The sequence below is a fragment of the Cololabis saira genome, chromosome 3 (genome assembly GCF_033807715.1).
Source record: "Cololabis saira isolate AMF1-May2022 chromosome 3, fColSai1.1, whole genome shotgun sequence".
Classification (NCBI taxonomy): Eukaryota; Metazoa; Chordata; class Actinopteri; order Beloniformes; family Belonidae; genus Cololabis; species Cololabis saira.
In genome coordinates, this window is record NC_084589.1 from 11,798,760 (window position 1) to 11,921,583 (window position 122,824).

The 122,824-nt window shown below is 40.8% G+C and overlaps 5 protein-coding genes and 1 long non-coding RNA gene across 7 annotated transcripts; 1 reads left to right on the top strand and 5 right to left on the bottom strand.

Moving 5' to 3' along the window:
- Positions 1–28,225: 28,225 nt before the first annotated feature.
- faxcb (failed axon connections homolog, metaxin like GST domain containing b) lies at positions 28,226–58,376 on the bottom strand. Of its 2 annotated transcripts, XM_061716084.1 has the most exons (7): positions 58,239–58,376; positions 53,678–53,799; positions 46,110–46,245; positions 44,052–44,248; positions 36,842–37,059; positions 34,660–34,776; positions 28,226–31,548 (listed from the first exon to the last, which is right to left on the bottom strand). In XM_061716084.1, exons 1-7 carry the CDS (start codon positions 58,272–58,274, stop codon positions 31,226–31,228), a joined length of 1,149 nt encoding a protein of 382 aa, XP_061572068.1. In that variant the 5' UTR covers positions 58,275–58,376; the 3' UTR covers positions 28,226–31,225. The 2 variants fall into 2 exon arrangements, with proteins under 2 accessions (XP_061572068.1, XP_061572058.1); XM_061716074.1 differs by lacking the exon at positions 58,239–58,376 and having other exon boundaries at positions 53,678–53,937.
- Positions 58,377–59,125: 749 nt separating this feature from the next.
- On the bottom strand, positions 59,126–68,763 carry coq3 (coenzyme Q3 methyltransferase). Its single transcript, XM_061718209.1, has 6 exons — positions 68,536–68,763; positions 65,931–66,068; positions 63,953–64,052; positions 61,796–62,053; positions 60,368–60,527; positions 59,126–59,488 (listed from the first exon to the last, which is right to left on the bottom strand). Exons 1-6 carry the CDS (start codon positions 68,703–68,705, stop codon positions 59,316–59,318), a joined length of 999 nt encoding a protein of 332 aa, XP_061574193.1. The 5' UTR covers positions 68,706–68,763; the 3' UTR covers positions 59,126–59,315.
- A 5,024-nt stretch (positions 68,764–73,787) lies between these two features.
- On the bottom strand, positions 73,788–74,930 carry LOC133440879 (uncharacterized). The gene is made up of 3 exons (XR_009782371.1): positions 74,676–74,930; positions 74,296–74,432; positions 73,788–74,049 (listed from the first exon to the last, which is right to left on the bottom strand). It is a non-coding gene; the product is annotated as an uncharacterized LOC133440879 (long non-coding RNA).
- Positions 74,931–81,071: 6,141 nt separating this feature from the next.
- LOC133440588 (tubulin beta chain-like) lies at positions 81,072–85,415 on the top strand. Its single transcript, XM_061717905.1, has 2 exons — positions 81,072–81,155; positions 84,969–85,415. The coding sequence occupies exons 1-2, from the start codon at positions 81,072–81,074 to the stop codon at positions 85,413–85,415; spliced, it is 531 nt and encodes a 176-aa protein (XP_061573889.1).
- A 4,092-nt stretch (positions 85,416–89,507) lies between these two features.
- LOC133440589 (uncharacterized) lies at positions 89,508–91,911 on the bottom strand. Its single transcript, XM_061717906.1, has 4 exons — positions 91,789–91,911; positions 90,537–90,803; positions 90,166–90,293; positions 89,508–89,825 (listed from the first exon to the last, which is right to left on the bottom strand). Exons 1-4 carry the CDS (start codon positions 91,853–91,855, stop codon positions 89,508–89,510), a joined length of 780 nt encoding a protein of 259 aa, XP_061573890.1. The 5' UTR covers positions 91,856–91,911.
- Positions 91,912–99,316: 7,405 nt separating this feature from the next.
- On the bottom strand, positions 99,317–114,388 carry pnisr (PNN-interacting serine/arginine-rich protein). The gene is made up of 12 exons (XM_061716132.1): positions 114,319–114,388; positions 113,675–113,779; positions 110,526–110,846; positions 108,032–108,267; positions 107,461–107,623; positions 105,962–106,152; positions 105,644–105,781; positions 104,812–104,911; positions 104,151–104,204; positions 103,594–103,788; positions 100,023–101,112; positions 99,317–99,661 (listed from the first exon to the last, which is right to left on the bottom strand). Exons 2-12 carry the CDS (start codon positions 113,760–113,762, stop codon positions 99,628–99,630), a joined length of 2,610 nt encoding a protein of 869 aa, XP_061572116.1. The 5' UTR covers positions 113,763–113,779; positions 114,319–114,388; the 3' UTR covers positions 99,317–99,627.
- Between the last annotated feature and the right edge of the window lie 8,436 nt (positions 114,389–122,824).

Consider the following 122,824-nt stretch of genomic DNA (forward strand, 5'->3'; position numbering starts at 1 on the left):
GCGACCCGCACCTTACGTGGAAATGCGGTATTGTTTTGCTATTAAAACATGATTTGTAAGGTGAATTTGCAACACTTAGGGGTAAATCCACAAAGAACAGATTGCGCCCGCAAATAGCGCTGTGAATTGCGCTGCATTAGCGCCCGCAATTTGCCCCGCTTTAAGGTCCTATTCACAAAAGATTTTGCTCTAATGATATACCGGCGCAAACACGCCCATAACGTTTTGCGGCTGAGTGCAATTTGCCCTTGTCTGTGAGCGGAGCTGTTTCAAGTGTTCTCCATATTTCTGCACACACATTGGTCCACAATGAAAACTGCAGAAATAAAAAATAAAGCGAGTGAAAATAAAACGCCGTGAGGCGCAAGGGCGCAAATTCCACTGGGAACAGGGGGGACATGCCCCCCCACTTTTCAAACTCATGTTTTAGTCCCCCCCCAGCTTTTTTACAGTTTAAGAACTAACGGTAGGCTCAGCCTGTATTATAAATCATCAGGACACTGCGAAGAGCCCCGCTCCCCCTCCTCCCTCCTCCCTCCGTGCTGCTCAAGGATGATTTATGGTTCCGCGTTAAATCGACGCAGAGCACTGTACGGGCTGGCGCACCGTACAGTGCGCGTCGCCGCGTACCATACGGCGTAGTCTCTGCGTCGATTTAACGCGGACCATTATTTAAGCATAATTAGGCTTAACTAGTGTGTGCGTATGTGACAGACGCGCATGGGACGATTGTGAAATACGGAATAAACTGTTTTATATGAATTCTAATTCCCAATTACGTAACAATTCCGTATTTCAAGGGACGGGTGGCAGCCCACCCGTCCAGCTGCTGCATCTCCAGCAGCAGCTGAGAGTCCTGACTGACGCTGAGCTTCACAGGGACACGATCAGCGCTATTTTATTATAAGTCCGATATATGTTGTGATATGTGATGACATTATTAAGCTGTTAAACACACACATTCTAGATTTATATGTTTTATATGGTGGAATTGTTTGTAATAAAGCAGCCCCTTACTGTACATGGATGAATCCTGAGCTCCTGTTATTTTTATTTTTAAATCCGAGATAAGTCCACAACCCCACTTGATCCGACTGTGTACAGTCATGTCTGACTATAGATTTCACCCTTAATATCATTCAGTATCACACAGGCTTGAATGACATTGAGAGAGAGAGAAACAGAGACAGACGGGGAATGAGGAGTTTGCGCGCAGTTTAATACACGCTTCTGAAAAACGGTATTTGCACCACTATTTTTGCGTGTGGCAAATAGCCCTGGCCTTTATGAATTAGGCGCTTTTTGCAATGAGGCTTATTTGCATAGAAAGGGGGCAGTTTTGCGCCGAATGTATGAATATTACCTAATTTGCATGCATGCAAATGGCACAGGCGCAGACTGCCACTATTTGCTTGGCAGCGCAGTTTGTGGAGCAATTCACCCTTTGCGGGTGCTTTGTGAATTAGACGCTCTCTTTTTGTCTCATTTGCACCGGTTTAGCGGCCGCAAAAGCCGCGCAATCCTTTTGTGGATTTGGCCCTAAACTACAAATAATAGTTTTTGACGTGACATCAGAGATTGCGCATGCTCTCTGCAAAAGGATGAGGCAAATCGGGTCGCAGCTGCTTCAACTGTGCGGTACCTCACGAGAATTTCAAACATGCTGGATTTTCTTGCGACCTCACGATTTGTGATCGGGAGCTCGTCGTGAGGTGTTAATCTCTTGTCGTTACCCCACGTACACTGCACGAGGCACGAGCAACGATTGGGTAGAAATCGGGCCCGATCAAAAAAAAGTCGCACGACTGGAAAATCGGCTCAAAACGAGCCGATAATCGCACAGTGTATGCCCGGCTTAAGAGACTTACAAGTGGAAGCCTCCACAATTACCTGGATTACTCCTGACCAGGTGATGAGCAGCACAGGTGCACCATAGGGGACTGTACTCTCCCCATTCCTCTTCACATTGTACACCTCAGACTTACAGTACAAGTCAGAGTCCTATCATTTTCAGAAATACTCAGATGGCTCTGCAATTGTCGGGTCAGTGATGGACAAGAGACTGAGTAGAGAGAACTGGTGGACCGTTTTGTGGCATGGGCAAAACAGTCAACGAGCACTCGACTCATCCAGGGTTCTTTAACTCTAGTCCTCAAGGTCAAATGTCCTGCATGTTTTAGATGCTTCCCGGCTCTAACACACCTGATTCAAATTAATGATCATCCTCAGCATTTCATCAAGGTCTGCACAAGTCTATTAATGACACAGTCATTTGTGTCAGGGTGTCCTGAAGCAAAGAAACATCTAAAACATGCAGGACACCGGACCTCAAGGACCAGAATTGAAGATCTCTGATCTAATCCTAAATGTGAACAGAACAAAGGAGATGATTGTAGATTTTAAGAGATCCAGGATTAAGTCGAACAGTTTTTAACATCATGGGAGAAGTGGATGTGGTGGAGGAGTAAAAAATACCTTGGTGTTCACCTGGAAAACAGACTGGATTGGAGATACAACACTGATGCTGTTTATAAGAAGGAACAGAGCAGACTACGTCTTATTGCCCACAGCAATGATCCTCTACAATAAATCTTTGAATAGACTGAAATTATGAAAACTACTTCAATGATTAATTTCCCTTTAAGGATTAATAAAGTATTTTGGAATAAATTGAAGTGAATATTGACACAAAAGAATAAAATCCAGCTGTGTAGTCTAAACTTGACTACATGTATATGTGACTTACAAATTGTACACTTAGAAGAGCAGATGATACAGTACCTTTAACTTTGACTTTTGTATTCCAGATAGAGGAAGTACAACAGTTGAAGAGGACATGTCACAGTCATGGTGTTTTATGATAACTTGATGGTTTGGGAAATATTTATATTTTTCCAGAATATTGGTTTCATAATGTTATGTTGTTTTTTTGTTGTTTTTGTGTTTACATTTATGCAAGTGTAAATTGGCAATTAACCATAATTGCAGCTACAAAATAGATATCACTTTAGATGCTGCATTTCCTGTTTGAACAATCCAGATGATGTAAATAGATAATGAATCTGTGAACAAAACATGCCGTCTCTTCTTCAGCTTTTGCCATTTCAACCTGCTGGCTATTTTTATCAACATATGTTTGAAAATGTTCAATTAACTAATTAAACATAGTACAAAAGGTGTGGAAATTAGTGTTTGATAGATTATTTCTTTGTTGTAATAATGTTTCTTGGCAATACATCTTACACTGTTGGAAAGCCTGTTTACTTCTGTTTTAAATGGTGCCACATTTGTGAGGAACATGTATTTGTGGGATGAGCAGCAGAGCTGAGTATGTTGATACATTTGCCAAAATCTTTTCTACCATTGCAGAACAACCTATTTTGCCATTGACTCTTGTTTGGTGTTTGGATGATTGAAGCTTGAAGATACACGTTTGTCAATTTAACAGTTTATCAATTTAACAAACAGGAGCCTCAGTAGCGTGTGGAAGAACCAAACCACAGCAGTGGATCCCATCCTTCAACCAGCATTTATCACTAATCAGCCAACGTGGTTGTGTTGGTGACTCTGGCACAAAAAGGAAGCTGATCCCAAAAGTGTTCAGTATGGTTGAGGTCAGGACTGCTGGCAGACCAGTCCATCCTCTCCACTCCCAAATTCTGGCGGTGTCTCTGGTAAACCTGCTCTGTGGGGGCGAGGGTTGTCATCTTGGAGGATGGAGTTGGGTCCCAGACTGTGGAGATATGAAATTACTACTGGTTGCAGATCTCATCTGGATATATCTGTATTGAAATTGCCTCCAATGATGAGGAACCTAATTTTTCCAGTGAGGGAGACGTCCCCCCACCCCACACCATCACACTACCTCCACCAAAAGATGTTACTCTATCAGTGCAGGAATCAGCATTGCATTGTCTGCGTCTTCTCCACACTTTGACCCTACGATCCAGATGCTGTAGGCTGAATCTGGACTCATGGCTGAACATAACCTTCCTCCACATGTTCAGGTTCCAGTGCACGTGTTGCTGACACCAGCACAAATGGACCTGATGGTGAAGTGCAGTCATGGCAGGCCTCCTGGCAGCAATATGAGACCGCAGTTTTTATGGTGCAGGCTGTTCAGGATTGTCTGGGTAGAGCGCTGTCGGCCTTATCGTCCTGCAAACCTTGACTATAAATCTGTAGAAAACAGCCAACGGTACCTGAGTGCCTGATTGGTAGCAACTGGGGGTACCAGAGGCTCAAAACAAGAGTCATTAGCAACAACAAAATAAGCCCATTTGCAGGGAAGATTTGGCACTCATACTCAGCTCTGCCGCTCCTCCAAATGCATGCTCCTTACAAATGTGGCTCCATTGAAAAGGGAAATAAAGAGGCTTTCCAACGGTATAAGTTACACCAAAGAAATAATCTACCAAACACAAATTGCCTTACTTTTTGTGCTAAGTTTAATTAGTTAAATGCATATTTAACAAATGCATTTAAGTATGTATATTTAAGTTTATTTTAATTCTAGCTTAAACACAACAAAACTCATGTGAATTTGACTAGAGTAAAATGATGCAAATCAATCTTTTTCATCATTTCTGATAACTGAATTCAAGATAAAGGGAAGAGGATGTACATCAGTTTCATTAATGGTCTCAATGAATTAAAAAAGGGAAAATAAAACTAAGCACTGTTGCACCTGATGAACTTAATACAGAGCAGAGCTGGTGCAACTAGCAGGTGTGATGCCAAGTGTAAATATACTGATGATACTGAACTCGTACTTTGTTTCGACCTTGTAAACTTGATCTATGATGGCAAAGAAGAAGTTAAAGAAAATCTTCCCACTGAAAAATGATTCTCTTATTTAGCTTCTATAAACTAAATGCGTTCAATGGTAATACTGAAGAAGATGTAGGACCAGTCTTTGCTGTGATTAATGATTTATTTGATAAAACTCTAACTCCTGTAAATGCTGTGTGCGTGTGTGAGACAAATTATATTACAAAATGCTATTGTGATCACATGGACCGTTCATTTGTTATATTAAACTCTCTGTTTCTCTCTCTCACACACACACACACATGCTGATAATTAGGAGCTTGACAAATCACATACAGGGTGGTGGTCACAGGCTGCCTGGAATTTCCATCAATGACTTGTCCAATCACTTTTGCAGTGCACTGAAGTTGTATTGTTAAAACCAGGAGAGCCCATCACTCCACACACCTACACACAACCCATCACAAGTCTAGCTCTCATTAACAGGCATCCATTGTGGGTGACAGGAGGAGGTAATTACCTTTAAGCTCCTGATGACAATGCTTTGGCTATTATAGACATAACCGAAAGATTTTTTTAGAGATGAAAAGTGATTCATTGCAACAAAATCAGTCTGTGTTTTGTGGAAAACATGTCTGTGACTTACAGCCAAGATCCCTTGTTTGTATTATGAAATAGTTCCTATGTTAATAGCTTTATTTTGGTGTGAGTCTATTATATCTGCCGCTGCTGCTTGAGCATGTTTCTACAGTATCAGATAACTCTTGCAGCATGTAGTGTTTGTTAGCATACCCTGTACCAGCTTTTCATCATCTGTCTTGTTTGATCTCCATCTAAAACGGGTCCATGCAGCTAAGACCTTTACACAGAAGCACATCAGAGAAAGAGAATAAAAACACACACACACACACACACACACACTTGCATCGAGTATATAAACAGAATCCAGACAGATTGAGAGTTAACAAGACAGTATAATGTGAACAGGGGGCTGCTGGGCTTGCTCTGTGATTGACAGGCCGAGCTGCTGTCACCTCCTCCAGGCCAGCATCAGTGAGCAGCAGCCCCGCTACTGTCAAAGCTCTGTTCTGGTCCACTGTGCCACCCATACATATGCACATGGCCGGGTACACACAAATGCAAATGAAGATGGACACACAAGAGTGCCTGCACACACTCACACACTCACTCACACACACACACACACACACACAAAAGCACAATCTATTTTTTTCTTTCTCACGTGCACATCCTCTCACTGATACACCCCCTGTCCCTCTGCTATGCCCCAGCTGGCAAAAGCCAGTCAAATAACAAGTCCACTTCTATCCGTGCTTTTTGCATAGAAGCAGAAAAGCTGGTTGTTGCTTGTCAGGAGCAGTATGTTTGTGTATTTTCTCTCAACTGCAGCATGGCCAGCCCACACGTCTCTTGAGGATGTGAGAATATCCAGGCATGCCTGCTCATCCTTGTTTAGACTGAAGGGACTGATGGGCAGCCTTGCACTTTTCCTAACCTTTTATTTTAATGCACAGCAAAGGAATAAGAGCACCGTTTCTGAGGGGTTTGAAAGCATGGCTTCACATGGTATTGTGCAACTTTATACACCGTAGGACTTGGCCGACACTGAGGAGTTGTAAAAGTTTGTGGTTTATAAATGGATCTTTGTAGGGCACAGTCTGGGGTCATTTCCTCTCAGACGGGTCTGTTTTTAGCTTATTCGTAAACATGACTTCAGATGCACATACTTGTAGGAATATAAATACATATGAAAAGAGTTGTTTAGCAATGCTGAGAGTCACAACGCTGAAACAACAGCTTCTGTGTGCGCATGTGCTGAGGTATAGACTAATATCACTCCTAGTTTAGTGGGTTAACAAGGTCAAACTATAATCAACACAAAACATACATTTAAAACAAGATCTGGTGGTTGCACATGATGGCAAATGAGCTCATTCAGCCTAAAATAAGATCATAAATGAAACAAAACAACACAAATATCAATAAAAATCACGTCCTGTAGATGATTCTGGAGGTGGGTGAAAACAGCCGACACCATAAACTGCCATTTTACTTGTCTGCAGCAGAGAGAAGTCCGTTTAGACCGGAATCCTTTTTTTTTTCTCTCTCAGTAATATCAGCGGTTTTGAAGAGAGAGCCAGACTTGGAGTTGATCCTTCAATAAAGAGAAACTGACCCCGAATGCTGTGACGTTGACCCCCTTTTGTCACAACTATTGATCCAGCAGCAGTATGTTGGATAAGTCAAGAGACAGTCGTGTTTAAGAAGTACAATAAGACGGTTTATGACCAAGCAAGCTAACTATGGTCCAAGCTCGCCACTGGCATGAAAAGAAAAAAAAAAAACTGCCTGACTATACTGTATCTTCAAAGTACATCCCAGGGGGATTGTTGTTTTTTTCACAAAGTGGTCAAGTCTCCACATTCAACTGTGTCTGTGTTTTAATGAAATTGTCAAATGTCTTGCTGTTTTTGTTTTTTTTGTTTCAGTATGGCCCCATGGGGATAAAAAAGGTTCCCCGTCTCTGAGATGGAGAATTAAATGATCCCCAGTTTTAGTCAGGACCAACGTGGCTGACAACTCACACACATCTTGGATCCTGCGCAAAACTGGACATTTTCAAACAAAATCAAGGCTTTTAAAACCATTTAAAGCCTACATTTGATTGGAGACGGCACAAAGACAACAAGTTACAAATAAACATTTTGTAATTCTGCTTGAAAACATAAAATAATAAAAAAAAAAAAAACATGCTCATTTTGATGAAGTGATGTCAGTAACACATTTCAGAAAAGATGGGGCAGGATGCGTTTGCTCCCATTGCTTCATCGCTCAACCTGCAGATGTGTTTGGGGATCATTGGCTCAAAAGATGGCCACAGTATATAAACAATATGTTTATATTAATTATTTTTAAAAAAGCATTATAGGTTAAATTATATATTAAAATGCATATATATGCTTTAGGTTTTACCAAACTTGGTATTAACCATTAATATATATGCAGACAAAAAAAAAGATGGACACAGACCCTGTGATGTCACATAATGTTTTGTGAATTGGAGTATTAATGGAATTTATGGGATTTATTCATTTATTTATTTTCAGAAAGATGACCAAAACACTGAGGAAGAAGAATAGGTGAATTGAGACAAAAACACTAAATCCATTGTGGGAGAAATGATCATAAATAACGAGGAGCTCATCAAAGTCCTTTTGCATCATGTCAAAATGAATGGATACGACAGACTGCTGGAGTTCAGTGTTAATCAACGATAATTTAGCAGTGGAATTGATAGTTTTTCCCAGTCACTATCAACAATACTGCAAGACCCCATAAGATGCCTCATAATAGATAACTCCTTCCATCGTTTGTGAGAGTTGAGGGCATCAGTTTCTGTACTCTAGAAATGTAAATCTTTTTCCGTTTTCAACAGTTTGAGGCTCCTTTTTTCACTTATTTATTTCTTAAAGCTCGAAGTTATTTATCAGCTATGCAGTCACATTGTTTTGCTGAACAAAAGCCCAAAAAAGATCCTCATGCATATGTTATTCTGTTTTAATGACATCTCCATAAATGTGAACGTTACCTTTACCACAGCACCAAATCCCCCCCCCTCCCGACCTGTCCAGGGTGCACCCCTGGCCCTGGCTGTGCAGTGACAGCTGGGATACGCACCAGCAGACCCCCACAACCCTCGTAACCCTGAATAAGAAGAAGCCAGTGCAGATAATGAATGGATCGCGCTTGTAAAAGCATTTACAGTTTGCTCCCACTCCATCATGAACCGCTAAAACAAATGCAGGTTCTGTAACAAGGTCAAAGGCTGAAAACAGGCCAGATCATTTTCCTCCAAATACATTTTTGTATCGCTTTTCTTTTTCTTTTCAGGTTTCTTAAGTAACCTCAGTCTTACACCCCCGTCATATTTACAAGTAACGTTAATAAATAATTCGGTTAGCACTGGCGATGTGTGGTGTTTGTGTGGGCAGGCTGATGATAACCCACACACCAACCTCGCAATATTATCCACTACTGCCTGTGACTGACACTATGCACCAAAAATATTGACAGTGATCATGATTTTGACTCATGATATTCTCCACCACCAGGTTTTCACACAGATCTGACTTCCTGTCAGGGTCTAGTTGTCCTATCACAATCTGTCTCTAATAATTTCACTCACCGAGGCATTTGGAATATTTTCAACTGATTGCAAAACTTCTCCAGCTTTTTAGTCTTAATGACAGAATCTGCAAATATAATTACTGCTCCAAGAAAAACCCAGCCGAGATAGAGGAGAGAAGCTGTCATCTGCTATTGTTTCCAGTCCGTGTCCTCCAACTGAACTTCACCAACCGACAGTTTAATTGGTTTCAGGGAATCAAGTGTGAAGAGGAGTCATGACCTTGATCTTTCTTTCTGATAAATGAAATTTTCCCCCCAACTATACATGCAAATATGCAGGCTATGTGTGTCAGAGTGTTGAGAGGGAGGTAAACAGATACAGATTGTCTCGTTTTATTGTGTGTTTAGTGGCTGATTAGAGGCCTAATTAAATACAGTGTTAGTGAGCTCAGAGGCAAACAGAGGATACACTGACCCTGCGACTTTTAATGCACCCTGGGGATCATCTGAACAAAGAGAGTAGATACACAGAGGCTGATAGCGAACATGCATTCAGAGACTCGGAACAAACAAGCATCATCAGACCTTTATCACTGTAACCTTTCCTTTATATACTTTTTACTTTGCATGATAAATATTAATAGGAGGACAGCAGGAAACTTAGCAAAACTAAACATTGGATGGAAGGTAATGGTAACTGAGTTAAGGCTGGTGGGTTTTAGCCATTGGCTGTGGAAAAAATGACTGTACAACCCGTCCATCACATCACCCACAGGTTTTTTCTGTTTCCTGGTACTGTGCGCCGCCATGTTTCAAGACTGGGATGAAAACAAAATCAAAATTAGTGAAGGTTTTAAGCTTCCTTAGACTATAGCAGAGCGGCGGAGTTGCCAGCGAAGGTCTGCAGCGATTGTGTGAAACAATTTTCACAGGTAAATGCTGCGTTTAGCAATGCTGGATTAGCTGCCGACTGCTCAGCTCATCTTTGTGGTGTAATGATGACTAATGGCTGGTGATGGCTAGACCATTAACAGTCTACACTCTGAATTATACAAGAATGTTTTGCTATAAAAAAAAACAACTCTCCGTGTGTTCCTGCTTCCTGGATTGGCAGTGGATGTCGTCACCCCCCCCTACCCACCCCCCCAAAAAAAAAAAATCACTGGGTTTGTATGTGTATATTTATGTATGTGTATGCATATGTATGCGTATATATATGTATATATATTAAATATAGTAATAATGCACATATATATACCTTTGGTTTCTACCTTCATGGTATCAATCATTAATATGTGTGCAGACAAGGTATATATTAAAAAAAATAAAATAAAAAATAAAAAAAAACAACTCCCCCCTTACAATTGTCATGGACGTAAAGTTTAGCTATGGATACCAAAATAATTTTCTGAAGCAGATTGTAAATGTCAGTTTTAACCTGGAGATCAGCAGAGATTGACTTCGGGCCACCCCCCATTTGACCGTTTTTGAATCAACTGGGTCGAGCAGAATCTGCTCCTCCCAATATCGTGTCCCAACAGGCCTAAAAAACTTTATACAGATGACATCAGCATTATTGCAATGTACAATTAGTGAATTACAAGAGAAATGTCTAAGGTAAAAATCTTAATAAAGCATAAAGCATCTGAGTATTTGCAGAAATAAGAAACAAACACAGCATTAATCTGTGTTGTGACTTCTTTGACTTGCACTCTCACTTTCCTGAAAACATTAAATCATTTAAACTTTTATTGGCATGGAACCACGGAAAAAAAAATCAATAATTGTTGGGTCTGTTAACAACCCAGAAATCGAAATGTGACCCTGACCTCAGCCTGGTGTTTGGATGTCAGAGGCAAACACGTAAGAATAGCACCACTTTAATATGTGCTCTGCCTTCAAAGCTTGTTATATTACCCAGTGTGAAAGATCTCCATCTGAGAAATGCTGCCAAACGTGCACAGAAGTGGAAGCATTGAATGGAAATCTTTGAGTAAAGTGCAGATGCCTCAAAAAACAGCGCTTGAATACATGTGGACCTCCAGTTTTCAATGATCCTGTACTACGTTTGAAGACCTGATGGACTCTTAAATTAATGAATAACAGACTCTGTACTCTTATTTCTAGAAAAACACATCTGATTATTTCTAATTTTTTAATGCTTCCAGAAGCTTGAATTTAAAAGAAAAACAACAGATGACATGAAAATATCTTTGAAATGATCACCAGGTAATTGATGACTCTAAATTGCCCATAGGCAGGTGTGAGTGAACTGGCGATCTGTCCATCCCTGCCGTTCACCAGAAAAGCGCCGGGACTCCCTCCAGCAGACCCTCAAACCCTGAAAAGCAGGGCGGGACTAGCACGACACCACATTTATGTCACTGCATCCCAGCGAGTACCAAACAGACCGTTAACTCTGTGGTGTAACAGCCGTACAGTTGAAGAGAACTACATCCCAATCAGATATAACTTTCATTTTACCTGAGGGTGCTTTTGCAAAATTAATCAGAGATGCAGCCAACAAATACGTGGCTGTGCTTCAGGGGGTAGAGCAGGTCAGAGTGCTGCTGGATCGGCTGTATGGAGAGGAAATATACAATAAGAAGTGCACTGTGAATGTTTGTGTGAGCGAGAAGAACATTGCAAAGCACTTTGAAGAAGCTAGATGAGGTTAAAAGGGTGCTGTATGAGTGCAGACAAGTTAACATTTGTAATAACAATATAACATGCAGCAATTCTACAAATATTAACAGAAAAATATCAGTGGTTTAATGAAATATGGAATGGTTTATGAGAGAAGGAACAACATGAAGTTTAATTAATGGAAAATGGAAATAAAGACCATTTCAAAGCAAGACAAAAAGATAGTTCAGTTGGTTCAACAGGAGAACATCTCCATGCAGATATGACCCGCATTTAAATCCACGGTAATCTTTTCACTAGACAATATAACGTCCATATAAATGTGTGGCGGCATGGGAGCCAGTAATCAGCGGCAGAGGCAGCGAACGTGAGTACCTGCAGTGTTATCTGGTGTCAGAGCCACTATCAGTAATTTAGGACAAGAGACAAAATTGTTCAAAATGACCCAAAATATCCCTGCGGCGGACAAACCGTTCATTTCCACTTGGCTCATGTTCCTCGTGAGGCCTGTGAGGGCTATTTCTCATGCAAAACTCCCCTCTGCTCCTGCAAACCCCCCCCCCCATCCCCATTTTATTCCAACCCTGTCATCCCCTCTCCACCCCATTGGCGCCAACAATACTACTCTCGCCGCACCGCCCTGCTCTCAACAGGCTTCTGTGGAATTTATTCAAATATTTTGACATTTCGCCTCCCCTCACTTCCCGAGCAGAAATGATTTGTGACAGCTGGAGATGGGCTCGGTCAGAGGAGCTTCCTCTAACACCCTGCCTTCCTTTTTTCCCCCCACGTCCTTCTTTGTAGAAGGGCAGATTTTTCTCTTTCGACTCCCATCTTTTTTTCATCCACCTTATTTACTGCTGCTCCTCCTGTCAGCTGGTGCAGGCCTTGAAAGCTTTGCCGCTATCTATTTTTTTTATGATTCCACAGTGTGATAGACAAACTGGGTGATATTCCTCTATTTGTTGACATTTTGTGTTTGCCGCCTTGTTTGTTCCTTTTGCTCAGTGCCCACCTACTGCTTGATACTGGGCTGACACCATGTATTGGCAACACAGAGGGTAATCCTCCTCTGCAACACCTTTCATCTGACTCCTCTGAGGATATAGTGCAACAAAATCCTTCCTTGTTTTGCTTTCAAAGGAACATCAATTACAAGATCACTTTTATGCAGCGTGATCACCTGCTGAAAGCGGCACACACGGGACAGTGGGTGAAACTTACCAGTGGCTACAAGGTGACTTATTCCCCATATGCATTTGAATGGGCGATAAACTGATAGAGCATCAAAATAAGGCGCGGCGTATCATGCAATGCTGCCCATGACAGCAGAGTGCAGACTGCAGCGCAGTGCACTGACAACAAAGACCCGATTTGAATAATGCTGCTCATTAGTTGGGGGACAGGGCCTTTTCTGTTGCCGCCTGTCCCTGGTCACTTTGCAGCGCTGCGATAGACAAACACGCACTCTCTCAACACCAAGGTTGTCATTCATCACTGCGCTGAGAGAAAGGTATGCGACACCCAAGATAAATGTATATTTCCTTTTTTTCCCTGCTTCTCTTTCCAGTGATTAGATATTTCCCTTTGAGCAGCATCACAGTATCTGTATGGGGAGAATAAAGTGCTGCCAGCTCTCTGGTACAGTCCGTTTGTCTGATTGAAGACAAGCTATTGAAGGGAGATCTGAGAACCCCGTAGTGGAAATCAGCTGAAGTATCAGGATATTAACGAATAATGAACTCACTGACTAATCAATCAAGAAATACTAAACAGGACGTCAGAACAGAGCGTAGTAAAAGAAGAATGATGCTCAGGTCTCTCACATCACACCGCCAGTCTAAAAGGTGGATTTTTGTTCCTTGAATTGTCACCTTCAAAGAAACGCCACACCGATATTAACGCTCGTCTTACTTCTAACAGTCTATTTTTTGGTTGCAGCTGTCTTGGATTTTTTTTTTTTCTTCTATTTTTGAACCAATTTTGGGTTCATTCTTGGTCGGTGAGCTTGTTCTCCGTGCCAGTACAACTTACTGGTGTTGCCGCGACAACTACTGTCAGGGCAGCTCTGTTTGTGTCTGCTGGCCTACAAGACTGCTCATGCCCACTGAGCATGCATGAGACGTGTGCACGTAGACGACCACAGAGACAGCCAGAAAATCCAGCTGACTGCGAGAAAAGCTGCTAAATCATTTCAGACCAAGCAAAATTATTGTTTTTTTAATTTGTTCATTGTTTAAGCTTGTTTTTTTATAGTGCCCAAATCTCCAAAGATGGCAGATTCTCTCTCATATTGATCTCAGAACACCGTCTCTCCTCCAGTCTCCAAAATGTCATCTCATTCACTGGGTGTTCATGTGTTTGAAGCCTCATATACTGTGTATATATGTGTGTCTGAAGTGATTATCATCTCCAAAACCGTAGCAGAGCACAACATCGTCACTTGTTGTGGGGACGCCTAAGCCTGAAAATATGTTCAGAGTCATTCAGACTTGCAGTTTCTGCGATGTCACCGACTCCACCACCAAACTGACTCCCCATCTTTATTTCCTGTCAATGTCACTTTGTGCTGCATTTGCCGTACCCCAGCCGGCGATCGCACAAAGCTGTAATACCAGTTTTAAAAGAGGCACATCCCAGTTAGTAGCTCCGCTCCCTAAAACCACCTGCTTTAGAACAGATGAGGTTGAAAAGGACTCTTTAGTACTGAACCCCCTTCATTTTCACCCCACTTGCCATTTCAACGAGATCTCAGAAAAATATGTCAATTTAAAAAAAAAAAAGGGTTAAAACACGTCTTTACATTACAGTATGTATTTAAAGTGCTGTGAACACTTCAACATTTTGGGGAATGCATTCATTTGCTTTCTTGGCTAGAATTTGATGAGAAGATTGATTTTCTATTTTCTATCTGATCACTTTAGTTATCAAAAAGACAAGAAATAGCTGGCACAGCTCTGTCCAAAGGGATCGAAATCCTTTTAAAGGTGTTGTTAAGTCACCAGTGTAAATGTATCTCCAGACAGAGCAAGGCTTCCAGCTGTTTCCCCGTTTAAAGGGAAAAGACAAGCTTAACCTACAGTAACTGCCGCTTGTCGCTTCATGTTAGTCAAAATAATGTTAAACTTCTTTTGTATGACCATTTTATATGTTGACCCATTAAACATGTATGTAAAGGCATTGTTCAAAACAAAAGTATTAGTACTAAATTTTGTTAGAAATACTAAAAGTATTAGTATTTCTAACTAATTTCTGCTGAAATGAGTTAGAATTTAATTCTTTGTCCAAATAAAAATTGCAAAATGAACATAATAATTTGATTTGGTCAAAATACGGGAACATCATAATTGTCTGAACAGACCTGAGGAAAATCCAACTGTAGCTCGACAAATATAATCAGTCATCTGGCAAGGACAACTGCAGCTAATAAGTGTGTAACATGATAGAAAGGAAAATTAGTTCATAGCTGTCAACTTCTTGATGAAGAGGCAATCAAAATCAAAGTGAACGATTCCGTGAGGACGACTGTGTTTTGGAATTCAAACGGCCAATACTTCAATATGACAAATCAGCCGGTGTTGTGCACGTTGATTGATTCTGTCCATGAAAACCTAATAGATTTAGCCCTCTGTGAATTTGGCTCTCATTAACCTCGCAGCGTTTTCATAACAGAATGTATTGCAGCCATTTTATCCACCACTCAAAGGCAATTCAGTGGGTGATAAATCCTTTGGCTTATCTGGCTGCAGGTGACAGCGCAGCAGAGCGCCGCGTCTGATGGGGGCACGAACACACACGGAAACACACAGGGATGCATGCACACATATATTCACGTCCCAGCAAACACACACCCTCACATTTTCCCCAGGGGGGGTTGCCGTTGTGGAAAGAAAGAAAAAAAAAACCTTGCGATTCAACCAGAACTCAAGACACACTCCTCGACCCAAGCGGCCAGCTGCAGAAAAATCTTCTTCTCAGCTCCTGAAAGAGAAGAGGAAGAAGAAGGAGGAGGAAAAAAGGAGAAAAAAAAGCCCAGAATTCAATTACACAGTTGAAACCCACTCCTTGCCCTCGGGGAGTGATATCAGCACCATTTAAAAGTCTGATTACTCACAAAACCAATAACATTTTGACTCCTTGGTAATGGACCAGTAGATTAGAAAATTTAGATTACATTTAACTGCCTGTAGATTCTCATTAAAACGCCACCAACTAGTTAGAAACAATAGGTAATTAAGAGTGTAATGAAGCGCAGTGGCGCTAGCACACATCAGCTTTATGCTACTCTTGTGGGACCCAGCCTTACTCTGCACTTATCCTGCAGCAAAGCCATACCACTGCCTCATTTGGGCAATCTGACATATTTAATTAGATTAATGAATTTCGGTGGCGTCTCCACGGGGTTGGTTGTTCTCCTCGTGGTGACAGTATAACAACAGATTATATATTGGGGGAGGCCTGCGAGCTCCAGGCAGTCCGGTGCAGGCTGGTTCCCCAGACAGAGGTGCACATGTGTGACAGTTTGGGTGGAACTTGTCTCAGGTTTACTCGTGCTAAATAGTTGAATGCAAATAATCACGAGCGAGCGTGCTGCACGAGTAAGCACAAACTCTTATCCAAAACTCCAGATTTGATTCAGCAGAGTGAGGCCTATTGCATTAAACATGAATCATTGTGACACTGCGAGAACACAAACAGCGGCAAGACGGCTCGTGGTGATGAATGGGTTGGTGCCCATCTTCAGCTTTGAGGTAGTGTCTCCGGCTCTGGCCAGCTGTAAGTAAATACTTCAGTTCAAACACCAAAGGAAATGAATGGAGGTACGGCTGCTGCAAAGCTAACGTGTTTGAATCTCTTCCAGCCTCCTCCAGCAGTCACACGCAGTTTTCCCAGTTGGTGAAATGTGAATGAACCTGGAAATACATGTAACACAACATACTCTTCTGATAAGTTTATGATCACCATGATGCTTTGATGTTTTACAGACCGGCTAATGGCTTCAGCCGCTCCAGCTCTTTAAATAAGTTAGAACAGAGGGTTTAGGGGGTTTTCTGGTGGTTATAATTAGTTCTAACTACGAAGTTTTGAAAAAGTTTAAATTGGTGTAACGTGGTGCAAGTGGAGTTGACGGCACTCCTCCAGCGTGACGCGTTTGCTTCCCTCAGCAGCATTTGGGTGTCACAGGCCTGCGTTATCTGGCTCTCACTCAAACCAGTTTGCTGGTGGAGACAGATGATAATAACGATCAGTTTCCACAAGCAGGTCGCCGCTCAGCGCTTCGCTCAGTATTTCAGATGATCGGATTTTATCCCCTGCCAAAAATATTTGCATAAATGAAGGATTCTTCGGCTCAGTTTAGACTGAAGTGACGCATGCTTCCTGATGTTTTCCTTCTCTTTCAGGACGTCATAATCTTTCTCTGCGTTAAGAGCGGAGCCAAAGGCAAAACTGTGTGGGACTTTTGCTGCTCGTTTGATTGTATGTCCATTTGTAATCATGATTACACACAGACACACACACACACACACACACACACACACACAAAAAAGAGATAAATAATTATATTTTTCTGATGACTGGGACCATTTGTATTCAAATTCTGTATCGAATCTGGCAGAGTGTCTGACCCATTTGTTTTGCAGTGTAAAACGGTGAAGCAGGGTGACCTGGAACAGGGTTGCCATTTCTTCAGGTTTGTTTCTGGTTCAAATCCCAGTATGGGTCTTTCTGTGTGGATCTTTCATGTTCTCTTCATGCTTGTGTCAGTTTTCCCCAGCTTCCTCCCAAAGTCCAAAGACATGTATGTGAGGTTCAGTGGTGGTTCTGAATGGCCCCAGGAGTGAGTGTGGGTGGTTGTTTGTCTGCATGTGGCCCTGCCATGGACTGACAACCCGTCCCTGCCTTTTGCAGGGATAGAGCTGGGATAGGCTCCAGCAGATCCCGTGATCCTAAATAGGAATAAGCAGATACAAATAAGTCTATATCAGGGGTCGGCAACCCAAAATGTCGAAAGAGCTGTATTGGTCCAAAAACACAAAAAACAAATATGTCTGGAGACGCAAAAAATGTAAAGTCTTGTATCAGCCTTAGAATGAAGGCAACACATGCTGCATGTGTCTATATTAGTTATAACTGGGGGGAGATTCTTTTTTCATTATGCACTTTGAGAAAAAAGTCGAAATGTCGAGAAAAAAATCGAAATCTCGAGAAAAAAGTTAAAATGTCGAGATTAATATTGAAGTACAATCTCAAGAAAAAAGTCGAAATGTTGAGAAAAAAGTCGAAATGATAAAGAAAAAAGTAAAAATGTTGAGAAAAAAGTCGAAATGTCGAGATTAAAAAGGAAAGGAAAAAAGAAGAAAAAAAGAGAAAAAAAGGAAAAAAGAAGAAAAAAGAAAAAAAGGAAAAAAAGAAAAAAAAAACTAAAAAGGGGTCAAACATTTTTGAAAAAGCTCCAGGAGCCACCAGGGCGGCGCTAAAGAGCCGCATGCGGCTCTAGAGCCACGGGCTGCCGACCCCTGGTCTATACCAAAGAAAATATGCTGTCGGTTATTTTTCACATAACCCAGTTGATCCAGCATATTTCTGTGCATTAAAGAGGTGTTTTCCCTCAGGCCACACTGCCCTGCATGGTTCAAATGCAGGGCACACCTGATTGGATCATCATCAGCTTGTCATCAAGCAGAGCAAGATCTAAAACATGCAGGGTAGAGTGCCCTGAGGAACTGAGTTGGGAAACACTGCCTTAAAGCTTGATTGTGGTCGTTTGGAGTCACTACCTACTCAAAACTCTACAAATGTAGTACTTTCTTTAAGGGTGACCTTGGTCTCAAAATATGACAGACGTCCTTGTTACTTGCAAGATATAGTGACGTCACCGAACCAACTCAAAGTAGAATTATTCAGCGTTTGCGTCTTTATCTCCACCATCATGCTGGATTTCCAGAGTGGACGTAGATTCTATTACTTGCCAGAGCTACCACATCTTCTATTTCCTTTGTTATTAACTTCACACATCCAAAGGAAAACATATGCTACGTCTAGACGTAGACAACGTAGCCATAACACAATCTTCAATCTGTAACTAATATTATTACCCATTATATTTAGTTTTATTAGTGCAAACACCTTTGCTATAGGAGATAGTATTGGACCAGGCATGTTTTATTTAATTTTTTCTTCTTTTTGATAGCAATTACAGGTAAATATTTACCACCAATGAAATAAGCATTTTGTCTGAAAAAAAGAAACCATAAGATATCAATGTGAAGACATGATGAACACAATACAACTAAGAAGCATGTACACTCGAGTCCCACACAACTGGAAACAAAGAAACTGGTGATCACTTTAACGATGTAAAATACAGATTGAAGATTTCAGCCAATACCAATATCCAATAAATTCTTCTGCTCAGCTGATGCTATAACTATAAGTTCGTTTTTTTACTATATATTATAAATGTCAAATATAAGGTAATATCATTTTTAATTATAATAATTTAAATGAAACCTTTATTAATTCCGGAGTCTGTGCAGCCAGGAGGATAAAGAAATCTTCCGCCACAATAAAAGGAGAAACAGCAGTCCTGCCTCTTCAAATAAGGAGCTACAGTATCTCACAACAAGTACTACTTGTGGATGCACTTAGGATGGTTCATATCAAAGTGACGAGTGGTTGAAACAAAAATCTACTGTGACTGCAGCATTTTAGTCTTCACAAACCATCAGGCCAGCGGTCAGTTGCTGTGTGTTTCTAAAAAAAGAAAAAATAAGGAAAAGAAAAAAAAACGACAGCAAAAGAAACAGATAATCAGATAAAAACATTTCACATGATCTCAGTAAATCACATGCAGGTCAAACCACACAATTACAACACAAACGGCGAGTTTGACAGAAGTCAAAATGATTCATGTGCTAATAACAAAATACATAATAGTATTTTATGAATAAAGAAAAATATATATTCTACTTTGAGTGTGTGAGGATGAGCGGCATTTGTAGTTTAAGTTAAATGCAGTGACAAAAAACTTAAATTAAAATAAATGAGTGAATAAAGTGCATCCATTACTTGGTGGTTTATAGTTCAGCATTTTGTTTTTAAATGTCTTTTTGATTTCTGCAGAAAATGCTGAAGTTGTCTTCTGAACAGGAACGTCAGCGCTAAGTGTTATTGTTTTTAGCGTTAGCGCTGCTAGCTGCAGACCTCTGTCTCTGATATTTAAGAGGTAATTCAGATCAAATTTAAGGCACTAATTACAGAAACAATGTGCTGAGTAAGAGGTTAGGAGATCTGTTTTCTTGCCACCGTGACTGGTTTTGAATGTGGGTGTTTTTGAAGTGGCGGCTGCTCTGTTCTTGTACAAAAACCACAAAAACAATCTCACACCAGATCATTATGGCGGGCCGATCCGGTGTTCTGCCAATTTCTGCTCCTTTGCCAAAAAATGCTACCTAAGGGTTTTCTACCTTTGTAGAGCTACACTTTTACTGTGTTTTACTCCCCAGCCCAATTCCTTTTCCCCCAAGTGGTCCTTGTCGCTTGCCAGGCCGTTATTGTAAATAAGAATGTTGTTAATGACCTGCCTGCAAAGGCCAATGACTGAATGAAAATCAAATAAAGCCATAGATTTGGGTTTTTTTTTCTCTTTATCGTATAATGTTCAAAAAGTGTAATGCAATTCATGTCATGGGTAGTGTATTTTGAAAGATCAAATACTCAACATCCCATATTATCAATTTTACATCGTGCAAGAAATGATGCAAACTTTGAAAATCGACTGTGTGCATACGCAGGACCACAAAGTAGCATTTCTCGGCAGGTAGCAAGGATTGGCAGAACACCGGCCCACTTTCATTCATGAGTGTTATCTCAGAACGGGGTTGCACAAAGTTTTAACCTCCATTTCAAATGAGGAAAAGCCCATGATAGAGGGGCTGCAGTTGGAGTTAAACATCTGACCTCAGCCCCTGAAACCAGCGGCTGCCAACGGACCAGCTAAGACATGGGAGCTGCTAAAATCCATCATAATTTGACAAAAGAAGGTCTCCTGACATTTTATGAAGAACTAAGGAAACAGTTTCAACTTTTGAAAATGGATGAATAAATACAATTCATGTTAGTGTATTCCTCTTTAATGACAATGTTCTCTGACTGTCAGACCTACAGTTTAAACATCTGTCCTGCACCCAGGCTTTTCTGACGGGTCAGAATACACCCTGCGTTTCTCAAGGGGGATCCACGATAAACAGGATGAAAACAAAAAGCAAAGAAGACTAAATTCTGAAGCAGTGCACGGTAAGAGAAATATCATGTGTTATTTTGAACATAAAATGATGCACTCAGTCTAGCAGACCTTCAAAACGACATGAACTTGTAAAAAGAGCATAATTCAGGCTGCTTAAAATATTTACTTTGTCCATGAGTGCACATAAAACAACCCCAAGACACAGACTTTCACAGTTGTGTTCTCTGCTGGTCGTGACATCATGATTTGGCAGTAGTTTCCTCTGCTGGTAGCACAGTGCCCTCTATAGGGCTCCAGCCCCCTCCGCTCTGACATAATCCTCAGCACATTTGACTCCAACATCCTACCCAGCTGTTTCCACACCACTCTCCAGACCTATAGCTCATCAGAGAGATTTACATTTTGCTTACAAGCTTTTCAGCAACGCTGTCCGACGCCGAGCGTCTTCAGAGTCGAGTGTAAATGAGCTTAAACTTTTACGAGGATTTTGTTGGCAGAAAACAGATGCTTCACAACCTGAGAGTAGAGACGCAGACTGTACGTGAATCACAAGGGAACGTGTCTGTAAAATGCATACACCACTCACGCACGCACGCACGTCCAGCCCGGCGGAGTGCTTGTGCCTGTAAACACTTGAGTAACTGAGCCAGAATCAAACACTCGTGCTCGGTGAAAGGAGTCACGGAGGAGGAGGAAGAGGAGCGAGGAGGAGAGCAGATGGCCCTGTGCAGATAGACTCAGACACAGGGAGCGAGGTGTGTTCTCTGAAGGGTGAGGGCTTTTATTGTTGTGGATGTGAAGGCCGCTCTGTTACACCGCGTACCAGGGGTCCCTGAAGAGCTGGGGTCTTTTGGTGTTGAAGCCCCCCCCCCCTTCCCCTGCTCAGTCCTCATCCCCCGGACCTGGCCTATTGTGATCTCTGTTTTTTAATTTCTCAAACGCAATCAAGTGTGACACAAACTGTTTACCTAGCGTGTCTGTCACAAGCAAGAAGAGAAAAGAAGGGGAGAGGAAAAACAGCCTCACAAGCCAGGAAATCGGCAGAAAATAATCCTCCATAATACCAGAGAGTTTAAAGAGGCTTTGCCAACACCTCCCGAATCCCCCTCCACCTCACTTTCCTCTTATGAAAAAAGGGAGCGGGAGATAAAGAGGAAAAAATAAAAAGCCAGGAAAAAGCACACCAGAAGAAAGCTGTTAAATTTGCCCCTCGGTCTCATTTGGGATTGCTGATTATTGTTTTTAGAGCACAACAATTGGGGTATTAAGGCATAAGCGGCTGGAGATAACATCCACAGGAGGGCAAGGGAGGGAACGGGGAGGAAAGAGGAGAAGTGCACGGGAGAGACAGATAATGGGCTGACAGAAGGGGAGCTATGATAGGGTCTGGTCCATGGCTGCGTCGCCGTCTCTGAGCGACAACACGCCGCGGCATCAGGAGACACACACACCCGGTGCTTCTCCAAGGATCTGGAAAAATTGAAGGCAAAAGTTTCAAATACCCAACAATTTAAGAACCAACTGAGAGCATAAATGTAAACAAAAGCTCCCACATTTATGTTAAACACACATTTGAGCAGCTGTGGCAGTTAACGGAAATATACGAGTGTTGATGGGAATGAACTGAAACATTTGCTAAAGTAGAGGTTAACATAGCTGAAACAATTATTTAATGCATATTCAGTTGAGTTTCTGGCCTGTGCACTCCTCCACCACATGCACATCATTTCCACAAGCCTGCATCACTGAAGCCATTCCAATCCAGGGAATACAACCAGCAACCTATATGTTGGTATATTTAGCAGGTTAAATCTGATCCAGGGTATTAAAGTTTAATTAACACTTACAGAAATGTGTATATACAGTAATTAGCCAATAAATCAGATAAATGTAAGCTGATTAATTACATTACCAGAGGTGTCAAAAGTATTCACATTCATTACTCAGGTAGAAGTATAGATACTAGACTTTAAAAATACTCCTGTAGAAGTTGAAGTAACAACTCAAGTTTTTTACTCAAGTAAAAGTATAAAAGTATTGGTTTCAAAACTACTTAAAGTATAAAAGTAAAAGTAATGTAAGGGGGAAAAAAGCCATTAAGGACAAAAGCCATTGAAAATGAATGCATCTTAGTATAATGTAAATATATTAAAGAACCATATAAGTGTACTATTGAGCATTAACATGTGTTTCAGAGAGCAGACTCGTACAAACCAATAAGGTGTCGGAATGGTATTATGTTTATACTTCTCATCCAACCACAACCAAATTCACTCAATCCAGATGGCGCAATTTAACTGGATAGTTTTTTTTTTAAAGGCCGAAAAGAAATAGAGTAACGAGGCTGTTTTTAAAATGTAAGGAGTAAAAAGTACAGATAGTTATGTGAAAATGTAAGGAGTAAAAGTAAAAAGTCGTCTGAAAAATAATTACTCCAGTGAAGTATAGATAACCTACATTTCTACTTAAGTAAGGTAACGAAGTATTTGTACTTTGTTAATTGACACCTCTGTACATTACAATATATAAAACAAAGTAATACCAAGGAAAGACATCAGGTGTGATCTTAGAGGAGCAAACATTGCTGCATATCAAGCTTGCGTAATTTATAAGGCCATTTTTAAACATGGTGAATCTACAGTGATGGACTCACAACACAGAATATTTTACACAAACACCCTAACACCCTTTTTTTTTATCGTAGCCACAGGGTCATATGATAAAGTATTGTAGCGTCAAATGTCAGACCATGCATCCAAACACGAAAACATGACTGAAATTGGGTATACATTAGGACAATAATCACCAGACAATGGCTGAAAAAGTAATGAATCTGTGGGCTGTGATTGCTTTGTCAGTTTAAATGCTGCCATCTGACCTTATGGAGATCTGCACATCAATTCATGCCCAGAAATGTCTGAGCTGGAATAACATAAAGAAGATTAACATGAGTGACTGATAAAACCATTCAGAAAAAGATGACTTCAAGTTCTTCCAGCCAAATGTGGTTCTACGAGTTCCTGAATCATGTCTACTTATTTATAATGCAGTAATTCTGCATTTTTAGTCTTATTCAATAAATAATGATACAGTTATGTATGTCTGGTTGTTCCACTGAGGTTGAATTGACCGATTCTTAGTACCAGGTTAAAAAAAAAAAACACTCCACGTGCATAACTTCTAAATGAAGGGCTGGAACCACTGCACACAGGAGCTGAAGGGGTTTGGAAACGACTTGAAAACCAAACTGTGTCTGCCACCTGAATTTGCAGGGTGGGTTTATTCAAAACAAGGGGAGCGGAAAAACTTTTATCTGTAAAGGTCACGATGGAGCGCAGCAGAAGGAGTAATGAGACTGCAGAGGTACAAATGGTCTCCTCCATTTGAAGCTTGGAAGTCAGACTTGAAATGATTGCCGGGTATAAGAGCACCGCGCTTCTTCAATCACGCACCCACTCTGGCAGTTGTAATTTAGAACAAATAAAGACGTCTTTTTGTGCAGTCATCCACGGCGGCGGAGTCTGGATGTAATGAACACCTCTGCGATGATTTGGGATCTTTGTGAATACAAAATTGGCAGACTCAGTGGTATTGTTAGGAATCAGACATAAAGAAAAGCAACAAAAATGCTATTAGGAATACACAAGCAAATGCAACAGCAGATATTTACCTGCACTTTTACTGAAGTCTCATCAGTCCCCGTCTCATCAGAGTTTGAAGCATCAGCTTTGGCACAGTTGGGGGAAAAAAAATCTCTCGCACAACATGATCCGTTTGGTTGGAGCAAATACTCTCGGGAGTCTTTGTACATAAGAACACACATATAATATTGGAAGGGTATAAATACACTAAAAAGCAGGTTAGGGCTTTTGCCACGCAGGATCAAGGAGAGCAGCATGGCAGACACACACACACACACACACACACACACACACACACACACACACACACTAGCTTTCATCCTGCGAACGAGGATGCCGGCCAAAGTCATCTGGAAGCTTCCACATGCCAATGAATAAATAAAGCTGTAATTAGCAAAGAAAACAGCGTCACCTGTTGGTGTCCCACCCCTGTGAACTCAGACTATTATAGGGAGCTGTGGGACACACCTGAGCCTGCACCGGCTTTGTGTGAAAGAGTTGGCACACAGGAATGATGTGCATGTGTGTGTGTGTACACGAGAAAGTTTTTTTTTTTTTGTCCTGTGGGCCACCCGTGTAACCGTAGAGTGTCTGCTGCACTTCCATTCGTTAAAAAGGCTTCCTGAGCATATGTGTTGCTGCCGTGAGGGGTGTGTGTGTGTGGGTCTGCGTGCGTGAAAGGGTGCAAGCGCATGTCCTGGGGTCCACCTGGCAGCGGCGAGCAGATTCAGGGGCCCGAGCAGCTGGCCTGGGGGCTGGCGATGGTGTTTCTGTGCAGGGGGCGGGGGTCTTCCATGGCGCCCGTCCCACCAGACCCGGGCAGTCGGAGGCAGATGGACAGTCTACGACCACTGCCAGAAGGCCAGAGGGGCTACAGGGGCCAGGGGGAGACGGCCAGCCAGGACCAGCCCAGCTCCAGCACAGAGAGAAAGAAAGAAAGTCACACAAACACACAGAAATCATTAAAAATGCATGTGAAGAGTTATTTTGTGAGCAAAAGGAAATGAGCAAATAGTTTGAAATGTTGACATGATGACATTTACAAAGTAAATGTTTTGTTTTGCAGGTAGAGCTGTAATCAGATTGTTCCTCCTCTAAATGGCGGTGCGTGCCACTTAGGGATGGGCGGTATGGACTAAAAAATGTATCACGATAATTTCTGGCATTTATCCCAATAACGATTAAAAAAATACCAATTCAACTCCACCTTTTTAACTATAAATCTATCTCGCTCTCAGATCCGCCATGTTTGTTACACAAAAACGTCATCAACGGGAATTTATCCTTCTTTCTTTCTTTTTGCCTCTTTTGCCTCATTTCTTTCTTTCAGGCTCCTTCCTTCCTTCCTTCCTTCCTTCCTTCCTTCCTTCCTTCCTTCCTTCCTTCCTTCCTTCCTTCCTTCCTTCCTTCCTTCCTTCCTTCCTTCCTTCCTTCCTTCCTTCCTTCCTTCCTTCCTTCCTTTTTTCTCTTTTTTTTCCTTTTTTTTCTTTTTTTTTTCCTTTTTTCTTTTCCTTTTTTTCTTCTTTTTTTCCTTTTTTTTCTCTTTTTTCTTCTTCTTTTTTTTCCCTTCCTTCCTCCCTTCCTTCCTTCCTTCCTTCCTTCCTTCCTTCCTTCCTTCCTTCCTTCCTTCCTTCCTTCCTTCCTTCCTTCCTTCCTTCCTTCCTTCCTTCCTTCCTTCCTTCCTTCCTTCCTTCCTTCCTTCCTTCCTTCCTTCCTTCCTTCCTTCCTTCCTTCCTTCCTTCCTTCCTTCCTTCCTTCCTTCCTTCCTTCCTTCCTTCCGCGTGGATTTAACACAGAACCATAAATCACCTTTACACAAAAACGTCATCAACGGGAATTTATCGTTTTTACCGCGAGATGACAAATTCTTATCGTGGGGAATTTTTTTGACGGTTTATCGTGAACGGTAAAATATCGCCCATCCCTAGTGCCACTGCTTTACAGCCCAAACGTAGCCATTAATGTCTCGTGGTGGATAAGTGGCAGGACAGCAGAGAGACTGGAGAAATGCACATTTATTTATGTCTGACACTTGTGAGTCAACACAAGTCTCTTAAACCCTCTGCAGCTGATTCAAACACACCAGAGACAAAGAGCGCGGCCCAAAAACACCACACAGAGGGCCGTTTTAAACCTTGACAGGGTGATTTGAAAGGAATACGTTAAGTGTAGGATTGACAGGGAGCTTGTTCCGAGCATGTGATATATATGTTGGTGATGTGGGAGGCAGCCACCGGCTCCTGTAGTCCAGAGCCACAGATGCTTCACCGCTTTGCGTCGACTCTGTAATTTGTTTGCTCTAATTTGTTTTGCCGTGCCAGGGGAGTTCCGATTTTAATTTTGCTCTGTGTGTGTTTACCCGTCTTTGTGGATCGCTGATCTGTTAAGCATAGAGAGGGAGAGGCAGTCGGAGAGGAGGGTGGGCTGCTCGCAGAGCCAAATTAAAAAAAGGAGCAGTGCAGATTGTTTTAAGCTCTGGCAGCCCCTCCAGGCCCAAAGGCCTCACTCACAGCCTGCACCTGCTCGGTCCCGGGGGAGCCCGGCTTCTGAACCGTGGCCCTCGCTTCTCCTGCTTGAGCCCCTTCCAGCCCAGACGCCTCATCCCCTCCACTTCTTTCTATTCCTGCTCTTCAACTTCCATTTCCTAAATTCCCTTTCCTCATCCCTCCTTGCCTTTTTGCTCCTGGTTACTCTTCTCCGTCTCAAAACCGCCTCCCAAGTTACCTCCATCCACCTCCAGCTCCTCTCCTCTCCTCTGCTCTGCTGCCGTCTCACCCCGAGCAGCTGGCAGACTCTTTTTAATCATCCCCTTCTGCACCTGAATGATTGTGACTCGTTAGTCTGAGGGAGAACACACATCCGTGCACATCAAATACAGTCGGAGATTTGACAACACAATACAGTAAAACCACAGCATGTGGCTCCAGTGGCGTCAATTCAGTCAAAGCTACGGTATGGCAAGGTTAAGAGTCACAGAACTTAACTAGAGTATCAATCAACATGTCCAGCAAATACTCATCACAGAAGTCTGCTATGTAGCTTATCTGTGTGGTCAAGAAAATTGGAACTTTTTCAAATGCAGTCTCACTCACTGCAAAAACTCAAAATTTTACCAGGAATATTTGTCTTATTTCTAGTTAAAATGTCTCATTTTTAGTCAAAAAATCTCATTACACTTAAAACAAGAGTCATCACCAGAAAAATAACTTGTTATTTGACCATTTTCACCTGTTTCAAGTAAATTTTCACTTGAAATAAGTAGAAAAATCTGCCAGTGGAACAAGATTTATCTTCTCATTACAAGCAAAAAAATCTTGTTCCAATGGCAGATTTTTCCACTTATTTTAAGTGAAAATCTACTTGAAACAGGTGAAAATGGTTGTTTTTGAGTCTTGTCTTAAATGTAATGAGATTTTTTTTTACTAGAAATGAGACATTTTAACTAGAAATAAGACAAATATTCTTGTTAACTTAAGTTTTTGCAGTGTATAATAACTAGTGAAATCGACCATGTTGTTCTGATTTGCATTTGTAGTTATTCTATATGTATTAAGTAATAGAATAATCAATACAAATAGACACAGACTAATTCCATAAATGTATTCAAAAAACAAACATTTACATTTTCCCTTGAAGCCGAGGTGTGGCGGCTGCCATACCTTCATACCCAATTGACGCCCCGCCCCTGTGTGGCTCAATGAAATACGGCCATGACACACGCTTGTGTCACGGGAGGAAATTCGAGGCTGCAGATCAAAGTCATGACGACATGTTCAAAACTGTCACAGATATTCTTTATTGAAATAGTCCAGTGGGTCCACCTTTAGGACTGCACAGCCGTAGGTAGTTTGATCAGTCAGTCAGCTCTACACACAATATGGTACAATGTTGCACAATATTTACATCACACCAGCTGTAATGCTATGACGCGGGGTCCAACAACGAAACATCTAATTTCAATATGGCTTGATTAAAGCAGTCCAACTGTACCGTCTCCGGGGCTCTGGCCGGATTAAGTCACTGAGGAGCGGACACATCTCGGGCCGGGGCGGGTCAGACCACGGGATGAAACGATAGGGGAACAGTTTTTTGGCAGTACCAAACATGGCCCTTTGGTCACTAACTCGCTTATTCAGGATTTAGTCTTTTTTGAATTGCTTTGTGCCCCCAAAATGCCAAACGTTAAATCTGCTGTTAACTGAAACGGTCCACAGACATGCAAACTACTGTCCTGTGCAGGTTTTAAGATGATCACTTCTACTTGAATACAATGGAGCAAATCTGAACTTTGTTTCTTAAAGCTGCTGTTTTCTGACAACTTCATATGCTGTAGCCACTGAGCTGAGGTTCAATGTTAATTTGTTTCTGGTTTCGTCTCCAGCTACGGAGGGGGATCTTTGGTGGCTCCACTGGTTTAATTTACTGATTTAATCTGATTCATCTGTTGCTACGTAGTTGGTGTTCAGGGCATTCTTAGATCTGCTGTCCTGACGGAGCTGCCCGCTGCTTCTGTGAATGATACTAACGAGATCAGTGACAATGAAACAAAACGAAGGCTGCGTGCGTAAAAACCAAAACAATGTGCACTGATGCTAAAACACTCAGTAGATCTAGGAATATTGCAAAGTTAATTTCAGCCTCATTCATACTTCCACGTTACACTGTCATTGTAAATACAGAAGCATTGAAAAATGCTCCTTTAAATCACTTTACAGAAACTTCTCTTCCCAGAAGACAAATAGTCCCTTTTTACCTGTCCTGTGATTATCTGTTAAAATGAAGAATTTGCCTTGTTTGAAATAAGAATCTTAACACACATCTTCAATCACTCACTTCTTTTGTAATAATTGATTTTTCTTTTTTCTTTTTTTCGACAGCTCCCCTGCAAACTGTGTTTCTCTACCGGCTAATATGTTCCCAATTACCCCGAGCAGCAGGAAATGGTCTGAGATTTGCAGCAGGATCTGCGTATGGGTGTTACAAAAGGAAATCTCATTCATGTTTTCTGTGTTGAGGAGAGCAGAAAGTCTAGAAACAGATCTAGCTAATTAACAAAACTCCCTGTATAGTTAGATCCCACTACATCTGAGAAATGCTGTTTGAAATCGTAGGTTGTGTAACTACTGCGACTTATCACTTTAAAAGGTAAGTCAAATCTCTACAATCCATATGTACTATAATTATTTATACAGCCACCACATTTCCATTACGAGCACTTCCAGCAGGCTAAATGCGACAGTTCCCCAGACACTTTGGTCAATGTTTCCACTCAAGATTTCTCATCTAGATATATGCAGCTCCTTCTGATTTGGTATTCTGACTCAGTCTACAAAGACCTTTTCATCGACTGCCTTCTTGATGACATTCACACCCAGTAACATTCAGATACACATGTGACATCAGCAGCATGGTCCCCTCGCAGCAGTTTCATATGAGAACACGTAGTGTCCCTGTGTTACATGTGTTTCTGTCTCGTCTGGCTTCCCCCTCTGAAGTAAGGTGAAAATAAATTTCCACTAGTGCAAAAATATCATCTCTCTCTGAGAGCAATAAGAAAACAAAGATTAACAAAAAAATATATATTTGACACATAGGTTCACATAGAAAGAATAACAATCAAATGGCACTGATAATGAATAATATCTCAACAAAATCTGTTGTAGAGCGGTTTCACCATTTTTTTTAAATACTCTGAGCGCTAAGGCAGATTTGTTGCTGTGCTCAGTTCCAGTACGTAAGTACGCATGCACACTCATACAAGACCTTAGCAATCCATGACAGCTCACCAATCAATGGACACTGTTATGTCGAGAATGAAAAATAAATAATATGAATGAAACTCAAACGTAATTTTACAGAATGAGGACATCAGGCTGACCGCTGGCCCCATCTAGTGGTGGAGATCAGGAACTGCAGCTTGTCTATAGCGTCCCAAAAGTGCTGAAAATGATTATCAAAAACGAAGCAAAAAAAAAAAAAAAAGACAAAGTGCAAACAGATAATTACTCACGGGAGAGACATAAAGATGACTGGTAAATGAAACAGGCACTAATCCTCCTGCGCTCCATTCAGTAGACCTCCGTGTGGATTTTAGTTGTTACCTGATGGAGTCACAGACAACTTTTTCTGTTGCAAATTCCTTCCACACAAACAGCGGCATAAAGGAAACGACATAAGTATCAATGAAGGACGTGAACTGGGACTCAATGTCACCTGTGTTTACTATTCAGCACACGGAGGGCAAACATCAGAGGCAGCAGCTGTTCCGTTTAGTCACGTGATCAATCTCCCCTTGTTTGGATGCTTTTATGTGTTATGTCACATGGCAGAAGGGTGATTAGTTGGATCATTTCATAGCAAGTGAAGTGCCACCTGTCTTGTCTACAACACATCTTCCAATCCTTCGCTGCCCTTTTCATGAAATCACACATTTACGTCTTCTACAATATCTGTATCTGAGGACGAGATAAATAAGGCAAAGAGGAACCGCCGCGGGGACAGTTCTGACAACACAGGAGGGGACAGACCGTACAGTAGCATGTGTATTGTTATGAGGTTCAGTTTGCATCCTCTGCATATAAACACCCAGTCCCTCTGTTAGGAAGTTGTAACATGCTGGGTATTGACGGTGGAGAAGCTGGAACAGTTTCTCCAGATGTACAAGCTGTCGTCTGGACGGGTTGTTCCAGCCAGATTTAATCAGGAAAAAACCACACGGCAGCCCGGGGACGTTGACTATCCTGCTCGTCTTAATGGGTCAGCCAGACGTGAATCAAACCTCGAGATCTGGCATGGCGTCCTCTTTGAGCTGAGTGTCATTGTCAGAGCCCGTGCCGACGTCCGAGTCGAAGAGCGAGTGGTCGGAGTCGGGGCTGGGAGTGTGCGAGTGGCCGGCAGAGTGGCTGCTGCTGTCACAGTCCTCCAGCGTGTCAGTCCTGGAGAACAGGCCAAAGTCAAGCTGGCCTGCGCCGGAGCCGCCGCCGCTGCTGCTCTCGCTGTCGCCGTCGTAATAAACATCGTCCACCTCCACGAACCACTCGGGCCAGAACCTCCTCCGCATCCGCTCGCAGAACATGGCCAGGTTGATCAGCTCTCCTGTGGGGACATCAGTCACAGTGAATCCACGTGTAGGAACTGGCAGAGATGCAGTGAAAACCAGCAGAGATGATACAAAGTGTGTAAGAGAAATGTGGGTCTGATACGGTTCATCTTTATTCTCGTCGGCTCTTTAGGCCTGTGTTGAAAAAATCGATTTCCCAATTCTAAATCGATTCTCATATCAATTCCTAAAAATCGATTCATACGTCTAAAGATCGATTATTTTTTTATTTTTTTTTTTTTGTATCTATTTATTTTTTTCATCATTACATTACAACTTTTGGTTATTTTTTTGTTTATCCCCAAAAATGTAATGTTTTGTTGGACACGAGAATAACTGGTGCCATGTTTTTGCCTTTAAATATGTTTAAAGGTATGAAAACATTAAAGTGTTAGGTTATAATTGCATAAATTGTCTATATTTCCTTACTTTATATACTGTCTTGAGGTTACATTTGCAAAAAATGCTCAAAAATTAAAAACCAAAATAGACCGAAAATGGAACAAATAAAAACGGAATGTGGGAAAAAATAAAACCGATTTCATCCGTCTCTGTTTGCTGCCCTGGATCTGTTTGGTAATTCTGACCCACGATGTTTCTGAAAACAGTTCTAACAGCATTCTGGGAGGTGATTGGTCCTTACAACGTCATTAGCTGCCAATACTTGCTGTTTAATCTCAATATAATACTAGTGTTAATATGTTGCAGAACTACAGTCATATAATTCATGCAACAACTCAAAAAACAGTTTTAATAAGACAAACCCAAATCAATATCGGAATCGAATCGAATCAAATCTTGATAATCGATTCTGAATCGAATCGATTCCTGACATTTGAATCGATCCCCCAGCCCTACGGCTCTTCGATCAAAAATTAACTTCTCACATACAGAATCCTCTGACCAGCGTGTCTGTGTCTGAAAAGATAAAAGAGCTCAGTGTGTCATCTAACCACGCCGCACAAGCAGCTCTCCTGTAAACTGTAGAGCATTACTGCCATCTAGCGGCAAACATGATAAATAAATACACAAATAAGGATAATTACTGTGCTGTAGTCCAGACTACAGGCCTTAAACTACCCAAGATTTACAGCACAGCTTTTGTGTAAGTTAGTTTTATTGACTGTAGTACTATCCATAAATGCTTACACAACACATCTTAACACACCATTGCAAAACAACACAAAATTCAGTTTGAAGTCTAACATTTACCTATTTTTATTTCCTTTTTAAGTCCATTTGTTTTAACAGCTTTAAAGGTCAACAGGTATATTCTGGTCTCATATACTGCCACGGTCTAAAAGTGTTTTTCAAGAACATAAAAAAAATAATTTACAAAAGTTCAGATATTTAAATGATTCTGCGAAGAAATCAAGGAACAGAAGGAAAACCAATTTGTTAGAAACAAGACAATCTGTTATAGTTTTGAGACAAGAGGGGAAGGTCTACAGAGCAATAGGTAAAACTAAAACTCAATGTAGCTGCAGCTCAGAAACACCCCCTCTGAAAGCTGAATGGGCACACAGTGGATGCTGTCTGCATGAAAACACGACGCCTCACTGCTCCTCAGCTGAGAACTTACTGACACATGTCTGACTCCAGCACGAGCATCAGTGGAGCAGAGACGCCTCACGGTAGCAACCTGGAGCCCTTCAATAAGAAGGAAGGGGACTAAGGATTGTCTTTATCTAACTAATAATCACTGGAAGAGAGCCTCATGGAAGAGAGCCCCATGTAACATCTGAGGGTAAGTGATGGTTTGGTAGTGTTTTGCATAGGGCTAGGGATCGATTCAAATGTCAAGAATCGATTCGATTCCGATTCTTAAGATTCAGAATCGATTATCAAGATTTGATTCGATTCGATTCCGATATTGATTTGGGTTAGTGTTATTAAAACTGTTTTTTGAACTATTGTCAGCTAATGATGCTGTAAGGACCAATCAGCTCCCAGAATGCTGATAGAACTGCTTTCAGAAACATCATGTGGGTCAGAATTACCAAACAGATCCAGGGGGGAAACAGAGACGGATGAAATCGGTTTTATTTTTTCCGACATTCCGTTTTTATTTGTTCCATTCGGTCTATTTTGGTTTTTAATTTTTGAGCATTTGGTTTTTATCATTTTTTGCAAATGTAACCCCAAGACAGTATATAAAGTAATGAAATATAGACAATTTATGCAATTATAACCTAACACTTTAATGTTTTCATACCTTTAAACATATTTAAAGGCAAAAACATGGCACCAGTTATTCTCGTGTCCAACAAAACATTCCTTTTTGGGGATAAACAAAAAAATAACGAAAAGTTGTAATGTAATGATGAAAAAAAAAATACATAAATAAATAAAAAAAAAAAAATAATAAATGAATGAATAAAAAAAAAAATCGATCTTTAGACATATGAATCGATTTTTAGGAATTAATATGAGAATCGATTTAGAATTGGGAAATCGATTTTTTCAACACAGGCCTAGTTTTGCATGTGGGCAAAGTTGGTGATATTAAATGATCATACATATCAATTTGCCTTGTAGTGCAATACTATACCTTTACAAACTTGACTGATATATATATTCTTTCTTCTTTTCTTTCAGCGCTCTGTTCTTCGTGTGTGTGATTTTTTATTTTTGGGTTGTTTTGGTTTTTTGCAAAATAAATCTCTTTGATTCACTGTGACCGGAAAAAGCCGGAAGCTAAACAAAGTATCAACTAGCGCTCTCACCGCGGCGAAACAGAGTGACGGAGAAGTCCGAAGGCGTGACGGCAACGGCGTAGGCTCTGCGTTGGCTTAAATCAGGCTTTAGGCTGCAACTAAAAGTAACACTTCACTTTGACTTGCACTGCTTCTTTCAGGTAGATGTTTTTGCATAAACTGTCAGTTTTGAATGTTAGTAAACCAAAGCTGTGCTGAAAGACATGAATCATCAAGGCTGTATTTGTGTTGTGGAGGGAACTGTGTGCTCCTGGCAGCTACGCCTACACACTGGGGCCACAGGTTGATAGCTCACATTATAAATAAATACCAGCACATGGGCGTCATGTTTAGTGTCACAAACAGAATATTTTATAGTTGGTCTCTCCTGAGTGTGGAACGGACACTGACCTTTAATAAGTTGCTCTGGCCGGGTCCCAGGTAGAGTCCACATGGCTTGAGCGAGGTGCCCAAACACAGTTGCGTCTAATGTAGACATCTTGGAGCCCATAAAGTATTTCTTATCACCTGTAGAACAGAGAGCAGATTTAAAGATTAATGGGATTTTTATTATTTTCCAAAACCCACATCCATTCATGCACTTTACAAATATAAAGCACGTCTCAGTTACGTTTAGTTATTTCAGCTTTTCTGCTAAGTCGTTAATTATCTTTGGTGGTGAGCTGGTTTGCAGGTTTATCAAACTGTTTCTCGCTGCCTATTCAAGATCACTGCACTTTGTATTGTTGTACCTTCCTAGATATGTTCCACCAAAACACAGAAATTGAGCTACTTTCTAAGTCAAATTGTTGATAATGGCATATCTTTTTATCTGATTGTGTTTTCAGATAGGTGGAACTACTGAACAATCTTCCAGAAACTCCAGGACAGAAACACCTCACAATGTCTCATACACGTCTATACTAATATTGTTGTTCCATTTTAAATCTTGCAACGGACCTTAATTATCCAGAGTAGTATATTGAGGCAGAATATCAACTATTTCTATGAGCTTCAGTGCTCCATCATAAACCACACTTCGGTGTAAACTAATTTTACCTTGAATCTGGAAAACAACAGCAACAGATTTCAGATAGAGACATCTGACACTTGTGAAGCAGACGATGAAAGCAGGAGCCATATGGCTGGAGAGTACTGATGCTTTTACTTGTGGTCATTTGTTAAAATGACACAAACAGATCAATGCATTAGCTTAGATCAATAGCTCTTTTGTGTCCTCCACCTGACTCTTCATTTCCATCTTGGTGCTCTCATATTGAATCCCTTTGCCCAGCAATCAGAGCCATCTGTATTTTCATTCTTGTCTTGTCTCTATTGTTTGCCACAATTCTATAATATCAATGTGGTTTGATAATACACCACTCACGCATTATATAAGAGAAACTCTCGCTCAGACCGGCATAAATTACTTGATTTAATTTATAGGCTGCCACTGAAATGTAATTCTAGGTTTGAAAATACTCCACCAGACTACCTTTTACCAGGGATCTGAGATAATCAGGTGCTTCTGGTAAATAATTCTATGAATGGATAAATGGCCTGGCTCAGTTAAAGGTTTAATAACAGAGTTAGGACACTTTTTTGCTTTAAAAAGGTTTGGTTTCAATATGATAAGTTGCATTACTATCCATCCATCCATTTTCTATACCTGTTTAATTGTGTACAGGGTTACAGGGGTCTGCTGGAGTCTATCCCAGCTCATCACAGACGAGAGGCAGGTCCACCCTGGACAGTTCACCAGTCCATCGCATATAGAAACAACCATGCATGCTTGCACTCACACCTACGGGCAATTTAGAATTGTCAGTCAACCTAACATGGATGTTTTGGACTGTGGGAGGAAGCCGGAGTACCTAAAGAAAATAGGCCTGTGTTGAAAAAATCGATTCTTTTCGATTATTTTCGATTCTAAATCGATTCTTATATTAATTACTAAAAATCGATTCTTATGTCTAAAGATCGATTTTTATTTTATTTTTTTCCCATCATTACATTTTCGCCCAGTGAACTTTAATCCCAGTAGTTGGACATACAGTTTGTCATGACACTTCTGAAAAATGCCAGGTGCTTCATGGCAATATGTGTATGTGGTGACAGAATAAATTAGATAAGCTAAAATGATTTGTTTACTGCATGAACTGTTGCAATTTCTTTCTTTTTTTGCACTTTAAATGGATATTGAAAGGCCTGTTTGAGTTATTTATTTCTTAGTTATTTCACAATAATTATTGTGAAATTATTATTTCACTAGTTATTTTACAGTCATATAATTCAGGCAACAGCTCAAAAAACATTTTAGATAACACTAACTCAAATCAATATCGGATCGGATAGAATTCTTAAAATCGATTCTGAATCTTAAGAATCGGAATCGAATCGATTCTTAACATTTGAATGGATACCCAGCCCTAAAAGAAAACATGCAAGCTCCGCACAGAAAGACTCCTGCTGGACCCGGGAGCTGAACCAGGAACCTTGTTGCTGAGGCAACAGTGCTGACCACAGAGCCACTGACCGGGCTGCCAGGCAGCATTACTACTGTAATGGGCATAACATGAGACACTGTTCCTACCTAGCAACGTGGCCAGCGTCCTCATATCCTTCTCCATCAGGGCGTAGACCTCCTCCTTAGAGAAGCGTCCAATGCCGTGGCCGTACATCTCCCTGCGCACCATGCTGCCGTTCAGGTGGCTCAGCAGCCACTTCAGCGTGTCGCTCAGAGGACCGCTCATGGCCAGCAGCTTCTGAGTTTCCTCCAGGTTATCCACCCACTGGCAGTAGGCTATCGTCCTAAAGTAAGACACAAAGCAGACAATTCTCTGTTAGCATGTCACTGGTTGGAATAAGCACAAAGTGCAACACTGTTTAATAGGGTTCCCCATCAGGATTTTTTAGCTCCCGATCACTTGAGTTTGAGTATCTGCCGATCCCGATTTTTCCCGATCCGATTACTTTTTTTGGCTCCTGATACATTTCCGATACTTTTTCCCGATCAGATACATTTTGGCAATGAATTTAAAAAAAAAAGAAAACAAAAAAGAGGACTAAAACTAAATTACCCCAAGTTTCTTTTATTGTCCATTGGAGAACAACAAAGACATATATTTCAACAAAGCTTATCAGCTCTGGTGCCACAAAATGTAAAAACATGAAATTGTAAACTAAAACAAAAAGTGCAGAATAGTGCAATAACAAAAATAAATACATTTAACTTCAAAAGAGGTAGTTCAATGACATCCAGTCAAACTCACAAACACAAGAAAATTAAAATACTTTTTGGCTTAACCTTAGTGCAACATTCTGAATGGCATGAAATGAATAGCAGCAGCTTAATGCAACATGAACATATATAAAATTTCACAATTCAAACATATAAACCATGTGTAAAAAGATTTAATATTAAAAACATTAATAACTAGGTATGTCCCGATACTTTTAAACTAACATTGTGTGTCTGATGTACCTGATCATATTTGCTTATAGTAAGATTAAAGAAATGTTTTTGAAAAAGAGTCAGGTTTTTTTTCCTTTCATGATAGTTCAGAATAAGTCGAGTCAGTTTCTGCAAGGACAATCTGAACCTGTGTTTCCCAACCCTGGTCCTCGAGTGGCACTGTTTTGGATGTTTCTCTGCTTCAACACACCCTGATACACACGGCTGTGTCATTAACAGACTTGTGCAGACCTTGATTAAATGCTGAGGATGATCATTAATTAGAATGAGGTGTGTTGAAACAGGGAAACATCTTAAACATGCAGGACATGGGTACTTGAGGACCAGGGTTGGGAAACACTGCGTTAGACGACTGAGCAATCCTCAACAACACTGGGATCTTGGGAGCCGCGTCAACAACCACTGTCCGTGGTGCTGATCCTGGAGACCATGTGACTGATAAGGCAAGGCATGGCAAATTTATTTATATAGCACAATTCAACACAAGGTAATTCAAAGTGCTTTACATTGACATTAAAAGCGGCAAGACACAATAACAAATAGGTAAGAATAAGAAAAGAAGTAAAATAATAAAAAGCACAAGCTGTTATAAAAAAATAAATAAATAAATAAAAAAAATAAATAAGGGCAGTAGAGTACAGCAGGTTTAATTTAAGAGTACACTTCGGTAAACAGTAATGTTTTTATCCTGATTTAAAGGATCTACAGTTGGAGCAGACCTCAGGTCTACAGGAAGTTTGTTCCACCGGTGAGGAGCAGAATAACTGAACGCTGCCTCACCTTGCTTGGTTCTGGTTCTTGGGAACCACATCAAACCAGATCCAGATGAACCTCAGGGGTCTGGGAGCTTCATAGGAACTAACAGATCCAGCATGTATTTTGGTCCAAGACCATTCAGTGCTTTGTAGACCAGCAGTAAGATTTTAAACTCTGATAAGCGATAAGCCTCATCAGACTCAAAAAAACATCGCACATCTGCAGTGTCCAGAATTATCGCTTAAGTGACTATTCCATTGTGGTTTTCTTTTAACAAGTGTGAGGAAAAAAATAGTAAAACAAAAAAAAGTAAAATAAACAAAATAATGTTTAGATAATTTTGTGATATGCAATCACTGTGAAATTGCTACTACAGACAAAAACTTTTTTGTTTTTACATTGATCTCCCCCCAGCCTGAAATGCCAGGGCTGATAAAAATTTAAGCTAACAATAATAGCTGTAGCCCATTTGCTTTTATAGTTCGACACACATTAGCCAGCATGTAGCTGGATCATTTCTCCACTTGAATCCATTGGTAAAGATAATAACAGTTTTGGTGGGTTACAATTACTCTCATATTCTCATATTTTTGACCGTATAGAAACGTAATTCTTGCCATTGTAAGAATGAGATGTACCTGCTGTACTCTACTGCCCTTACTTTTTAACAACTGGTGCTTTTTATTATTTTACCTCTTTTCTTATCATTTTATTTCATTTGTTATTTACTGTTTAATTGTGTCTTGCCGCTTTTAATGTTGATGTAAAGCACTTTGAATGACCTTGTGTTGAATTGTGCTATACTAATAAACTTGCCTTGCTTTGCCTTGCCTCATATGAAGCTTAAAGTGCTAACAGAAATCTTCATTCCACCTAAAGCATTCCTGCCTAGATCAGACTTCAGGAAGCTCAGCAGCTGTGTGTCTGTAGCCGTCAGGGTTATTTTGTGCCCACTGTGACAAACATTTTCTTCTGTGTTGATACTGGCAATGATTCACTGTTTACGTGGGAACCTGAATTTAACATGTGTGGTTCAAAAAGATAAGAAAATGTATTTCTGGCCCAAAGGGAAGTTTTGTGAATCACTGTGAATTTGTGTCCACCATATGTTCAACAAGATGGTCAGCTCTTGTAATGTATTAAAAATGTCTTTTAAAAAATATCCAAAAGCTTTATGTGCATTGACAACCTGATTCTAATCAGTGAAAGTGCACCACAGTTTATGTCCAACCGACCATCCGTCTGACACAATCCTCTCTGCTCGCTGCCAGGACACGTCATATATTCAGCTGTTATGCAAGAGTGAAGGAGTTCCTGTTTCTCAGGCAGACATAGGTTACAAGAGAAGAGGTAACGAGATAGCCACCACACCACAGAAAGACCAAAAAACATCCACCACACGCTGCTTTGCACTGAATCCTTTGAGAAAAGCATGGCATAAAATAATGAAATCTTAAAAGCACCTTTTATAACTCACTTTGGGAAAATTTGAATAAAAATTACTAAGCAGGTCCACAATCTTGTTGTCAAGCAGAAAGTTGTCTTAAAGCAAAGATTTAACAAGTCTTGTTAAGCCCATCTCTCAAAGTCACTTGGCCTGCTGATCTGCATCTGTGGATAATAAAGGTCTACAAATAAAATTAAAAAAAAAAGATTTCCATAGCTTAATCTCTTTAAGAAACAAAAAAAACAAGATATTTGATACCCTAATTTTGTTGTCCAAGCTCTCTGTTGATTTCTTTCCCCAGACAAGCTTCCTGTGCTTATAGACACTAACAAGATTATGCTCTTCTCCCTCTAACACCCACTCTCTTGCACCAGGATTTTCCCACTCAGTTTATCTGAAACCCTACACGTCTGATGTCTTCCTTCTCGGGGCAGCGCATCATCTGTGGCGGGATTGTAAAAACAGCCCGCCATTCCGACTGAAGTACTTTGCACGCTGCTGCTCACATTATGGAAACTGTTTAAAGTCTCTGTGATACATCTGGAGCGGTGACTGTCCACGGGCCACACACCACTGCCTGCCATGTAAACTCATGTCCCAAGAAGATAAACTAAACTGGTCAAGCTGCAAACTAATGAACAGAGAATGTCGTAGGGTTTAATGTACATTTTGAACATTTAATAAGCCAGATTTATTACAAATTAACTACAAAAAATGACTTGAGAGGTAGCCATAGAAAGGCTAAAGAAATGGGTGTCAAACGAAAGTAAGAAATAATATCGCCCATGGATGAAAAACAGCAACAGCAGTTGTGTTTAGACCCGACTTTGGTTGATAAATACTTCTCTGTGAACTATTCAGGACAAATACGGCTTACAGTATACTCATTAAACTGACTGAAACGTGCAGCTTTAAGAGGATTTATTGTTAATATAACAAAAGGTTTTCTTCTCTTTTTTTTTACAGCAACAGTAAGAATACACAGACAAGCATCTTAGCTCATACGGGATGTGCCATAAGATGTTTATTCTCCTGTATATTTTTTAATAGCAAGAAAGGTAACCCGGTGTGTGTTTGATATGCAAGTGTCGCTTGCTGCTTCCCTGTGTCTCACCACACAAAGAGCAACAAGCACAGTGCCCTTCTTTCGCATAAATAATTCAATCAATAGGTCTAAACACGGCAGGATAAGCAGCAGAGAAAGGAGACGACGGGAAAGAGAATGCATGTGAGTTACAGCAATGCCCTCTGCTGAAATTCCCCTGCCTATGAAATTCACTTGTGCAGTGTGTTTACATCACACTGCACAAGTGAAACAATGGCTTTAGACATATCCATTCTCTTAAGTCACTCTCCTTCCTTACTGTTTCTGATTTTATTTAAGGACTTAGAGCCAAGAAAGCAACTCCTGACATTATTGAACCAAAGAGGACAAAAGGCTACATGACACTGGATCAGCCGGGGTTAGATCAGAGCACATGACAGGCCTGGATGGTGGAAGATGGACAGAGCTTTTAGGTAATGGAAAACACTCTCATTCTGTGTGTGTGTATGTGTGTGTGTGTTTCCGGGCAGCAGTAGCAGCAGCAGCAGCAGCATGTCTATCCCAGTGGTACTGGAGTGACTCACCACTGCGAAGGATGGTGAGGATGAAGAGAGTTTCAGCACAGACGGGAAAGCAGCTTGGTAAATGTTTTTGTAAAATTAGAATCCTGCTCAATGAACACATCCAGTAACCGAGGCCATATGAATATTATATAATGATAATTTCCCTCTGATCTGGCTCTGGGATGCCACAAATTTGGACTACTCACAGAAACTGACATTTTCAAACTAAGGTTGCCCATAACGACGCTACAGGTTTGTGTCAAGTCAGAGGATTTGAGCTGGTTGTTACATCAGACACCCAAAAGTTTGATTTAAGAATAGAATTTATGTTGTTTTCTTTGTCAAATGTCAAAATTCACATAAGAACTTTTCTAATAATCTTACTGACACACAGCGAACAAAATTAAAGATAAATAAACGAAATATTTAAAGGCTCTGTCATACCTTAACGAATTAGCAGGCGTATGCTGCCGTATAACATTTTTTTCTAAAACGTTAGATTTTTTTTTTTCTTCCAATTTTGGGTGTATGCATGGCATTTACATAACTAATACGCAATGTATTAGTATCTTTCATAGAACGTTTCAATAAAGGTACAGATTACTCACATCAACAAATGCGTTGTGTGTTACCAGTGTTCACTACTTACGCCCAACGATACTCTAGACTTTCCAGAGCCGATGTGTCAGCCTCTCGCTGATGATCACCCATCGTAGTTATAAAAATGCTCCCGCTCGAAGTCGCAGTATCAACATCATCAACCTCATGCCGAAAACATCAAAGACACTGTAAAGAAGTCTCCTGGCAAGAAGTATCCATCATCCCCCCAGGTTTGCCCTCTGATGGAGATGATGCAGCTGCCTCCGCCTCCTCTCAGCCAAGTTCACCATAAGCTGGTCGGACATGCCAAACTTCCCAACTGCAGCACCGGGGAGCCACGCTTTGCTCCAGGGATAAGCAGCACCGGTGTTTAAAAATACCCTCACAAATAGAAAACAGCAGCTGGTAAAAAAGACCCGTCACTGGTAGGCCTGTGTTGAAAAAATCGATTTCCCAATTCTAAATCGATTCTCATATTAATTCCTAAAAATCGATTCATATGTCTAAAGATCGATTTTTTTTATTTTTTTTTTATTTATTTATGTTTTTTTTTTTCATCATTACATTACAACTTTTGGTTATTTTTTTGTTTATCCCCAAAAAAGGAATGTTTTGTTGGACACGAGAATAACTGGTGCCATGTTTTTGCCTTTAAATATGTTTAAAGGTATGAAAACATTAAAGTGTTAGGTTATAATTGCATAAATTGTCTATATTTCATTACTTTATATACTGTCTTGGGATTACATTTGCATAAAATGATAAAAACCAAATGCTCAAAAATTAAAAACCAAAATAGACCGAATGGAACAAATAAAAATGCAATGTGGGAAAAAATAAAACCGATTTCATCCGTCTCTGTTTCCTCCCTGGATCTGTTTGGTAATTCTGACCCACGATGTTTCTGAAAGCAGTTCTATCAGCATTCTGGGAGCTGATTGGTCCTTACAGCATCATTAGCTGCCAATACTTGCTGTTTAATCTCAATATAATGCTAGTATTAATATTTTGCATAACTACAGTCATATAATTCATGCAACAGCTCAAAAAACAGTTTTAATAACACTAACCCAAATCAATATCGGAATCAAATCGAATCGGATCGAATCAAATCTTGATAATCGATTCTGAATCTTAAGAATCGGAATCAAATCGATTCTTGACATTTGAATGGATCCCCAGCCCTAGTCACTGGTCCAGCTTGAACTAATACTGTTCAAACCTTCCCGGTCAGCTTCTCTACACATCTGTACAGTACCGCGCCATCACTCGTGTCCACACACATCTCATACACGTACACACCAAGCTCAGCCTGTTAAAGGGACCATGACGCTCTTATGACAAGGTGATGCTGATGCTGGAGGACAGCGGGTACGTATTTTCATCTCGGCGTTGCTGGATCCTCCATCTCTCGGATGGACATCTGCTTACCATAGCAGCATAACTTATGGCTCCCATATGCAGGATGTATGAGCTATACCCTGGCACAAGCCAAGAAATGTTGTGCATGCACAACATTTTTCGATGACCTCACCGTACTACGACCTATGCCAGCATGCTTCATCTTGCTCTTGACTTATGGAAAACCTACCCAGAACTTGTTTCACATATGCCAGTTTATTCACCAAAAGCTGGCTAAATCGTTGAGTCCTTAAGACTCAACAGTCCCTTATTGAGCTTATTTTTCACTTCAGATGTTGTTTTGGCCAGCCATTAAAATGTATACATCCGTATGAATCAACATATTAACTTTCATATAAATTTATATTATATTATGGATTAAATAACACTCATTTATTTTCAAAATCATCACTAAAATGTTGATGTTAATAATAATTTAAAGAACCTGGAATTTCAGACCTTTTAATTGTGTAACCATTGTGTGGTTCCCTCATGATTATAATAACCAGCCCTTACCAGTAGAGGTGCTCCTCCACCATCTTGGTGACGGCCCGGGACACGGCTCTCTCCTGCGGGGTGAGGTTCTTGTTCAGGTTCACCCCCAGCTTCTCCTCCAGGAAATCCACGATGAATTCTGATCCCGACACCTGCTCATAGTTGTACTCCATCCACGGCATCTTTCCCTGCGGTGACAGCTTCCCGTCAAAGTAGTTCTGCAGAGGAAAAGGATTTCCCGTGAGTTTTGGTCAGATGTTTTATTTTACAAATTAAACAAAGAATCAAATTGATGTGTTAATCTTTTCCTGCTGAGATTGTTAAAGGAGCTGTATGTAAGAGCAATAATAAAACGAATCATAAAATGACCCCGATATGTCAACAGACATTTAAAAATCATGTTCATTTCAAATACTTATGTCACTGACAACAGCACTCAAGCCAGGATATTCCAGTTTAAAAAGAGGAGTTGCAGCCCTCAACTGATGTTTATGTTGTCATTTTTTGTTTTGGCCTGAAGCTCCACCCTCCACCTATCTCCCAATCACCAAGTCAGTATTGTTTCTGAAGCTCCACCCTCCACCTATCTCCCAATCACCAAGTCTGTATTGTTTCTGAAGCTCCACCCTCCACCTATCTCCCAATCACCAAGTCAGTATTGTTTCTGAAGATCCACCCTCCACCTATCTCCCAATCACCAAGTCAGTATTGTTTCTGAAGCTCCACCCTCCACCTATCTCCCAATTACCAAGTCAGTATTGTTTCTGAAGCTCCACCCTCCACCTATCTCCCAATCACCAAGTCAGTATTGTTTCGGCATCCGGGTTGTCAGCTCGGCTCTAATTATGGCAGCCATGGCAGCCTACGTTCCTGCTGCATTCTGCAGCCTACCTGGCAACCTCTGGTCGGGGGGAGGAGGGGGAGGGTACACGCCGCTCAACAATATTTTGAAAGTGACTGCAGTACCAGTTTTGGCCATTTCTTACAGACGGCTCCTTTAATTACAAACCACACCATAAATTAAAATACAGCAAATTTAGAACCCTGCTGCCTTGATTTTGGGCTTTTCATTCTTAAATTATTTTTTGTAAAACAGGAAAAATACAATTCTACCTTTTACCTTCTCTGAATGAATAACTGTAAGAAAAAAAACCCTAAAGACATAATAAAAATACTCTAACTGGACTTACAGTCTGCAAAAAAGTACAAGTTGAAGATTTCTGCTGATGATGATGAAAACTGATGCACGCTTTTTGGCTTTTGTTTTATTTTCAGGGTTAAAGATAATTTGCACCTTCCTTGTCACTATGTTATATTAACCTCAGAATATAGTCCCCAAAAATCCACTTGAATCCCAATTTGGAAGGCATCAAGATATGAATACATTCAAATGCCACTAATTTCCTCACATACAGTCATCAGGGAACATCAACTGCCTTTCTTAAAGGGGACCTATTATGAAAAACACGTTTTCTCTTGCTTTAACATATATAAAGTGGTCTCCCCTCAGCCTGCCAACTCAGAGAAGGAGGAAAGCAACCAAATTCTGCAGTGTCTGTACAGCCGCCCGGATGAGCCGTCCAGTGTGATGTGGCCTCTACGAGCTGTTCAGATTCTGCTCCTGTTGTTACGTAACGACAGGAGCGATGCGTGAAACCACGGCCACAACTAACTCTGCCGGCCGGAGCTTCCGCCATTTTTTGTAGCGGTGTATCGCGTCAGGCAGCCAATCAGCACAGAGCCTCATTATCATAGCCCCGCCCACTCAGAATCCCGCATAGATAATGAGGTTAGAGACCGGGAAGATAAAGACATGGCTCAAAGGCTGAATTTCTAATTTATTTTGCAAAAACAATCAAAAGCTTGTTTTTAAGATATTCAAGGCCTGTTTAAAATAGGTATTAGATGCCATAATAGGTCCCCTTTGAGAGTAGTTTTAACAATATACTGTACTTTTTTATGTATCTGTCAGGTAAATGAGTAACACTTGAGGAGATAAAGTACCAACTAACAGTATTTTAAGCTTCACTGGCACCAAGATGAAAAAGGAAAACCGTTATGTTTCCGTGCTGTTGTCACCTGGTAAGGCAGATCCACCATGCGCAGGTACGTCTCTATCTTGAGGCAGAATGGGGAGAGGCTGGGAACGCCATTCTTTGGTCTTGAGAACTGATGGAGGATGATGGCATCTTGAGAGTCCAGTTCCTGCTCTTTTCTACACAGACAGCACAAATGAAGAAGAGAAAATATTCAATAAATCAGTCGATAAGTCATTTTGCTCTGTTAGCTATTATTTCCATCCAACCTAGGGCTGGGCGATATGGACCAAAAGTCATATCTCGATATTTTCTAGCTGAATGGCGATACTCGATATATATCTCGATATTTTTTCTGTGCCTTAATTGGGGTTTCCCCCAAAGCATTATAGCATAGCATCTCTGTTAGCATCTCTGTTAGCATCTCTGTTAGCTTCATTTTTGTCTGAGGCCAACCCTTAAAAAAACAGTCAGTTTTAATACAAAGCCTCGTACCAAATGTCACACAGGTACCTTTGTTAACAGAGGTCTGCACAATATCAAAATGTATAAAACAAATGAAATAAAAATAAACTGCCTGCATATATAGAATAAAAATGCTTCTTGAATAAAATAAAACAAATATCCCTTTCCTGCATAACAATTAAATTAAAATACACTGTACAATTAATACAATGTAGATAGTAACAGGCAGACTTTTCCACTGAGGTTGATAGTTGTGCAAATAACAAAACATTTGTGCAAATCTCAAATAAAACATTCAAGTCAATTTGTCACAAAATAAGCTATATCAAAATCATTAAAAAAAATCGATTTAAATCGATATAAACGATATTGTCTCGTACCATATCGTGTTTGAAAATATATCGATATATATTAAAATCTCGATATATCGCCCAGCCCTAATCCAACCATATAAATTGTGTGAGAAATATTTGTTAATATTGAATATTTATCCAATATAAGGATGTAAAAACACACTCCTGAAAGTAATTTATCATAATCCACTAAACTTTTAACATTCTGTGTTCCTTGGTGTTTCACTGTAGATTCTGCAGGGATAACAGTACGTTTGGATGTTTTTAAATCCTGCTAACTTCAGTATGTGTAGACATCCGCAGAAGCAAAATGAAAAAGGAGACAACACTGATGGTAATAAAGACAGCAGCCCTATTTTCCCCTGAAAAGCTGAACTGTAAACTTGTCTGGCTGAGAGCGATGGGTGTTACTGCTTGTTTTCTAGGTCAGCTGGTGCTGGGTGATGAACCAGCACAACATCTAAACAGACAACAACATCTGCAGCTCAGTTCCAAAGTCTAACAAACCTTCCTGCAGGTCACAGTGGTTCAGAGAAGGTAATGAAAACACAGTGGTCCGACAGCAAGTCCCATCCCTGCGGTTAGTTTTTTTTCTCCCACAAATAGAACACAACAACATATACTTTGTGGCAAAATCATTTTCTGTGGCCTATTCGGTTCATTATTTTGAACATGTTACCTTTTGTAGTCCTAAATAGTTCACAAATCAGGGCACAAATTAACTAAATTAACTTACTAAAGAGAAAAATCTAATTTCATTGACATCAGCAAATTACAGGGGGCTTTCAGACATTTGTCTTGTTTATTAGCTCTTGTATGGATAATTTGTTTTGTGTTTAGCAGCCAAAGCATTGTTGGTGTGAACTAATCAAAGCAACCGTGGATACTGAAGTATTTTAATAATTTTTTTCAGGGAAAAACTGTCAAAACTAGAGCTGAACGATTTTCGAAAATAACCTAATTGTAATTTTTTTTTCTCCTAATGTGGCAATTTAATACGCAACATTTTCTCTTTTTCAATAAAACCTCATTACCTAACACAATATTATATACATCCATCCATCCATTTTCTATACCCGCTTTATCCTTTGCAGGGTCACGGGAGCCGATCCCAGCTCAATACAGGCGAGAGGCAGGGGTTACACCCTGGACAGGTCGCCAGTCCATCGCAGCGATATTATATACATTTAGTATAAAATTATTTTTCTATAGACTAGGGATCTTTGGGTTTTTTTTTGTTTTTTTTTAACTTTCAACCAGACCACTCTAATGCCACCAACCAACAGGTCTACTACCTCAAAGGCAAGTTTAAATATGAAATTACTGGGAAAACAATGAAAGTTATACACATTTTTGAAGAGTTAATTGATTATTTTTAAGAAAAACTTTGGTTTTACAAAATATTTATGAAAATATTTAAATATTTAATGAAAACGCAGTACAATTGAACTAGTTAAAACATTCACAGATCAAGTTGAGAAAGAAATTGAACATGTCCCAGAGTTAACTTAATCCTTGTTTGAGCAGCTTTTGTATTGTGGTTTTTGAGCTGGACCTGGTCTACGGCCTTGCTGCTTTAAAATGCGGTGGGGCAGCCCTTTAGTCTTGTGGGGATTCAGAAACTAACTAACTAACTTCAGTGTTGGCACAGATCGCTCCTGCTCCATTTCAGAATGGGACAGTTAAACTCACCAAAAGACATTTAATAGAAATCTGATGATGTTACACATTTAAGCACCTGTTTTCGAGATAACATAAATTACCAATCTCTTACTACCGATCTGTGAACTGAGTGACGAGTGGCGTCTTTAACTCACTCGAAGAGGAAAAAATAAATAAATCAGCATTGTGCTCTACAATATTGATAGTTTTAATCACAGGTCTGACAGGCAGATTAAGTTTTTAACATCCAATATACAATCAGTTTCATTGATTTAATTGTTGAAAATAGTTCTTATTCTTTAAAACTGAAAATCACAGAAACATTTGTTGCTGAAGATGCAGCAGCTCATGTGCCCAGGCTCAGCCCCGGACCAAATGAACCCGGTACCGTTTATCTCTGTCATGAAACCAGGTATGGCGACTGTGCTGGCACCAAACCTTTAGCTAAGGACTATTTTGCCCGAAAGATTTCCCCATGCCGTCTTGAATTCTGCTCATTTGGAGGGATATTTTCAGACATTTTGGGTCATGATGCCTATCATGGCCTTTTTTGTTTGTCTGGTGAACTAGTGCTCGACATTTTAGCCATATAAAAGTCCTACATGGCTCTATTATATGGTCTGTTTTTTTTAAGTACTGGGACTAGGTTGTAGTTTTATTCCGTGTCACCTAGGGACTTTAGCACACTCTGCACACCTTACATTGCGCACCAGCATCATTTTTGTACAAGTCAAATAAACCCACATCTTGGACGTGCTGTTCCTTTTTAAAGTTTCAGCTGATCCAGCTTCTGTTCCGTCGGACCGCGAGCCACAGGCCTGAGTGGATTTATTGAGTAAAAGGAGTTATCGCACTGCTGCAGTTCTCTGCAAATATAATGGTCCCACTGCTGTGTGGATCTGGTCCAAAACAATTAACAATAAATTTCAGATAACTTGATAAGGGTTTAGATAAAAACATGTCAGAGAGGAATACAAATGTGATGTGATTCACACCACCGCTGACACAGTCATTTAGATTCCTGTTAAACTCAGCATGTTGCTTAAGCAATAAAACATAAGGGGAAGGGGTATGATGATATACAGTATGGCCCAATCCAACATTTGGGCATACCTAACCATTCAGTGAGAATGAGTGTGTCCACTTTTACTGGCACTGAATGATGTTTGCAATAAAGGTAGCTTTTCTTCTAGATATAAAGCAAACCATACTGCAAATATTTTCTAGAAAGTCACACAGATGTTGCCTGAACTGTTTGCCATCTAGTTTAGCATCGGATTTTATCTCTGGCCAGGGCTCTTTGTATTACTTTATAACTATATGCTTAAAACGACATAATAAAAATAGAAGCATAAACCAAGGGAGGGCAATACTGTCCATGCCTCTTGAACCGAAGAAGAATGTTACATAAGAGGCAAAACATAACAGATAACACTACATATGCTTTTCACAACACGGTGATTAAACAGCTGAGTCTTCACCGACACCGAGCTCTTCGGGTTAGCAGGAGAAAAACCGATACAGGAAATCATTTTTGCCCCAGCTATAATCTTCTACAATGACTCTTTAAGTAACTCTAAGCCTGACTGACTGATTAACCGCATCAATATCATTTCCCCTTGTGGACAAATACAGTCCTGTTGAATGAAGCTGAACTGAGCTGGGTTAAACTGGTGTAAATGCTACACTTTTTTTGTTAAAAAACAAACAAAAAACAATTGCTATTCTTTTATTTATTCATGCATGTTCTCCTTGTGCTTACCAGGGTTTTCTTGGGTGCTCTGAGAAAACCCCTGACTGGCACTAGTGTGGCAGAGTAGAGCTGGGTCTCATCACTGACCTCCCAATACGATACGATTCCGATACACTAGGTCCCAAGACGATACGATTTCCGATACAATTCGATATAGATATTCTAGTAACAATAACGGAATAACGTGATCCTTCCATCGCTACGTCCGGCCAGAGAAACCTCACCCTGACTGGTGAAAAGAAGCAGCCTGCTCACTCCTCAGGTTAAGGAGGAGACTTGAGCTCAGTGCAGGGCCTCCCGGGGCTGTTAGAGGGAGCAATGCCCAGGACTGACTTAGGAAGGAGCACTGGGTGATAAAATGGGGGGAAAAAAAAATCGGGATTTAATTTTTTTTTTTTTTTTTTTTTTTTTTAAATCGATACTTGGATTTATGTATGGATAATCGTTCCTACACATGTATATCGATGAAATATCGATATATCGATATTTTTAACCCACCCCTATGGCAGAGTGACTTGTTTATTATACCGTCCAGAAGCATGTGTGTTACATGTATGTGACATTTCTAAATTGCCCATAGGTGTGAGTGTGAGGGTGTATGGCTGTTTGTCTAGATATGTGGCCCTGCCATGGACTGGCAAGCTGTCCAGGGTGAACCCCCGCCTTTTGCCTGTAATGAGCTGGGATAGGCTCCGGCAGACCCCCCTGTAGAGGATTAAGTGGGTATAAAAAAAATTGATGGATGGCTATATACATATAAACATGAATAAAAGCTTAATATCTGTAGAACGTTATACACCAAATGCAATTCCGAAAAAACAGATGCTGGAGTAGATTAGCTTTGGAAAGTTTTTGTTTACACTGAAAAGATAATTTTTCGTATCATGTTTCGCTTTAAAAGAAAGAAGCTCCATTTGGTGATACCTTATATTCTATATAGTTCACGTGTCCCCAACTGTAACTGTGCAGCTTTACTTTAAGCTGTATACTTCTTCCTCTTTCCAATGGTGTTGCAACCTGGAACTTGAATTTCAGAAGGGAATCTATGTGTCTGTCTGTCTGTCTGTCTGTCTGTCTGTCTGTCTGTCTGTCTGTCTGTCTGTCTGTCTGTCTGTCTGTCTGTCTGTCTGTCTAACTTAATCATACATGGATAATTAACACTTGGATGCCAACTCTAGTTACCAAAGGTATTCTCAGCCACTATAGCTTTAGTCATAGATGATCTGAGGAAATAATCCTCACATTAATACAACCACTGCAATTCACCTCAGGTACTGAATCATGGGAGACTTGAGCTTTTGTTTTTCCCCCCTTTCTTACCCCAAATCCCAACTAATGTCTTCATCTTTCAAATATTTGGACCAGGTAAAATATACGCTTAATCTCCACCAACATCATCAAAGGTTCCAGTCATAAAATCTGTAGCTATCAGTCCCGGCTGAGCTCAGTATCATTAAGACACAATATGCAGCCTTCAAAGTCATGACATAGATATGAAATGTTCTTGCTGTTGCTGCTTGTTTCAAGGTTAAGTTGTTGTTTTTTGACTAAATGCCAAAATGGTGGTTGGGAGGAGTTACAAATATAAATAACCCCCCTATATATATATATATATATGTATATATATATATATATATATATATACATATAAATATATTTATATATAAATATAAATAATAAAATTATTAAAATAATGTATTATTAGTATTATTAGTATTATTATTATTATTATTATTATTATTATTATTATTATTATTATATGTGTATATATTTACACATTATAAATTCATCTTACATTTCTTGAAATGTGCAAGGGTTTTACTTAATTTTTTGTCAAACATATTCCAAGAACCTATACCTATACAAGCTATAACCAAGGTATACCTATATTATGGCCGATAATTCGTTGCCTTAAGATGTAACATTACTTCTCAAGTAAACTTTACATTATTACTTTTATTGTGTCGTCTTTACTCTCAACTCCACAGTTGTGTTTCTGTCCAAAGCCTTGTGGTGCTGAAACTGCTTTGGTCATACAAGGCGCTGTCCACATGAATATGGTGCTGAAACCTTTCTAAATCTATGTGCCAAAAAAACAACGTGCTAGATATTCCCCTTGCATCAAAATGCGGCGCTGAAACTTCTTCTAGGAACCGTTTAAAAGTCTCCCCGGACATAAAGCGCCTTGCATTGCGAGAAGGACACAGAGCCGGCTGCTGTGGCGGCTGTCGCTGCCAGCGGCAGACGCATCACATGGCGTGTACAGATGATGCCTCAGCCTCAGCAGCCTCAGCAGCCTCAGCAGCCTCAGCAGCCTCAGCAGCCTCAGCAGCCTCAGCAGCCTCAGCAGCCTGCACGTGATTCAGCAGCTCCAAACGCAAGGTTACACAGCTTAGACTGGAGGGAGGGGGTGGGTAGTGAAAGCAGAAAACTATGAGGCCACTGTAACAGGATGTACTTACCGGGACTGGCCTGGCCCAAAAATATAATCCCTCTATTGACACGCAAGCATTGTTGGCTGATGTTAATCACTTCTACATGAAGCCCCCTTATATTTCACCCATCTGCTTTATTACAACACAATACTGAAGTTAAACAGTGTTTCTCGTTTTTACTATATTTTAAGCAGCTGTTAATTGTATCTCTGTTCTATATATGTCATTTCAGTCAGTTAATTAATCTGTTATGAATGTTTGATTTTCTTTATACTTTTTTGGTTTAATCAAATTAGTGTGCTGAGTGAAGTTATCATTACTATATTAATATATGTTTTATCTTTGTTTACTTTTGTATGTATTTTATTTCTGTTATATTTTAATGTATCATTCTTTGTCATGTAGGATAATGGTTCTGGTTTTCTTTTTTCTTTGGTAGATGTGTGAATGTATATGTTATATTTGTTATTTAATTATTTTTTTGAGTATTTTTTTTAAATTGCATTGTAATTTTTAATTGACCCCAGGAAGAATAGTCGCTGCTGAGGCAGTGACTAATGGGGATCTACAATAAATAGATAAAATTTCAGATCAAGTGACGTTGCAGAGCGTGATGTTATTTCATTTACATGCGCCTGGGTGCCCACTATGCTGGCACTGGTGCGGGAACGTGACTCGTTTATGTAATTACTATTTTCCTCCATCCCCTGTCGTGTCCTTGGAAGGAGGAAAACAGAGCCTGGAGCTCCAGCAAACACCGCGAGATCTGCGTAGAAACTGCCTCTCGGACACGGCCAGCTCCAGCAAACATCGCGATATCTGCGTAGAAACTGCCTCCCGTGGATACAGTCCAGCATCCATGGAATGGATGCTGGACTGTATCCACGGGGGGCAGTTTCTCTGAGCATTAATAAAAACAGCAATGATAAACAGGTTCTCGTACCTGATGGCGAGCAGCTCGTGCAGCAGGTAGGCTGCAGCCGCCAGCAGGGCTCCCCCGGTGATGTACAGGGTCTTCCTCCACCAGGAGTCGGAGCCCAGAGCAGACATGATTCCTCCGTAGTCCTGCAGAGGAAAGGCGATGATGTAGCCATACAAGGACTGCTGCTGCTCGGAGGCGCACAGCCCGAGAGGCAGACTGTGGTTCCGCCCCAGCTCCACCACGCACGGCCGGGAAGAGGCAAAGCCGGCCGCCCAGTGCATCCTCCTCCCCGCCCCGGTCACAGCCCCCCCGCGGCCCCGCTGCTGCGGTCCCCGCACGGATTCATGAACCCCCTCTCCCGCAGGAAAGCTACGGCATGGCTGCAGGAATAACGGCCTGTTTATCCAGGGAACCGGAGGGAGTCAACATGCCGCCTCCTCCCAGACGAGATGCTCGGCACCGAGCGCCGCTTCCGCTGCAGCTCGCAGAAACATTAGAGTCAAGAAATTAAGAAGATCAATATCAACACTTCCGGTTTGACCATTCAAAATAAAAGCGACGTTGTTGCAGTTATTTGATACAGTATTTTCACATCCTTAAACCCGTTTTCTCTTGCTTTAACATATATAAAGTGGTCTCCCCTCAGCCTGCCAACTCAGATAAGGAAGAAAGCAACCAAATTCTGCCCAAGGGCGTAGGTTTGGTCTCAACATTGGTAGGGACGATATAACAGCATAACCTGCATGTACACTTTTTGCTGGGGACGGGACATTAATAAGACCAAACAGATTGGGTGAACGGGGGTCAGGGCTACATTTGTCACAAATATGAACCTAATTAATTGATAGGCTAAATGATCAATGCAAAAATAAATCTGTATTGACTTATACTAACTTTCATGTGTATTGGTTCACCTGATACACGGTTCGATTCAAGTCACCAGCCAATCAAACGTGCGTTTGAGGAAAAAAATTGACCGGCAAATTCAGCAAGTGAAAAGGGGTAAATGTAAGTCTGAACATAATGAAAATAATTCACTTAATAATGGTAGGGTCAATTCTATCCTTACAACATTTGGGAAGACAATCTAAATTACCTATATATCTGAACTCATTTTATAATGCAAATATGGTTGCTTAAAAGTTGGTGGAGACAATTTGAGCCTCCTGAAAAGTTGGTAGTGTTACCTCCCTACCGTCCCTATGCAAACCTACGCCCTTGGTCTGTACAACCGCCCGGATGAGCCATCCAGTGTGATGTGACTTCTACGAGCCGTTCAGATTCGGTGCATTTTCGTTACGTAACCAAAATGCAAACCATGCCCAAAACTATAAAACCGTGTAACTGCATGCGAGTGTCCGACTATCGCGTCGCACTGCGTGACATCAGACGCTCTCTGTCCATCTCCCTCCAGCAGCTGCCACTTTATTGAGGTTTTTGTAGTGAAATGAGGAGGAATCATAGAGATAACTTCTCATTTCAACTAACTGGATCAGCCGTTCCCCATCATGACTGTTTCCTACAGCGTTTTCAACCGGCTTTCAACTCGAGCGACAGGAATAAAATAGAAGCAGGGCGTCCGACAAATGTTCAGCTCAAAACAGCGCGCCGCGTCACGCTACGCAAGGCGGCGTCGCTGCATCCAGTTAGGACAGTCCAATAGAAAATAGAGCAAATGGAATTGATTTTGTCGCTGACGCTCGCTCACATCGCATGCTGTTAGGACACGGTAACTCCGCCGGCCGGAGCTTCCGCCATTTTTTCGTAGGGGTGTATCGCATCATTCAGGCAGCCAATCACCACACTGCCTCATTATCATAGCCCCGCCCACTCAGAATCCAGCATAGATAATGAGGTTAGAGACTGGGATGATAAAGACATGGTTTAGAGGCTGAATTTCTAATTTATTTAGCAAAAACAATCAAAAGCTTGTTTTTAAGACATTCAAGGCCTCTTTAAAATAGGGATTAGATGCCATAATGGGTCCCCTTTAAGGTTGTGTTAATGTACAGGATTCTGGTCCTTCTGCAGGAGCCTATCTCAGCTCATTATAGGTGAAAGGCAGGGGTACTTGACAGGTTGCCAGTGTATCGCAGGACCACATATTTAGATAAACAACATGCACACTCACATCTAGGGGGGGTTTAGAATTGTTAATCAACCTAACACATATTTTTGAACTGGAAAGCCAGAGTACCTGGAAGGAACTCATGCAACAAGAAGCACGTGAAAGCATGCAAACATGCAACATGCAAACTCCACACAGAAAGACTCTTGCCGGGCCCAGGAGTCGAACCAGGAACCATCTTGGTGTGAGGCAACTGTGCCAACCACAAAGCCACCCTTCTGCCATAATCAATGTAATGAATGTCGCTGAGTTTCAATCCTCTGCTCTTAACTGCAGTTGCTTTGTCAATTAATCCCACTTTGCTTCCAGTGCACGACTCTTTCAGACTACCAACTTCTTAGCAGCTACGTACAAACCCGTACGCTGTCATTGGCGTCTTTACTTCTGCGTTGCGGTCTGAATACCACCTGCCAATAGTTGGAAGTGCAGATTCCTTTATGCAATGCTTACATACAGTCTGTAACGTCCAGACCATAGACTATATATAACAATGGATGAAGCTTTAGGTTACGTGAGCCATGGGTTTCTGAGGGAGTCCCTCTGAAGCCCCTTTTTTTTGTACGGGATGCAACCATGTTGCTGGAGAAGCTGACGGGAATCAAAGTTAGCTTTGGCTCCCAGCTCCTTCAGCCAAACCCCTCCGAAATATCTGCAGAGCTGCTGTCTGACATTTACAGTGAAATATACCGTTTAACATCGACTCAACAGCACAATAAAAAAAAGACAGACGCTGGGATAATACAAACTGGTTGTAGGTTTGCTAAGTGCAGCACCATGAACATTACAGAAGGGGAAGTGATAATAGCTAGCTATGGGATGAGCCGACTGTCAATAAATCATATAAATATATAAATAAATGTAATGCTTTATATAAAATCTCCAGATGTGGTTTAAAAAAAAAAAAAAAAAACCTCAGTGATGTGAAATTACATTATTAATACGATTAATACCAGAACGGTTATTTCAGATTCAGATGACTTTATTAATCCTTTTAGGAGGTTCCCTCTGGGAAATGGACATCTCCATCTCACACACTCAGCACTGTCATATACAAATAAAACACCCCGAGAACCAAATACCCATATAAAGATAAAAAGATAAAGAAAATAAAAATAAAGATAAAAATAAAAGGTAAAAACAAAACATTTAAATAAAAAGTGCAGTGCCATAAAAAATTATTATATGGATAGAAAAGTGTTGTGTAATATTGCAGTTATTGCACTGTTCAGGTTATTAAGTAACAGTGGATATATTAAGTAACAGTGTTGTACTTTTATTATGAAAGCCTTCCTCGTACCAGTTCCGGTATCGGGGGCCAGACCCCTGGTACCTTGACGTGACTGTCCTATTGTCTCGGTTGGGTGGAGGAGTCACCCCGCCCCGTGAGACTGGTCCACATTAGCCCACACGTGACACAAATCCCCCACATCCTTATAAACCTTTAATGTGTTTATCTGTTACCGGGGTAACGGCTTCAGCCTCATTCATTATCTTCACAGGCTTAACCGCCGGAAACGATCAGATCACATACAGTGTTACTAAATTTGATACATTCACTTTAAAAAGTGTTTAATTAACATTTATTGGGAAGAAAAGTGCAGATTTTTTCCTCAAGTCTTTGTGTTAATTAAGTCACCTGTATTTCCTGCACCTGACCACATTAGACAAAGCGCATATGACTGTAGCTAAGATGTAGATGTAAAAACATCTTTGTGTCCGCACAACACTAAAAACATTTACTATTTCCATATGTGGAGTGAAGTTGTGGAACAGTTTGGGTGCGGAGCTCAAGCAATGTCCAAGCATGAGCCAGTTCTAACAGCACAAAAAGTTACAAGATGGTTTTCACAGGGTTCGGGGAGGATGAAGGGCTTTGACAATCACCAGTGTTTCCACAGATCTTTTAATCACTTGTTTACTTACATTATCTATTTTCTTTTTTTGTAAATATGTACAAATGTAATATAAATATGTACATAATGTGACTGGGCCCCTATTCATAAGCTACAGTAGCTTCTGGGGAGTCCCATTTTACAAACCTCGATTGATTATTATCTGTATTTGTGTTTTTTAATTATTTGTAAATAAACTCTAAACTAAACTAAATTATGTATATGCATGAGGTGTTGGTACACAATATATGCAGTAGTTTGTGAATATGTGTTAAGACAGGATATTGAAATCAACTGAGGACTGTTAATTACTGAGAAGGGAGAAGGAGGATTAAATAAGCACATGCTTCTTTCTACTCCTTTTCGGGCATGGTAACATTGTTTTATTCTTTTATTTTTTGTTGTTTTGACTATTTTGACTTGTGTGTTGTTTTTATGTTTTCTCATGTTCGAAATAGACCTTACATTCATTCATTCATTCATTCATTCATTCATTCATTCATCCATAGCTACACAGTGGGGTAGTAAATGTTATTATAAATGAACAGAAGTATTAACTCACCTTCCAGCAGGCTCGCAGGTGGGACAGGACCGTCATGTTGGCGGTACCTGGTCTGGGTCATGCCGGGTCTGGAGGACCGGTGTTCTGCCGGCTCAGTCCTTCCGCGTCCAGTCCCAGCCAAACAACACGAGGCGGGTAAAGGCTGATTTATGGTTCCGCGTTAAAACGACGCACAGCCTACGCCGTAACCTATGCCGTAGGGTACGCGGCGAAGCGCACCGCTTTGCGTTGGTGTAACGCGGAACCATAAATCAGCCTTTACCCGGGTAACCCGGGGCAACGTGTTGATGGGATGGCGGGTGACCCGCGCTGCCAGGGCAACCGTCAGTTGTCGGCGCGCTCCCGCGTCCTCAGGGAGCGCGCTTTCTACATGCCGTTATTGCAGACACTTCTGGTCGCATTTAAGTCAAGGAGGATACATTTAGAAATACATCTGAATCCTACACCAACATAACGTACTACCAATGAATTAAAATTACTTTTGAACGCTAAAAAAGTCCGTTTTTTGTATCTATTCAAGAACAGCGTGCAAGCGTGACTTACTCTGGCCAGAGGGGGGAATTTGGATTATATAATACTTCCATACAGACCCATCATAATCCCAGAGGAAGTGACTACCCCCTCCTCTGTGTAGGCACAATTTACATACGCTTCAGCATAAAAATGGAAATCATGAGTATTTAGTTAACAGCAATGGCCAAAGAAATTGTAGTCTGCACTGCTGCACCTTCACGTTAGGCCCTAAATGAGGATTAGTTCAATAAATATTCATCCTAAAACTCAAAGATGATAGAAAGTAGTATATGCATTGCAGACAGTTGTCAAACATGACTCTACAGTTGTGAGGACAATAAAAAGAAGTGCAACCTTTGCATCATTAACAAACACTCAACATTTATTTAACAATTCAGCAACTTAGAGCAACCTTTTTCAACCACATCTCATCTGTCTGGTGGCAGCGTGCATCCTTTCTTAAACAAACTCCTGTGCTGCATCACAGCAGGCCGTAAGATGTCAGGACTCTATCCACACATCCGAGTCCTTATGATTTGTCCACGTTTCCCGAGCCAGAGGGGCTCAGCCGTTAGTGGCTTCAGCGCGGTCCTCTGGGAAGAGGCTGCCGTCCTCGGGGCTGTCACTCCTTTTGACGGCGTGGAGGGCGTAGTTGATGGAGGTGCTGTCAGTCCAGCTCCAGGCTCCAGATACGGGGTTGTACAGCATTCCCTGAACAGACTGCACTGAGAAACCATCTGATGAAAGAGAATAGCAGCAACACAAAAGAAAACTTTTATGTACCTGAATAAAGAAAAACGTTGCAATATTATTTAGATAAACAGAATGAACTCTAACGGTGCAACTGATTAAGATATGAAGTGAAGCTGCGAAGCAGATTAAATTATAGTAAATTTTAGGGCTGGGTATCGATTCAAATGTCAAGAATCGATTCGATTCCGATTCTTAATATTCAGAATCGATTATCATGATTCGATTCGATTTGATATTGGCTTAGTGTTTTAAAGTATTTAAAATGTTTTTTGAGCTGTTGCCTGAATTATATGACTGTAAAATAACTAGTGAAATAATAATTTCACAATAATTACTGTGAAATAATTAAGAAATAAATAACTCAAACAGGCCTTTCAATATCCATTTAAAGTGCAAAAAAAGAAAGAAATTGCAACAGTTCATGCAGTAAACAAATCATTTTAGCTTATCTAATTTATTCTGTCACCACGCACACATATTGCCATGAAGCACCTGGCATTTTTCAGAAGTGTCATGACAAACTGTGTGTCCGACTACTGGGATTAAAGTTCACCTGGCGAAAATGATGAGAAAAAAAAATAAATTAAAAATAAAAAAAAAAAATCGATCTTTACACATAAGAATCGATTTTTAGGAATTAATATGAGAATCGATTTAGAATCAGAAAATCGATTTTTTTCAACACAGGCCTAGTAAATTTAGTGTACAGAAAATGTTTATATAAAAGATTTCCTGTGAAATAAAGACTTGCAATCAAAAGAGAAAGACTTAAAGACATCTTCAAAGAGTGGCCAGGTAGCTGAGCCTTTTCATATTTCAAAGATGGTGTAACCTGGGCAGATCTCTGCATCAGAAGCACTTACTGGACTCCAGTAGACGCTCCAGTTCTTCTGGGCTGATGAACTTCTCCCAGTCGTGTGTTCCTCTGGGAACAATGCGTAGCAGCTGCTCAGCCACAACGATACCCAGCACGTAGGACAGGTTGGTTTTATTTATAGTTGTTATGAAGACTGAACCGCCGGGCTGCACACAGAAACAGAATAGAAACATTTACTTCATGCAATATAGAGCATGCAAAATAAGTTTGACTGGATTAAAATGTTTTATCAGATCCGTGCAGGTGCTACATACACGAGTTAGGTGTACTGCTTCCTAATTGAAGAGGTTAGAAATAGAACGGATTTAAAGCTTTTAGTGGACACAATCCTGGAAGACCAGGAGGTTGCAGAGCCAACTGCTACTTGGCAAAATAAAGTGAATCGAAGAGGAAGGATATGTAAAAAGCACAAGAGTGTAGCTAATGCAATGTGATTCCTAACAACAAATCAATAAACTTCAATACATTCCTTAATGTTGCCTGATACGTCATGCAAACAACAAGCAGCATCCTCTCACAGGTCGAAAGTTTTATATTTAACAATATGTAAATGTAATGTTGTGTTTAAATCAGTTGAAGCTTTGCTGAAATTGGGTCATGCAACAGGAAAATCGTCCCAAACACACCAACAAATCCATAACTGAATTAAAAAGGGGATGAATAAATGCATCATGGTGTTGTGAAAGGCCCAAAGAACAAATATCATCCTGGTCAAAATTAAGTGGTGGGACCTTCGGAGACCTGTGCTTAAACAAACCTTATTAAAGTGAAATGAAGAGTGAGCAAAACGTCCTCCACAACGACGTGATAACATCACACAGAAAACAATAAAGTCAACTTATCGCTGTTAGATGTAGCCTTACAGGCTATTGGGGTGTACTTAGATTTTCACACACTACCACAGCATTTTGGTTGAACTTTAATTCACTGAATAATGGGAAATTAATTTTAAAAAAATACTTCCCTTTTGGGGATTACTGAAGTTTTTTTTAAATTGTATTTATTTATTTTTTTTATTGCCTTGACACATAAAAAGTAGGAATTGAAAGGCTTTACCGTGTTTTTTGGTAAAACAACCGAACATAGATTTGGGTCAGAGGGAGAGAAAGGACAAATTTGCAGTAACCAAAGCCAGATGCAGTGAAGATTAGTCCCTCGTTTTTATATTGTTTTTTTCCTCTCAATTTCTTTTGTCCCACTGACCCAGGAGATTATGAGCCCTGATGCACATCCTTCACTGATATCCACACACAGACGGACAGACGTACAGCTCTTTCCAGAGATGCAGCACAGACAAAAACACGGCTGAGTTACCTTATGCACTTAAGAGACACTCAGGTAAACACTTGTGCTGCACTGATGCAGAAATATCTGACCTGAACAAACCACAAATTTACCACAAAAAGACACACACCTTTAGCACATGATTACAGGAGATTGCGAATGTTTCCAAGTCGGCCAGATGTTCCACGACCTCAGATGCCACAACAGCATCAAACTGGGCTGCGCGCTGCTGCTCCTCCTCTTCCTCCGACAGCTCCTCCAGGGTGCAGGCCCTGTAGGATACCTGGTCACGCAGGTCCGGGTCCTGGGAGGAATGCAGCCGGGCGACGCTGACGCTCTCTTCTACTGGATCTACACCCAACATGTCGGCTCCAAGGCGACCCAGGGGCTGGGGATGAACAACGGGGGGGTGAGGAGCTCGTATGCAGGAATAAGACTGGACCGGCTATCCAGTCATCATGCGAAATGCACAGTTCTCCATTAGAGATTTTAAATCATTGATTATTTTATTGCTAACAGAATTTACACAAGCCATGTGTTAACCTTGTTCTAATAACATTAAAAGTGCATTGGAACTGTTGTGCAGGGTTGAGTGTGTTAGTGGAGACATGCCCTGATCATCACCGTCTATCCAGCAAAGACAATAGATCCTTTACAAGCAAGAGAACTACTATAACTACGCAACCTTCAGTATGTCAGTATTGTGTCAGATTTTCAAGTAGTATAAGAAGTATTTAGTCCATCTATTGTGTTAAAGACAAATAAAATGATGTACAAATATCCTATAATAATATAACATCCTCATGAACGATCCTGTGCAGGTAAAAAGGTGGTTATGTCAGCAAACTGTGGTAAAAATATTGTAAATAAATGTAAGTCTTGTTTGGTCCCTCAGACCATATGAATAGATATGTGATTCATTTAAAATGAAGGATTCTAACTCAACATCCACAGTTTTGTTCTTATATAGACTAATGTATAATCTTGTTTTATATCAAATCTTAAAGAGACCGTGACATATTGTGAAAAAAAAAACAAAAAAAAAACACATGCATACGGTAGTACATGATATGAAGTTAAAACTAGATCATGGGTAAATGTGGCATCTACAGTTCAGTAAGAGGTATTTTCATGCGTTGTTTAGTAATGTGTTGCAGTACTTTGTTATAAGTGGTATAAGAGATTGTTACTCTCCCCAATCTGACCACTAGGTGTCAGTGTTGAACTGTGCTCATTTAAAAACAATTAAATCGGAAGGAAGTAATAAGAAAATAGCTATATCAGAAATGCAACTCTGGAAAGAAAAGTGCTTTTTAGTGGCGGGCATCAGATCAGTAAGAAACTATTGAGTATTGTGTTATATTATAAAATAACCTATTATCCACAGAAGTAAAGCTTCATCTTTAGTAGTTAAAGCTGTCAAATGTTGAGGAGGTGCAAGGTGAGAGATACTTTTTGCTTTATTTATTAAAAAAATAACAAAAAAAACTCAAGACTGTACTTAAGTCAAGGACTTGATTAAATGTATTTAGTTGCCGTCTGTCTTTGCACAGGTGAAGTAATAAAAGTGAAAGTACAGAGGGCTCCGGTGGTGACTGAGCTGAAGCTCTAAAACAGTTCATAACATCCTACAGATGTGGAGACCGAGAAAATGTTGTCCGACAGCAGTTCAGCTGCTTCTCCGTGAACTAAACTGCCCTCTTCTGGTCAAAACATCTGAACCATGGAGAGCTGGGGCTGCCCCCCCTCCCCTCCCCGAGAGCTGACATCCTTCCTCCCACAACTGATCCCTTCTGATGGAAGGATTTCCACCAGAAAGATGCCCAGACACAGTGCAACAGCCATAATCTTAATATGGCATTTACAGTATCTGTGTGTGTCTCACTAGGACAGGCTGTCTGTGTTGCAGACCCGTCTAAAAACAGGGCATGATTTTGTCAGCACGGATCACGCAACAATGCTGGTATCTCATCAGTTCAAATGAACGGTAGGTCCTGGCCGCCCAGCTATCCACGCTAACAAACACATAAACAACTGTAAACGTCCGACTGTCTGACCCACCGCACGGTGACCAGTCAAACCGCCAGAGAGAGAGAGAGCCGAGGTGACACAGAAATGAAACGTGTTTAAGGCGCTGCTGACTGGGCGTGACAAGACTGGCCCTCCAACAAACTGAATACACACATTTACAATAATGTGACTTGAAAATCAGCAACTGAAAGAACTGGAACTGTGTACGTTATTATAGAGACTTCTGAAGTCCATGTCCTCGCGCACGCACATTTACCTCCGTGAGCAGGCCTCCCCCACAGCCCACGTCCAGGATTCTCAGTCCTGCAAGCGGTTTTCCGGGATGGTGAGCTCTGTGCACATTCAACAGATTATCCCTGTAAAAGTAGAAGAGCAGAAGGTATTTTCTACATTTTTCTACTACTCTCCAACAGTATAATGCTCATGATTTTTCAATTCAATTCAATTCAATTTTATTTATATAGCGTCTATTACAACAGAAGTCGTCTCTAGGATCTTTCCAGAGACCCAGAACATGACCCCCGAGCAATTATTACATAAACATAAACAATGGCAGGTTGTTTCTCATCATCAGTTGCTGCATCGGCAGGACTAAGACCTCTCCATTCTCCCGACGGCTCTGGTTGAACGGCCTGACAAACCATCTCCGATCGCGCTGTTTTCTTTACCGGGATCACAAGAAAAGCAGAACAGTGATCTCCTCTCCATCACCTGTTGCTGTCTTGTTTATTTATCTTTACTCCACTAACTCCAAACATTAATCACTTTTCTAAGCGAACGGCGCTAACGCAGTTGAAACAGCAGGTGTATCCGCCCCTTTAATCTGATTGGTTTAGAGTAAATCGTGTTTTATCCACTGCTCTGCGTCCCCCACGTGCGGTGCGCTCTTATGATTGGCTGAAACAAAGGAAGACATCTGATTGGTTGCAGATCTTTCCGTGTTAAAAAAAAAACGTATTTGTGGATCGAGTCACGTCAGGGGAGTCTCAAAACTCACACACAAATCCAGCGCAGCTCACAGACAAAAAAACGTTTGTAAATCAGGTTATATTTGTGTGCGCATCAGAAATACATTTGTATATCTTGTCCTACGCACGTGTGAAACTTGTCCTGTGCATTTGTGAAACGGTGTGTGCATTTGCAAATTATGAGACTGTTCTAGCTCCATACCCTCCTACCGGAGGCCATGGTCATGGAGTCAGCTTCAAAATGAAATGGCAAAGGCAGGATTTAAGATTCTGAACCTCCATGGCCTTTACAATTCTGCTGAGCCTAAGTTAATGTGTATATGGGATCAATATCAATATCTATGGGATCAAATGACCCCCTTCTTTGTTCCCTCCCAGCAGGCCGTCTGCTTCAGGGGTGATGCAAGACGAACGAGGCAAAACACACGCATCCCCCTCACAGTACCCTCCCAGGTCTAGAAACTACCTCTCAACCCCACCTCCACCTCCACAACAAAAGAGGCTGATAAAATCCACCCAACTGCTCTCACAGTGTAATTTAATCCCACGGTCATTATTTAGTGTGAGCTATTACAGTTGATAAACCAATCAATGCTCTACTGGCTTTATTTTTGGCCCCTGCTTCATAACAGTCAGCATGTGCAGCAGGCCAAAGCTGCTTCAAATTGCTTTCTATGCTATTCTTGGTCTCAAAGTGAAAAACCTCCACTGCATACTTCGCATTGACTGTCATCATGATTTGCTTTCTGACCCAAAGAAAATATGGATTTGTTAGTATTCTAACCATCTAAGATGAAGTACTCATTGTCGGCTGCAGCTTTTAGCTCAACCATTTACCGATACACACCAAAGTAAATAAAAACAAAGAAAGGCAGGCTTAACGACACCACAGTGTGGACAGCAACAGTGTTAACAGTGCAGCGGTGCTGCCGCGTCTCGTGAACACATGTCCTGAAGGCGAGGCCTGAACCGCCAAATCAGCCACACTCAGGTCGACACTGACATCCGAGCTGACATGCTGTCACTTTACACACACATCACCGCGAGCACCGCTACTGAGACCACAGAGGGGAAAGGTGAGAGCGGCGTCGAGCCCTTGCCATGATGGGTGCTGTCATGACTGCGCCGGAGGCTCCACACAACTGATCTTATTAGTCCAAACAGCCCCATCCAGCCACAAAACAAGCAGATATGTGGTACCGAGCATGCTGAAGAACTACTGGCTGGAAATACGCTGATGTTTGGAGCAAGTGTGAAGACACCCACCGGACGAAAGGCACCCTCAGGTCATTCATGGCGTGGAGAGCTGCAAATTCTCCCTGCTCATCCCACCATTTGTTGGCCAGTAACTGGAACCTCCTCACCTCGCCGGGGTCCACTGTGGTGTTGGAGGCTGACCGAGCACTGCAAATGCAAGCACAGGCATTACGATGGAAACGGCCCGGCATAACGACACGTTTTAACGCACGTCAGAGAACAGATGATGAACCTGCTTGCATTAGTCCAATAATGTGATACAGTAAGAGGCATTAAACCTGTCCTGACAGAACCAAAGGAGAAGACCAAAAAAGCTGGAGGGCCGTGTAAAATGTACATAAACACAGACTGCAGTGATTTGCAAATCTCAAAAACACGTATTTTATTCCAAAACAGAACATATCAGATGCTGAAATTGAGAAGTTTTGCACTTTCTTGGAAAATATTAGCTTATTTTGAGTTTAATGGCAGCAACACATTCCAAAAAGGTCTATTTAGGTCGATGTAGGTGCATAGTGTACGATACCCTCTTTTTTTTTTAACAACTGTCTGTAAACATCTGGGAAGGGAGAAGACCACTTTCTGGGGTTTAGGGGGGGACTTCTGTCCCATTCTCATTGTGATGGAAAACTTAGCCTGGGCCACTTGATTAAACCAAAACTACTGTGAGGAGCAAATTGGATGAATCATCATTCATGCTTTAAAATCATTAGGCTCCCTTTGTTTCATTGTCGTTCTGCATCGAGATGCCTGATCTATGTTGCTTCATTAAATCTACTGAAATCTGGATCATCTCTAAAGTCTTATTCTTGGTAACTTAGACACTCAGTTTCAGTCCAGTTATTCACCTTGTTGGAAGGAATATATTAAAGGGCGTTTATTACGTTTTTCCACAACACTCATCTCAGGCAGGAGTCTATCTGCTCAACAGTTCTGGACCTTTGTTATCAGATTTTTAATTTCTTGGTGCTCCAAAGGTTTTCTGTTGGTGAAACGTCAGGACTGCAGGTGGGCCAGTTCAGAACCCAACCTCTGCTCCTGCAAAGCCATGCTGCTGTGATGGATGCAGTATGTGGTTTAGCATTGCCTGGCTGAAATAGAAAAGGTCTTCCCTGAATGGGCCATTGTCCGGATGGGAGCATATGTTGCTCTAAAACCTCTATGGACTTTCTAGCTTTGATGGAGCCCTTCTGGATGGGTAAGCTGCACATGTCATGCAACACCATACAACTAAGCACTAATAACAAGCTGAGTGGTCCCTGTCTCTAGTTCAGGACATGGTGCCCAAAGTTTCCAACAGAATTCCCAATTTTAAACAATTTTAAACTAATGCAAAATTGTATTCATTTTGTTTTGTTTGTTGTTGGGTTTTTTCGTTATTAAAATGTATATTTATTGTTAAAGCACACTGCATAATTGATACATATGCAATATACTAAGGAAAGTAAAAACAAAATAAATCAAATCTTGACAGGTGTAAATTAGAAGACAAGTGTCTATTAAGTGACTTTATAAACCATGCCTTACTAAAATTAATACAATTAAGTATAGTAATATACATCATATACTAACCGAGACCTGTGGTGAAAAGTTAAAATTTAGCAAGTACTTATTATGTTTTGGTAATTATGATAATTTGACATCCTGAAGTTCAGTAAAACAAAACCTCGAAACATTCATGTTGCAGGCTTTGGTGATTTCTGGTGGTGGTTTCTTCAAATTACCACAACCACCTACAGATTTCATATATATATATACACACACACACACACACACACACACACACACACACACATACACATACATATATATATATATATATATCATTCAAACCTTTTTGTCTTTACTGTATATATGTAATAAATATATATATACAAAATATACGTGTGTGTGTGTGTGTGTGTGTGTGTATATATATATACACACACACACACACACACACACACACACACACACACACACACACACACACACACACACATACATACACATACATACAGGACTGTCTCAGAAAATTAGAATATTGTGATAAAGTCATTTATTTTCTGTAATGCAAAAATGTCATACATTCTGGATTCATTAAAAATCAACTGAAATATTGCAAGCCTTTTATTATTTTAATATTGCTGATCATGGCTTACAACTTAAGAAAACTCAAATATCCTATCTCAAAAAATTAGAATATTCTGGGAATCTTAATCTTAAACTGTAAACCATAATCAGAAATATTGAAATAATATAAAGCCTGCAATATTTCAGTTGATTTGTAATGAATCCAGAATGTATGACATTTTTGTTTTTTTCAATTGCATTACAGAAAATAAAGGACTTTATCCCTATTCTAATTTTAGTACCCTGTACATAAATTGGGATGCACCACATTTATGAACTTAGAGCAGTGATCACAAAGTGTAAAAATTCTGGCTGCATCAGTGAAGTAATGACATAATTACGCTCCAGTAATAGTAATATTTACAACTTTGGCTCGTCCGCAGCATGATTACTGACCCCAACCCCACTACAACCCCCCTACCCCTCACCACCGCCCCGGACCCCCGTGTCTCCGCCGGAGCGGCTCCCCTGACCCCGGTACCCGGCTCTGCTCGGCTCCTACCCTGGGTGCAGCAGCGCGGAGCTGCTCTGCAGCCGCCGGGTCCGCTGCCTGCACACATTAGTCCGGCTGGAGCCGCTCCCGGCCGCGGCCCACCGGGCCAGGCTGCGGGCGGAGGCAGGTTTGAGGTGGTGCCGTCCCAACACGATACTGCTGAACTTCTGAGAGAACATTTCACAACAATCACAACAACCACAACAACCAATGACACTCTGCTCTGGTTCCGCTCCCCTTCTTCTTCGGCTGGTCGTTTAAGGGTGGAAGCCAGAGTGTAGCTCTGCTGCCCCCTGCCGGATGTAGTGAAGTCATGCAGGGCGCAGTCTGTGAGAGTTCCCCAGCCGGTGAACCTCCCCTCACTCCTCTGTCAGTCTCGTTTCTTCAGCTCTTTCATATTAGGACTTCTTTAGGAACTAATATAAAAAAAAAAATAGCAATGAAATAGTTAAGATTTATAATATGCGTATGTAGACAGACAATCTATCTTTGATTTTTTTGTTTTCCTTTTTTTGTGATGTTAACTGAGTTATTGTAATTGTGCAGACCATCTGTTATTATTGTTCAATTTTGTTTTGAGGGAGGGGCAGACATGATTGTGTTGTTGTTATTTTACTTGTTTGTTTTTTCTGTTTGCATATTTCCATGATCGGAATAAATAAAAAATTTAAATGAAAAGGGGTCTTTCTGTGTGGAGTTTGCATGTTCTCCCCGTGCTTGTGTGGGTTCTCTCCGGTTACTCCGGCTTCCTCCCACAGTCCAAAAACATGCGTAGTAGGTTAATTGGTTATTCTAAATTGCCCGTAGGTGTGAGTGTGAGTGTGTCTGGTTGTGTGTACCGTATTTTCTGGACTATAAGCCGCACCTGTATATAAGCCGCATCCGCTCTATTTTTAAAAAAACAATAAAAAAAAGATATACAAGCCGCACCTGTATATAAGCCACATCCGCTCTATTTAAAAAAAAAGATATTTCAGCCGCAGATATTTATATTGTTAGATTAGATATTTACTACATGTACAGAATGATTTTGAACTGTAAATGATGTAGCCTACATGTTTGTACCTAAATAGATCCTTTCCTAACAGTGTCTTTTAACACGGCAGCAACTTTGCTGATTAAAACGGGACAGAACCAAGAGAAAATAACCAGTATTTATTTATCTACTTATCTGTTTGAAATCTACTTCTACCTACTTCTATCTGCTAAAGAAGAAGTAGTGTATTCTTCTTTGCATTTGTTTTGTCTTAGTTTTTATTCTAAGCGGTGGAAGAAAAATCCACAGAATAGCCGCAAGAGGCAGCACAAAGAGTCAAACACAAACAATCACAGCGAAACAAACAATTAAACACAATATATAAAAAACACACAACACATAAAAAATGTGAATAAAAATGTGTTAGCGCTGGTCCGGAAGAGTTACAATCATGTGCAATGATCACAGATGAATGTTGGGAGTGTATTTTTGAAGGAGGAGAATGGGATGAATGTGTGAAGTTTTATTAAAGAAAATAAAAATTCCAGGGATTTGTATTTCTTTTCGATATTTATTATTATACTTCCAGTGTCCTGGGAAAAGAGTAGTTGGTCTCCCAGCCGTGATAGGACTGTCTATCTCCTTATTTTCCATTTACTGTTTCTTATTAGAGTTTTACTGAGTGTAATATAAAATGACCCATTTTATATTACACTCTGACTGACCCATATTGACCGTTGTGGCCTCCCTAATTGAAGCCCCTGTGAGTCCCTTAGGTTACACATGGCTGGAATCCCTCGGGTGATTGGTGTCATGGATGGCACACTGATCCCAATCCACAATCCCTCCCTGGTGGATCCGTGCTGGATTAGGAGGAAACATTACGCTGCTATCAACACTCAGGTGGTGGGGCACCACGATTGCCTCATGACAGACATCGTTGCCAGGAGACAAGCGCGACGGCTTTGTGTGGGCCAACTCAGCTGTGGGGCAGAAGGCTGGCAGAGGAGAGTTCGGCAGGAGCATCTTCCTCGGGGACAGTGGCTACCCTCTCCGGAGTTACCTCATGACATCGATAACCAACCCAGCAACACCACAGGAGGAGAGGTTCAATGAGGCCCACAGACATGTGCATTGCCTAATTGCACCTGTGTGTGGGGACCATAGGGCGTTTCAGGCCATCCATAATTGCAGAACACAGGAGCCTTTACCAAGGCCCAGGAGGACCAGTACGATCAGAAGGTTGGTCCAACCCCGAACGACCCGATGAAGAAAATCTTTGACTGGTTTCATCGGGGCCCTGTAGCACCCTATAATGTAATAATTTCCTGATAATGTAATAAAATTTCCTGACGGATATTGTAATAACATTTTTACCAATCATATAACACCTTATTACGTTATTGGGAATTTATTACATGGTACTCAAAGTCTGCAATTTAACCCAATAGTCTTTCTGGTGTTTCAAATCCAGTGTATATAACATTCTTAGATACTTAAAACACAAAATGTAGAACTCTGGACTGAAAATGAACATATATATTACATTATTTGTCAAGTATTACATTATCAGTTTTGGAAAAAAAAAAAGACCCACCTGAAAAAGTAATAAATTCCCAATAATGTAATAAGGTATTACATTATCGGTAAAAATGTTATTACAATATCAGTCAGGATATTTTATTACATTATTGGTGAAGTTATTACATTATTGGATTTTATTACATTTTCGATTGAGTTAAGTGCAAATTTTATTACATTTTCAGGCGTTATTACATTTTCAGGAAATTATTACATTATAGGATGCTACAGGCCCTGAGTGAGCTTTCTCAGGGCCATCCGGTCAGGACGACTGGGAAAAGCCATCTTTTAGGCAGCAGCAAGACAGTGGATAAGGTGGGCATCGGGCCATCGTTGAGCAGGAGGACCAAGGGGAACTGGAGGTGGCGGCAGCAAAGTAGATGAGTCTACTGTCACCGCTGTTAGAGCCTGCATAGCAGAAGTTTTGGGGGGGGCACATTGTGAAATATGACAGAACTGGCCTCCTTGATCAGGTTATCAAGTCTCTTCCTGTCAGCCGTCGTGATGCTGCTACTCCAGCAGACCACACCACAAAACATGGCTGATGCCGCCACAGTGTCATAAAAGGTCTTCAGGAGTTCCCCCTGCACTCCAGAAGACCTCAATCTCATGAACAGATCAAATCTACTCTGACCTTTCCTGTAAAGTGCAGATGTGTTATTAGACCAGTTCAGTTTAGTGTTCAGGTGAATACTCAGGCACGTATAAGATGTCACTGTCTAAATGTCTGTTTCCTGGATATTCACTGGTGTCGCGGGACCGAGTGTTTGCCTGTGGTAATCCACCACCAGTTCTTTTGTTTTCCCTGCGTTGATCTGGAGGTGGTTCCGCTGGCACCAGTCCACTGAGTCACGCGTCAGATCCCTGTACTCCCTGTTGGCCTCATTAGTGATGAGGCCGACGATAGCAGTCATTGGAGAACTTCTGCAGGTGCCAAGTGGTGGTGTTGCAGCTGAAGTCTGCAGTATAAAGGCTGAAGAGGAACAGAGCAAGGACCGTTCCCTGCGTGGACTCTGTACTGTGAGAGATGTATACCTCCTTGGTGTTGGCATAACACAGGTCCAGTTTTGTATTGTCTGGTGCAGCATGTGACACATTGAATGAATGTGGGCAGAGTGGAGGATGGAGAGGCATGGTTAAAGTCCCCAGAGATAAGAGGGAGAGCCTGTGGGTGCTCTGTCTGTAACCTGCTTGTAACAGGGTGGAGAACATCTTGATACATGCTGTATTAGTGTCAGAAGACAGGGGGATTGACGCAGCTATTGTGATAATATGCGAGAATTCCCACGGCAAGAAATATGGCTTAATATGCTGACAGCCAACCGCTCAATGTCCCGGCAGCAGAGGTGTTCTTTAATAGTGATATGTTCCTAACAGAACTCTCCGTTCTCAGAGTGCAGGTTTACTCGTAGTTCCTAGAGTATCCAAATGTATATTTGGAGGATGGGCGTTCTGCTATCAAGCACCCGTTACTATGGAACCAACTTCCAATCTGGGTTAAGGAGGCTGTAAAGGTGTCTGTCTCCACCTTTACAACCAAGCTTAAAAAAATTCTGTTTAGTAAAGCCTCTAGTTAGTGTTTAGTAAACCTCTAGTTAGTGTTAGTAAATCTCTAGTTACTGTAACTCTAGTGTGTTAGAGTCAGTAGCTGCAGCTGCAGGACCAGACTAGAGCAGCTGGTCTGAAACAGAGCTTCATCCTAGATATGCTGGTATAGAGCTCCTTTACTCTTCTGTGCATGTTTGCAGGCCAGAGCTTCAGGAGCTGCATGCTGACCTGCAGTCCCACCCTGTGATCATCCATCCACCTCAGTGTCTGCTGTCTACATCTGTTTATATAGTCGCCCCTATAGTGCACCAGTTATCCAGTGTGTCTGTGTCTCTCCTTTCTCTGTTCTTCATTCTCTCTGTCTGTTTTCTTTTTTCCTGCCCTGCCCAGCTGGCCTCTTGCTGAAGGCCAGCTGGGCAGGGGTCCCCCCTTATGACCCAGGTCCTGATCCAGGTTTCTTCCCTCCTAAAGGGTGAGTTTTTCTTGCCACTGTTTATGTTATGTTTATGTAATAATTGCTCGGGGGTCATGTTCTGGGTCTCTAGAAAGCACCTAGAGACAACTTCTGTTGTAAAAGACGCTATATGAATAAAAATTTAATTGAATTTAATTGAATGTGCCCAGACTTATATGGCCATGGCTACGTACGGGATCTCCAGACACAGTCATAGACAGTGAAAGTATAAGTAAAAAAGACCAGGACAAACACTGGTTCTTTGGCCTCATAGGGCATTGATAGTAAAGTAAAACAAGACACTTAAAGAAGTAAAAAAGTACAAAAGCGACAAAAGTAAACTTTTGTAACAAGCTGCCACTGGAGCAGCGCCAATCTTAAAACAAACAAAAACAGCTTATGGCTTTACTCTGTTTTCTAAGGCATATGGGCTTGCTTTGCTCAATAACAGTGAGCATCAGTTTAGACTGATGGGTAGGAGGAGGTGTTGTTGAATGGGAAAAATGACTATCATAAGGGCCCATCGAGAATGCATAGGGCCCTTATCTTCCACTGCTCATGGGATCCTGTTCATGATGCCAAATTGCTGTGTAAAGTTACAGATCATTAATAAAAAATACAACATCAGTGATCTCAAGATTTACAAAGTTTATTTTAGCTGGAGCGCAACAGGAGAGTCAACATGCAGCACGCAGGCTGGACAGTTGAGTGCGAGGGAACGTGTGGTTACATTTCTTTCATAGGTGACTTAGGAAGCCTGCTACACGAAACAGTACGAACTGGCAGGCAATGCAAGGGACCTTGTCGTCATCTGCCCCCGACATGTGGACGCTTGTCCCCTCAGAGGAAGGTCACAGGGCATTATAAAAGAGATGTGGCCCTTCCATCTGCATGCAGCACCTCTTCTTCCCCGTTACCCTTCCCTGCAGCTGTTGACCTTTTCTTGCAGCTGTTGTTGCCCTTCCTTGCAAAAGATATTACACATACATTTTCCATGACACATTTCATTCCTTTTATCCTGTAGAAATTGTTAAAAGGTTTATTTTCACTTGGTCACCAAAAGTTGACATTTCAACAATAAAAGATTTTTTTTTTAAATAGTGTTTATCATTCAACTTACAAAAACTCAAAATTGAAAATGAAAAAAATAAATACATAAAATAATAATATTAATATTTATTTATATATATGTATACAAATTAATATTTACCTTTCTGCAGATACACTTCCTGGAGAAGATGTATTTCCTGAAGCACAAGATAATGAACAAATTGGACACACCCGACAATGCTCCGACAATTCCTCCAACAGTTCCTCCAACACTTCCTCCAATATCAGGTTTGTTGTCTGCAACAGAAACATTGATCAGGAATTAAACTGATTTTTCACACCAAGCGCTGGATCACAAACCGTTTATCCACTATGAAGTTAAAGGACAATAACGTGAGCTCATCAGCAGAATTAACTTCTGCTCTTTCAGTCTTTCAAAGTCAAATAGGGCATTTTAAGTATCTGAAGAGTTTTGGATGAATGTTTTTATGTCATGAACTGATCGTGTGGTTTAGTTCCCGTATTAGCTGTAGAACTCACTTGGCTGACTCCAGGTTTCCGTGTTGTTGTTGGTGCCAGAGGTGACGGTGCAGGAGTACAGCAGGTGGGTGTAGTTGTCTGGAAGTACCAGAGAGTTGCTGATGCTGTAAAGCTGCTCTTCATTCTGCTGGACTGTGGTTGTGTTCTGCAGGGTCTCGCTGGACGGAGGGTTGGTGGTCCAGGTGAGCTCAGGTTTAGGGTAGATCCCCACTGAGCTGCACGTGAGCACATTTCCCGTCTTTTCAATCTTAACTTCACTGAATCGATCTATAAGATAAATACAAATTTTAAGAAAGGATAAGTTTATGATCAGTGATCCTGCTCCGACTGAAGATCACCGAAGAGTGTCACTTGTTCTGTTTACATTCAACTGTTTTTTCCCCTTAAAGCTTTTGTGTAAACTGGGGGGAAAAGTAAAATCTACGACTGTCCGTCATTTAAATAATTAAAACGAGCACAAAAAAACATATGAAATGTTAAAACTATTTCTTAGAGCTGAGGGCAGCATTATCCTGAGTACAGGACTGCTGCAGGTCGCTGACATCTGGACTGCTTTAGATATTCTATCCATGTGATGTTTGAGTCATTTTGGGGAATGTGACTGTAGATGCCGAGTGTTTAGAGTTAGTTGGTGTAATCCACATTTTGAGCTCTGCCTAAATATCTGCTTAGGGGCAGTCAGATATTTACAGCAGAATACCAGTTGAATATGTTGACTCAACAAGAAATTAAATATGACAGTTGTATTCAGGCGATGCTGGGTAAAAACTGTACAAACAGCTGCTTGCTTCTCTAAGCACGGTAGCGTGATAGTTATGGATGAGAATGTGATAATGTCTAAGTGGCTGAGCCAACTGTCATTGGCCGGGTTTCCCAGATCAGTTAAGTAGTTCTTAACAGCGAAAGACTTCTTTCAAACCTTCTTAAGGAGCCTGTGAAAGAAAATCGCGTTTCCCAGAGTTGCTCTTAGCTTAAGTATCTCTTTCATTAAGAAGGAAATGAAAGATGCTGCTGACCCAGTCTTTACAACCATCTTAGTGAACAAAGACTCACAGATCCAGGCGCGTCAGGCAAATCAATATCACACCAAGTAATGAGATATTAAAACAATGCACCCCGCACAAATTTTGATCTATTTTATACTTTAGATTTATATTGTTTATCATTCATTGGTGACAGCAAAGGGGGAAAAAAAGAAAAATAAGGAATAACAAGTGTGTTCCTGTATATGCTTTATGCGCACAAATAAAACGATCATCATGAATATCATTTATTTGATAATTTGGCTGCTATACAGCATGTTCTCGCTGCAAATCTGCGCGAAGCAGAACTGTTTTTATGAACGCATTCATGCGTCAGCGCTTCAGTCCCCTGGACGTGCTGTCGGACCGGGCTGTCCAGGCAGTCGTGACACCGATCCTCCTGCCCGAGCCCGAGCACCTACATGTGTGATGACAGGGAAGCAGCAGCTGAAGAACGTGATCCTTTGATGAATCGTTCTTTTTGGAACATAACCCCTGCGAAAAACCAGGGATTGCTGTAATTCCACGTTGCGATTTGCGAAACTCGCCTTCTCTTGGCTCATGTTTTTGAACGCACACACACGCCCACCACGTTTCCTCCCGGTTTCTGCGTGTGGGGAAAAAAAGCCTCACTGTAGCCAGAAATAACGGAGTAACACACCGTTTGGATGAAAAAGGGTCATTGAATTATATTTATCATCTTAATTTTTCATTATAACGCACAGGCAGCAGGGAATTAGTGCGTTAGGCAGCAGTGCTGCGTGTGAAAATGCGCTGATAGTGATCGGTGATCGATTTGCCTGGCATCGATTATTTGGTTTCAGAACCGGACAGCTGCTCCAAAGAGCTTCTGAAAGAGCGAAACTAAAGGACGGTGTTAAGAAGTCATCTGGGAAACACCCGTATCTTAGGGTTCTCTCTTAAGTGAAACCTTCTTTGAACCTCTCTTAAGTCCTTAAGAGAGGTCGGATCTGGGAAACCCGGCCAATAAATGTAATGCTTTGTATAAACTCTCCTGGTCTGGTGTAAAAACATTCTCCCCCTCGGAGTTGTCATGAGTGTGAAATCAAGCAATTGAGACAAATATGTTTTTTTATAACCAGGCTCTGAATATGTTTATTTCCGCTCTAAAGTTGGACATCTTAACATGGATGGATGGATCTTAACAAGGGAGTCAGCAGAGATTGAGACGCTTTTGCAGCCTCCGTCGGTCAGTCGAGGAACTGCAACAAATCTTAGTTTCACATGAGCCTCAACCCCGAAGTAGATGGTTGCTGCTTGTTTAAAACCAAGGACTGACTTAAAAAGACAATGGAGGAAGAATTCAGTCACATGACTCATTGGTTTAGGAACCCTATTGTACATTTTGCCATCAGCCGTAACCCAACCCTATAGTCACGCAAGATCCTGTTCACCGATAAACCATCGCAGCTTCACTGCAAGAACCTTTGGAGCCAACTGCTTTTGAAGTTTCACTGTCACTTCACTAAGTGAACAACAAATATATTACAACCAAACAGACACATAGGTCACACATTTTATTGTGAACAGAAGTCACCTCCTCTGGAGCCGCTCAGGAGGACCAGACAGCCCACCAAGCACATGGTCCACGTGATCCTGTCCATGATGCTACTGCTGCTCCTGTGGTGCTGCAATCAGGTGAACAACTGGACTAGTTTCTCTTTCCTCCTGTTGAGATAAGACACATGATAGTCCGTCTTGTGGCTGGGGCCTCAACCTTTGAGGTTGGAAGGGGAGTTTTATCCCTTCTTCTTGTATGCAACATGAGCATGATTAAACAGAAATAAGGGGAAACTCAAGTATATCCGTTTCAGATAGCGGGGTAACTTGCATCCTAGAAGGAGGATTAGCTCAAGCCCGTTTTAGAAACTGAAGTTAACTTGTAGTTGGATTCTGTCACTTTACTCTGTGGCCATAACCTGCCAGGTTTTCTTTAACTTCCTGCCCCTTCTGTTTGCAGCAACAATTAGATTAGCTGCCTCAACCTGCCATCGGGCCAGCACCAGTTTTCATAGTTGCTAGAGCCTGACTAGATATCTTCAGTGTTTTGTAACCTCTGTCACAGCTGACCAAGGCAACAAGCATGCTCTTACGTTTTTACCAGTGATTTTTTTACCAGTGATTTAAACATCTGCCATTCCTGGTCCTATCCATCCTCGTCCTCTCCAAGGGAACCTCAACATTTTCACCTCTGCTACATCGGCCAGTATCTGCTTTTGCCCAATAACAGTTTTATTTGCAATAAATGTACACCTTTTGCCAAATATAATTGCCAAATAAAACAGAATTGGTGTGCAACTCAAAATATTAACTGTACTTTAATTAGTATATGCACATTGGATCATTATTAACATTGAATATAATGCAATAAACCAAAGGCGTTTCCTTAAGTCTTTCTGATAGTTTTCTACAGGCCAGTTGGTACAAGATTAGAATATAATTATGAGATTATGGTTTATAGTTTTGGTGCAGATAGAGCTGCATGTGCTGAGAATAAAAATCTCCTCTCTCACCTCAACAAGTGTGGAGTTGGTCGAGGGAAGAGAGGCAAGTCATCACCTGACTAACAGACGCAGGAAAGGCATGACAACAGGACAACGTGAGAGGCTTTAGTATAATATTCATTTAGATCAGTAAGATGTTTTCTCCCATTAGACTTCATCCGTCATTTATCTGCGGTGTAACCAGGTGTTGCCACGCTGTTGTCACAACTCAGTCTATGATCTCTCTTTTTTTTCAGAATAATCTTAGCTTTCAATAGCAGGTAGTTAGTTCATATATATAGTTTTACTTTCTAATAATAAACAAGTCATGTAATGTCCTGTAAACGGCGAGGTCCTTGCATAAGCCCCCCTAGGGTTTCTGTCCTCACGTGCACAACCACTACCTGTTATCTTTCCTCTGGAAATGAATTATCATGGCATGTTTATGTATACATTCATGTTGCAAATTAAATAAATAAATAAATAAATAAATATTACTACATGTTAATTATCGATAATAAAAAATCCTTACCTACACCAACACCTGATGTCCTCTCTCTGCTAATTGTGGTGGACGCACCGGCAGAAGTGAGTAATAGTCAGGTGCTGCTTTACTAAAGCACCAGCCCCCCTGGGGAGCGAGGGTGGGGCTGCAGGTTACTATATTTTAAGAACACGGCACAGGAATATACAGTGAACATGTACAGAATCATCATCAAAATGCAGAGAAAGATTTACGACCTATTTAAGAGAAAAAGGGAGTCCGACTCCAAAGTTAGAGATGAAGAAAAGAGGGAGGAAGCAGCAGCAGAACCAAAAGGATTGGGAGGCTCTTGACAGAATTAAGGGCCAACTAACTAAATAATATTACGCTTAAAAATTCTAAACTTTACTCTCAGAAGATAAGATAAGATAAGATAATCCTTTATTTTCTCCCTCAGTGGGGAAACTCACTTTGTTGGCAGCAGTAAACATAACACACACATGCAGGGGAGGGGTAAAAAGTAAAAAAATATATATAATTACAAAATTACAAAATATTAACAGTATATACAGTACAAAATAAAAAAAGAAAACAGTGCAAAAGAAAGCAGGTAGAATGTGTGGAAGGTAGACAGGCAGATATTCATTTCAATTCAATTCAATTTTATTTATATAGCGTCTAATACAACAGATGTTATCTCTAGACGCTTTCCAGAGACCAGAACATGACCCACGAGCAATTATTACATAAACAATGGCAGGTAAAAACTCCTAGTGGGAGAAAAGCCTTAAGCCAAACAGTGGCAAGAAAAACTTCCCTTTAGGAGGGAAGAAACCTTGACCAGGACCTGGACCATATATATTGCACATATGGTTATATTGCACATGTTATTATTGTCCGTTAGCTACTGAGAGCAGGCCTGGTTGAAAAAAGAACACACACACACTTAACATTACACTGGAAATTATTTAAAAAATATATTTGTTTAGATGGGACAATGCATATTGGTGGCCACCACATAAAGCAGTGTAAATACACCGGATTTAGCATGAACCTTTTCATTTATGTAGACTATTAGCTAGATCTGTGCAGCTCTCCTCTAGAACATTACATGTGTATACCCTGAGAATAGCCTTTTTACACTTAGGCTTGATCTGAATTAGGTAAACATAATTTTATTTTTCTTCTTATTTTAAACAGTTGAGGATGAGAGACACGAGGCAGGAGGAGGCAGTGATGAGGCTGAAGTGGCAGGATCCTCTAGCTCAGGAGATACTAGGATACCCCACTGTGGGGAAGAGGGAACAGTATGAAGAGTTCAGGCGTAAAAATGTATGCCTGTATGCTCAAGATGGAAAGCTTGGCTGTACCTCATGCCGTGATGTGAAGAACCTGGGTGTCGTGGCATCCCATGGTGTCAATGTTGCGATTCAATGGGCTGAGGGAAAGATAGATGCCCAGTTTACAGCACTGCGGGAAAAAATACTTGAACATGCGACATCCGAAGCACACGACGCAAGCAAGATCCTCCAGACAGCCCAAAACGATGTCCTGATGGATATTAATGCCAGGAGACAGGAAGCTTCCTTCATTCTACCGCCAGGATTTTCAGGGCCGCATATTATGTGGCCAAGAATGACAAGCCATTCACAGATTTGGAAAGTCTGATTGACCTGCCAATTCTGTTGATATGGGGTGTGTTTTGTACAGCAAGGCCATCTGTGTGGAGATTATTGACCATGTCCCAAATGAAAAGGAAACTGCTAAAAAAAGATCATGGAGAACAAGGGCAAGATTAGCATTCTGGCGGATGAGTCATCAGGTGTGGGGCAAAAGTCAACCCTTATTGTGATGAGGGTGAGTGTAGATGGAGAGATGGATCCCATTCCCTTTCACCTGCATCTAGTGGAGTTAGAAAGTCTCTGCAGCTCACATTAAGGAACATGGACTGCTTGTTGAAGAATGGCTTTACTATTGAGCTACTACAGGAAATCTTCATTGGATTTTGCAGTGATGGGGCCAGTGTAATGTTGGGAGTAAAGTCAGGTAGGTTAGGTTTACTGTACATGTCTGTCAGTATGTAAGTGGTGTACATGTAAATGTAGTTCCACTGCTAAGAACCTTTCAATGCAACCCATAGACATTAATATGGAATCATCCATATTAACGGCCAATTAAAACATTTGTTTTAGTCACAGTAACAGGAAGCTACAGCTAAGTTACCAGTGTATCCAGAAAGGCCATAACCTCATCATTTATTAACACACGAACAACCTACACAACAAACAGAGTTGGCACTGATGAGCAGATACGTGTCGTCCATCAACATGAGGGTAAAATAAAATGATATTCAGAACATGTAGAGCACGGGTGTTGGAGGGTCTGCATGTTTGAGACGCCTCCCAGCTCTGACACGCCGGATTCATCAGATCCAGGTGAAAAGTTGATGGTGGTGGTTGATTTCAATCAGGTACGTTATAGAGCTGGGAAGCATCTAAAACATGGAGGACAGCTGAAGACCTCTGATGTTCAGATTCATTTTCTGTCAGTCAGCTCATTGATTCATGATATTGTTGCATTTCTAAATAAAGATGTAGTTGATTCACTGTTGTTGATATGCAAATAATCAAAGATAGATTTAGACAATTAAAAGGTGTTTCATTATCAGCTCACTTACATATTCTTAGTTCTACAAAGCATTTTATATCATGTTTTTCATTCACATACTTAATTCAACACAACTATAACCAGTGTTTTGAAGCTTTGAGCGTCTGTAAAACTCAGAACCTGAGACAGTTGGCTTTGATTCCAGCGTCTGACACAATCGTGTCTCGTGTTTCACCGGCCCAGTTTGTTAAACATAGCACTGGTTAGACGAGTCAAAATGATCACATAGGGTTCCTCGTTCACTTATGGGCTCCACAAGTCCTCTGACGGTGTGGATCCAGTCCCCAGTGTGTGGGACATGTTTTTACAGGCTGACTGTAGGAACTGTAGCGCATGCTAAGAGAAATAAGTGAGAGTTTTCATATCACAATGACAAAAATCAAGCAACAAACAACAGTCATATCATACCGGGATTATTAATTTAACAAAATAAATCAAAAGGCACAAGTTGTGTTGTTTGAACCGGTTCTAGGCGGATGTGAATCCAGCTGTCTCCTGACTGCTAAACCAGACCAGATCATCATCCCTCCACCGCCGTGCTCCACAGTCGGTGCCGGGTTTGTGGCTTCTGGTCAAACATCTTCAATTTGACAAGACGTTTTGTGGGTTTTTTCAGGTGCAGTTTAGTGGACATAAACCATGTTTTATTTTTAGAGACAACCTTTCCCAAAAAAGCTCCAACCAGGTTTTCAAACTAGTGACAGGTATTGGCCGGGTTTCCCAGATCCAACCTCTCTTAAGGATTTAAGAGAGGTTCATAGAAGGTTTCAACTAAGAGAGAACCCTAAGATACGGGTGTTTCCCAGATGACTTCTTAACACCGTCCTTTAGTTTCGCTCTTTCAGAAGCTCTTTGGAGGAGCTGTCCAGTTCTGAAACCAAATAATCGATGCCAGGCAAATCGATCACCGATCACTATCAGCGCATTTTCACACGCAGCACTGCTACCTAACGCACTAATTCCCTGCTGCCTGTGCGTTATAATGAAAAATTAAGATGATAAATATAATTCAATGACCCTTTTTCATGATGAAAACAAGACTGCAACTAAATAAGAAGTAGTCTTGGTAAGAGAATAATGAGGAAATGTATTGTTTTCATTAAATGTGAAAGATGGACGAAAGGAGAAATTAACTTAATGGTCATTCAGCATATAGGACCACATTGTATCCTCCTGACTAGTAAAACAGAATCCTTCACCTCAAAAAAATATTCTGAAGTTTATTTAGCTGCTTGACCGTTTTCACTATTGCATTTATCAACGTTGTATTTGCAGATGTTTGGAGACACAGCGGGTGTGGAGACCAGTGTTGGGACTAACGTTATTTAGTAACGGGTTACAGTAACGCCGTTAGTTTTGCGGTAACTAATACTCTAACGCATTACTTTTTAAATTCAGTCACGCAATTACCGCTACCAGACGGTGCGTTACTCCGTTATTTCTGGCTACAGTGAAGCTTTTTTTCCCCACACGCGGAGACCAGAGGAAACGTAGTGTGTGTGCGTTCAAAAACATGACGGTCATGGCGAGCCAAAAGAAGGCGAGTTTCACAACGTGGAATTACAGCAATCCCTGGTTTTTCGCAGCGGTTATGTTCCAAAAAGAACCCGTGATAAGTGAAATTCTTTTTTACAATTATAGAGGGCTTCAAATTGCAGAGATCAGCCCCGCCTCGCACGTATTCTACTGCTCTTCTGAGCCGCTGCATCCCGACTCTGTAGCGTCTTTTTCTCCTAAACCCCGCGGTTCAGCTGTGTTTTTTCAAGAGAAGAAAATAGTTATGGGTCGTTGTCTTCGCTCTTTTTTCTTCTGGGCAAAAAGATTCTTATAAACCGACACCATTGATTATATTTGAGACTGTAATGAACGATTCATCAAAGGCTCCCGTTCTTCAGCTGCTGCTGAAGCTCATTGGCCGTTCTCAGCTTGTTGCTAAGCAACCAACGTTTTTGACACAGGAAGTGAAGAAGCGGGGAGACTGTTTAGAACTAATAGATCCATGGTTTAGAATTCAGAACACGATGCACAATGCAAATCCATACAGTACCTGCTGAAATGAAGGCTAGAGGGGCATGAAATGGGAGCATTTAAAATCATGTTTTTATTTAAAGTAACTAAAAAGTAACTTTTCATAGTAACACATTACTTTTTGGTCTAAGTAGCTGAGTTACTGAGTTACTTTTTAATGGAGTAACTAGTAACGGTAACTAGTTACTATTTTTCAGTAACTAGCACAACACTGGTGGAGACACGCAGCACTGCTCCTCAATGCACTAATGCCCTGTCATCACACATGTAGGTGCTCGGGCTCGGGCTCGGCGCAGGAGGATCGGTGTCACGGCTGCCTGGACAGCCCGGTCCGACAGCACGTCCAGGGGACTGAAGTGCTGACGCACAAATGCGTTCATAAAAACAGTTCTGCTCCGCGCACGGCGACGCGGTTGATTTGCAGCGAGAACATGCTGTATAGCAGCCAAATTATCAAATAAATGATATTCATGATGATCGTTTTATTTGTGCGTAATGCATAAAGCATATACAGGAACACACTTGTTATTCCTTATTTTTCTTTTTTTCCCCTTTGCTGTCACCAATGAATGCTAAACAATATAAATCTAAAGTATAAAATAGATCAAAATTTGTGCGGGGTGCATTGTTTTAATATCTCATTGCTTGGTGTGATATTGATTTGCCTGACGCGGCTGGATCTGTGAGTCTTTGTTCACTAAGATGGTTGTAAAGACTGGGTCAGCAGCATCTTTCATTTCCTTCTTTTTTTTTTTTTTTTTTTTTTTACCTTGTCTGCACACATATTATTGATTGATACCATGACGGTAGAAACCAAAAGTGTATATATGTGCATTATTACTATATGTAATATATACATATATATACGCACACATATGCGTACACATACATAAATATACACATACAAACCCAGTGTTTTTTTTTTTTTTTTTTTGGGGGGGGGGGGGGGTGGGGGGGGGTGGTGACGACATCCACTGCCAATCCAGGAAGCAGGAACACACGGAGACACACGTCAAGCACTGGAAATCTGCAACAAAAAAACCACAAACAAAGCACGAAACCGGCACGGAGCCATCCAAAACACGAACAGCAATCGACCTAAATCTTGAGATCTGATCGCAGTCTGAGCTAAGCTATCGCTACCGCTACCTAAACCCAAAAACTAGAGAGCCAGCATGCAGGTGAACAAGCCAGTGTGTGTCTATGTGTGTGTGTGTGTATGTATATGATCATGCATGTGTGTGTGTGTGTGTGTGTGTGTGTGTGTGTGTGTGTGTGTATGCGTGTGACTAAATTACTATATGTGTGTGTGTGTGTGTGTGTGTGTGTGTGTGTGTGTGTGTGTGTGTGTGTGTGTGTGTAATAATTCATTTCCTTCTTAATGAAAGAGATACTTAAGCTAAGAGCAACTCTGGGAAACGCGATTTTCTTTCACAGGCTCCTTAAGAAGGTTTTAAAGAAGTCTTTCGCTGTTAAGAACTACTTAACTGATCTGGGAAACCGGGCCATTGAAAGTAACTCAGGCTACTAAACAAAAATTGACAACTTATAAGAAAAATATATTTTGACTTTACTGGATTTGGCTGAGAGACACCACCCGCGTCACGGCCGCTACCTGACGGTGGCCGCCATCTTCCGCGGCCGCATGTCTATGAAGGAGGTAGATGAGCAGATGCTTAACATGCAGAACAAGAACAGCAGTTACTTTGTTGAGTGGATCCCCAACAATGTCAAGACGGCTGTCTGTGACATTCCCCCCCGAGGCCTTAAGATGGCTTCCACCTTCATTGGCAACAGCACGGCCATTCAAGAGCTGTTCAAGCGCATCTCTGAGCAGTTCACGGCCATGTTCAGGCGCAAAGCTTTCCTCCACTGGTACACCGGGGAGGGGAAGGATGAGATGGAGTTTACTGAGGCTGAGAGCAACATGAATGACCTGGTGTCAGAATACCAGCAGTACCAGGACGCCACTGCTGAAGAAGAGGAGGGGTTTGAGGAGTTTGAGGAGGGAGAGGACGAGGAGGACTTGGCCTAAAATGCAACCTCATGTGTGTTCCAGTGTTTAATGTCCTGATGAGGATTTGGCCTAAACTTTCTGTTGCCACACTCTTTTTTTCACTTTTCAATGTTAAAAAAAATGCAATGTTCAATGTTCTGAGTTGAGGATGATCTGGCCTGAGTTCAACGATAAAAGGCAGTTCTTGTAATGTTTTCCTCACTCAAACAAACTTACTTGTGTACGTTCACTTTTGTGTTTTAAATAAAAGTTTTACAGTTCATTTGCCTTGGTTTTTGTTCACTATCGGTACAGTAAGTTCTAATTCTGTAATTGCCACGAGCTGAATATCTAACTAGAAATTGAAGCTGTAACGGTGAACGTGGTCAGATTGTTCTGTGGTTGGTAATCATGCAGATGAAAAAACTAAACTCAAATTACTTAAAGGTATTGTGACATGAAAAACACATTTTTCTTGATTTTTTGTGTTTTGTTGGGTGTCTTGACATCAATTACACCCAAAAAAAAAACGAACTTTTAACATTCAGTGTATTGTGTGCTTTCTGGGATCTTCCGCATAACTATGCAAAAACGGCGCATCTGGTTTGGTGGCGGACCGCGCCAATTATCAATTTAGCGTGGCAATCAAACTTTGAAAATCGACTGTGCGCATGCGCAGAAACACAAAGTAGCATTTCTCGGCAGGTAGCAGGAATTGGCAGAACAGCGGCACACGTACACGCTTACTCTTGTATAACAAGAAAACGTACTTTTTTTAAAACTTCTTTTACTTTTTAAACATCACAAAAATATTCTCATCAAAGCTAAAACATAAGAAATTATGAGTACGGTTCCATAGTTAAACTCATTTAACACATACCTGGAAAATAAAGGATAAATGATAACACCAGTGATACGGTGTTTTTTTTTTATTTTTATTGAAAGACAAAATGCAAACAGCACAATCCACCACCAGGGGGAGACAAACACTCAGCAGCGGAAAATCAGGACACAATGAACTACAGAAATACATTAAAAAGAGACAAACTTAGGGTCTTGATGGCCTTTGCATTCGTTTAGAGTCTAATGGTTCTAAAATATTGTTTAACCTCATTTTCAAAAATACACGGCTTTTGATTAATATAACGGGATTTGTGAATAAACCATTTTGCCAATAATATAATAAGATTAATGATATAAAATAGTTGTTTTTTTTAACAGATGGATAGTCAATGAAGCCGAACAACACATGTTCAAAGAAAAGGGAGAAATGTGGTTCAACACAAACACAAATCAAATTACAGATATTGTTCCATAATTTTGTAGTGAAAGAGCAACTCCAAAATAAATGAAAAACATCTTCAGGGGATCCTTCACAGAAACAACAGACAGTGTCTATGTCTGTCTTTTTTGAAGCGTTGAAGAAAAACTTTACATGGGTAGACCCTGTGAATTATTTTAAAAGATACTTCCTTCATTTTATTAGTAATTAAGTATGTTGGAGGTAATGACCAAATCTTTTTCCAGTCAAGATTGTTAACGAAGTTATTCCAATAAAAAAAAAAACACATATGGAATTGATACGACATCCTACTGAAACGATGCACGTAAGTGGCGATTGCGTCTTGAGGAGAAACAAATCTCACCAATTTCAAGTGTGGTTGGATCAAAAGACAAATTTAAATTCAAGTTCTGTCCAGCCGTACCTTTTAATAACATAGCGACTCCAGTAGGGATTGCATTTATAATGACATTAAATTCCTTAACGGGGACAATAATATTGAATTTCAACAAAAAAATCTTGATATGTCAGGAGTAAGACATTAGAAATAAACAGCTAATCAACCAGAAGAATGTTATTGGAAAACCAGTGAGGGTAAAATATGGATTTGTTTCTGTTAGGGTTGCACGGTATACCGGTACCAGTATAGTACCGCGGTACTAGAGTTTTGAAAACGGTACTATACCAGCATTTAAAACAAACGGTACTTTTATATATTTTTTCTATGCAAACGAATTGGAAAAAGTGGAGCCTGTCTCTTTAAGCACGGCGAGCTCAGCGAGTGTGACGTAGTTGCAGAAGCGGAGCCGCCTCCCCCTCCCACTCGCATGTTTAGACGGAGGAAAAGAGAGAAACGAGAAGTCGCGTGTTAGACAGACAGAGCGGGTTGAAATAAAGTTGAAATAAATAGAGATGGCAGCTGAAGAAAATCCCGTACTTTTGGACAAAATGGGGGACCGAAGTACGGTGTGGAAATATTTCGGGTTCAAACCGAGCGATAAGGGCGAGCCATTGAACCCAGAAACACCGCAGTCCGAGCGCTGCGACAAAGTGAGTCTCGCAAAAGGAGGCAACACTTCAAACTTGTCCAAACGTTTAAAGGACAACCACGCGGACTTGTTCCACGACTTCAGTCAAGAACGACAGCTGATAACTTTGTTCACCAGTTCACTGCACTGTCATGTCAATGAAAGAAGTACAGAGCCTCTCCTAGCCCGTAGTAAACCTACAGTAGCCTATACAGAGAGTTAAAACATGTCCATGGTTAATAAAGGCAATTTTTTTAAATATTTAAAAAAAAAAAATTACAATCTTAAAATATTTAAATAAATTCCACAGACTATAATATAACTTTAATATATTTTTTATATTTTAATATTTAATGCTTCATATATATTATAAACCATTAAGGCAATGAATTATATTAATTAATATTATATATTAAAACACACTTTTGTAAAACATTCCATTAGCCTACAATATCTAATCCTATCCTAAAGGACTGTCTCAGAAAATTAGAATAGTGTGATGAAGTTCTTTATTTTCTGTAATGCAATTTAAAAAACAGAAATGTCATACATTCTGGATTTATTACAAATCAACTAAAATATTGCAAGCCTTTTATTATTTTAATATTGCTGATTATGGCTTACAGTTTAAGATTAAGATTCCCAGAATATTCCAATTTTTTGAGATAGGATATTTGAGTTTTCTTAAAGTGTAAGCCATGATCAGCAATATTAAAATAATAAAAGGCTTGCATTATTCAGTTGATTTGTAATGAATCCAGAATGTATGACATTTTTGTTTTTTGTAATTGCATTACAGAAAATCACAATATTCTAATTTTCTGAGACAGTCCTGTAGATGATAGAATGAGCCTCAATTTATTTTTCTAGTTATGCCCATTTAATGTTTCATGTGGCCTATAGTTTCAAAACACAAACCTTTTGAACAATGAGAACAAGTAAAATAAAGCAATGGCATTTAAATTAAAATGACCATGTTAATTAAAATACTGTACCCCCTCCCTCCCCCAATTACAGAAGTCCAGTGCTCCTGGCTCAGAGAGGGTGACACCACCCACTCAGAAGCAGGAGTTTTTGCTGCTACAGTATTTTATTTAACATGGTGACTTTAATTTGAATGGCATTGCTTTATTTTACTTGTTCACACTGTTCTAAAGGTTTGAACATTTTAATATCCCATGCCAATTATTTATTTTATTCATTGTTGTTATTGTTCCCAAAGTCTGCTTTAAAATAAAGGAAAATATTGACATTTGAGAGTGTTCCACCTTTTTACAAAAAGTATCGAAAAGTATCGAAAAGTATCGAAATACATATTGGTATCGGTATCGAAACAGAAATTTGGTATCGTGACAACCCTAGTTTCTGTATATAATGTCTTTATTGTTCCATAAGTAGTATCTATGTTTATAAATTAATGACCATGAGAGAAGCATCTGTTTATGAAAGTTGGAACATTTTGTTGGGAGTTTTTTGATATTATAGTTTCAAAATAAAAGGAAATTTAGGCCTCCCAATCTAGAAAAAATAAGATTTGGTATAAAGTTCTAAATTGAAAATGGGTTCCTTAAGAATTGCTTTTCTTCAAACCAGAGCTTTTAGTCATGAGAAAACCTGCGCTCGCTCTCCCCGTTGGTAAAATAAAGGATTTTCTCTGTAAATACACACCATTTCTCTTATTATTACAATTGCAATATTTACATGATTGTGGAGGTATTTACAGTAGTGCGAGGAGGTAGTTAAAAGGTAAAAAGTCCAGTGCAAATATATTATGTACAGTTGTGCAGAATGGTGCAAAGAGTCAGTGGGTACTAGCCCCGATCACTTTTGGGGGGGTAGAGGGGGTTGGGGGGCCTGGGGAGGCCTGGGGAGGCCTGGGGGGGCCTGGGGGGGCCTGGGGGGGCCTGGGGAGGCCTGGAGGTGCCCGGAGGGGCCTGGGGAGGCCTGGGGAGGCCTGGAGGGGCATAGGAGGGCCTTGGGGGGGCTGGAGGGGCCTGGAGAGGCCTGGGGGGGGCCTGAGTTCAGCAGGGAGACAGCTGTGGGGAAGAAGCTGTTCCTGAACCTGGTGGTTCGTGTGCAGAGACTCCTGTAGCGCCTCCCAGAGGGCAGGAGGGCAAACAGTCTGGGGTGGTAGGAGTCCTGTGAAAGAAATTATGTCTTTAACACTTTAACCCAGTTAACTTGTATAAGCTTAATTTATGGTTGCTAAGGTTATCAGTTACAGTATGCACACAGAGAGTTACATTAATTAATTTTCAGGTTGATTCTAGTGAGACAGAAAAACAAAAAACAATCCGAGTCAGTTCATTTTTGCGTTTCAGCATCTACAGATTAGTTCAGGGAATCATTTCACTTTTATCCTAGAGAAATTGTTAAAAGGTTTAATTTCACTTTGTCACCAAAAGTTGACATTTCAACTTCAAAATAGATTAAAAGATATCACGGTGTTCATCTGTCGATTTTCAAAACTTAAAAATACCTTTCTGCAGATACGCTCCCTGTAGCAGAGTATGAAGATAAAAACCAAAGTTGCAAGTACTACAACAATTCCTCCAACAATTCCTCCAACAATTCCTCCAACAATTCCTCCAATATCAGGTTTGTTTTCTGCAACATAAACATTGATCAGGAATTAAACTGATTTTTCACACCAAGCGCTGGATCACAAACCGTTTATCCACTATGAAGTTAAAGGACAATGACGTGAGCTCATCAAAAGAATTAACTTCTGCTCTTTCAGTCTTTCAAAGTCAAATAAGGCATTTTAAGTATCTGAAGAGTTTTGGATGAATGTTTTTATGTCATGAACTGATCGTGTGGTTTAGTTCCCGTATTAGCTGTAAAACTCACTTGGCTGACTCCAGGTTTCCGTGTTGTTGTTGGTGCCAGAGGTGACGGTGCAGGAGTACAGCAGGTGGGTGTAGTTGTCTGGAAGTACCAGAGAGCTGCTGATGCTGTAAAGCTGCTCTTCATTCTGCTGGACTGTGGGTGTTTTCTGCAGGGTCTCGCTGGACGGAGGGTTGGTGGTCCAGGTGAGCTCAGGTTTAGGGTAGATCCCCACTGAGCTGCACCTGAGCACATTTCCCGTCTTTTCAATCTTAACTTCACCGACTGCAGCTGTAAAATAAATAAAACATTTAAAAAAGGATAAGTTTATGATCAGTGATCCTGCTCCGACTGAAGATCACCGAAGGGTGTCACTTGTTCTGTTTTCAAACTCTGGATTGTACGTTTACATTCAACTGTTTTTTCCCCTTAAAGCTTTTGTGTAAACTGGGGGGGGAAAAGTAAATTATACAACTGTCCATCATTTAAATAATGAAAACGAGAATAAAAACATCATATGAAATGTTAAAACTATTTCTTAGAGCTGAGGGCAGCATTATCCTGAGTACAGGACTGCTGCAGGTCACTGACATCTGGACTGCTTTAGATATTCTATCCATGTGATGTGGTGTAACGTGACTGCAGAGTGTTTAGAGTTAGTTGGTGTAATCCACATTGTTAATGTTTCATTTTAGTTCAGAATATTTGCTAATGATCTTCATGCAGGTGTACAAAGATTCTGAAAAGCTGCATCAACTCCAGGATTCTTAATTTTTCTACGTACCAACTACTTTCACGTTCACAAAGGACTCCTGGTTATCATAGTCAGTGCTGGTGACACATTTGTATCTGCCCTCGTCCTGAATTTTCACTCCCATCAGCAGAAGGGAAGCATTTCTTTGGGAGATCTGATCCTGGGAGAGAGATGTCCTGTTCTTGAAGTGCTCATTCTGCCATCCCAGGTCATCCTTGCCGTTGTAGAATGAGTGGACACGAAGCTCTTTGGCCTCTGTCTTCTTAGACCAGTGGACACTGATTTCTTGGTCTCCCTGGAAGCTGCATGGGAGAATGCAGATCTGCCCGTGGACACAGAACACCTCGACATCTGAAACAACACAAAAAGAAAAACCTGCTGATAAAAGATCGCAGCTTCACTGCAAGAACCTTTGGAGCCAACTGCTTTTGAAGTTTCACTGTCACTTCACTAAATGAACAACAAATATATTACAACCAAACAGACACATAGGTCACACATTTTATTGTGAACAGAAGTCACCTCCTCTGGAGCCGCTCAGGAGGACCAGACAGGCCAACAAGCACATGGTCCACGTGATCCTGTCCATGATGCTACTGCTGCTCCTGTGATGCTGCAATCAGGTGAACAACTGGACTAGTTTCTGTTTCCTCCTGTTGAGATAAGACACATGATAGTCCGTCTTGTGGCTGGGGCCTCAACCTTTGAGGTTGGAAGGGGAGATGTATCCCTTCTTCTTATGCAAACTGAGTATGATAAAACAGAAATAAGGGGAAACTCATATGTTTCAGATAGCGGGGTAACTTGGGTTCAACATTTTCACGTCTGCTACATCCAACTCTGCCTCCTGTCTTTTCCTCAGTACCACAGTCTCTAAACCATCTCTGGTTCCACCACCGTCTTGTACATCTTTCTTTTCAATCTTGCTGATACTCTTTCATCACACATCACACATCACCCCCTGACACTTGTCCCCACCCGCTCCAGCCTGCTCTTTGCCACACCGTTGAACCTTAGTATTTAAAGTCTTCTTTATCTCCGTGTAGCCTCACCGTTCCAGGGTGGATCCTCTCATTCACACTCACTCTGTTTGGCTGTAGCTATCCGTCATTCCTCTCCCTTCAGGGAAAACCTCCCCCTCTGGATTTTCCTCCACCTGGTCCCACCTGGTGGGGGGAGAGAGAACTCCTTCAACCGGGGGGAAACTCCTTCAACCCCGGGGGGGAGAGGATAGCTACCTACGGCGAGAAGTCGACGGATTCCCCCCCCCCGCAGGACAACAGGATAAACGTGAGAGGCTTCAGTTAAATATTAATTTAGATCACTAAGATTTTTTTCTCTAGACTTCATCCGTCATTTATCTGCCAGGTGTTGAATGGCGCTGTTGTCACAACTCAGTCTATGATTACTTTTTTCCAGAATAACCTTAGTTAGTTAGTTCATATTACTACATGTTAATTATCGATAAAAAATCCTTACCTACAACACCTGACCCTGGATTCACACTGAAAGCGTCAAAAATGTCCTGACACCAGCATCACGATGTTTGGTGGATTCCTGAAAGCTGGATGCACGACAGTGGGCGGGGCCAGGGCCGACAGTGGGCGGGACCAGGGCCGACAGTGGGCGGGACCAGGGCCGACAGTGGGCGGGACCAGGGCCGACAGTGGGCGGGACCAGGGCCGACAGTGCCAGGGCCGACCATGGATGTATTATAAAACAGGGGCCGACAGTGGCGGGGCCGACAGTGGGCGGGGCCAAGGGCCGACAGTGGCGGGGCCAGGGCACTCCCCCAGCCTCGCGCTCAGAAGCCACGCCGATTTTTTCCAGTGGCCAGCCGCGGTACTGCAACAAAAAATCCCATGGGGCCCAGAAAGCTTTTATATATGTATATATGTCCTGCCCCCTCAAATCAAACTTTTAGAAGTGAAAAATCCGCTGATAGAAACACACGTTAATCAGCCTCCTCTCTTCTCTCATGTCGGTGCAGTGAGTCCTCACACAGCCTGCTGTCAGGACTCCAGCCTCCGTAAACATCCAGTCACTGAGTATGCAAATGAGGCGACACTCAGCCAAAGTGTCAAGTTACAGTCAGCGCGGTAGGAGTAGGAAGAAGCAGTAAAAACTCCACCACAATCGTCGTAGCGACCCGTGATATAACATTTTACGGATGTATTTCTTTAAATGCAGGGACTGTCTTTTCCTTGTATTTCTGTTTTTTTTTAATACCATCAATACTTATTTCCCCTCATAAACACACCTCCAGTGGTGGGAGTGTCACCAAGGATCGTTAGAATTCAGAAGATGTTTCACTTCCATTCGGATTCAAAAAATATTTATTTTATCAAAATAACAACAAGCAAAACGTTTATTTTCGCATTATTTAAAAAAAGATTCTTGGCAGTTATCTAAGCTTTGAAGTCAATATAATAATGATTAACAACAACTCAAATAATAGTTAATATCACATTCATATATATATATATATATATATATATATATATATATATATATATATATATATATATATATATATATATATGTTATATAATAGATCCATGGGCCAGGGCCGACAGTGGCGGGGCCGTCAATAGACGTACGGGGCCGACAGTTGTTTTTGGTTTCCATTGTTTCCCTAAGAAAGAAGGAAAATGTTACTTTTTGATAAATCTGTTTTTATTTCCTGCCAAATTTCATATTCATAAGAGTAAATTTTCAAAGAAAATCCCTTGCTTTTATGTTTTCCAGAAAGAAATGGAACTTTACTTAAAATTAATCACTAAATCAACAAATGAAAAGACTATTAAAACCGTAGACTTGTGTAACATGTATAATCTTGAATAACGGACATCACCCCTGGCACATGTTCTGTATTCTATTTGTATACTGTTCCTGTATACTATTCTGTGATAATTCTTTTAAATAAAGTTTAAGAAAAAAAAAGACAGCGGTTCCTGTCTTAAGTACAGTATTTACAGAACATTAAAAAAAAAAAAATACGGGGCCGACAGTGGGCGGGGCTTCAAACTGCGCTGCAGAACTGAAGGGAACAGTGTATATAGTCTACATATATCTATAATATAGATATGTGTACGACTTGGTGAAATAGGAAACTGAAGATGTGCAGCTAGATTATAGACTATAGATTCTATATATGGCTGCACATCTTCAGTTTTCATGGTGTGATTCGCCATGGATCACACTTTGGGAAGCCTTCTTTATATTTTAACATTATTTCCACATAGATAAGAGTGAGTTTGATGCTCCTTAACCAGGTTGGTCCTCGATCATCATCAACCATCATCGTTGGTCCCGGTGAAGCTGCAGTCTGTCTGCGCTGATCACTGACACACCGGGTCGGAGCGGATTTGGTCATATTGTTTAAACTGTGTTTTGTGATTAATAAACAGGGCTTTTAATTATTTTGCGTTGGATTAATGTAACAAATAAAATCGTTCAGACCATACAGCCCCTCAACCATCAGATACGTGTTTCACATGAGCAGTTCAGGTAAAAACGGCAGTCAAATCAGCAAAAATGTCAGTTTGCTGGATGAAATATACTGATAAAATAAGTTTGTTAGTGCACAGCTCTGCCCATGTGTGCACGAGAATGAGTGTACTTTTGTGTGAACATGAAAGTACAATCTGCATTGAGGGTCCTTGCTTCGGGAATCCTGGTCTGTGATTGGACGCTGCCCCTCGGTAGCACCGCTGCTCATTTACATAAAGTTCAGATTTTTCAACAAGCTCCCACCACCCTAAGTAACATCTGTGCCACTGTGGCTGTGTGGGTGTTACATAAATAAGATCATATTTGGTGTTACATAAATAAGATCAAATACATTTTATATATATATATATATATATATATATATATATATATATATATATATATATATATATATATATAAATTTATTTTCCAGTTGTGTGAAAGTGTTTTCTCCATTCCTGATTTATTTTTATGCATGTTTGCCACACTTAAATGTTTCAGATCATCAAACAAATGTAAGTATTAGACAAAGATAACACAAAGTAAACACAAAATGTAGTTTTTAAATGAAGGTTTTTATTATCAAGGGGAAAAAAAATCCAAACCTAAATAGCCCTGTGTGAAAAAGTGACTCCCCCCATTAAAACATAAATGAAATGTGGTTTATCACCTCTTTCGAAAGCTGAGTTCAATTTCTCTAGCCACACCCAGGTCTGATTACTGCCACATTGGTTTTCAATCAAGAAATCACTTAAATAGGACCTGCCTGTCAAAGTGAAGCAGACCAAAAGATCCTCAAAAGTTAGACATCATGCTGCCATCCAAAGACATTCAGGAACAAACGAGAAAAGTAGACAAATGATACAAAGTAATTGAGATCTATCAGTCTGGAAAAGGTTACAAAGCCATTTCTAAAGCTTTGGGACTCCAGCAGGGGCGGAGCAGGGGTCCCAGCCTAGGGGGGGCGAAGCATTCTAGATGGGCCCTTGTGGCCTAAACACCCCCGTTAGAACATAATCGCTAAAAATGCCACAGATCAGGCCCAACCAACCACAATTCCAACAGCAGCAGCGACACGGTCAGAACCATTCAAATGAGGTTCTAGCACCATGGATTTACCAGTCATTATGTCAAACCTAATTATAAGCCTAATGCAGACTTTAAGATATAAGTATCAAACTGGAGATAAAACTCAAATGACATCCAGTGATGTCTATGGAAGCTCATTTCCGCCAGTAAAAGAAAAAAATAAGATGAAATCTTAGCCTTAAAAATAAAAATATCCCCACGGTAAGTCATAATTATGACATAAAAAGTCATCATTTCGACTTTTATCTCATAATTTCGACTTTTTTATCTCATAATTATGACTTATCGTGGGGATATATTTATTTTTAAGGCTAAGTTTTCATCTTAGCCATAGATGTCTGATTCGCCAAGTAGCACAATTCAGACACACGTGTTCAACCTACACGACGACGACATGTATTTAACACAATCAGACACGGCGGTCAAACAGCAACAAACAATATAGGAAAGGCCATATATTCAGCATTATGGCAATGTTATCAGAAATAATTATTGTTATGACAGTTTACCAATGATGGTTTCATCCAGCGGTGAGCGGAGAACCACAACAAAACATATTTACATCTGGGGTGGGGGGTAGCACATTGAACGATCCAAAATTCAAAAACTTTTATTTTAAAACTTTTTCAAATCCGAACTATTTCCGAACCATCAGCTGGTTCTTCATCTTTCAATCACTTTGCTCTCATCAACGGCGAAGTCCCTCTGGATTGAGAGCAAGGTGAGGTTGCCAGGTTGGGCAGGTTTCAGCCCAATTGGGCTAAAAAAATATATATTTGGGCTGCTTTTCCTGGGTTTTACTAAATATTTAGGAGAAATTATTAACAAAAAAAAGTTTCTATTATGGCAGAGAAAAGTAGAAACTTACACAATAAACTCACTGATAATATATTTGCTTTAATCTACTCCATTTTATTGTAGTTTTTGTTTGGAGCCTGAACTTTTTTTTAGGTTATTTAGTAATGTGAAGATGAAATGTATTACGCATTTAATAATTTATGGTTTTAAGAGAGAATGTAAAATTCGGGCTGGTTTTTCATTATTTCGGTGGGTTTTACGTTGCATTTAGGCTGGAACCTGTCAGATCTGGCAACCTCAACCTCAGCACTGGATTTCATAATGACTCGTCTTTTTGGTCACAATAAACTTGCTCTCATCAACGGCGAAGTCCCTCTGGATTGAGAGCAAGGTGAGGTTTGGTAGTCTGGCTTCACCCATGCAGCCCGGAGAGAGTTTTTAAATCAACTTCAGCTGCTGAAACTCAGCATGAGTTAAGGCTCTGATGCGACAACTGGCTCCACGCATTCCTACGGCGTAGGTACGGCGTAGGTTACGCGGCGACGCGTGTTGATGTAACGCGGGACCATAAATCAGCCTTAAACAGATGTGCGTGCGAACCCGTGCATGACAGGCAGACACACACGGGGAGAAGGGACTATTTGTTTCATTTTTATCCTTATGAACGCAAGTGTTATACAGTCCAACGTTCCTTATTTTATTCAGAACACTTTTTTTTTTCCTCTTCGGGGTGGGCCCCCCCGGAGCAGTGGGCCCGGGGCGGCCGCCCCCCCTGCCCCCCCGCCTGCTCCGCTACAGGACTCCAGCGAACCACAGTGAGAGCCATTATCCACAAATGGAAAAAACATGGACCAGTGGTGAACCTTACCAGGAGGCCGGCCGACCAAAATTCCCTCAAGGTCACAAAAGACTCCAGAACAACATCCAGAGACCTGCAGGCCTCACTTGTCTCAATTAAGGTCAGTGTTCATAACTCCACAATAAGAAAGAGACTGGGCAAAAATGACTGAATGGCAGAGTTCCAAGACCAAAACCACTGCTGAGCCAAAAGAACATAAAGCTCGTCTCAGTTTTGCCAGAAAACATCTTGATGATCCCCAAGACTTTTGGGGAAGTACTCTGTGGACTGACGAGACAAAAGTTGAACTTTTTGGAAGGTGTATGTCCCATTACATCTGGCGTAAAAGTAACACTGCATCTTAGAAAAGGAACATCGTAGCAACAGTAAAACATGGTGGTGGTAGTGTGATGGTCTGGGGCTGTTTTGCTGCTTCAGGACCTGGAAGACTTGCTGTGGTAAATGGAACCATGAATTCCGCTGTCTACCAAAAAATCCTGAAAGGGAATGTCCAGCCATCTGTTCGTGACCTCAAGCTGAAGCCACTCGGGTTCTGCAGCAGGACAATGATCCAAAACACACCAGCAAGTCCACCTCTGAATGTCTTAAGAAAACTAAATGAAGACTTTGGAGTGGCCTAGTCAAAGTCCCGACCTGAATCCCATCGAGATGCTGTGGCATGACCTTAAAAAGGCGGTTCATGCTCGAAAACCCTCCAATGTGGCTGAATTACAATAATTCTGCAAACATGAGTGGGACAAAATTCCTCCACAGCTGTAAAAGACTCATTGCCAGTTATGGCAAACACTTCATTGCAGTTGCTAAGGGGCCCAGCCCATTAATTAGGTTTAGGGGGCAATCACTTTTTCACACAGGGTCATGTAGGTTTAGATTTTTATGTCCCCTTAATAAAAACCTTGATTTTAAAACTGCATTTTGTGTTTGTTATCTTTGTCTAATATTTAAATTTGATGATCTGAAACATTTAAGTGTGACGAACATGCAAAAAAAAAAAAAAAAGAAATCAGAAGGAGGGCAAACACTTTTTCACACATCTATACAGGACTGTCTCAGAAAATTTGAATATTGTGATGAAGTTCTTTATTTTCTGTAATGCAATTAAAAAAACAAATGTCATACATTCTGGATTAATTACAAATTACAGTTTAAGATTCCCAGAATATTCTAATTTTTTGAGATAGGATATTTGAGTTTTCTTAAGCTGTAAGCCATGATCAGCAATATTAAAATAATAAAAGGCTTACAGCTTAAGAAAACTCAAATATCCCATCTCAAAAAATTCGAATATTCTGGGAATCTTAAAATGTAAGCCATAATCAGCAATATTAAAATAATAAAAGGCTTGCAATATTTCAGTTGATTTGTAATGAATCCAGAATGTGACATTTTTGCATCACAGTATATAAAAGGACTTTATCACAATATTCTAATTTTCTGAGACAGTCCTGTGTGTGTGTGTGTGTGTGTGTATATATCTATCTATCTATATCTTACAACGCTGTGAAGATGCCAACTGCTTTTAAGTCAGACCCTCTCCGACCCGTCTATCATGACACTTCCAGTCTGCGACGGCGATGCGACTACTGATGCAGAGCAGCACACAAACCAGAGGGAGGATGCTGGTTGGCTTGTTTCAAGCTTCTGCCGACTCCGAATCCACTCATCACATTATCCCGGCAGAGCTCTGCATACGCACTAATAAAGAAATACATTTCAACACAAGTACTTTATTGAATAATCCCAGAGACTGGAAGAAAGTCTTGCACGGTCTGATAATCCTGTCACTGAGATCAAACAGATGACAAGACGAATCAATGAACAAACAGTTTTATTAGATATCTTACAACAATGAGTGTCTGGTGGGAGGGTAATCCTGTCACGTTTTAAAATGATACAACTTCAGTTTTTAGTGTCCGATTAAACTTTGTATAATGAAAACTCCTACCATTCAAAATGTCTTGTTCTTCAGTCACACTTTGAAAAATAAAAACATATTTACAAGAAGAGAGATGGATGAGGGGGGTGTTCACCTACACAACTGCCTCTATAATGAGACAAGCCTGCTCAACTCATGGAATTTAAAATGGTTAAAGCGCACAGATCCAGATGTCAACTGTGCTCCTCAGCGTCTGCTACGGTGGGAGGGGGACGCTGACCTGAAAGAGAGGTGTGGGCACCACATTAATAATGCAAAGACAAAACACACTAATGCCCCCTTCCCAGCAGCCGTAATGCACAAAAGCATCCTAGAATCTAACAATGCTAATCTTCTCTGAAGAACAAAGTGCAAATCCTTAAATATTAATTTTAAATGATGCTAGAGCTTAACATGACACTTTACAAACTGCAAGAAATAAATTTGAGACAAATTTGCATTTGACAGAGTAAGAGGCATAAAACACATTCAGCTGCAAGTGACAGTACATGTTCATAACACTGAGTTACTGAAAATACACATTTCAAAGAGACATATAATCAACACACAGTAATCAAGAAGAGGAAAAAAACGAATACTACCTTGATCGCGACTTAGACTTGTGTTTGCGGCTTGCCTTCTTACCAGACTTGTGAGATTTTTCCGTCGACCTTGAGCGACTACGTTTGGATTTCTTAGATTTTTTTTCCTTGCTAACCTCGGGGGTGGGGGATCTACTAGAGTCAGAGTCTGAGCGCTTCTTGCTCGTTTTACTGGAGCTCTTCTTGCTAGATTTACTATCTTGTCGAGAGCGCCTGTCACTCTGGGATTCGGTACACGAGTCACTCGTTTTCCTTTTCTTGGATTTGCCATTTTCCTCTGTGCCAACAGAGCTTCCCTTTTCCCTCTCCTTCTCTTTAGCCTTGGGCTTTTCTTTCTTTCTATCGGCATCTTTTTCACGATCCTTATCCTTGTCTTTCTTCTTCTTGTCTTTGTCTAAGCTCCGACTCCTGTCTCTCCTCCTCTCCCTATCCCTGCTGGAGGCTTTTTGTTTGTGTTTGCTGCTACGACTGGGGCTGCTCTCCCTGCGCTCGCGGCTCCTTTTCCTCTCTTTCTCCCTCGCTCTGTCTCGGCTGCGACTGCGGCTGTCTCTGGCTCTGGCCCTGCCTCTATCTCTGGACCTGGATCTACTCCTGCGACTCCTACGCTCGCGGGAAACACTGCGCTCTTTCTTGTAGCGGCCCGATCGCTCCGCACTGCTCCTCCTCCTTTCCCTGTCCTTCTCACTACGGTGCCGGTGAGAGCTGTGGCTGCGGCTTCGCCGGCGGGCCTTGTGGGACGAAGAGCGGCTACGCCTTCTTTTCCTTCTGGGAGAAGAAGAGCGGGAGGAGCTACGCGAGGAGGGTGAGGAAGAGGATGAGGATGAGGATGAGTGGGAGCTGCTGTGGCTGGAGGTGGAGGAGGAGCTGCTGCTGCGGTTGTTGGTGGGGGAATCGCTAGCAGCTCGGCCTGACCGCTCCTTGGCTCTCCCTGACTGCTTGGTCTCACTGCTCTCCCTCTCACTGCGGGACCTACGCCTGTCTACCGACGGCTCGGGCTCCTTGTCCTTCACTTCCTGTTTGTGTGGAGTTTCTAACTGATCCTCATCATAGTCCACCTTTTCTCTGCTCAATCTCTCCTTCGCCATTTCTTCTGTACAAAAAACACACAAAGACAAACGTTAAAAGTAGACGTGGAAACAGAAACAGGTCACAACTTTAACACCAGTATTGTCTGTAATCTTGAACGCCTTCCGAACAAGATCTACTTCTGAGATTCTTGTTTGAAAATGTATGGAGGATGAAAACTGACATAATAATAAAAGCAGAAATATATATATTTCTGCTTTTATATATATATATATATATATATATATATATATATATTAGGGGTGTCACGGTACACACAAGTCACGGTTCGGTACGTACCTCGGTACAGGGGTCACGGTTCGGTACGGGTTCGGTACAACGGGAAAAAAAATACAAAAAGTCCCAAATGTATAAGACGAGTTTTTTCTTCCTTTATTTTGATCATAACTAAAACTAAAAAGCATCTCTTATTAAAGTGTAAAATAAATAGAATAAAACATTTAACTTGTGCATAAGTGTTTTTAATTTTACCACGGACTGGTTTATGTGAGCGCGGGATGGGACATTGTAACGAGGCTCGAGCACTTTTAATAAATACTTGAACCCGGGCTCCTCTACTGCTGCATATGGGCAGAGCCGTCTGGGGGCGGAGCATTCTCCATGGGCCTTATGATAGTCATTTTAACGTTCAACAACATCATCCTACCCATCAAACTACATTTATTCTCACTTTTATTGAGCCAAGCCTATAGGCCTATGCTGCAGAAAGCAGAGTAAAGTCACAAACTTGTTCAGAAGAACACACACACACACACACACACACACACACACACACACACACACACACACACACACACACACACACACACACACACACACACACACACACACACACACACACACACACACACACACACACACACACACACACACACACACACACACACACACACACACACGACTCTGAAAACTCAGATAGTCACGGACTGACTCAGTTCCATCTTTGATACAGTTTAAATACAAAAAAACCTAACTGGTCTAGGATCTCCTTCACTGTGACTGTTAAGGCTGATTTATGGTACCGCGTTACACCAACGCAGCGCCTACGGCGAAGGTTGCGCGTCGCCGCATAACCTCGCCGTAGACTGCGCCGTACCCTACGGCGTATGCTCTGCGTCGATTTAACGCAGAACCATAAATCAGGCTTTACAGCCAATCCGCGTTGGCACACGGCCCTGATGCGTTCAGGACAGTTGTAAATTAAGAATTAGAACATTTTATCGTTATTATAGCCTACAATTTATGATGATATATGAATTGCAAATATATTTATTGATATGCACAGACAAGCACACATTTAGGTCTGTAATGGAACGTGGCTGTTGATATTTATAAGGGGGAAAAAAAACGATGATTGATTTTTTTTTTTTTTTTTTTTTTAACTCAGTCAGACGTATTCGCCGTAAGACTGCGTGAACCGAACCGTGACCCCCGTACCGTGACGGGACGGGACGAATACAAATACCGTTACACCCCTAATATATATATATATATATATATATATTTTATATAATGTTATATATATATATATATATATATATATATATATATATATATATATATATATATATATATATATATATATGCGCATTCCTTGTGTTTACATTTTCGTCACACTTTCGTCTCCTCTTTCTACATTATGCATTTCTGCCTCATTATGCAAATGAGAAGGTCTTAGCCTGATCCTGCTTCTTCCCATTTATTGACCAATAGTAGAGGAGCATTTGCATAATGAGGCATAAAAAAGGGGAGACTAGGGAATGTAAAAACAAGTAATGCACGTGTAAGGAAAAGGGAAAACAAAAAAAATATATTTCTGCTTTTATTTATAATCATGTCAGTTTTTCTTCCTCCATAAAAATGCCAAAACCCAAATGGAAATGAATCCAAACCAGCAACTGAAAGGTGTATTTAAATACATTTACCATCAAAATAAAGGTTGTATGTGAAATTATTTGTGTGAACCTGGGCGATTACTGATTTACCATGGTGAAACATCAATGGTGACACAAAATTCAGGGTTTGGCTGCAGAAAAGGGACTTTTTTTGTTTGTTTTTCTTAGGCTGCTGCCATAGGGATTTTTTCCTTTTTAGTCAAAACTGTTGTGATTTTTACATGGTTTGAATCTAGGGAGTGTTAGTTTTCACAATGCCAGCCTTGAACTTGTGGGACGTGACGGTTTTCTGCGGCATGTTGCATTCCTGTCTTTCTCAGTTTTGGATTTGTGTTTTGTTAGGTGGAAATAATCTACATAAGCTTAGAGCTGTGGTTTTCTCCATCTGCTAGGCGTGCTGCGTGTGGCACACACCGATCAACAATGGCTCGAATGATCTCTGCCACTGAGGGCGCTCATCAGGAAGAGGTTAATCCAGAAACACAAATAGTCAAATAGAATATTTGACTCTTGAATCTCAAGACTTATAAGATTTCAAACTTATGTAAGGTACTTTTAGTTTAAATAAATAAACAAATTTGAAGCCTTACCACGTGCAAGCAGAGCTTCATGTGCTTGTTTTTCTTGAAGCAGTTGGATCTCTCGCTCTTTGCGGCGGAAGGCATCCTGCTTCTCACGGATGCGGTGGCGCAGCTCTTCCTCATCTGTGTCGGAGGATTCAGAACCTCGGGCGCTGCGGCCGTCCTCTTCCTCGCTTTCATCTGAACCATAGTCACCAAGCCCGCCTGCCACAACAGAGCCCACAGGTTGTTGAGTGTTGGACACCAGCGAGATCCATTTCACAATCAGGTTCCAGTCATGAAACCACGGTCCTCACGAAGGCCACTTAAATTGGCACAACTCTGTATTTGACGCCGATAAACTTCTTAAAGCCAAGTGTATACAGTGATTTGCAAACTTGGTAATTGAAAGCATGCTTTGTGCAAAACTAAATGCAGATCTGACACCACATTTGCCTTAACTGGTCTGTAACGTATCTGGGCGTCACGTATTGCGTTAAGTTTTTCCCTTGTTCCTGCTTACACCGCATCATATATGAAAAACAATCCCCCCCCCACCCCCCCAGTGACAGAAAAGGGATACTCACTGAGACCAGTCAGAGAAGCCAGTGCACTTGACTGTGCCAGCTGTTTTGCAGGAGCTTTGATTCACATCAACAACAGGAACAACATGTTAAAACACATACTGCCATTGTCTCAAAGGCAAGAGAGTCGCTAGAGAAGGAGGTCACAGATAAAACAATATTCACAAAAGCTGTTTTTGGTAACAAGAAAAAAGAAGAAAGAAATTAAAACAAAAGAAGGTGGAGAGAAGAGGAAAGGGTTAACAAACAAACTTCTGTCACACATTCCAAGTCAAAACAGTCGGATAGGAGGGAAACAGCCAATCTGTACTAATGCACAGTCACTTTAATGAAGGAAAGTCGTATCTTATGGCTGAGTGACGGTCAGTCAGTGCTGAGACTTTAGTTAGTCATACAGCCATTCAAGCAGGACCTTCATTATCAAGTAGTTTCCAAATACTGTTTGAGAAGTATTTCTCTGCTCTCTCCCTCTGATGCATTAGCAGAGAATGGTTGAAAATGCATTATGTCCCACTTTTTTTTCCTCCCTTAATCACCCTTCTACTACAGGGCATACAATCAGTATTTTGAAGGTAAGTGCATATGAGCTGCTTTCCAGAGTTAATCAATGTGTCTTGGTGAAAAGCATAGATGATGCATAAACTGCTTAAAAACAAGAGCAGACCTCGAGTGGCTTTCCTGTGAGTCTCTCTGGCCACATTCAGGATTTCTTCATTGGTGACTGTGAGAAGGATCTCTGTCAGAAGAGTTTTTGTGATCACCATCTACAAAAAGGCAAGAATAATTAGTTCGATATTTGAACAATGCAGACTGAGAAACAGTTCACGGCAACACACAAGTCTATCTGTATTAGGGCTGGGCGATATGGACCAAAAGTCATATCTCGATATTTTCTAGCTGAATGGCGATACTCGATATATATCGATATTTTTTCTGTGCCATAATTGGGGTTTCCCCCAAAGCATTATAGCATAGCATCTCTGTTAGCATTTTTTTTCTGAGGCAAACCCTTAAAAAAACAGTCAGTTTTAATACAAAGCCTCGTGCCAAATGTCACACAGGTACCTTTATTAACAGAGGTCTGCACAATATCAAAATGTATAAAACAAATGAAATAAAAATAAACTGCTTGCATATATAGAATAAAAATGCTTCTTGAATAAAATAAAACAAATATTCCTTTCCTGCATAACAATTAAATTAAAATACACTGTGCAATTAATACAGTGTAGACAGTAACAGGCAGACTTTTCCACTAAGGTTGACAGTTGTGCAAATAACAAAACATTTGTGCAAATCTCAAATAAAACATTCAAGTCAAATTTTCACAAAATAAGCTATATCAAAATTATAAAAAAAAATTTAATTTAATTTTTTTAATCGATACAAACGATATTGTCTCGTACCATATTGCGTTTGAAAATATATCGATATATATTAAAATCTCGATATATCGCCCAGCCCTAATCTGTAGTTGACTTAATGTTTGAACTGACCAGCAGCTCTTCCTTCAACTCCTCAGTCATTTCAGGCTCGCTGTCTTCTGCAGGCGGCGATGGGGACTGGACGGTAAATTCTCTTTTGATGGATATCTCTTCGGTGTCAATGTCATCGTTTCCCTCATCGTCACTGTCCTGATAGCAACCAAGACACAGACTAGGTTTCAGTTACAGGAATAGACAAGAGGGAACAACAGTTTTCTGCTTGAGAAAACGATATGCAGCACTCTAGATTTAAGTCATTACAGCAAACGTAGAATAATTTGTTTGTTAATGCAAATATTCTGCACTCAGGTCCACATTTGGGTTCCTTACAAATTTACTCTTGCGGGGCACACGTGGCCCATCCCCTTCTTCATCGGGCTCCTGCTCTTTGCCATTGTCTATTGACATTTCTGCACGCTCCTTTGCCATTCGTTCCTGCTCCAGCTTCTTCTGCTTCTCCCGATCCATCTTTTCCAGACCCTCTCTGATCCAGGCGGGCAGAGTGCGTCTTTTTACTGCATCTGAAATGTCAAAATGGATTTTACACGTATTAATTAATTTTTTTTTTTTTTTTTACTTGCACACAATTTAAGTCTGTAGTTTAACAACTAGTTGAAGTAAAGAAGTAAAGAAAAAAAAAAAACAGCCCTGAATTGATTCAGCACACAATCTCGTGTCCATCTTCATCTGATGGCTCAGTTAAACTAAAAACAGATACATTTCCACAGGTTTCCCCTCATAGCCTGTCAAACTTTACTACTCCCACATAGAAGTGGGCTTCAGGTCGCCACCATTTCCTGATGTGTGTTTAGTGTGGGTTAACATTTAAGGTTGCTGAATTTGAGAGTGTATCCTTTGATTTGTTGTTTTGGTTCTCGCCCTGGCTGCTAAGCCATCACGTGTGAAGGATGAAGCGATTATTTCAAAAACCAAAGAAGAGAAACAGGAGGTTTCTGGAGAGTCCGACCACAACGTGGAAATAACTCATGAAGAAAGAAGTTGGCAACAGACTGCAGGAGGGAGTGCAGCAGGAAGCAGCAATAGAACACCCCGGGTTGCAGTACAAGAAAAATTATGCCGTGTGTAGACTGAAATGAAGTCCAATGTAGCAATCATCAAACTTGTGACTCAGCTAACATAACTCAAGCTGTAACCATTAGGGTTGCAGGGTGACAGTACGAGGGAAAGAACTGCTGAGAGCAACCCATAACCAGGAACGTCAAGCCCCCCCATCACCCACTTCTTAGCGGGGACATGCTGGATGTACAGGAAGCATCCCATTTCTGTTTTTAACAATAAACCATTAAACTAAATATACATATACTGTAAGACCGCTTAATATTCAAAGGAAAATAACCAGTTAGGTGTAAAAAATGTGAATTGCCTTGAGACAAATATGAAGCTCAGCATGTATTAATGGGGTTTTATGGCAAAAATCATGTTGAAACGACACCACGAAAGAATGTCAACAAATGTAAGAATATTGCAGATTAATACATCTATTACCATGTTAGTGCCTACTGCCTAATGTATGAAAATATAATTCTACTGAAAGATGAGAAGTTTCATATTTACCGCTGTATCAATCAATACTTACTAATGATGTTATTATCTAAATTAATACAAACTGGAGCAAAATAAAACACAGAAAATGGATGGATGGATTAAACTGTCTTTTTGAGAGTCACAAAGATTTATTTTCTAATATTAGTTTGCTACGGTTTAAGAACATGAAATGTAAAACATCAAGTTACAATATTTTAGAAATTAAAATCTTCTAAATGAATTCAACACCTGTTCATGCCTTTAAACAGCTGTATGTGACTCACCCAGCGTTGCTGGAGCCTCGGGCTTGACAGGAAGCTGGATGGGGGATCTGGGCCGGTCCCTGAACCCCGGCGGGCGAGCATCTCTTCTGTTCTGTGGAGGACCCTGCCAGTACGGGGAGTGAAATCCTGTGGCAGTGGGGGCGAAGGATGAGGCAGCTCCATGCTGCGGGGAGACAGCAGAAACATCAATTTAAAGACTATTCAAAGTACAGACGGGTTTCTGTTTCTGCTATCAACTGAGTCTGGGATTGTTGCTGTCTCAAACATCTAAGCAGATATCTATCAATCCCTCCTGAGATAAGCTGATTTAAAAACTAAATAAATTAAAAAAAGTCCTAAATAATAAAATTGGCTGATTTAAAAAAACAAAAAAAAAAATAATAATTTAAAGAAAGTTTTTTTTTTTTTTTTTAAAAGCTGAAATTTTCTTCTGCATAATATCAAGAAAGAAAATGGGAGACCTAGATGCGGGGGTCCGGCACAGTTTCTGTGGATTGCTTCTTCTTCTGTTACTTGGTTGTCACACTAAAACCAAAAAGCTTCAACAGTTTCTACTGTAGCATCTGCATACCTGATAATCAAACTGGTTCATGGCCATGGGGGCCATGGCGTAGCTGTCGGGCTGTGCCCCATACCCATGGCTGTTCTGGGGATAAACCCCGTGGGATTCAGAGTTGAACTCCGCGCTGTCCTGGCTGTTGCTGTCCTCGCTGGGGTTCACCACATCCATTGGTCCTGACCCTGGAGGGATCCAGGCCTGGTCAGGGGGTGGAGGAGGAGGAGGGGGCTGACCATGCATTCCCCACTCTGTCCATGAGCAAACATTTATCAGAACACCAATTCACGAAAATACATAAATACACCACAGTCAGTTCAGAGCTGATCAATAAGCCATCTGGCATGTCATTTTGTCTTTGATCTATACTCGGCTTGGAAAATAAAAATCCTAAAGGAAACTGTGCACTTGTATTCTTCCATTTAAAAAGGTGCAACGAGGAACAAGAAGATGGGAGAGAAGAAAAAACATTTATATTTAATAAACCACGGCTCGTCCGTCACTGCGGGGAACGTGAGCAGCAGCAGCCAAAAGCGCGTCGACCAGGTTACTCTAGGTCAAACATTCTCAGTAGCTAAAAGCATTATGCTTAGCTCCTTCAATATAGCGTCTATTACAATACAAATTGTCTGTAGGATCTTTCCAGAGACCCAGAACATGAATCTTGAGCAGTTATTACATAAACACTGGCAGGTAAAAACTCCCCCTTAGGAGGGAAGAAACGTTGAGCAGGACCTGGCTCACTTCTGTTAGTATGGGGCTGCTTTACTGAGCATGCTGATATTTGCATGCATGAGAGCTCTATGCAGCAGTTGTTAGAAAGAAAAGAGAGCTGTAATAGTACTTTGATTTGGGTTGCGCCATTGCCTCTTAGAAACCACATAAAACCATCAAGACAAAAGAAGAAGAAGAAAAAAAAAGGAGAAATCTGTGTGTGGTTTGGATGCTAACTTATGAAAAATTTTAAAGATACACATGTGGAAAAGAGACTCATACTTCTTGCATAAAAAGGAACAGCAACATCGTGTTACTTGATCTCACGGAGACATGAAGAGCTGAGGAAACACTGGGGAGGAGGAGGGAGAAGAGCAAGCACAAGTGGCTTTGACGAGACAGAAATTGTTGAACAACTAAAGTCTTTCTGTTAACGCCGAAGTTTGTTTTCTCCTCTGCATTTAATTTACTATACAGACTTAGTACATGATTTTTTGTTATTGTGTTACCAGAAACACTCAAAATATTCCATGTGATTTTAAATTATTGTCACTTTGGTAAAAATGCTTTGCTTTAATGGACAGGATTTTTGATTGCTGCCTGCTCCAACATGACATCTAGAGGGCAGTTGTTGCTGCAACCAGATTGACAATATCTACGCACATTTTGCAAACAGTTTTTTGAAACAGTGCTCCCAAAACTTTACAGTACATATATGTGCAACTTTAAAATGTGAATCTAACACCTCAAGAGAATGAGAATTTACTTTGAGCACCTCGTGAGAGGAGGGAGGGAGAAAGAGAGGGCAGGAAAGCAAGAGGAGGGAGGGATAGAAAGACGCAGGGGGAGGGAGAGACAAGCTAAAGGGATCCTGCCAATAAAACAAAGCCAGATGAGGACGATGGTGTAACGGCTGTCAACTCCCTGTGTTCACTCAGTAAGAACTCCGATGTCGCTCTTACTGCACTATTCACCTTAACATGGAATGAATACCAATAGAAATAACAACAACACCACGACTGATTATATACTGGCTTACATGTGGATAAACATCTGCCAGAAGGCTTATTTGCCAAGTGCAAACTTTAAACATGAAGCCCCAGTGACAAGCAGAACACAAACGTAGAAACAGAAGAAACAGATGGATTAATTAACTGCACACCTGCCTGCAGCTTCTGACTCACAAATGGCAGATACAGATGCATCACCTTAATTAACTTACACTTAAATATTAATAAACACATTCAGAAATGTCCAGATTAACTGGCTGAATGATAAATGCGTCTGCGCAGCCATTTTTATTCTCCTTGAATACCAAAGTATTGTTTTACTTTAAAATAGGAGTCATGTAACTTAGTGTCTACAAAAATAATGATTTGTTCCTTCTCTACCACTTTGATCTCTCCTTCGAAAAAAGAAAATTATGTAAATTATTAATTACCAAAAAATTTACTAAATAAGCAATGCATTAAAATAAATAGATTATTTATTTAAGCCGGGCTCCTAAACTTCTTCTCAGCTCTCCTCACTTCACCCAGGTGTATGAATGGGTACCTAGCTTTGCTAGGGGAAGTACCCAGCGATAGACTAGCGTCCTCTCCTGGAGGTGGTTACCATGGTTACCACCTGTTCGTTTGCGCTACAGAAAGCGAGATAAACACCGGCTCTATGGACCACAATGCTCGAAAAGGACTACTACCTAAACTTCTGCAGTTTTCAGTTTGGAGCACATGTCAGTTTTCCTGAAAATCCCTTCAAGATAATTTCCTCCAAATCAAATTCAGCGATTATTTACCTGGCTGCCACATTCTGCCAAACGCTGGGTCCCCCTGGAAGGATCCGTGATTACTCGGCCCAACAGGCTCGATGCCTGGGATTTCCTGGCCATTAGGCTGGATGCTGGGCGGGATGCTGGGGGGGATGCTGGGCGGGATGCTCGGCTGGATACTGGGCGGGATGCTGGGCTGGATACTGGGCTGGATGCTGGGTTGGATGCTGGGTTGGATGCTGGGTTGGATGCTTGGCGGGATGCTGGGCTGAACATTGGGCTGCTGGGGCCCCGTCGACTCCTTCTGGGCTATCCAAGCCTGTGCCAGAGCAGCCCAGTCCACTTGACCTGCACAGATCAGAAAGCAGGGTTCATACACATTTTCCAAGGTCAAATTCAAGCACTTTTCAAACACTTTCAAGGGTCATTTTCAAAATCTTCAAGCACCTTATCGCTGGGGTAAAATATTTACAGGAATATACATGTGTAGAAACGTCAGCCATTATGGCTTGCGCTCACAGAACTTTATTCAAATGCAGGTCCGGAGAGCCAGAACTGAACTGGGTAAAAAGGCTTTCAAGTTTTCTGCCCCCTCAACCTGGAATGATGCGCAGAAGGACTTGAAATTGGTTGATCTAGTATCCTTGGGTGAATTCAAATCCATTTTAAAAGACAGAGAAATGAGCTCTCTCGGTTCTTGTGACTGCCCCGTTGTGTAAATTTTACTATTGTTTCCCCAGAATGTGTGACTGACTGTCTGTGTTTGTATGTATTGTTGTATTGTTTTTATGCTGCCATTTTGGCCAGGTCACTCTTGGAAAAGAGGTTTTAATCTCAATTAGTTTTTTACCTGGTTAAATAAAGGATGTATAATAAAAATATATATACTCATCCCAATTTTGTGAAAGACACAGTTATAATTTCATTTTTTATATTGCTCTCTTTTTAATTATTATTATTATTTTTTTTTAGGATATACTTTTTTATACCTTTTCATACTTTAGTGTATATTTTGTAAAAATTATTAGCGTGTGTATGTTTGCTGCTGCACAAGTGAAATGACCCCTCTGGCGGATCAATAAAGTTTTATTCTATTCAAGCACTTAAAGGGGACCTATTATGGCATCTAATCCCTATTTTAAACAAGCCTTGGATGTCTTAAAAACAAGGTTTTGATTGTTTTTGCTAAATAAATTAGAAATTCATCCTCTAAACCATGTCTATCATCCAAGTCTCTAACCTCATTATCTATGCGGGATTCTGAGTGGGCGGGGCTATGATAATGAGGCTCTGTGCTGATTGGCTGCCTGAATGAAGCGATACACCCCTACGAAAAAACGGCGGAAGCTCCGGCCGGCGGCGTTACACCGTGTCCTAACTCTATGCGATGCGAGCGAGCGTCAGCGACAAAATCAATTCCATCCATCCATTTGCTTTATTTTCTATTGGACATTTGTCGGACGCCCTCTTTCTATTTTCTTCCTGCTGCTTGCGTTGAAAGCCGGTTGAAAGTGCTGTAGGAAACAGTCATGATGAGGAACGGCTGATCCAGTTAGTTGAAATGAGAAGTTATCTCTATGATTCCTCCTCATTTCACTACAAAAACCTCAATAAAGTGGCAGCTGCTGGAGGGAGATGGACAGAGAGCGTCTGATGTCACGCAGTTTCAGTGTACGCGATAGTCGGACGCTCGCATGCAGTTACACGGTTTTATAGTTGTGGGCGTGGTTTGCATTTTGGTTACGTAACGAAAATGCGCCGAATCTGAACGGCTCGTAGAAGCCACATGACACTGGACGGCTCATCCGGGCGGCTGTACAGACACTGCAGAATTTGGTTGCTTTCCTCCTTTTCTGAGTTGGCAGGCTGAGGGGAGACCACTTTATATATGTTAAAGCAAGAAAAAAACCCGTTTTTCATAATAGGTCCCCTTTAAAGGGCTGGTAGTGACCCGGATCCCACTTCAGGGAACTAAAGGCTGATTGAGCCTACGGCGTAGGGTACGCGTCGATTTAACGCAGAACCGTAATTCAGGCTTAAGATCCCAGGGAGTCGTTTACACGGTGTCATAACTGCATGCGAGCGTCCGACTATCGCGTCGAGCTGCGTGACATCGGACGCTCTCTGTCCACACTGAAACTGTTAAAGTCAAGTTAGGAAAGTCCAATAGAAAAAAAATAAAGCAATGGAATTTATTTTGTCGCCGAAGCTCTGTCGCATGGGAGACGCTTTGTGTACGCAGCAAGGGTTTGTTCCCTCCCCTGCTATATGTCATTCAAGCAGCCAATCAGCGCAGAGCCTCATTATCATAACCCCCCCTCCCCTCAGAATGAAGCACAAATAATGAAGTTAGAAGCGGTAAAACATGGCCCAGAGGCTGAATTTCAGTTTTATGTAGAAAAAACAAGCTTTAGATTGTTTTTAAGACATTCAAGGCCTGTTTAAAATATACATTAAATGCCATAATAGGTCCCCTTTAAACTAAAACTCAAGCAGTTTTCAGGCCTTGAAAACACAACATTGAAATTCAAGCACTTTGACAGATTTCAAGCCCCCGTAGGAACTGTGGGAAATAGGTCTGTGTTGAAAAAAATCGATTTTCCGATTCTAAATCGATTCTCATATTAATTCCTAAAAATCGATTCTTATGTCTAAAGATCGATTAAAAAAAAAAAAAAATTCTCATCATCACATTTTCGCCCGGGGAACTTTAATCCCAGTAGTCGGACACATAGTTTGTCATGACACTTCTGAAAAATGCCAGGTGCTTCACGGCAATATGTGTGCGTGGTGACAGAATAAATTAGATAAGCTAAAATTATTTGTTTACTGCATGAACTGTTGCAATTTCTTTGTTTTTTTTTGCACTTTAAATGGATATTGAAAGGCCTGTTTGAGTTATTTATTTCTTAGTTATTTCACAATAATTATTGTTAAATTATTATTTCACTAGTTATTTTACAGTCATATAATTCAGGCAACAGCTCAAAAAACATGCTATCAATATCGAATTGGATCAAATCAAATCATGATAATCGATTCTGAATATTAAGAATCGGAATCGATTCTTGACATTTGAATGGATCCCCAGCCCTAGTGAGAAAGACAGCAGAGACTGTAAGAGCAGGATGAGTTGAGCAGGAGGATGGAGGACAGATGGAGGAGCGTGTTGAGACCTGGGTCGTGCTGGTGCTGGAAAGACTGCATCCACTGCTGCTGGCTCAGGGGCCACTGCGGCCACGGCTGTCCTCCCTGGTCCCACATCTCCACCGGGATCACACCTGCAGAGCCCGGCACATGTCTGGTATTAGAATCTGACGGGCTGTAATTACAGCTGAAGGCTGATTTATGGTTCCGCGTCACACTGACGCAGAGGCTAGGTACGGCGTACCCATACGCCGTAGGCTCTGCGTCAGTGTGACGCGGAACCATAAATCAGGCTTGAGCGGAGGCGGGAGGGCCGCTAGCTCCGCCGCTAGCCGCCTCGGCTACCCGGGGAAAAACACACATATATCCCGGTCCCGGGCCACACAAGACCACATGTAACCCGGGACCCTGGTCCGTGTCGGGCATATGACACCGTAATAAAAACCTGGCCGGTGAAAGTCGAAGCTTTACCGCGGGTTTTAGTGAGTTGGTGAGCTTTAGAGCTGCTAGCGGAGCTAGCGGGGCTGGTTAGCTGGTTAGCCGCCGCTAGCAGCTCTAAAGCTCACTGATCTGGACGCGCCGCAAATGTGCATTTTACACCCCATAACTAGACTACCGTGGAAGTGTGTCTAAAGTGGGCAGTTCGAGCATGATTGCAGGACAGTATTCCCACCTTTTCCAGACAGTTTCTCTCCGCGACACTGATCAAAATGGCTGAAGGGAAGAAGAAGAGGCTCGGCGGTGCTGCCCCCAACAGGCCGAGCAGGGAACTGCAGCTCGATGAAAACTGGTGGAAACGAAACATGGGGCGATTTTCCATTTAGTTTGTCATTCTACACCAGAGGTGGTAGAGTAGCCAAAAATTGTACTCAAGTAAAAGTACTGTTACTTCAGAATAATATGACTCAAGTAGAAGTAAAAAGTAGTCATCCAAATAATTTCTTGGGTAAAAGTAAAAAAAGTACTTGGTGAAAAAACTACTCAAGTACTGAGTAACTGTTGAGTAACGTCTGATTTATTTTTTTAACACAACCATTCAAACAGACAAAAGTACAAAATAATCATCTTCAGGCAAATTAAATCAATAAAATAATAAGATTAATTAAAAATAATTAAAAATAAAAAAATGCTTAAATTAAAATAAGCTTAAAGTAAATTCAAGTAATTTAATAAATAATACAATAAATAAAATAACAGAATAAAAAAATAAATTAGGCACAAGTAGCACAAAATTTCAAGCCTTTGTACTTTTCTTTTTTAACCAGGCAGAACTAGAACAAGCCCATGAACTCATAGAAACTCTCTCTGTGTGTGTTTGAGTCTGTGTATATGTGACAAAACATGCAAAAACAAACATTTTCCTCAATCACCCAGTGATTTCATGAGATTGACGCGTACGCGGATAAAAGGGATAAAAGAAAAGTAACAAGCTCAATGTAGCCTAATGTAGCGGAGTAAGAGTAACAGTTTCTTCTTCACAAATCTACTCAAGTAAAAGTAAAAAGTATAGTGATTCAAAACTACTCCTAAAAGTACAAAATTTCCCAAAACTTACTCAAGTAAATGTAACGGAGTAAATGTAACTCATTACTACACACCTCTGTTCTATATAGACACACACACACACACACACACACACACACACACACACACACACACACACACACACACACACACACACACACACACACACACACACACACACACACACACACACACACACACACACACACACACACGGTTCCTTGACATCCTTGAAAGTGCTTGAATTTCAATGTTGTGTTTTCAAGGCCTGAAAAGTGCTTGAATTTTAGTTTTAGTGCTTGAAAGTGCTTGAATAGAATAGAATAGAATAAAACTTTATTGATCCCCCAGAGGGGAAATTTCACTTGTGCATCAGCAAACATATACACGCTAACAATTTTTACAAAATATACACGAAAGTATGAAAAGATATAAAAGTATATCCTAAAAAAAACCCCCAATAAATAGCTAAGTAATTACAAAAGAGCAATATAAAAAATGAAATTATAACTCTGTGTCTTTCACAAAATTGGGATCAGACTGTATAGTTTAGTTATTACAAGGAGAAATAAAATCAGTAAGATGAAACAACTAGATGTTTACAGCACGATACAATGTACATAATTGTGATAAAAAGCGGAAAAAATAATTATGAGTATATGTATACCTGTAGATATTTTACCCCAGCGATAAGGTGCTTGAAGATTTTGAAAATGACCCTTGAAAGTGCTTGAATTTGACCTTGAAAAATGTGTGGGAACCCTGCACGCACGCACGCACGCACGCACGCACGCACGCACGCACGCACGCACGCACGCACGCACGCACGCACGCACGCACGCACGCACGCACACACGCACACACACACACACACACACACACACACACACACACACACACACACACACACACACACACACACACAGTGAGCGGATGAATCTGAATAAAATGAAACGAGCAGGATCAGCTGATGATTTATTTTTTTATTTTTTTACAGTCAAAAGGGGATTATTGATACGGGACATGATAATGCTGAGGATATCAAAAGTGGGAGACATTGGCTAGGCAAGTTGATAATAAAATAATAATAATACATTTAATTTATAACCAGAGGTGTATAATCCAGGTGCCATAAAGTAAAAATCCAGTCCAGCAGTTGTTCCCACCGGTCACTAAACCAGCTCCTCTGCAGGTAGATGGTAGGTCGTTAATGAAAACCCCTTTTCTAAATGAAAGTATGGACTTCCTGCCTCATGGAGTGTTCTTTGGAGAAAAAACATGTTCAAAAATAGGATGCTCGGGGGAATCTATGATATGAAATACATCCCCTGATATAAGATGGAAAATAAGGTGAAGAATATACATATTTTGAATTAAGATATAAAATAGAAAAAAAGATGTAAAATGAGAGGAATTGGATGTGCCGATATTTGTCCAAGCGTTGAGGATAACTACTGAGCACTTCCTGCACAATATAATTCAAATGCCAAATGATTTAAAAGTTTATTTTTTATACCAGTTCAGCAGTTTGGTAAGAGCTCTTATATTTACTTATTCAAATAAATAAATAAAAAAAGAAACAAAGATTTTTTCAGAAAGTAAAAGAGATCAGCAATTCCCCTCAAAGTACTGGTCTATATGAGTTTATTTCAATTTGTTGAACATTCAGTAACCGAATGTGCACATTTTTATATTAATCTCGTGTTAATAAACCTGTTCTTCTGATTATGGCTGAAACTATGTCCTGACGGAAGTTCTTATATACTGTATATACTGTATATATATATATATATATATATATATATATATATATGTGTGTGTGTATACAGGGGTGCACACAGGCCGATACTCGAGGGCTAGTCTACTGCATGTTTTAGATGTTTCCCTGTCTTCAACACACCTGATTCTAATCACTGGTCGTCATCAACATGTCATCAAGGTTTACACAACTGTGTTGGTGACACAGCCTTGTCTATCAGGGTTGTGTTGAGGCAGGGAAACATCTAAAACGTGCAGTAGACTGGCTCTCGAGTACCGGCTTGTGTGCACCCCTGTAATATATCATGTTCATGCAGTGAGGCTGATCGTAAACAATGGGTCCAATTGGTTTTGGTTCCGCAATCACATGTTTTCTGACTTAGGTGTTGCATGTAAACTTATTTTAATGGAATTTCAAATTAAGTCTGATTAAAATATAGTCTTTCTTTAAACTGGGAGTATCCTCAGAACCTCAGAACTTCTTCTTCTGGCCACATGGGGGCGGAATACAATAAGAAAGTTCATATGTACAGTGTACTGTTTCTGGTGGAGCTACAAATACTGCGGTCAGAGATCAGCCTTTGTCAATTAATCCAGTAGCTTTGACTAGTGTTCAACGTCCTAAATGTTCTGCCCTGTTGTCTTTTCTTAACTGAAATTGTCCTATTCCTTGATTGTATTGACTACAGACGTGGTCACACAGGTATGATGTTTCATGTAGCAGAAGTAGCTACAGCCATCCCGCCAACACACCTGAATGTGGATACGTGAGCTAGATTGAGTTTAACCTTTCCACACTCGTGAGCTCATGTGGCATCACAAGACGTGCTGGTCTTTCTTATTGCCAGCATTCATTCTCGGCTCAGGAATAAAGACAAACTGCCCCTGGGGCTGGCTCCAAGACCGAGTCCATCTCCATTGTCTCCATGTTAAAATGTGCAACTTTGCAGCAGAAATAAACACATGTACTGCCTTTAAGATTTCACATTCATGTCAACCTACTGTTTAGGTGTTTTTTTTCTTTTCTTTTTATACCACATCATGCAAAGTCACATAAAAGCAACACATTTATGAGGTTCAGCCTTTTGATTGGCAGCTGGTCATCACTTTTACTACTTAGGACTTAGCAGTCCCCTGTTAATTAAGATCTGCTTAATTTACTTTAGAGCAGAGCTTCTGAGATCTGAATAATGACATAAGAGAGCATAAACATTAACATGTTAGTATTTTATTGTGCTATCAACTGTACTAACAGATCGCTGTGATAGGTGGGCCTGGAAGAGTCACTTGAAATGAGGTGAGGATGTCTGGACTGATTTGATCAGAGTATGTAGTTATACAGTATTAGTTAGGTTAGGATTAGCTATGTCAGCCGCACCAAAGGTGGGCTGACACTCTCCACGGGGGTCCGACCAGTTCTCTTATGCATCCTCTGGGTGTGTCACTCTCGGCACCAAGCAACAACCATCTAACTTCAGGATGGAGGCAGTTCCTTGACTGACCAGTAGAGGCAGGCTGCAAAAGCGAGTCAATCTATCCAACTTTAGAGCAGTAATAAACATATTTACAGCCCGGTTCGAAAAGCCCTTTTGATCTCCATCGTTTGATTTCACACCCATGACAACTCTGAGTGGGGTGAACTTTTTTGTATCCTGCCAGGAGAGTTTATACTGTATATAATACATTTATTGCTATTATGAATGATTGACGGTGTGCTCAGCCAAAGGCCAGCCGTCATTCTACCACGATTAGCCAAGCAACATGGCTGTGACCATAGAAATATATACATGTATATACATGTATATATGTCTATGGCTGTGGCCCGTATGTTGTATATGAAGACAACCGGGCTTCAGAAACATATGGGTCACATGACTTAATGTGCTTTTGTCCATTGTTTTATAGTCTATGATTGACAGAAGCTTGTCAGCAGCTCTGGTGTCAGGCCAGCAGATTTCTACTCCCCCACGTGGCCAGAAGTGGTAGTGCTATATAGTGTGGCCAGAGAACAACATACTTGAATCTCGTTAAAGCAGCACTATGTAACTTTTCCACCTTAATATAATATTTCCAGAGTCATTGTGATGGTACATCAACTTCCAACAGGTTTAATAAACCCCTGTCATGCTCTGAGGGGTCTGTATCACCTTCACTGGCACTATGTAACTTTGAGGTGCATGGTAGGAACCCTGCCACACTACTGGTAAAGCACTACCGCTTTTGTCCAAAGGAGCCGCCAAACTCAAAAAAAGCTGAAAGTTACATTGTGCTGCTTTAAAGTCAAATTATTCTATCTATACTCTTGCTTCCAAACTGCATTCAGGACTTGTTCCAAATAAAAGAAACCCGCTATGACCTGAGGGGGAAACTCATGTTTGAGATGACGACAGCAAGAACTAATATTAAAAAGAGATGTACATCAAGAGAAATGTGGAATAGTTGTGACAACGACCTAAAAATGTGCAGTTCTATCTTCAAGTTTAAGGAAATGTTTAAAGAAAATATTATAAATATAAAACACTAACTATAAAGTATATTATCAAAAACATTCTAGAATGTAAAACGTAAATTTTATATTTTGTCTTATTTATTTTTTGTCTTCTTAATGCATTGTTTGTTTCCACGGAGTAATGCTAATGTTTCATATTTAAGCTGATCATAAGATAAAAAGGGCAGGCACTATAAGCTACGGCTTCAGCCTACACCTTTTCGGCAAAAGAAATGTTTATTTTACTTTTTCATTTTGTTTTGTAAAAAAGTGTGTACAAGACCGAAAAATAAAGATAATTCATTCATATTGATATTGAAAAAGTGAATCATTATAAAAAAAGGTTATGGGATATATCTGGCTTTAATTTCCCCTAAAGCTCCCTATATTTTGCTCTGAAAATGAGACACTAAATCAGAGGTTGGGTCTTTTGATTCTGTTTTGGTTTGCATTGTGCTTTAACATGAACTCAACTGTTCATTTTAGATCTCTGGTTTGCCTGAAGTGCCTCTGCCCGCAACATTTCAGACAAACATATTTTGGCCAGAAATGACAAACTAGTCAAAACAAAAGGATGCAGGCAACTAAGGAGCATGCAGCCTCCCCCTCCCCACACACAAACAATGTCAAGTGTTTGGGATTTTATAACTTGAAGCATGGATTTTGGAGTCTATAAAATACATTCATACACATACTCTATATAAATGAAAGATTTGTGCAGGTGTCGTTCAGTTCTGTCATGCATTAGGTTGGTGTTAGTGGAGTGTTGATGTGTATGCACCGAGAGGAGCAGAGCCCGAGGCCGTGCATGTGTGCTGCTGTTTGCACGGGAAACCGTGTTGACTGTCGTGTATAATGTGTGGAGTGAGGTGAGGCTGACAGTGACAGCAGCTTGCACAGTGAGAAGAAAAGTGTAACCTGCACAGCTGGTGAAGGAGCAGCCCAGCAGCACCTTATTAGTTTCTTCCAAGTGCTTCACTGAAGGGGGGGGAAGGGCACCTTTCATTAAGTGAGATTAAATCACATCAAACGTCGCAGAAGCATGTCCTCAAGCCAAAAGCTCTCTTTCCCTCTTTTAAAAAAGGACAAATACATTTCAGGAAGGATTTGCTCTCCTCGTTGGTGGCTGCTTGACAACTGGTCCCAACGTCCCGGCTGCATGACAGGGATGTCACGGCGCGTGGGAACAACAGGACGTGGAATGGGATATTTTTCGACGTTGCCCTTTTCCTGATTCCACACCCACCTCCTCTTCACCAGCTCGCGACATGTTCTGAAGCAGCGCTGCTTTGCACCCGTCAGGGCAGATAACGGGCGAAGATGGGTGGAAGATGGCACCACGGGATCCACGGTGACAGCCCGGGGAGAGAGAGATGGTCAATGACGTCCCACTTAGAGAAAAAAACTGCACCACATCAACTCCAAAGCAGGAAAGATAAATGTATTTTGGCCATTGTGTCACAGGGACTGCTGGATGAGATGCTGAATACACAGAAAGAGAAGTCTTGGAGAATGTACAGTCCATAAATCTGATTTATTTTGATGCAGTATCCTTTATTATTATTATTATTGTTATTTTGAACACATTCCAAATATTTGTTAGAGCAGACTAACAGAGTTTCAATATCAATTTCTGAAAACAGAAGTCTTTCACACCTGAAGCACCGTGAGTTCATATTGTCTCTAGTATATACAATTACATATACTCTATATATTTTTTTCGTTTTTGCTTACAGTAAGCTATACTGTACATAAATAAAGCAAACATATCCCTCTTTATATTAGACTCAGCATTTCCTTTCAGCAGATTTTCTTAACCCCAAAGCAGAGGCACTGAGTTGATCCTTTTTTCAAAAGAACATAATAAACCTCAAGACTCAAGATCCATTTGTTAAACACTCCTCCTCCTCCTCCTCCTCCTGCTGCTGCTACGACTATTTGGGCAAATGTTTCATGGGGAGGACAAAATGGAAAGAGCTCGACCTAAAATATAACAGAAAAGGAAAACTAGCTTGCTTGTCATGAGCATGTAATATAATCATTATAACATTTAAGTACAGGTACATTTTAGTAAAGATTTGTTTTCCTCACTAGGCTTGAAGCCTAAAGGTTTGTTTTAATATATATATATATATTATATATATATGTTGAATTATCTCTATCTAATTAAAGGCATTCATGAATAAAACATCTGTTGCAGTGAGAACTCTGTATGAAGCGTCTATATCAGCGCACAGCGACTGCAGACCCAAACAACGATGAAGGCAGACGTGGTGCTGGGTTGATCTGATAAAACATCGTCTGTGTTTGTGCAGAGACATGAGACAGAAATACACCGGTGACCTCAACAGACTGCAAACGAAGGGAAATGAAAAAAAAGTCAACTCTGCTGACTTTATACTCGTCTTTGGCAAATGTGTGTCGCTGATAGTCAATCTTTTATACATTCAGATGTAAAAACACACATGTAGGCTGCAGTTATGATTACTGTTCTAATTGTGCAGCAGTCTGACTCAGCATGCAAATGTAAATGTTCTGTTTGTTGTGGTACAGTGTAGCTGCATCTTATTACGGTATGAAAGAAATGTCTTCAAACCGTTTATTGCAGAGGACAAACGTATGAATTATTCTTTTTCTTGTATTATTTACAGCAGCACAAAGGACTTTTTATTTAAACATATTACAAATATATGTTTGAATTGGATTTGAAATAATATTTGATTACTTTTAGGAAGCTATCAGACACTCCACTCCCTACTATCAGGAAAACCAGGCGGAGTTACTGTGGACTCCCCTCTTGGAGCAGCCGGGATGGGCTTTATGGTTCAGTGTCAAACCAACGACAAAGTAACTGGTTCACAGAGCTACAGCTACGCCACGACAGAGGTGACTAAGAGACTGAGGAAAGGAGTGATAGAAGAGAAAATGAGAGACTTAAGTCTTAGACGGCTTTGTAAAAAGGACTTGACCGGGCCTACGAGGGGGACCTGTCGAGTTCAAAACCAAAAGTACCTTTGTGCTGCTTTAAACAATTTGAGGAGCCGTTGTTTTCTCTGCTAGCGATACAGCTACACCGCAAACTCTAAAAATGTGAATCCAGCCACGTTTACTCATGTCCAGCTGATGCAGGGGCCGTCGTGATCGTGAATACTCAGCTGAGAACCGACCGCCCCATAATTAACAACAATGATTTGTCTTTTTTTTCCCACTGTGTGTTGAATTGTAATAATAGATTTATATTTAAGTATCAGGGCCGTTGACTTCCACCTTTCTCCTGTAAATTTGAATCAGTCCTCCCAGACTTGATTTTCAACGGTCAACGGTGAAAAAAACCCAAAAAACAAAAGGCAGAACTTAAATTTTGGAAAACAACTGAGAAATACTAATGGAAATATGCCACTTCTGTTTG

Coding starts and splice junctions, on each gene's coding strand:
- faxcb (XM_061716074.1), bottom strand. CDS start 53,937: ATGCACTGGGCGGCCGGCTTTGCCTCTTCCCGGCCGTGCGTGGTGGAG. Junction 44,249..46,109: donor TGGTGGATCTGCCTTACCAG/GTGACAACAGCA, acceptor TTTCCTCTGCAG/AACTACTTTGACGGGAAGCT. Junction 34,777..36,841: donor GACGCTGGCCACGTTGCTAG/GTAGGAACAGTG, acceptor TCTGTTCTACAG/GTGATAAGAAATACTTTATG.
- coq3 (XM_061718209.1), bottom strand. CDS start 68,705: ATGTTCTCTCAGAAGTTCAGCAGTATCGTGTTGGGACGGCACCACCTC. Junction 62,054..63,952: donor GGGGAGGCCTGCTCACGGAG/GTAAATGTGCGT, acceptor GTTCATCCCCAG/CCCCTGGGTCGCCTTGGAGC. Junction 60,528..61,795: donor CCTGTAATCATGTGCTAAAG/GTGTGTGTCTTT, acceptor TTCTGTGTGCAG/CCCGGCGGTTCAGTCTTCAT.
- LOC133440588 (XM_061717905.1), top strand. CDS start 81,072: ATGTTTGAGACGCCTCCCAGCTCTGACACGCCGGATTCATCAGATCCA. Junction 81,156..84,968: donor TGGTGGTTGATTTCAATCAG/GTACGTTATAGA, acceptor GATTTGGCTGAG/AGACACCACCCGCGTCACGG.
- LOC133440589 (XM_061717906.1), bottom strand. CDS start 91,855: ATGGACAGGATCACGTGGACCATGTGCTTGTTGGCCTGTCTGGTCCTC. Junction 90,804..91,788: donor CCTGAGCGGCTCCAGAGGAG/GTGACTTCTGTT, acceptor TTTATTTTACAG/CTGCAGTCGGTGAAGTTAAG. Junction 89,826..90,165: donor GGGAGCGTATCTGCAGAAAG/GTATTTTTAAGT, acceptor TTTCTTTCACAG/GACTCCTACCACCCCAGACT.
- pnisr (XM_061716132.1), bottom strand. CDS start 113,762: ATGTGGGACCAGGGAGGACAGCCGTGGCCGCAGTGGCCCCTGAGCCAG. Junction 104,912..105,643: donor AGTTGAAGGAAGAGCTGCTG/GTCAGTTCAAAC, acceptor GCCTTTTTGTAG/ATGGTGATCACAAAAACTCT. Junction 99,662..100,022: donor AAGTCTAAGTCGCGATCAAG/GTAGTATTCGTT, acceptor CCTCTCTTTCAG/GTCAGCGTCCCCCTCCCACC.